Genomic DNA, 144,179 nt, shown 5'->3' with positions numbered 1-144,179 from the left:
AATGGATACTAGGGATCAAACCCTAACAAAACTAACTCGATTACATGATAAATCTCATCCAACCCATCACCGTCCAGCAAGCCTACGATGCAATTACTCACGCACGGCGGTGAGCATCATGAAATTGGTGATGGAGGATGGTTGATGATGACGACGGCGACGAATCCCCCTCTCCGGAGCCCCGAACGGACTCCAGATCAGCCCTCCTAAAAGGTTTTAGGGCTTGGCGGCGGCTCTGTATCGTAAAACATGATAATTTCTTCCCTCTGATTTTTCTCTCTCCAAAAGCAAATATATAGAGTTGGAGTTGGCGTCGGAGGGTTTCCAGGGGGCCCACGAGGTAGGGGGGCGTGCCCTAGGGGGGCGCCCCCCACCCTCGTGAGAAGGGTGTGGGCCCCCTGGTCTTCATCTTTGGCGAGGATTTTTTATTGTTTTTTCTAAGATGTTCCGTGAAGTTTCAGGTCATTCCGAGAATATTTGTTTTCTGCACATAAAACAACACCATGGCAATTCTGCTGAAAACAGCGTCAGTCCGGGTTAGTTCCATTCAAATCATACAAGTTAGAGTCCAAAACAAGGGCAAAAGTGTTTGGAAAAGTAGATACGATGGAGACGTATCAACCGACATTACACGTACGCTTACGCGAGACTGGTTCTACCGACGTGCTTTGCACACAGGTGGCTGGCGGGTGTCAGTTTCTCCAACTTTAGTTGAACCGAGTGTGGCTACGCCCGGTCCTTGCGAAGGTTAAAACAGCACCAACTTGACGAACTATCGTTTTGGTTTTGATGCGTAGGTAAGAACGGTTCTTGCTAAGCCCAGTAGTAGCCACGTAAAACTTGCAACAACAAAGTAGAGGACGTCTAACTTGTTTTTGCAGGGCATGTTGTGATGTGATATGGTCAAGACATGATGCTAAATTTTATTGTATGAGATGATCATGTTTTGTAACCGAGTTATCGGCAACTGGCAGGAGCCATATGGTTGTCGCTTTATTGTATGCAATGCAATCGCCCTGTAATGCTTTACTTTATCACTAAGCGGTAGCGATAGTCGTAGAAGCATAAGATTGGCGAGACGACAACGATGCTACGATGGAGATCAAGGTGTCGCGCTGGTGACGATGGCAATCATGACGGTGCTTCGGAGATGGAGATCACAAGCACAAGAATATGATGGCCATATCATATCACTTATATTGATTGCATGTGATGTTTATCTTTTATGCATCTTATCTTGCTTTGATTGACGGTAGCATTATAAGATGATCTCTCACTAAATTATCAAGGTATAAGTGTTCTCCCAGAGTATGCACCGTTGCAAAAGTTCTTCGTGCTGAGACACCACGTGATGACTGGGTGTGATAGGCTCTACGTTCAAATACAACGGGTGCAAAACAGTTGCACATGCGGAATACTCAGGATAAACTTGACGAGCCTAGCATATAACAGATATGACCTCGGAACACGGAGACCGAAAGGTCGAGCGTGAATCATATAGTAGATATGATCAACATAGTGATGTTCACCATTGAAACTACTCCATCTCACGTGATGATCGGACATTGTTTAGTTGATTTGGATCACGTGATCACTTAGAGGATTAGAGGGATGTCTATCTAAGTGGGAGTTCTTAAGTAATATGATTAATTGAACTTAAATTTATCATGATCTTAGTCCTGTTAGTATTGGCATATCTATGTTGTAGATCAATAGCTCACGTTTAGCTCCCCTGTTTTATTTTTGATATGTTCCTAGAGTAAACTAAGTTGAAAGATGTTAGTAGCAATGATGCCGATTGGATCCTGATTTGAGATTTATCCTCATTGCTGCACAGAAGAATTATATCCTTGATGCACCGCTAGGTGACAAACCTATTGCAGGAGCAGATGCAGATGTTATGAACGTTTGGCTAGCTCAATATGATGACTACTTGATAGTTTAGTGCACCATGCTTAAACGGCTTAGAATCGGGACTTCAAATACGTTTTGAACGTCATAGACCATATGAGATGTTCCAGGAGTTGAAGTTAATATTTCAAGCACATACCCGAGTTGAGAGATATGAAGTCTCCAACAAGTTCTATAGCTAAAAGATGGAGGAGAATAGCTGAAGCAGTGAGCATGTGCTCAGATTGTCTGGGTACTACAATCGCTTGAATCAAGTGGGAGTTAATCTTCCAGATAAAATAGTGATTGACAGAATTCTCTAGTCACCATCACCAAGTTAGTAGAACTTCGTGATGAACTATAATATGCAAGGGATAACGGAAATGATTCCCAAGCTCTTCGTGATGCTGAAATCGACGAAGGTAGAAATCAAGAAAAACATCAAGTGTTGATGGTAAACAGAACCACTAGTTTCAAGTAAAGGGACAAAGGAAAGAAAGGGGAACTTCAATAAAAACGGCAAGCAAGTTGCTGCTCAAGTGAAAAAACCCAAGTCTAAACCTAATCCTGAAACTGGGTGCTTCTACTACAAAGGAACTGGTCACTGGAAGCGGAACTACCCAAGCAATTGGCGGATAAGAAGGATGGCAAAGTGAACATAGGTATATTTGATATACATGTTATTGATGTGTACTTTACTAGTGTTTATAGCAACCCCTCAGTATTTGATACTAGTTCAGTTGTTAAGAATAGTAACTCGAAACGGGAGTTGCAAAATGAACAGTGACTAGTTAAGGGTGAAGTGATGATGTGTATTGGAAATGGTTCCAAGATTGATATGATCATCATCGCACACTCCCTATACTTTCGGGATTAGTGTTAAACCCAAAATAAATGTTATTTAGTGTTTGCGTTGAGAATGAATATGATTGGATCATGTTTATTGCAATACGGTTATTCATGTAAGTTAGAGAATAATTGTTGTTCTGTTTACATGAATAAAACCTTCTATGGTCATACACCCAACGAAAATGGTTTGTTGGATCTCGATCGTGGTGATTGATGTCTACTACACAACCTTCTTCTTGTAGACGTTGTTGGGCCTCCAAGTGCAGAGGTTTGTAGGACAGTAGCAAATTTCCCTCAAGTGGATGACCTAAGGTTTATCAATCCGTAGGAGGCATAGGATGAAGATGGTCTCTCTCAAGCAACCCTGCAACCAAATAGCAAAGAGTCTCTTGTGTCCCCAACACACCCAATACAATGGTAAATTGTATAGGTGCACTAGTTCGGCGAAGATATGGTGATACAAGTGGTATATGGATAGTAGATAAAGGTATTTGTAATCTGAAATAATAAAAACAGCAAGGTAGCAAGTGATAAAAGTGAGCGTAAACGGTATTGCAATGCTAGGAAACCATGCCTAGAGTTCATACTTTCACTAGTGCAAGTCCTCTCAACAATAATAACATATTTGGATCACATAATATCCCTCGACATGCAACAAAGAGTCACTCCAAAGTCACTAATAGCGGAGAACGAACGAAGAGATTATGGTAGGGTACGAAACCACCTCAAAGTTATTCTTTCCAATCAATCCGTTGGGCTATTCCTATAGGTGTCACAAACAGCCCTAGAGTTCATACTAGAATAACACCTTAATACACAAATCAATGAAAACCCTACTGTCACCTAGATACTCCAATGTCACCTCAAGTATCCGTGGGTATGATTATACGATATGCATCACACAATCTCAGATTCATCTATTCAACCAACACAAAGGACCTCAAAGAGTGCCCCAAAGTTCTACCGGAGAATCACGACGAAAACATGTGCCAACCCCTATGCATAGGTTCATGGGCGGAACCCGCAAGTTGATCACCAAAACATACATAAAGTGAATCACGTGATATCCCATTGTCACCACAGATACGCACGGCAAGACATACATCAAGTGTTCTCAAATCTTTAAAGACTCAATCCGATAATATAACTTCAAAGGGGAAACTCAATCCATTACAAGAGAGTAGAGGGGGGAAGAAACATCATAGGATCCAAATATAATAGCAAAGCTCGTGATACATCAAGATCGTGCCAAATCAAGAACACGAGAGAGAGAGAGAGAGAGATCAAACACATAGCTACTGGTACATACCCTCAGCCCCGAGGGAGCACTACTCCCTCCTCATCATAGAGAGCACCAGGATGATGAAGATGGCCACCGGAGAAGGATCCCCCTCCGGCAGGGTGCCGGAACGGGTCTAGATTGGCTTTCGGTGGCTACGGAGGCTTCTGGCGGCGGAACTCCCGATCTATTATCTGTTCTGGAAGTTTTAGGATATATGGGTATATATAGGTGAAAGGAGTACGTCGGTGGACCGAAGGGGGGGGGGCACGAGGCAGGGGGGCGCGCCCCAGGGGGGTGGGCGCGCCCCTACCCTCGTGAGCTCCTCCTCCATCTTCTGACATAGGTTCCAAGTCTATCTGGTAGGTTTCCTTCCAAAAATAACTTCTCCAGTTGATTTCGTTCCGTTTCGACTCCGTTTGATATTCCTTTTCTTCGAAACACTGAAATAGGCATAAAACAACAAATCTAGGCTGGGCCTCCGGTTAATAGGTTAGTCCCAAAAATAATATAAAAGTGGAAAATAAAGCCCAATATTGCCCAAAACAGTAGATAATATAGCATGGAGCAATCAAAAATTATAGATACGTTGGAGACGTATCAAGCATCCCCAAGCTTGATTCCTGCTCGTCCTCGAGTAGGTAAATGATAAAAAGATAATTTTTGATGTGGAATGCTAGTTGGCATAATTTCAATGTAATTCTTCTTACTTGTGATATGAATATTCAGATCCGAAAGATTCAAGACAAAAGTTCATATTGACATAAAAATGATAATACTTCAAGCATACTAACTAAGCAATTATGTCTTCTCAAAATAACATGGCCAAAGAAAGTTCATCCCTACAAAATCATATAGTTTAGTCATGCTCCATTTTTGTCACACAAGAATGCTCTCATCATGCACAACCCCGATGACAAGCCAAGCAATTGTTTCGTACTTTAGTAATCTCAAACTCATAAACCTTCATGCAATATATGAGCGCGAGCCATGGATATAGCACTATGAGTGGAATAGAATATGATGATGGGGGTTATGTGGAGAAGACAAAAAGGAGAAAGTTTCACATCAACGAGGCTAATCAATGAGCTATGGAGATGCCCATCGATTGATGTTGATGCAAGGAGTAGGGATTGCCATGCAACGGATGCACTAGAGCTATAAACTTATGAAAGCTCAACAAAAGAAACTAAGTGGGTGTGCATCCAACTTGCTTGCTCACGAAGACCTAGGGCACTTGAGGAGGCCCATTGTTGGAATATACAAGCCAAGTTCTATAATGAAAAATTCCCACTAGTATATGAAAGTGACAGAACAAGAGACTCTCTATCATAAAGATCATGGTGCTACTTTGAAGCACAAGTGTGGAAAAAGGATAGTAGCATTGTCCCTTTTTTATTTGGCATTTCCCTTTTTTATTTGGCCTTTCTCTTCTTTTCTTGGCCTTTCTTTTTTTTTCTTTTTGGGACGATGCTCTATTAATGATGATCATCACACTTCTATTTATTTACAACTCAATGATTACAACTCGATACTAGAACAAAGTATGACTCTATATGAATGCCTCCGGCGGTGTACCAGGATTGCGATGAATCAAGAGCGACATGTATGAAAAATTATGAACGGTGGCTTTGCCACAAATACGATGTCAACTACATGATCATGCAAAGCAATATGACAATAATGAATGTGTCATGATGAACGGAATGGTGGAAAGTTGCATGACAATATATCTCGGAATGGCTATGGAAATTCCATAATAGGTAGGTATGATGGCTGTTTTGAGGAAGATATAAGGAGGTTTATGTGTGACAGAGCGTATCATATCACGGGGTTTGGATGCACTGGCGAAGTTTGCACCAACTCTCAATGCGAGAAAGGGCAATGCACGGTACCGAAGAGGCTAGCAAGGATGGAAGGGTGAGAGTGCGTATAATCCATGGACTCAACATTAGTCATAAAGAACTCACATACTTATTGCAAAAATTTACAAGTCATCAAAAACCTCGGCACTACGCGCATGCTCCTAGGGGGATAGATTGGTAGGAAAAGACCATCGCTCGTCCCCGACCGCCACTCATAAGGAGGACAATCAAATAACACCTCATGTTTCAAATTTGTTACACAACATTTACCATACATGCATGCTACGGGATTTGCAAACTTCAACACAAGCATTTCTCAATTTCACAACTACTCAACTAGCACGACTTTGATATTATTACCTCCACATCTCAAAACAATCATCAAGCATCAAACTTCTCTTAGTATTCAAAACACTCATAAGAGAATTTGATTATTAATCTTGTATACCTAGCATATTAGGATTTTAAGCAAATTACCATGCTATTAAGACTCTCAAAATAATCTAAGTGAAGCATGCGAGATCAATAGTTTCTATAAAACAAATCAAACATGCTCTAAAAGATATAAGTGAAGCACTAGAGCAAATGACAAACTACTCCGAAAGATATAAGTGAAGATCAATGAGTAGTCGAATTATTATGCAACCATGTGAAGACTCTCTAACATTTAATAATTTCAGATCTTGGTATTTTATTCAAACAGCAAACAAAGCAAAATAAAATGACATTCTAAGAATGGCAAACATCATGTGAAGAAAAAAACTTAGGATCAACCGAAACTAACCGATAGTTGTTGAAGAAGAAAGGTGGGATGCCAACCGGGGCATCCCCAAGCTTAGATGCTTGAGACTTCTTGAAATATTATCTTGGTATGCCTTGGGAATCCCCAAGCTTGAGATTTTGTGTCTCCTTAATTCCTCTCATATCATGGTCTCCCTAAATCTCAAAAGCTTCATCCACACAAAACTCAACAAGGACTCGTGAGATAAGTTAGTATAAACCATTGCAAAACCTTATCATACTCTACTGTAGAAAATCACTAAAATTATTATTCAAAATTGCATACTAAATGCCTCTGCATATTTAATAGTCCTATCCTCAAATAGAATCATTAAAGAAGCAAACATATGCAAACAATGCAAACATAACAGCAATCTGCCTAAACAGGATAGTCTGTAAAGATTGCCGCAACATCCATACTTCCCTAGCTCCAAAAATTATGAAAGAAAATTCCCACTGTAGTAAATTTATCAGATATTAATATGCAAAAGGTTTCAACATTTTATCACATTCTTACTTTTCTAGGGAATTATTGCAACAGCGGTAAACTTTCTGTTTTCAAACAGCAACATGTGGACTTCTAAAATAAGCATACTAAAGGCTATCAATGCCACTTTTATTGAAATAAAAAATGCAAAAAAATTGTTCTAAATAACAGAAATAAAATCCTAACAAAATAAATTGACACTCCAAGCAAAACACATATCATGTGGTAAATAAAAATATAGCTCCAAGTAAACTTACCGATGAACGAAGACGAAAGAGGGGATGCCTTCTGGGGCATCCCCAAGCTTAGGCTCTTGTCTATACTTGAATATTACCTTGGGGTGCCTTTGGCATCCCCAAGCTTAGGCTCTTGCCACTCCTTATTCCATTGTCCATCGAATCCTTACCCAAAACTTGAAAACTTCACAACACAAAACTTAACAGAAAACTCGTAAGCTCCGTTAGTATAAGAAAATAAATCACCACTTCAAGGTACTGCAATGAACTCATTCTTTATTTATATTGGTCTTAAACCTACTGTATTACAACTTCTCTATGGTTTATAAACTATTTTACTAGCCATAGATTCATCAAAATAAGTAAACAACACATGAAAAACAGAATCTGTCAAAAACAGAATAGTCTGTAGTAATCTGGATCAAACATATACTTCTGGAACTCATAAAATTCTCAAATAAATTGCTGGACCTGAGGAATTTATCTATTGATCATATTAAAAAATAATTAAATAAATAGCACTCTCCAAATAAAAATGGCAGCAATTCTCGTGAGCGCTAATTTTTCTGTTTTTGACAGCATGATCAACAAGACTTTCCCAAAGTCTTCCCAAAGGTTCTACTTGGCACAAACACTAATTAAACACATAAAACCACATCTAAACAGAGGATAGATGAATTATTTATTACTAAACAGGAACAAAAATAAAGTTGGGTTGCCTCCCAACAAGCGCTATCGTTTAACCCCCCCTAGCTAGGCATGATGATTTCAATGATGCTCACATAAAAGATAAGAATTGTAACATAAAGAGAGCATCATGAAGAATATGACTAGCACATTTAAGTCTAACCCACTTCCTATGCATAGGGATTTTGTGAGCAAACAATTTGTGGGAACAATAATCAACTAGCATAGGAGGGTAAAACAAGCATAAATTCAAAACTTTAAGAACATAGAGAGGAAACTTGATATTATTGCAATTCCTACAAGCATATGTTCCTCCCTCATAATAATTTTAAGTAGCATAATGAATGAATTCAACAATATAACCAGCACCTAAAGCATTCTTTTCATGATCTACAAGCATAGAAATTTTATTACTCTCCACATAAGCAAAATTCTTCTCATTCAGAATAGTGGGAGTATCATAGGGAACTCGAATACTATAAATTGTTTCCACATTAAAAGAGTAATGTTAAGATAAGGGGTAATCATAATCATGACAAGTTTTATAAATATAATCACTAATTTTTATAGAATAAGTATCATCACAATAATCATCATAAGTAGGAGGCATGCTGTCATCATTATAAACTTGCATATCAAAACTTGGGAGACTAAAAATATCATCTTCATTAATCATAGCTTCCCCAAGCTTGGGACAAACATTAATTGCAGCAAATATATTCTCAAAAACATCATATTCATAAAACATAGCATCCCCAAGCTTGGGCCTTTTCATATCATAAGCATAATCACTCTCGTCATTAATAGTATAGATAGCACCAATAGTATAGCAATTATCATATTCGTCCAAGCAAGTGCCAAAAAGATTTTCAAGATCATAAGAAGTATCATTATCTTCCACAATTATATTTTCATGAGGCACAATATTAATAGGAGCAGCACTATTTGGGGGAGATATCTTTTTACCTCTCTTCCTTTTTCTTTTCTTCTTCTTCACCACATCATGTGTGGGTTCAATCCTCTTTTTGGAGCTCCTTATTAATGAGATTGGTTGAATAGGAGGCTCCTCCTCGTTACCTGATTCATCATAAGAAATAATAGGAGGATATTGGGAAGTCTCTTCCCTTTCATTAGTATTCTCTTCATCCTCTATTTGTTTTCTTTTCTTTATGTAATTGGCAATATAAGGATTTTCAATGCAATTCACCGCACAATACATATAAATATTCTCTAAATCAAAATCAAGAACTCTATCAAGATTAAACTTTGGAATACCCTCAGTTATACGTTTCATTTCTTCATAAGCCAAAAGAAGGCTAAGCTCTTTATGATGCTCAAGGGTAATCAAATTATCACAATGTTTGGACACGACTTGATCATGAAACTAATAGCATTGGAGCTTTAAATGACCATGTTCATTGCAAAGTTCACAAGGGGCACGAAAAATATTGAATCTTTCAGCACATTCATCTAGCTATTCTTGCAAAACTTTAGTTTCTAAGTACTTATGCATCTTGCAATGTCTATCTTCCCTATTTGGTGTGTACTTGCAAACCCAATGCACTCCACAAAAATTGACATGTTTATAGGAGACATTTTCATCATAACTAGTGCAATCATCATTAGTATCATGGGTATTCAAAGAATTCGTACTAACAACATTGCAATCATGCTCATCATTCAAATATTTTATGCCAAGCATTCTATGTAATTCTTCTTCTAGCATTTGAGCACAATTTTCCTTTCCATCATACTCATGAAAGATATTAAAAAGATGAAGCGTATGAGGTAAACTCAATTCCATTTTTTGTAATTTTCTTTTATAAACTAAACTAGTGATAAAACAAGAAACTAAAAGACTCGATTGCAAGATCTAAAGATATACCTTCAAGCACTCACCTCCCCGGCAACGGTGCCAGAAATGAGCTTGATGTCTACTACACAACCTTCTTCTTGTAGATATTGTTGGGCCTCCAAGTGCAGAGGTTTGTAGGACAGTAGCAAATTTCCCTCAAGTGGATGACCTAAGGTTTATCAATCCGTAGGAGGCGTAGGATGAAGTTGGTCTCTCTCAAGCAACCCTGCAACCAAATAACAAAGAGTCTCTTGTGTCCCCAACACACCCAATACAATGGTAAATTGTATAGGTGCACTAGTTCGGCGAAGAGATGGTGATACAAGTGGTATATGGATAGTAGATAAAGGTATTTGTAATCTGAAATAATAAAAAAAGCAAGGTAGCAAGTGATAAAAGTGAGCGTAAACGGTATTGCAATGCTAGGAAACAAGGCCTAGGGTTCATACTTTCACTAGTGCAAGTCCTCTCAACAATACTCCCTCCGTAAACTAATATAAGAGCGTTTAGAATACTAAAGTACTAATCTAAATGCTCTTATATTAGTTTACAGAGGGAGTAATAACATAATTGGATCACATAACTATCCCTCGACATGCAACAAAGAGTCACTCCAAAGTCACTAATAGCGGAGAACGAACAAAGAGATTATGGTAGGGTACGAAACCACCTCAAAGTTATTCTTTCCAATCAATCCGTTGGGCTATTCCTATAAGTGTCACAAACAGCCCTAGAGTTCATACTAGAATAACACCTTAAGACACAAATCAATCAAAACCCTAATGTCACCTAGATACTCCAATGTCACCTCAAGTATCCGTGGGTATGATTATACGATATGCATCACACAATCTCAGATTCATCTATTCAACCAACACAAAGGACCTCAAAGAGTGCCCCAAAGTTCTACCGGAGAATCACGACAAAAACGTGTGCCAACCCCTATGCATAGGTTCATGGGCAGAACCCGCAAGTTGATCACCAAAACATACATCAAGTGAATCACGTGATATCCCATTGTCACCACAGATACGCACGGCAAGACATACATCAAGTGTTCTCAAATCTTTAAAGACTCAATCCGATAATATAACTTTAAAGGGGAAACTCAATCCATTACAAGAGAGTAGAGGGGGGAAGAAACATCATAGGATCCAAATATAATAGCAAAGCTCGCGATACATCAAGATCGTGCCAAATCAAGAACACGAGAGAGAAAGAGAGATCAAACACATAGCTACTGGTACATACCCTCAGCCCCGAGGGAGAACTACTCCCTCCTCGTCATGGAGAGCACCGGGATGATGAAGATGGCCACCGGAGAAGGATTCCCCCTCCCGCAGGGCACCAGAACGGGTATGGATTGGCTTTCGGTGGCTACATAGGCTTCTGGCAGCGGAACTCCCGATCTATTATCTGTTCTGGAAGTTTTAGGATACGTGGGTATATATAGGTGAAAGGAGTACGTCGGTGGACCGAAGGGGGGGCCACGAGGCAGGGGGGCGCGCCCCTACCCTTGTGAGCTCCTCCGTCATCTTCTAACGTAGGGTCCAAGTCTATCTGGTAGGTTTCCTTCCAAAAATAACTTCTCCAGTTGATTTCGTTCCGTTTCGACTCCGTTTGATATTCCTTTTCTTCGAAACACTGAAATAGGCATAAAACAGCAAATCTGGGCTAGGCCTCCGGTTAATAGGTTAGTCCCAAAAATAATATAAAAGTGGAAAATAAAGCCCAATATTACCCAAAACAGTAGATAATATAGCATGGAGCAATCAAAAATTATAGATATGTTGGAGACGTATCAGTGATACACATTTTCATAATATTGAAGCCAAAAGATGCAAAGTTAATAATGATAGTGCAACTTATTTATGGCACTGCCATTTAGGTCATATTGGTGTAAAGCGCATGAAGAAAATCCATGCTGATGGGCTTTTGGAATCACTTGAGTATGAATCAGTTGATGCTTGCGAACCATGCCTCATGGGCAAGATGACTAAGACTCCGTTCTCTGGAACAATGGAGCGAGCAACAGATTTGTTGGAAATCATACATACTGATGTATGTGGTCCGATGAATATTGAGGCTCACAACAGGTATCATTATTTTCTGATCTTCACAGATGATTTGAGCGGATATGAGTATATCTACTTGATGAAACACAAGTCTGAAACATTTGAAAAGTTCAAAGAATTTCAGAGTGCAGTGGAGAATCATCGTAACAAAAATAAAAGTTTCTACGATATGACCGCAGAAGTAAAATATTTGAGTTACGAGTTTGGCCTTCAGTTAAAACAATGTGAAATAGTTTCACTACTCATGCCACCTGGAACACCACAGCGTAATGGTGTGTCCAAACGTCATAACCGTACTTTATTTGATATAGTGCAATCTATGATGTCTCTTACCGATTTACCACTATTGTTTTGGGGTTATGCATTAGAGACAGCTGCATTCACGTTAAATAGGGCACCATCTAAATCTGTTGAGACGACACCGTATGAACTATGGTTTGGCAAGAAACCTAAGCTATCGTTTCTTAAAGTTTGAGGTTGCAATGCTTATGTGAAAAAAAATTCAACCTGATAAGCTCAAACCCAAATCAGAGAAGTGCGTCTTCATAGGATACCCAAAAGAAAAATGTTGGGTACACCTTCTATCACAGATCCGAAGGCAAGATATTCATTGCTGAGAATGGATCCTTTCTAGAGAAAGAGTTTCTCTCGAAAGAAGTGAGTGGGAGGAAAGTAGAACTTGATGAGGTAACTGTACCTGCCCCCTTATTGGAAAGTAGTTCATCACAGAAATCTATTCCTGTGACTACTACACCAATTAGTGAGGAAGCTAATGATGATGATCATGTAGCTTCAGATCAAGTTACTACCGAACCTCGTAGGTAAACCAGAGTGAGATCCACACCAGAGTGGTACGGTAATCCTGTTCAGGAGGTCATGTTACTTGACTATGACGAACCTACGAACTATGAGGAAGCGATGATGAGCCGAGATTCCATGAAATGGCTTGAGGCCATGAAATCTGAGATGAGATCCATGTATGAGAACAAAGTATGGACTTTGATTGACTTGCCCAATGATTGGCGAGCCATTGAGATTAAATGGATCTTCAAGAGGAAGACGGACGCTTATAGTAGTGTTACTATCTACAAAGCTAGAATTGTCGCAAAAAGGTTTTCGACAAGTTCAAGGTGTTGACTACGATGAGAGCTTCTCACTCGTATCTATGCTTAAGTCTGTCTGAATCATGTTAGAAATTGCCACATTTTATGAAATCTAGCAAATGGATAAACAAAATTACATTCCTTAATGGATTTATTAAAGAAGAGTTGTATATGATGCAACAAGAAAGTTGTCAATCCTAAAGGTGCTAACAAAATATGCAAGCTCCAGCGATCCATCTATGGACTGGTGCAAGCATCTCGGAGTTGGAATATACGCTTTGATAAGTTGATCAAAGCATATAGTTTTATACAGACTTGCGGTGAATCCTGTACTTACAAGAAAGTGAGTGGGAGCACTACAACATTTCTAATAAGTATATGTGAATGACATATTGTTGATCGGAGATAATATAGAATTATTCTGCAAAGCATAAAGGAGTGTTTGAAAGGAGTTTTTAAAATAAAGACCTCAGTGAAGCTGCTTACATATTGAGCATCAAGATCTATAGAGATAGATCAAGACTCTTGATAAGTTTTTCAATGAGTACATACCTTGACGAGATTTTGAAGTAGTTCAAAATGGAACAGTCAAAGAAAGAGTTCTCGCGTGTGTTACATGGTGTGAAACTGAGTAAGACTCAAAGCCCGACCACGACAGAATATAGAAAGAGAATGAAATTCATTCCCTATGCCTTGGCCATAGGTTCTATAAAATATGCCATCTGTGTACCAGACCTATTGTATACCCTGCCCTGAGTTTGGCAAGGGAGTACAATAGTGATCTAGGAGTAGATCACTGGACATTGGTCAAAATTATCCTTAGTGGAATAAGGATATGTTTATCGATTATGGAGGTGACAAAAGGTTTGTCGTAAAGGGTTATGTCGATGCAAGTTTTGACACTGATCCAGATGACTCAAAGTCTGAATATGGATACATATTGAAAGTGGGAGCAATAAGCTAGAGTAGCTCCGTGCAGAGCATTGTTGACATAGAAATTTGCAAAATACTTACGGATCTGAATGTGGCAGACCTGTTGACTAAACTTCTCTCACAAGCAAAACATGATCACACCTTAGTACTCTTTGGGTGTTAATTGCATATCAATGTGAACTAGATTATTTACTCTAGTAAACCCTTTGGGTGTTGGTCACATGATGATGTGAACTATGGGTGTTAATCACATGGTGATGTGAACTATTGATGTTAAATCACATGGTGATGTGAACTAGATTATTGACTCTAGTGCAAGTGGGAGACTAAAGGAAATATGCCCTAGAGGCAATAATAAAGTTATTATTTATTTCCTTATATCATGATAAATGTTTATTATTCATGCTAGAATTGTATTAACCGGAAACATAATACATGTGTGAATACATAGACAAACAGAGTGTCACTAGTATGCCTCTACTTGACTAGCTCGTTGATCAAAGATGGTTAAGTTTCCTAACCATATACATGAGTTGTCATTTGATTAACGGGATCACATCATTAGGAGAATGATGTGATTGACTTGACCCATTCCGTTAGCTTAGCACTTGATCGTTTAGTTTGTTGCTATTGATTTCTTCATGACTTATACATGTTCCTATGACTATGAGATTATGCAACTCCCGTTTACCGGAGGAACACTTTGTGTGCCACTAAACGTCGCAACGTAACTGGGTGATTATAAAGGTGCTCTACAGGTGTCTCCAAAGGTACTTATTGGGTTGGCGTATTTCGAGATTAGGATTTGTCACTCCGATTGTCGGAGAGGTATCTCTGGGCCCACTCGGTAATGCACATCACTATAAGCCTTGCAAGCATTGCAACTAATGAGTTAGTTGAGAGATGACGTATTACGGAACGAGTAAAGAGACTTGCCGGTAACGAGATTGAACTAGGTATTGAGATACCGACGATCGAATCTCAGGCAAGTAACATACCGATGACAAAGGGAACAACGTATGTTGTTATGTGGTCTGACCGATAAAGATCTTCGTAGAATATGTAGGAGCCAATATGGGCATCCAGGTCCTGCTATTGTTTATTGACCAGAGAAGTGTCTCGGTCATGTCTACATAGTTCTCGAACCCGTAGGGTCCGCATGCTTAACATTCATTGACAATATAGTACTATGAGTTATGTATGTTGGTGACCGAATGTTGTTCGGAGTCCCGGATGAGATCACGGACATGACGAGGAGCTCCAGAATGGTCCGGAGGTAAAGATCATATATTGGATGATATGGTTTGGCCAAGGGGTCAGGCCCGTGGGGCTATAAGTCGGTGCAAAAGGAGTTTTGCGGAGGCCAGGGGGCCAAACACCGGAGACCCTGGCGTCTGGCCCTGGGCCAGACGCCGAGGCCCATGGCGTCTGGGCCAGATGCCAAGGATTGTGGCGTTTGGTCCTGGAGTCCGAGTGGGACTCTTGCCTTTCGGGCAAAACCGACTTTGAGGAGGCTTTTGCTCCAAGTTTCGACCCCATGGCTCAACATATAAATAGAGGGGCAGGGCTAGCACCAAAGACACATCAAGAAACACCAAGCCATGTGTCGGCAACCCCGTCCCCTCTAGTTTATCCTCCGTCCTAGTTTTCGTAGTGCTTAGGCGAAGCCCTGCGGAGATTGTTCTTCACCAACACCGTCACCACGCCGTCATGCTGCCGGAACTCATCTACTACTTCGCCCCTCTTGCTGGATCGAGAAGGCGAGGACGTCACCGAGCCGAACGTGTGCAGAACTCGGAGGTGCCGTGATTTTGGTACTTGGATCGGTCGGATCGTGAAGACGTACGACTACATCAACCGTGTTGATATAACGCTTCCGCGAACGGTCTATGAGGGTATGTAGACAACACTCTCCCCTCTCGTTGCTATGCATCACCATGATCCTGCGTTTGCGTAGGATTTTTTTTGAAATTACTACGTTCCCCAACACCCCCCCATGGGAGTCCGAATTGGACAAGGAGGGGGGGGGGGCGCCCCATCTTTCCTCCCTCTCTCCCTCTCCTTTCTTCCCCTTCCCCCTTCCTAGTTGGAATAGGAAAAGGGGAGTGATAAGTCTCTAACATATCTATAATTTTTGATTGATCCATGCTATATTATCTACTGTTTTGAACATTATTGGACTTTATTATACACTTTTATATTATTTTTGGGACTAACCTACTAACCGGAGGCCTAGCCCAGAAGTGCTGTTTTTTTGCCGCAACTTTCTGTATCCACCGCCGTAACTTTATGTATCCACAAGATCCCGTCTTGGGGCCTGTTCCAGAGCTCCACTGGAGGGGGCATCGATCACGGAGGGCTTCTACATCAACACCATAGCCTCTCCGATGAACAGTGAGTAGTTTACCTCAGACCTACGGGTCCATAGTTATTAGCTATATGGCTTCTTCTCTCTTTTTGGATCTCAATACAAAGTTCTCCCCCTCTCTTGTGGAGATCTATTCGATGTAATCTTCTTTTCCAGTGTGTTTGTTGAGACCAATGAATTGTGGGTTTATGATCAAGTTTATCTATGAACAATATTTGAATCTTCTCTAAATTCTTCTATGTATGATTGGTTATCTTTGCAAGTCTCTTCGAATTATCAGTTTGGTTTGGCCTACTAGATTGATCTTTCTTGCAATGGGAGAAGTGCTTAGCTTTGGGTTCAATCTTGCGGTGTCCTTTCCCAGTGACAGAAGGGGCAGCAAGGCACGTATTGTATTATTGCCATCGAAGATAACAAGGTGGGGTTTTTATCATATTGCATGAATTTATCCCTCTACATCATGTCATCTTGCTTAAGGCATTACTCTGTTCTTATGAACTTAATACTCTAGATGCATGCTGGATAGCGGTCGATGTGTGGAGTAATAGTAGTAGATGCAGGCAGGAGTCGGTCTACTTGTCTTGGACGTGATTCCTATATACATGATCATACCTAGATATTCTCATAACTATGCTCAATTCTGTCAATTGCTCAACAGTAATTTGTTCACCCACCGTAAAATACTTATGCTCTTGAGAGAAGCCACTAGTGAAACCTATGGCCCCCGGGTCTATCTTCGTCATATTAATATTCCAATACTTAGTTATTTTCTTTGCTTTTATTTTACTTTGCATCTTTATCATAAAAATACCAAAAATATTATCTTATCATATCTATCAGATCTCGCTCTTGTAAGTGACCGTGTAGGGATTGACAACCCCTTATCACGTTGGTTGCAAGGATTTATTTGTTTTGTGTAGGTGCGAGGGACTCACACGTAGCCTCCTACTGGATTGATACATTGGTTCTCAAAAACTGAGGTAAATACTTACGCTACTTTGCTGCACCACCCTTTCCTCTTCAAGGGAAAACCAACGCAAGTGCTCAAGAGGTAGCAAGAAGGATTTCTGGCGCCATTGCCGAGGAGGTCTACGCAAAATTCAAACATACCAAGTACCCATCACAAACCCTTATCTCCCACATTACATTATTTGCCATTTGCCTCTCATTTTCCTCTCCCCCACTTCACCCTTACCGTTTTATTCGCCCTCTCTCTCTATCCTCCCTGTTTTTCTCTATTTGCCTCTTTTTCCCGTTTCTTGCTTGCTTGTGTGTTGGATTGCTTGCTTGTCACGATGGCTCAAGATAACACTAAATTGTGTGACTTTACCAATACCAACAACAATGATTTTATTAGCACTCCGATTGCTCCTCTTACCGATGCTGAATCTTGTGAAATTAATGCTGCCTTGCTGAATCTTGTCATGAAAGATCCGTTTTCCGGCCTTCCTAGTGAAGATGCCGCTACTCATCTAAATAGCTTCGTTGATTTGTGTGATATGCAAAAGAATAAAGATGTGGATAACGATATTGTTAAATTGAAGCTATTTCCTTTTTCGCTTAGAGATCGTGCTAAAGCTTGGTTTTCGTCTTTGCCTAAAAATAGTATTGATTCATGGAATAAGTGCAAAGATGCTTTTATCTCTAAGTATTTTCCTCCCGCTAAGATCATCTCTCTTAGAAACGATATTATGAATTTTAATCAACTTGATCATGAACATGTTGCACAAGCTTGGGAGAGGGTGAAATTAATGATACGTAATTTCCCTACTCATGGTTTAAATTTGTGGATGATTATACAATTTTTTTATGCCGGATTGAATTTTGCTTCTAGAAATCTTTTAGATTCGGCCGTGGGAGGCACTTTTATGGAAATCACTTTAGGAGAAGCTACTAAACTCCTATATAATATTATGGTTAATTATTCTCAATGGCACACTCAAAGATCCACTAATAAGAAAGTGCATGCGATAGAAGAAATTAATGTTTTGAGTGGAAAGATGGATGAACTTATGAAATTATTTGCTAATAAAAGTGTTCCTTCTGATCCTAATGATATGCCTTTGTCTACTTTGATTCAGAATAATAATGAATCTATGGATGTGAATTTTGTTGGTAGGAACAATTTTGGTAACAATGCGTATAGAGGAAACTTTAATCCTAGGCCTTATCCTAGTAATTCCTCTAATAATTATGGTAATTCCTACAACAATTCTTATGGAAATTTTAATAAGATGCCCTATGATTTTGAATCTAATATTAAAGAATTTATTACTTCGCAAAAAAATTTCAATGCTTTGATTGAAGAGAAATTGCTTAAGATTGATGAGTTGGCTAGGAACATTGATAGAATTTCTCTTGATGTTGATTCTTTGAAACTTAGATCTATTCCACCTAAGCATGATATCAATGAGTCTCTCAAAGACATGATAATTTCCATTGATGAGTGCAAAGAAAGAACCGCTAGGATGCGTGCTAAGAAAGATTCCTTTATAAAAGCGTGTTCTTCTAGTTACCATGATAATAAAGATGAAGATCTAAAAGTTATTGATGTGTCCCCTATTAAATCTTTGTTTTACAATATGAATCTTGATAATGATGGGACTGAATATGATCCATCTTTACCTAGAAGGCGTTCTAAAAATTCGTAGTTTTTAGATCTTGATGCTAAATTTGATAAAAGTGGGACTGAAGAGATCAAAACTCTAGATGGTAATGAACCTACTATTTTGGATTTCAAGGGATTTAATTATGATAATTACTCTTTGATAGATTGTATTTCCTTGTTGCAATCTGTGCTAAATTCTCCTCAAGCTTATAGCCAAAATAAAGCTTTTACCAAACATATTGTTGATGCTTTGATGCAATCTTATGAAGAAAAACTTGAGTTGGAAGTTTCTATCCCTAGAAAAATTTATGATGAGTGGGAACCTACTATTAAAATTAAAATTAAAGATCATGAATGCTATGCTTTGTGTTATTTGGGTGCTAGTGTTTCCATGATTCCAAAGACTTTGTGTGATTTGTTAGGTTTCCGTGATTTTGATGATTGCTCTCTAAACTTGCACCTTGCAGATTCCACTATTAAGAAACCTATGGGAAGAATTAATGATGTTCTTATTGTTGCAAATAGGAATTATGTGCCCGTAGATTTTATCGTTCTTTATATAGATTGCAATCCTTCATGTCCTATTATTCTTGGTAGACCTTTCCTTAGAACGATTGGTGCAATTATTGATATGAAGGAAGGAAATATTAGATTCCAATTTCCGTTAAGGAAAGGCATGGAACACTTTCCTAGAAATAAAATTGAATTACCTTATGAATCTATTATGAGAGCCACTTATGGATTGCCTATCAAAGATGGCAATACCTAGATCTATCCTTGCTTTTTATGCCTAGCTAGGGGCGTTAAACGATAGCGCATGTTGGGAGGCAACCCAATTTTAATTTTATTCCTTACTTTTTGCTCCTGTTTAGTAATAAATAATTTATCTAGCCTCTGTTTTGATTGTGTTTTTTGTGTTTAATTAGTGTTTGTGCCAAGTAGAACCGTTGGGAAGACTTGGGGAAAGTCTTGTTAATCCTGCTGTAAAAAACAGAAACTTTAGCGCTCGCGAGAACTCCTGCCATTTTTATTTGAAAAGTACTATTTAGTTAATTATTTTTTAATATGATTAATAGATAAATTCCTCACGTCCAGAAATTTATTTTAGAATTTTTGGGGTTCCAGATCTTGCGCTAGCTACAGATTACTACAGACTGTTCGGTTTTTGACAGATTCTGTTTTTCGTGTGTTGTTTGCTTATTTTGATGAATCTATGGCTAGTAAAATAGTTTATAAACCATATAGAAGTTGGAATACAGTAGGTTTAACACCAATATAAATAAATAATGAGTTCATTACAGTACCTTGAAGTGGTCTTTTGTTTTCTTTCTCTAACGGAGCTCACGAGATTTTCTACTTTGAGTTTTCTGTTGTGAAGTTTTCAAGTTTTGGGTAAGATTTGATGGATTATGGAACAAGGAGTGGCAAGAGCCTAAGCTTGGGGATGCCCATGGCACCCCCAAGATAATCTAAGGACACCTAAAAGCCAAAGCTTGGGGATGCCCCGGAAGGCATCCCCTCTTTCGTCTACTTCTATCGGTAACTTTACTTGGAGCTATATTTTTATTCACCACATGATATGTGTTTTTCTTGGAGCGTCTTGTATGATTTGAGTCTTTATTTGTTAGTTTACCACAATCATCCTTCCTGTACACACCTTTTGAGAGAGACACACATGATTCGGAAATTATTAGAATACCCTATGTGCTTCACTTATATCTTTTGAGTTATATAGTTTTGCTCTAGTGCTTCACTTATATCTTTTAGAGCACGGTGGTGGATTTGTTTTATAGAAACTATTGATCTCTCATGCTTCACTTAGATTATTTTGAGAGTCTTAAATAGCATGGTAATTTTCTTAAATAATCCTAATATGCTAGGTATACAAGATTAATAATAAAATTCTCTTATGAGTGTGTTGAATACCATGAGAAGTTTGATACTTGATAATTCTTTTGAGATATGGAGATGAGGATATTAAAGTTGTGCTAGTTGAGTAGTTGTGAATTCGAGAAATACTTGTGTTAAAGTTTGTGATTCCCGTAGCATGCACGTATGGTGAACCGTTATGTGATGAAGTCGGAGCATGATTTATTTATTGATTGTCTTCCTTATGAGTGGCGGTCGGGGACGAGCGATGGTCTTTTCCTACCAATCTATCCCCCTAGGAGCATGCGCGTAATACTTTGCTTTGATAACTTGTAGATTTTTGCAATAAGTATATGAGTTCTTTATGACTAATGTTGAGTCCATGGATCATACGCACTCTCACCTTTCCACCATTGCTAGCCTCTCTAATACCGTGCACCTTTCGCCGGTATCATACACCCACCATATACCTTCCTCAAAACAGCCACCATACCTACCTATCATGGCATTTCCATAGCCATTTCGAGATATATTGCCATGCAACTTTCCATCATTCCGTTTACTGTGACACGCTCCATCATTGTCATATTGCTTTGCATGATCATGTAGTTGACATTGTATTTGTGGCAAAGCCACCGTTCATAATTCTTTCATACATGTCACTCATGAGTCATTGCATATCCCGGTAAACCGCCGGAGGCATTCATATAGAGTCATATCTTGTTCTAAGTATCGAGTTGTAATTCTTGAGTTGTAAGTAAATAAAAGTGTGATGATCATCATTATTAGAGCATTGTCCCAAGTGAGGAAAGGATGATGGAGACTATGATTCCCCCACAAGTCGGGATGAGACTCCGGACGAAAAAAAAGAGGCCATAAAAAGAAGAAGAGAAAAGGCCCAAATAAAAAAATGAGAGAAAAGAGAGAAGGGACAATGCTACTATCCTTTTACCACACTTGTGCTTCAAAGTAACACCATGATCTTCATGATAGAGAGTCTCCTTTGTTATCAGTTTCACATACTAGTGGGAATTTTTTATTATATAACTTGGTTTGTATATTCCAATGATGGTCTTCCTCAAAATGCCCTAGGTCTTCATGAGCAAGCAAGTTGGATGCACACCCACTTAGTTCCTTTTTGAGCTTTCATATACTTATAGCCCTAGTGCATCAGTTGCATGGCAATCCCTACTCACTCACATTGATATCTAGTGATGGGCATCTCCATAGCCCGTTGATACACCTAGTCGATGTGAGACTATCTTCTCCTTTTTGTCTCCTCCACAACCACCATTCTATTCCACCTAAAGTGTTATGTCCATGGCTCACACTCATGTATTGCTTGAAGATTGAAAAAGTTTAAAGTATGAAACAATTGCTTGGCTTGTCATCGGGGTTGTGCATGATTTAAATACTTTGTGTGGTGAATATAGAGCATAGCCAGACTATATGATTTTGTAGGGATAAATTTCTTTGGCCATGTTATTTTGAAGAGACATAATTGCTTAGTTAGTATGCTTGAAGTATTATTATTTCTATGTCAATATTAAACTTTTGTCTTCAATCTTTCGAATCTGAATATTCATACCACAATTAAGAAGAATTACATTGAAAATATGCCAAGTAGCATTCCACATCAAAAATTCTATTTTTATCATTTACCTACTCGAGGACGAGCAGGAATTAAGCTTGGGGATGCTTGATACGTCTCCAACGTATCTATAATTTTTGATTGCTCCATGCTATATTATCTACTGCTTTGGACATTATTGAGATTTATTATACACTTTTATATTATTTTTGGGACTAACCTACTAACCGGAGGCCTAGCCCAGAATTGCTGTTTTTTGCCTATTTTAGGGTTTCGAAGAAAAGGAATATCAAACGGAGTCCAAACGGAATGAAACCTTCGGGAACGTGATTTTGTCACTAAACATGATACATGAGACTTGGACCCTACGTCAAGCAACCAACAGGGAGGCCACGAGGTAGGGGCGCGCCTACCCCCCCTCCCCCAGGCGCGCCCTCCACCCTCGTGGGCCCCCTATTGCTCCACCGACGTACTTCTTCCTCCTATATATACATACGTACCCCCAAACGATCAGATACGGAGCAAAAACCCTAATTCCATCGCCGTAACTTTCTATATTCACGAGATCCCATCTTGGGGCCTATTCCGGAGCTCCGCCGGAGGGGGCATCAATCACGGAGGGCTTCTACATCAACACCATAGCCTCTCCGATGAAGTGTGAGTAGTTTACCTCAGACCTACGGGCCCATAGTTATTAGCTAGATGGCTTCTTCTCTCTTTTTGGATCTCAATACAAAATTCTCCCCCTCTCTTGTGGAGATCTATTCGATGTAATCTTCTTTTGCGGTGTGTTTATTGAGACCGATGAATTGTGGGTTTATGATCAAGTTTATCTATGGACAATATTTGAATCTAGGTGTCAAAAAAACAATATTTGAATCTTCTCTGAATTCTTTTATGTATGATTGGTTATCTTTGCAAGTCTCTTCGAATTATCAGTTTGGTTTGGCCTACTAGATTGATCTTTCTTGCAATGGAAGAAGTGCTTAGCTTTGGGTTCAATCTTGCGGTGTCCTTTCCCAGTGACAGAAGGGGCAGCAAGGCACGTATTGTATTGTTGCCATCGAGGATAACAAGATGGTTTTTTATCATATTGCATGAATTTATCCCTCTACATCATGTCATCTTGCTTAAGGCGTTACTCTGTTCTTATGAACTTAATACTCTAGATGCATGCTGGATAGCGGTCGATGTGTGGAGTAATAGTAGTAGATGCAGGCAGGAGTCGGTCTACTTGTCTTGGACGTGATGCCTATATACATGATCATACCTAGATATTCTCATAACTATGCTCAATTCTGTCAATTGCTCAACAGTAAGTTGTTCTCCCACCGTAAAATACTTATGCTCTTAAGAGAAGCCACTAGTGAAACCTATGGCCCCTGGGTCTATCTTCATCATATTAATCTTCCAATACTTAGTTATTTTCATTGCTTTTATTTTACTTTTCATCTTTATCATAAAAATACCAAAAATATTATCTTATCATATCTATCAGATCTCACTCTCGTAAGTGACCGTGTTGGGATTGATGATAACCCACAAGTATAGGGGATCAATTGTAGCCTCTTTCGATAAGTAAGAGTGTCGAACCCAACGAGGAGCTAAAGGCAGAACAAATATTCCCTCAAGTTCTATCGACCACCGATACAACTCTACGCACGCTTGATGTTCGCTTTACCTAGAACAAGTATGAAACTAGAAGTACTTTGTAGGTGTTGTTGGATAGGTATGCAAGATAATAAAGAGCAAGTAAATAAAAAGTAGGGGCTGTTTAGATAAAGACACAACTAAGTTAGGTTTAGTAGAGAGTTTGTTGTTACGAGAAAGTTATTTGTCCCTAGGCAATCGATAACTAGACCGGTAATCATTATTGCAATTTTATTTGAGGGAGAGGCATAAGCTAACATACTTTCTCTACTTGGATCATATGCACTTATGATTGGAACTCTAGCAAGCATCGCAACTACTAAAGATTCATTAAGGTAAAACCCAACCATAGCAGTAAAGCATCAAGTCCCCTTTATCCCATACGCAGACAACCTACTTACTCGGGTCTGTGCTTCTGTCACTCACGCCACCCACCATAAGCAAATCATAAGCATATTGCAAACCGTACAGCGGGAATCCCTCACGCTTGCGCGACACGGAGAGCACCATAGGACAACACCAATAATAAAACATACAACTCAAACCAATCACGATCATCAAATAGCCATTAGGACAAAACAGATCTACTTAAACATCATAGGATAGCCATACATCATTGGGAAATAATATATAGCGTTGAGCATGATGTTTAAGTAGAGATTACAGCGGGTAAGATAGAGGTTACACCACTTCATAGAGGGGAGGAGAGTTGGTGATGATGGCAGTGATGATGATGGCCCCGGCAGCGCTCCGGCGCCACCGGAAACAAGGGGGAGAGGGCCCCCCTTCTTCTTCTTCTTCCTTAACCTCCTCCCTAGATGGGAGAAGGGTTTCCCCTCTGGTCCTTGGCTCCCATGGCATGGGAGGGGCGAGAGCCCCTCCGAGATTGGATCTATCTCTCTGTCTCTCTCTGTTCCTGCGTTCTCCTCTGGCTCTGTTTCACCGTTTCGTATATATATGGAGATCCATAACTCCGATTGGCCTGAAACCTTCGTCGTGATTTTTTTCTTCCAAATATTAGCTTTCTTGCGGCAAAAGAAGAGCGTCAACCGCCTTACGGTGGGCTCACGAGGGTAGGGGGCGCGCCCTAAGGGGGGCGCCCCCTACCTCATGACCACCTCGGGCACTGGTTCGCGTTGATTTTCCTTCCGAATTTTCCATATTTTCCAAAAATAAACTCCGTCCGTTTTTATCCCGTTTGGACTCCGTTTGATATGGATATTCTGCGATACCAAAAACATGCAACAGACAGGAACTGGCACTGGGCACTGGATCAATATGTTAGTCCCAAAAATAATATAAAAAGTTGCCAAAAAGTATATGAAACTTGAATAATATTGGCATGGAACAATCAAAAATTATAGATACGACGGAGACGTATCAGCATCCCCAAGCTTAATTCCTGCTTGTCCTCGAGTAGGTAAATGATAAAAATAATAATTTTTGATGTGGAATGCTACCTAGCATAATCTTGATCATATGTCTAATCATGGCATGAATATTAAGACACGAGTGATTCAAAGCAATAGTCTATCATTTGACATAAAAATAATAATACTTCAAGCATACCAACCAAGCAATTATGTCCTATTGAAATAACATAGCCAAAGAAAGCTCATCCTACAAAATCATATAGTCTGGCTATGCTCCATCTTCACCACACAAAATATTCACATCATGCACAACCCCAATGACAAGCCAAGAAATTGTTTCATACTTTTGACGTTCTCAAACCTTTTCAACTTCCACGCAATACATGAGCGTGAGCCATGGACATAGCACTATAGGTGGAATATAATATGATGGTGGAGGAGACAAAAAGGAGAAGATAGTCTCACATCAACTAGGCGTATCAACGGGCTATGGAGATGCCCATTAATAGATATCAATGTGAGTGAGTAGGGATTGCCATGCAACGGATGCACTAGAGCTATAAGTATATGAAAGCTCAAACTGAAACTAAGTGGGTGTGCATCCAACTTGCTTGCTCATGAAGACCTCGGGCATTTTAGGAAGCCCATCATCGAAATATACAAGCCAAGTTCTATAATGAAAATTCCCACTAGTATATGAAAGTGTTAACTCAAGAGACTCTCTATATGAATAACATGGTGCTACTTTGAAGCACAAGTGTGGTAAAAGGATAGTAACATTGCCCCCCTTTTTTTCTTTTTTTTTGCGGGCTTCTTTGGCCCCCTTTTTTTATTTAGGCTTCTTTGGCCTCTCCCTTTTTTTGGGCAATGCTCTAATAATGATGATCATCACACTTTTATTTACTTACAACTCAATATTACAACTCGATACTAGAACAAAGATATGACTCTATATGAATGCCTCCGGTGGTGTGCCGGGATGTGCAATGATCTAGCGTAGCAATGACATCAAAAAACGGACAAGCCATGAAAACGTCATGCTAGCTATCTTACGATCATGCAAAGCAATATGACAATGAATGCTCAAGTCATGTATATGATGATGATGGAAGTTGCATGGCAATATATCTCGGAATGGCTATGGAAATGTCATGATAGGTAGATATGGTGGCTGTTTGGAGGAAGGTATATGGTGGGTTTATGGTACCAGCGAAAGTTGCGCTGTACTAGAGAGGCTAGCAATGATGGAAGGGTGAGAGTGCGTATAATCCATGGACTCAACATTAGTCATAAAGAACTCACATACTTATTGCAAAAATCTATTAGTCATTGAAACAAAGTACTACGCGCATGCTCCTAGGGGGATAGATTGGTAGGAAAAGACCATCGCTCGTCCCCGGCCGCCACTCATAAGGAAGACAATCAATAAACACCTCATGCTCCGACTTTGTTACATAACGGTTCACCATACGTGCATGCTACGGGACTTGCAAACCTCAACACAAGTATTTCTCAATTTCACAATTACTCAACTAGCATGACTCTAATATCACCACCTTTATATCGCAAAACTATTGCAAGGAATCAAACATATCATATTCAGCGATCTACAAGTTTATGTAGGATTTTATGACTAACCATGTGAATGACCAGTTCCTATCATCTCTCTAAATAGATATAAGTGAAGCAAGAGAGTTTAATTCTTTATACAAAAGATATGCCCACGCTCTAACAATTATAAGTGAAGCAAAAGAGCAATCTACAAATGGCGGTTGTCTATGTAAAGAGAAACAGGCAATCCAAACTTCAAATGATATAAGTGAAGCACAAGAAGCATTCTATAAAGCCATACTCAAAAAATATAAGTGAAGTGCAAAGAGCATTCTATAAATCAACCAAGTATTATCTCATACCATCATGGTGCATAAAAGAAAAATAAAAACCTAAATGCAAAAGACGCTCCAAGACTTGCACATATCGCATGAACGAAACAAATCCGAAAACATACCGATATTTGTTGAAGAAAGAGGGGATGCCTCCCCAGCATCCCCAAGCATAGACGCTTGAGTATCCTTGAATATTTACTTGGGGTGCCTCGGGCATGCCCAAGCTTGAGCTCTTGCCTCTCTTCCTTCTTCTCACATCGAGACCTTCTCAATCATCAAACACTTCATCCACACAAAAGTTCAACAGAAAACTCGGTAAGATCCGTTAGTATAATAAAGCAAATCACTACTCTAAGTACTGTTGCAACCCAATTCATATTTTGTTTTTGCATTGTGTCTACTGTAATATAACTTTTTCATGGCTTAATCCACTGATATAAATTGATAGTTTCATCAAAACAAGGAAACTATGCATCCAAAACAGAATCTGTCTAAAACAGAACAGTCTGTAGTAATCTGAACATTCACCATACTTCTGATGCTTGAAAAATTCTACCAAAATTAGGACAAATAAAAAATTTGTATATGAAGAAAGTGCAAAAATAATCAGAACCATTTGACGTTCAAGCTAAAAATGTAAAATCGCGCACTACAGCCAAAGTTTCTGTCCTGCACCGTACAAACCATCAAGCAAATGTAAACATCCTAAAGGCAAACCTTGGCACATTATTTTTATAATACAATGGAATTGTACAAGGGGATAATTATTTTTGTTGAAAGGTTTCTGTAATTAAGATTCACAAAGTTCCCATGGGCATGAGCAAAGTTCAAGGACGTCCCCCATTTTCACAATGCTCGTCTCTCTCACTTTCACTTTTCTTTTAGAAAAAGTTTTGGGTTCCCCTATTTATTTTTGTTGTTTTTAAACTATATGAAAGCACTCAACAGAAATAAATGACTCTCTAAAACTTCCAGGTTGTCTCCCTGGCAGCGCTTTCTTTAAAGCCATTAAGCTAGGCATATAGTGCTCAAGTAGTGAATCCACCCGGATCCCAAGGTATATCAAAGCCAATTTTAATTAGCAATGATTTGTAATTTAGTAGTGAGCACAAAGTAACATATATCATGTAATGACGAAGCCTAACTCTCTTCCTATGCATCGGCATGTCATAAAAGAACAATTCATGCACACAAAGTAAAGGCCAATGCATAGTATAAACAGTTTCTTGCAATTTTGTCATATTGGAAACATAGAGAGGTGGAGATATAGTTCCTCTCTCATAATAATTGCAAGTAGGAGCAGCAATCACATGCATATTATACTCATTAAAATCATCATGTGCAACGGTAAAAGGCAACCCATCAATGTAATCCTTAATAAGTGCAAACTTCTCCGATATAGTGTAGTTTGGAGAATTCAAAAAGATAATAGGACTATCATGCGTGGGTGCAATAGCAACAATTTCATGTTTAACATAAGGAACTATAGCAATTTCATCTCCATAAGCATAATTCATATTGGCATCTTGGCCACAAGCATAGCAAGCATCATCAAAAAGGGATATTTCAAAAGAATCAACGGGATCATAACAATCATCATAGCAATCATCCTTCGGTAAGCATGAAGGGAAATTAAACAATGTATGAGTTGAAGAGTTACTCTCATTAGAAGGTGGGCACGGGTAGCTAATCCGCTCTTCCTCCTTTTGTTCTTCGCTCTCCTCGTCATCTTTTTCATCCAATGAGCTCACAGTTTCATCAACTTCTTCTTCCATAGATTCCTGCAAAATATTAGTCTCTTCTTGGATAGCGGAGACTTTCTTAATAAGCGCATTAATTTCGTAATTGTATTCATAATTCTCATAACAATATTTTAGGATAGCTAAATTTTCATGTCTATAAACAACATCATCAAAATCTTCCAACTCTTTAAACATAGATTCAATTTCATAAGCACCCATAAAAGCAACAAATTCTTCTATTTGTTCCACATCATAGTAACCATATATACCATTAGCATAAGAAGCTAAGGTTTTATTATCATTAAATTCGCATGAAAAGGGAAGGTGTGGAGCCTTCATCCTAGAGCAACAAATATAATCATATCTCAAGCATAGTTGCCTAGCATACCACTTCAATATATGAATTTGATCCCATAATAGTTTCCCTTTTTGTGTCAAGCGGTAATCCCTAAAGTATTCATGTTGATCCAACGTTACTCCCATTATATAATTGAATGGGGTTTTCTTAGGATTATTAAAGTAGTACATAATATCTTTCACATAACCAGCATCGAGGGTTTTAGGAGGTTCCCCATCTCCATGAGCAGAAAGTACACCTAATTTTTTTGGTATTTCGTGTTCCATATCCATAACTAAAGATAAAGAACAACTAAGAACAACAAATAAAAATTACTTAGTGATAAAGCAAACAAGCACACACGAGAATATTCACCCCACGCTATTGCTCCCCGGCAACGGCGCCAGAAAAAGGTCTGATAACCCACAAGTATAGGGGATCAATTGTAGCCTCTTTTGATAAGTAAGAGTGTCGAACCCAACGAGGAGCTAAAGGCAGAACAAATATTCCCTCAAGTTCTATCGATCACCGATACAACTCTACGCACGCTTGATGTTCGCTTTACCTAGAACAAGTATGAAACTAAGTACTTTGTAGGTGTTGTTGGATAGGTTTGCAAGATAATAAAGAGCAAGTAAATAAAAAGTAGGGGCTGTTTAGATAAAGACACAACTAAGTTATGTTTAGTAGAGAGTTTTGTTTGTTACGAGAAAGTTATTTGTCCCTAGGCAATCGATAACTAGACCGGTAATCATTATTGCAATTTTATTTGAGGGAGAGGCATAAGCTAACATACTTTCTCTACTTGGATCATATGCACTTATGATTGGAACTCTAGCAAGCATCCGCAACTACTAAAGATTCATTAAGGTAAAACCCAACCATAGCATTAAAGCATCAAGTCCCCTTTATCCCATACGCAAACAACCTACTTACTCGGGTCTGTGCTTCTGTCACTCACGCCACCCACCATAAGCAAATCATAAGCATATTGCAAACCCAACGGGAATCCCTCACGCTTGCGCGACACGGAGAGCACCATAGGACAGCACCAATAATAAAACATACAACTCAAACCAATCACGATCATCAAATAGCCATTAGGACAAAACAGATCTACTCAAACATCATAGGATAGCCATACATCATTGGGAAATAATATATAGCATTGAGCACCATGTTTAAGTAGAGATTACAACGGGTAAGATAGAGGTTACACCACTGCATAGAGGGGAGGAGAGTTGGTGATGATGGCGGTGAAGTTGGTGAAGATGGCGGTGATGATGATGGCCCCGGCAGCGCTCCGGCGCCACCGGAAACAAGGGGGAGAGGGCCCCCCTTCTTCTTCTTCTTCTTCTTCTTCCTTGACCTCCTCCCTATATGGGCGAAGGGTCTCCCCTCTGGTCCTTGGCTCCCATGGCGTGGGAGGGGCGAGAGCCCCTCTGAGATTGGATCTCTCTCTCTCTCTCTCTCTCTCTCTCTCTCTCTCTCTCTGTTTCTGCGTTCTCCTCTGGCTCTGTTTCACCATTTCGTATATATATGGAGATCCGTAACTCTGATTGGCCTGAAACCTTCGCCGTGATTTTTTTCCGAATATTAGCTTTCTTGCGGCAAAAGAAGAGCATCAACCGCCTTACGGTGGGCTCACGAGGGTAGGCGGTGCGCCCTAAGGGGGGGCGCCCCCCTACCTCGTGACCACCTCGGGCACTGGTTCGCATTGATTTTCCTTCCGAATTTTCCATATTTTCTAAAAATAAGCTCCGTCCGTTTTTATCGCGTTTGGACTCCGTTTGATATGGATATTCTGCGAAACCAAAAACATGCAACAGACAGGAACTGGCACTGGGCAGTGGATCAATATGTTAGTCCCAAAAATAATATGAAAAGTTGCCAAAAAGTATATGAAAGTTGAGTAATATTGGCATGGAACAATAAAAAATTATAGATACGACGGAGACGTATCAATTGGCAACCCCTTATCGCGTTGGTTGCGAGGATTTTTTTTGTAGGTGCGAGGGACTCGCGCGTAGCCTCCTACTAGATTGATACCTTGGTTCTTAAAAACTGAGGGAAATACTTACGCTACTTTGCTGCACCACCCTTTCCTCTTCAAGGGAAAACCAACGCAAGTGATCAAGAGGTAGCAGGGAGTCCTACTCCTACTAGGAAGAGGACTCCCCCTCTCCTAGGCGCGCCCAAGGCCGGCCAGCCTCCCCCTTGCTCCTTTATATACGGGGGCAGGGGGCACCCTAGAACACACAAGTTGATTGTTTCCAACCGTGTGGTGGTGCCCCCTCCACCATAATTCACCTCAGTCATATCGTAGCGGTGCTTAGGCGAAGCCCTGTTCCGGTAGCATCATCATCACCATCATCACGCCGTCGTGCTGAAGAAGCTCTCCCTCGAAGCTCTACTGGATCATGAGTTCGTGGGACGTCACCGAGACGAACGTGTGCAAATCGTGGAGGTGCCGTACCTTCGGTGCTAGGATCGGTCGATCGTGAAGACGTACGACTACATCAACCGCGTTGTCATAGTGCTTCCGCTAATGGTCTACGAGGGTACGTAGACAACACTCTTCCCTCTTGTTGCTATGCATCACCATGATCTTGCGTGTGCGTAGGATTTTTTTTTTGAAATTACTACGTTTCCCAACAGTGGCATCCGAGCCATGTTTATGCGTAGATGTTATATGCACGAGTAGAACACAAAGGAGTTGTGGGCGTGGGTATATACATATTTCTTGTCGTCACTAGTTGATTCTTGATTCGACGACATTGTTGGATGAAGCGGCCCTGACCGACATTACACGTATGCTTACGTGAGACTGGTTCTACCGACGTGCTTCGCATACAGGTGGCTGGTGGGTGTCGGTTTCTCCAACTTTAGTTGAATCGGATTCAATGAACATGGTTCTTTCTGAAGATCAAAAATCAATCACTATACCGTGTTGTAGTTTTTGATGCGTAGGTAAGAACGGTTCTTGCTCAGCCCATAGCAGCCACATAAAACTTGCAACAACAAAGTAGAGGACGTCTAACTTGTTTTTGCTGGGCATGTTGTGATGTGATATGGTCAATACATGATGCTAAATTTTATTGTATGAGATGATCATGTTTTGTAACATAGTTATCGGCAACTGACAGGAGCCATATGGTTGTCGCTTTATTGTATGAAATGCAATCACCATGTAATTGCTTTACTTTATCACTAAGCGGTAGCGATAGTCGTAGAAGCAATAGTTGACGAGACGACAATGATGCTTCGATGGAGATCAATGTGTCAAGCCGGCGACGATGGTGATCATGACGGTGCTTTGGAGATGGAGATCAAAGGCGCAAGGTGATGATGGCCATATCATATCAGTTATATTGATTGCATGTGATGTTTATCCTTTATGCATCTTATTTTGCTTAGTTCGGCAGTAGCATTATAAGATGATCTCTCACTAAATTTCAAGGTATAAGTGTTCTCCCTGAGTATGCACCGTTGCTACAGTTCGTCGTGCCGAGACACCACATGATGATCGGGTGTGATAAGCTCTACGTTCACATACAATGGGTGCAAGCCAGTTTTGCACACGCGGAATACTCGGGTTAAACTTGATGATCCTAGCATATGCAGATATGGCCTCGGAACACTGAGACCGAAAGGTCGAGCGTGAATCATATAGTAGATATGATCAACATAGTGATGTTCACCATTGAAAATACTCCATCTCACGTGATGATCGGACATGGTTTAGTTGATATGGATCACGTGATCACTTAGATGATTAGAGAGATGTCTATCTAAGTGAGAGTTCTTAAGTAATTTGATTAATTGAACTTTAATTTATCATGAACTTAGTACCTGACATTATTTTGCATGTCTATGTTGTTGTAGATAGATGGCCCATTCTGTTGTTCCATTGAATTTTAATGCATTTCTAGAGAAAGCTAAGTTGAAAGATGATGGTAGCAACTACACGGAGTGGGTCCATAACTTGAGGATTATCCTCATTGCTGCACAGAAGAATTACATCCTAGAAGCACCGCTAGGTGAGAAACCCGCTGTAGGAGCAACGCTAGATGTTCTGAACACCTGGCAGAGCAAAACTGATAACCACTCGATAGTTCAGCGTGCCATGCTTTACGGCTTAGAATCAGGACTTCAACAACGTTTTGAATGTCATGGAGCATATGAGATGTTCCAGGAGTTGAAGTTAATATTTCAAGAAAATGCCCGGATTGAGAGATATGAAGTCTCCAATAAGTTCTACAGCTGCAAGATGGAGGAGAATAGTTCTGTCAGTGAACATGTACTCAGAGTGTCTGGGTACCATAACCACTTGACTCAACTGGGAGTTAATCTTCCTGATGATAGTGTCACTGATAGAGTTCTTCAATCAATGCCACCAAGCTACAAGAGCTTCGTGATGAACTATAATATGCAAGGGATGGATAAGATGATTCCTGAGCTCTTTGCAATGCTAAAGGCTGCAGAGGTAGAAATCAAGAAGGAGCATCAAGTGTTGATGGTCAACAAGACCACCAGTTTCAAGAAAAAGGGTAAAGGGAAGAAGGGGAACTTCAAGAAGAACAACAAGCCAGTTGCCGCTCAAGTGAAGAAACCCAAGTCTGGACCTAAGCCTGAGACTGGGTGCTTCTACTGCAAAGGAACTGGTCACTGGAAGCGGAACGGCCCCAAGTATTTGGCGGAGAAGAAGGATGGCAAAGTGAAAGGTATATTTGATATACATGTTATTGATGTGTACCTTACTAATGCTCGCAGTAGTGCCTGGGTATTTGATACTGGTTCAGTTTCTAACATTTGCAACTCGAAACAGGAGCTACGGATTAAGCGAAGATTGGCTAAGGACGAGGTGATGATGCGCGTGGGAAATGGTTCCAAAGTCGATGTGATCATCGTCGGCACGCTACCTCTACATCTACCTTTGGGATTAGTTTTAGACCTAAATAATTGTTATTTGGTGCGTTGAGCATGAATATTATATCCTGATCTTATTTGATGCGAGACAGTTATTCATTTAAATCAGAGAATAATGGTTGTTCTATTTATATGAGTAATATCTTTTATGGTCATGCACCCTTGATGAGTGGTCTATTTTTACTAAATCTTGATAGTAGTGATACACATGTTCATAGTATTGAAGCCAAAAGATGCAGAGTTGATAATAATAGTGCAACTTATTTGTGGCACTGCCGTTTAGGTCATATTGTGTAAAGCGCATGAAGAAACTCCATTCTGATGGACTTCTGGAATCACTTGATTATGAATCACTTGGTACTTGCGAACCATGCCTCATGAGCAACATGACTAAAACTCCGTTCTCCGGAACAATGGAGCGAGCAACAGAGTTATTGGAAATCATACATACTGATGTATGTGGTCCAATGAACATTGAAGCTCGCGGCGGATATCGTTATTTTCTAACCTTCACAGACGATTTGAGCAGATATGGGTATATCTACTTAATGAAACATAAGTCTGAAACATTTGAAAAGTTCAAAGAATTTCAGAGTGAAGTGGAAAATCATCGTAACAAGAAAATCAAGTTTCTGTGATCTGATCGCGGAGGTGAATATTTGAGTTATGAGTTTGGACTTCATTTGAAACAATGCAGAATAGTTTCGCAACTCACACCACCTGGAACACCACAACGTAATGGTGTGTCCGAACGTCGTAACCGCACTTTATTAGATATGGTGCGATCTATGATGTCTCTCACTGATTTACTGCTATTGTTTTGGGGTTATGCTTTAGAGACCGCTGCATTCACGTTAAATAGGACACCGTCTAAATCCGTCGAGACGACACCTTATGAACTGTGGTTTGGCAAGAAACTCAAGTTGTCATTTCTTAAAGTTTGGGGTTGTGATGCTTATGTAAAAAAGCTTCAACCTGATAAGCTCGAACCCAAATCGGAGAAATGTGTCTTCACAGAGAAGGAGTACACCTTCTATCACAGATCCGAAGGCAAGATATTCGTTGCTAAGAATGGATCCTTTCTAGAGAAGGAGTTTCTCTCGAAAGAAGTTAGTGGGAGGAAAGTAGACCTTGACGAGGTAATCGTACCTTCTTCCTTATTGGAAAATAGTTCATCACTGAAATCAGTTCCAGTGATTCCTACACCAGTAAGTGAGGAAGCTAATGATGATGATCATGAAACTTCTGATCAAGTTACTACCGAACCTCGTAGGTCAACCAGAGTAAGATCCGCACCAGAGTGGTACGGCAATCCTGTTCTGGAAGTCATGTTACTTGACCATGACGAACCTACAGACTATGAGGAAGCGATGATGAGCCCAGATTCCGCAAAATGGCTTGAGGCCATGAAATGTGAGATGGGATCCATGTATGAGAACAAAGTGTTGACTTTGGTTGACAAGCCCGATGATAGGCAGACCATAGAGAATAAATGGATCTTCAAGAAGAAGACTGACGCTGACGGTAATGTTACTGTCTACAAAGTTCGACTAGTTGCAAAAGGTTTTCGACAAGTTCAAGGAATTGACTACGATGAGACTTTCTCACCCGTAGCGATGCTTAAGTCCGTCCGAATCATGTTAACAATTGTCGCATTTTATGATTATGAAATTTGGCAAATGGATGTCAAAAATGCATTCCTTAATGGATTTCTTAAAGAAGAGTTGTATATGATGCAACCAGAAGGTTTTGTCGATCCAAAAGGTGCTAACAAAGTGTGCAAGCTCCAGCGATCCATTTATGGACTGGTGCAAGCCTCTCGGAGTTGGAATATGTGCTTTGATAGTGTGATCAAAGCATATGGTTTTATACGGACTTTGGAGAAGCCTGTATTTACAAGAAAGTGAGTGGGAGCTCCGTAGCATTTCTGATATTATATGTAGATGACATATTACTGATTGGAAATGATATTGAATTTCTGAATAGCATAAAAGGATACTTGAATAAGAATTTTTCAATGAAAGACCTCGGTGAAGCTTCTTATATATTGGGCATCAAGATCTATAGAGATAGATCAAGACGCTTAGTTGGACTTTCACAAAGCACATACCTTGATAAAGTTTTGAAGAAGTTCAAAATGGACCAAGCAAAGAAAGGGTTCTTGCCTGTGTTACAAGGTGTGAAGTTGAGTCAGACTCAATGCCCGACCACTACAGAAGATAGAGAGAAAATGAAAGGTGTTCCCTATGCTTCAGCCATAGGCTCTATCATGTATGCAATGTTGTGTATCAGACCTGATGTGTGCCTTGCTATCAATCTAGCAGGGAGGTACCAAAGTAATCCTGGAGTGGATCACTGGATAGCGGTCAATAATATCCTGAAATACCTGAAAAGGACTAAGGATATGTTTCTCATATATGGAGGTGACAAAGAGCTCATCGTAAACGGTTACGTTGATGCAAGCTTTGACACTGATCCGGATGAATCTAAGTCACAAACCGGATACGTGTTTTTATTAAATGGTGGAGCTGTCAGTTGGTGAAGTTCCAAGAAGAGCGTCGTGGCGGGATCTACATGTGAAGCGGAATACATAGCTGCTTCAGAAGCAGCAAATGAAGGAGTCTGGATGAAGGAGTTCATATCCGATCTAGGTGTCATACCTAGTGCATCGGGTCCAATGAAAATCTTTTGTGATAATACTGGTGCAATTGCCTTGGCAAAGGAATCCAGATTTCACAAAAGAACCAAGCACATCAAGAGACGCTTCAATTCCATCCGCGATCAAGTCAAGGATGGAGACATAGAGATTTGCAAGATACATACGGATCTGAATGTTGCACACCCGTTGACTAAGCCTCTCTCACGAGCAAAACATGATCAGCACCAAGACTCCATGGGTGTTAAAATCATTACAATGTAATCTAGATTATTGACTCTAGTGCAAGTGGGAGACTAAAGGAAATATGCCCTAGAGGCAATAATAAAGTTGTTATTTATATTTCCTTATATCATGATAAATATTTATTATTCATGCTAGAATTGTATTAACCCGAAACTTAGTACATGTGTGAATACATAGACAAATAGAGTGTCACTAGTTTGCCTCTACTTGACTAGCTCGTTGAATCAATGATGGTTATGTTTCCTAACCATAGAAATGAGTTTTCATTTGATTAATGGGGTCACATCATTATAGAATGATATGATTGACTTGACCCATCCGTTAGCTTAGCACGATGATCGTTTAGTTTGTTTCTATTGCTTTCACCATAACTTATACATGTTCCTATGACTATGAGATCATGCAACTCCCGAATCCCGGAGGGACACTTTGTGTGCTACCAAACGTCACAGCGTAACTGGGTGATTATAAAGGTGCTCTACAGGTGTCTCCGATGGTGTTTGTTGAGTTGGCATAGATCGAGATTAGGATTTGTCACTCTGATTGTCGAAGAGGTATCTCTGGGCCCTCTCGGTAATACAAATCACTATAAGCCTTGCAAGCATTGTGACTAATGAGTTAGTTGCGGGATGATGCATTATGGAACGAGTAAAGAGACTTGCCGGTAACGATATTGAACTAGGTATTGAGATACCAACGATCGAATCTCGGACAAGTAACATACCGATGACAAAGGGAACAACGTATGTTGTTATGCGGTTTGACCGATAAAGATCTTCGTAGAATATGTAGGAGACAATATGAGCATCCAGGTTCTGCTATTAGTTATTGACCAGAGACATGCGTCGGTCATGTCTACATAGTTCTCGAACCGGTAGGGTCCGCACGCTTAACGTTCGGTGACGATCGGTATTATGAGTTTATGTGTTTTGATGTACCGAAGATAGTTCGGAGTCCTGGATATGATCACAAACATGACGAGGAGTCTCGAAATGGTCGAGACATAAAGATTGATATATTGGACGACTATATTCGGACACCGGATGAGTTCCGAGGGTCACCGGATATTTATCGGAGTGCCGGGGGGTTATTGGAACCCCTGGGGGAACTAATGGCCAACTTGGGCCTTGTGAGAGAGAGTGGAGAGGGCCTAGGGCTGGCCACGGCCTCCCCTTGGGAGTCTTAATTGGACAAGGAGGGGGGTGGCGCCCCCTCTTTCCTCCCTCTCCCCCTCTCCTTCCTTCCCCCTTCCCCCTTTCTAGTTGGAATAGGAAAAGGGGAGTCCTACTCCTACTAGGAGGAGGACTCCCCCTCTCCTAGGCGCGCCCCAAGGCCGGACGGCCTCCCCCCTTGCTCCTTTATATACGGGGGCAGGGGGCACCCTAGAACACACAAGTTGATTGTTTCCAGCCGTGTGCGGTGCCCCCTCCACCATAATCCACCTCGGTCATATCATAGCGGTGCTTAGGCGAAGCCCTGTTCCAGTAGCATCATCATCACCGTTATCATGCCATCGTGCTGACAAAGCTCTTCCTCGAAGCTCTACTGGATCATGAGTTCGTGGGACGTCACCGAGCCGAACGTGTGCAGATCGCGGAGGTGTCGTACCTTCGGTGCTAGGATTGGTCGATCGTGAAGACGTACGACTACATCAACCGCGTTGTCATAACGCTTCCGCTTACGGTCTACGAGGTTACGTAGACAACACTCTTCCCTCTCGTTGCTATGCATCACCATGATCTTGAGTGTGCGTAGGAATTTTTTTGAAATTACTACGTTTCCCAACACAAAAGTGATAACATAATAGCATGAAACAATAAAAAAATATGGATATATTTGAGATGTATCAAAATTATGCAACTTTAACTTTCTCTATGTTATAAACCACTAACTTGTGAAGAATGGATCTAATAGCATAACAACAATTGGGACTGTTCAACACCAATGTTCTTTTAACGTTGTGTCCTCAAAGTTGTTGGCATTGTCATGCCCATGATCAGAAAAATGGAACCCCCATGCAACACTTGAGCTACTCTCAGAGGCGAGACTAAGAATATAAATATATTTTATCGTTTATTATTTCATACATGCATATGAGTTTTCCTCTGAGCCTCTTGAATATACAAACCCGAGAACCATCGCAACTATAGCACAGACATAAACATAATTATGAACATGGAAACCTTTTACATTTATTATTGCCTCTAGGCCATATTTCCTACATTGAAGACCATGGTGTAATTTGCGTACACCATAATGAAGGTGTTTGGACAAAAGTACCCGAGAGAACCAACTTTGGAGGACGGAGAAAAATTGTTTGCAATTGAAGCATCTAGGGGATTCCCATGTATGCTCAATTCAGTCGATTTTATGCATTGACAATGAAAGAACCACTTGAAAGGTTCGCCATGCATTACCAAGCTCACACCAAAGAGACCACCGTCCACCAACATACTTGAAGGAGTGGCATGAAAGGACTTGCGTATTTCTTTGGCACGCCTTTGTTCAATAGACTTCGCGATGAGGATACTCTGGCATGCAACTACACTATCAACGGACACAACTGCAAAATAGGGTAGTATGTTGCCAATTGTATCTATTCTCAATGGATGGCGTTTGCGAAGAATATACTAGGAAGGATCTGGAGAGGGCGTTGAGAGTGCATGAAGCCCGTACGCATGATTTTGAGAAGTCCGGAATTCACGTTCACCTCCGGAACAAGATGTGGAGCATTTTGTCAATTTTCTATAGATGCGACGACAACTTCGAGATCAACAAGTGAACATGCAACTTCTCGATAATCTTGTGGAGCATATGTGGATCCATGCTAGAAATCAAGGGACTATGTATTTTATGTTTCAGTTATGCACTATGAACAAAATTTATGTTTGACCATGTATTTTTATGTACAAATAATTTTAATTTGCTTACACACTGTTAATTGGTTGTGTTTAATGATCGATGTGCATGTGTTTGCATGGATTATTTGGGATTTAAAAAATGAGGATGTATTTAAAAATGGGATATTTGAGGGGCGGAGTGGCGCTGTCCACAGACGTGCCTCGACGCGTCCACAAACCTACAAGGGCCTTCATTTGTGAAGTCCGGTTGTAAACCCTCTTAAAGGGAGATAGATCTAGATTGATTGGGTGATTCGAATTCATGGACCAAAATATCCTTTATTCGAATTGATTGTAAAACAAATTGCTATTTTAAAGAAAAACATTTCTTCCACAGAAAAAAAGAAAGAAGTATGTTTTTTGTCCCTCAAGTTCCCCAAAAGTATAGACTTAGTCCTTCAAGTCTCAAAACCGAATAAGCTTGGTCCGAAACCAGATTTTAAACACATTGACCAGGTTTGACCGATGAATAGTAAATTCGAGAAAAGCAAACAAATTGAAAATAAATCTGAAATCTTGTGACAACCAACATGCTTTGGTGCGCTAGGTGCATGTAAATTTTTATTGTCAAATAACATCCGAGTTTCTCTAGAAAAAAAACAATTTTTGCTTTTGTTTTGTGAACCAAATATTTTTTTTGGCCATGACCTCCTCAAATGTCGAAACACCACACAAATTTTCACGCACCTAGCACACCCAAGCATCTTGGTTGCCACAAAATTTCAGATTGTATTGCTATTTTTCTAATTTGTTGTTCATCGGTCAAACCCGGTCAATGTGCTTAAAATTTTGGACCAAGCTTATACGGCTTTGATACTTGAAGGACCAAATGTATAAAAAAAATATTTTTGGGCCAAGTCTATACTTTTGGCTAACTTGAGGACCAACAACATATTTTTGTCAAAAATAAATAAAAATGCGTTCGTGAGATTGAAAAGGCAAACCCAGCTCTCCATGCCATCTCCTGTTCCTGTTCCCCTTATTCTCACCTATCCACGGCTAGGTTGCGAGCCCTAGCTCCTCGCTGATGTGAGCGTCCCCCGGAGATTCCCGATCCAGCTGCCAGCGCCCGACTCCGTCCCCCGGCCTTCCCCCTCCTCCTCTTCCCCTCCGCAGAAGGTGCTCAAGAGTCGTCCGCGGTGAGCTCCTCCATCTGCGCATCGTCAACCTAGGAGTTTTAGCACTGTAGCTTGTTGGGCAGATTGATCGAGGCTCTTCCTGACCAACATTGTTCCTTTCTTTCAGTAAATCTATCTATCATCTGTGGTTGGTGGTGCAGTTTTTACATGAAATGCTTGCTGATTGCTACTTTACCTGGCCAAAATGTGTTCGTTTTAGTAGATCTATCTATTACGCCAGATACAAATGGTTAGGAATAGGAATGTTTACTCAGTTCCGATGCAGACCTGCCACCGTTTCAGCATGTTTTACAGTACAAACAACAAATGTCCGTTCCAAAGCAGATGGCACAAAATTGCCACATCGGAATCTGTTTTCTTTTAGTTCATCTGATCATTACACTCAGCCACCCAACCTTGCCCTCCTTCGGAGCTCACACGTCCGGCCGCGCCCAGTGCCTTCTTCGACGGCGGGCGTGGCTCCTCGTCTTGTGGTTGCATCACTAGTGCAGAACCGGGCAATTGCACCGGTTCGTAAGGCCCTTTAGTGCCTGTTTAGGAACCGGCACTAACGTTTTGGCACTAAAGGCCCCCCCCTTTAGTACCGGTTCAGCACGAACCGGTGCTAAAGGGAAACCACGTGGCACGAGTCAGCTCCGGGGGCCGGGAGCCCTTTAGTACCGGTTGGTAACACCAACCGGTACTAAATGGTTGTGGGTTTTTGTTTTATTTCGTATTTTTCAATTAAATTTGTGTTATCAATTTAATTTAGGATTGTTTTACGTTATAATGAGTTGTAGTCGTCGTCGTCATCATCATCATCATCGCTTATTAATAAATAAATAAACTCTAGCTAGCTAAAAATCATCATAGTCGTCTAATTACCACTATTTAATCATCATAATCATTATCGCTAGCTATCTAATCATCATCAACGCTGGCTAGCTTAAAGAGGAAACATTCACTTTGTAACAGAAGCAAAGATATCATCAAGTTCAACATAATCATCACCAACATCGAAGTTCAGGACACGGACATGAGACAAGTACTAATTAAGAGTATGAACTAATAGCTACTGATCCTGCTGCTCCCTCTCAGGTAGAATAGCATAGAACATGTATAGCTCTCCTGATTCATCATACTGGAGCATGCAGATGAATCTGTCTCCTAATCTTGGGTTGCGCTTCTCCTTGCTGCCCCCTAGTACTTCTCTGCGATCGTTAACAATTTTGCTCCAATCTTTCACTATTAAGCATTCTTCGCTTTCAGAAATCCTGAATGCACTCATGTGCAATGTAGGAAATCTTGGTCGTAAGCTAACCATTGACATGCGACCTTTTGTCTCGATCCACTGAGGCACAACTGTCATCGGAAGTCCCTGTTGAAGAACATCGTATAGTAATTAATATACTAAGCAATGAAAGTTTAGTTTCAAAAATAATGTATGCAAAAGATGCACTAATTAAGGACAAATATTTAAAATCTTACCATTTTTCGATTATAGATGTGATCGTAGTTCAATACGATCACCATTGGTCGCACGTTTTGAGTACTAACATTTCTAAGTTTAGGAAAAAAATTTGTCTTGACAGTATTAAGATCCTCAAGCCATGAAACATAATGACTTATCTCCTCGCAGTTTAGTTGAGCCCCGGGGCAGTAGTAGGTCCTGTCTGCCAAGCGCCGGACATGTTTGCTTGAACCGAAATAAGCTGACAATATAAATTAGTTGTCAACTATTTTTGAATAAACTGTATCAAAGACATAAACACATATGCATGCATGGTTGAGAAAAACTCACCAAATGGTAGAACTAGAGGCGTTTGCACATCGACTCAGATGTCTATATTACCTTCAATATCATCTTCCGGACGAATATCAAAGGTGATAACCATATCAGGCTCAAATGCATAAGCCTTGCATAGTGCTTGCCAAGTTTTGCATTCAAAATGGGTGTATGTGTCTCCATTATATAATTTGACATTGAAAGTATACCCATGCTCCGTCTTCAAGTAAACTCTCTTTACCTCCATATCATCTATAGCACTAAAACCTATCTTATCCAAGACAAAAATTCTTGCATGGCAGGGGATGCGCTAGTAGAATAGTGAAAATTTAAAATTATAAGTTGAAGCAAATTAAGCATAAGTTTTGCATTCAAATAATAATTGACAAAGTGACTTACTGTATCAACTTCGAATGTCTCATCCAGCTTGATGCTGAAGCGCCTACCATCAACAAGGAAATTTTGGTCGCACAGGCCGCGCTGGTCTTCACAGTGTTCGCACATAATGAAATCTTTTTCGTCGTCAGATGACATTTCCTATGTTCATATAGGTGAAACATTAAACACCTACATCTAGCCAAATATATATTCATCTAACATTTAACATTAATATATCTAACTATATATTCAATTGACATTACTATATATTTAACTTTTCTATCTAATTCATCTAACATTCGACATTAATCTAACATTTATATAAACTCAAAATATATAAAAAATTAAATAAACAGAAAACCTCATTAACAAATAATATTTTAATTAGATCATCAAATCTCAGATACCTAAATTTTTCTTACTAAATATAAACTAGTTATATTAATTATTGAACTAGTTCAAATCTCATATACCTAAATTTTCTTACTAAAAATAAACTAGTTATATTAATTATTGAACTAGTTCAAATCTCATATACCTAAATTTTCTTACTAAAAATAAACTAGTTATATTAATTATTCAACTAGTTCAAATCTCATATACCTAAATTTTCTTATTAAAAATAAACTAGTTATATTAATGTGACGCCCCCGATTTGACCGTACACTAATCATACACGCAAACGTGTAAGATCAAGATCAGGGACTCACGGGAAGATATCACAACACAACTCTACAAATAAATTAAGTCATACAAGCATCATATTACAAGCCAGGGGCCTCGAGGGCTCGAATATAAGAGCTCGATCATAGACGAGTCAGCGGAAGCAACAATATCTGAGTACAGACATAAGTTAAACAAGTTTGCCTTAAGAAGGCTAGCACAAACTGGGATACAGATCGAAAGAGGCGCAGGCCTCCTGCCTGGGATCCTCCTAACTACTCCTGGTCGTCGTCAGCGGGCATCACGTAGTAGTAGGCACCTCCGCTGCAGTAGGAGTCATCGCCGAAGGTGGCGTCTGGCTCCTGGGCTCCAACATCTGGTTGCGACAACCAGGTAGAAGGGATAGGGGGAAAAGAGGGAGAAAGCAACCGTGAGTACTCATCCAAAGTACTCGCAAGCAAGGAGCTACACTACATATGTATGCATTGGTATCAACTGGAATAAGGATATTATATGTGGACTGAACTGCAGAAAGCCGGAATAAGGGGGGATAGCTAGTCCTTTCGAAGACTACGCTTCTGGCAGCCTCCGTCTTGCAGCATGTAGAAGAGAGTAGACTGAAGTCCACCAAGTAGCATCGCATAGCATAATCCTAAACGATGATCCTTCCCTCGTCGCCCTGTGAGAGAGCGATCACCGGTTGTATCTGGCACTTGGAAGGGTGTGTTTTATTAAGTATCCGGTTCTAGTTGTCATAAGGTCAAGGTACAACTCCAAGTCGTCCTGTTACCGAAGATCACGGCTATTCGAATAGATTAACTTCCCTGCAGGGGTGCACCACATACCCCAACACGCTTGATCCCATTTGGCCGGACACACTTTTCGGGGTCATGCCCGGCCGCGAAAGATCAACACGTCGCAGCCCCACCTAGGCACAACAGAGAGGTCAGCACGCCCGTCTAAACCTAAGCGCACAGGGGTCTGGGCCCATCGCCCTTAGCACACCTGCACGTTGCGAACGCGGCCAGAAGCAGAACTAGCCCCCTTAATACAAGAGCAGGCTTACGTTCCAATCTGGCGCGCGCCACTCAGTCGCTGACGTCACGAAGGCTTCGGCTGATACCACGACGCCGGGATACCCATAACTACTCCCGCGTAGATGGTTAGTGCGTATAGACCAAATGGCCAAACTCAGATCAAATACCCAGATCTCGTTAAGCGTGTTAAGTATCCGCGAACGCCGACCAGGGCCAGGCCCACCTCTCTCCTAGGTGGTCTCAACCTGCCCTGTCGCTCCGCCTCGAAGTAACGGTCGGGGGCCGTCGGGAACCCAGGCCCACCTCTACCGGGATGGAGCCACCTGCCCCTTCAGCCCCCCATCTCCGAACAGTATCACAGGTAAGGTAACTGTGTAAAGTATATTGTATATGCCCGTGATCACCTCCCGAAGTGATCACGGCCCAGTAGTATAGCATGGCAGACGGACAAGAGTGTAAGGCCACTGATGGAACACTAGCATCCTATACTAAGCAGTAGGATAGCAGGTAATGGTATCAACAGTAGTAGCAAGGATAGGCTATGCATCAGGATAGGAATAACGGAAAGCAGTAACATACTCTAATGCAAGCAGTATAGAGAAGAGTAGGCGATATCTGGTGATCAAGGGGGGGCTTGCCTGGTTGCTCAGACAAGGAGGGGTCGTCAACACCGTAGTCGATCGGGGTACCAGCAGCAGCGTCAGTCTCGTAGTCTACCCGAAAGAAGTAACGGAGGGGGAACAAAATAAATAACAGAGCAATCAAATGTAACACAAAGCAAGACGCGGCAATACGTTGCTAGGGGTGACCTAACGTAGGGATAGGTGATATCGGCGAAGGGGGGAAACATCCGGGAAAGTATCCCCGGGGTTCCGCGTTTTCGGACAGATGAACCGGAGGTGAAATGTTGCAGGTTCACTATGCTAGGGATGCGTGGCGGATGAATGGGCTGCGTATCCGAATTCGTCTCGTCGTTCTGAGCAACTTTCATGTACAAAGTTTTTCGATCCGAGCTACGGTTTATTTAATATGATTATCTAAAGTTTTTTTATTAATACTGGAATTTAATTATTTATTTCAACATTATCCAGAATAGTAAAAGATGACATCAGCATGACATCATGCTGATGTCAGCAGTCAACTGTGCAGTTGACTGGGTCAACTACGTGTGGGTCCCGCATGTCATACACTGTTTAATTAAATTAACTAATTAATTAGATTAATTTAAACAAGATTAATTAACTTAATTAACTTACATATTAATTAATTAATTAATAATTTTATGAATTACATTTTCTTTTTTAAAAAAATTTCGTTTTAGGGGCGTGGGGCCCCTACATCAGTGGCCCAAGGGCATCTGGCCCCACCCGGCAGTAGCCCAGGAGGCCGACCGGGGTGGGCGCGTGGTAACGGACGTGGGCGCCTGACGGGCGCCGCGTTGCCCGAACGGGCGTGCCGGCGATGCGCGGCTGCGACCGGAGGGGAGGCGCGGCCAGGGGTGGTGCAGGGCGGCTGGGGGGCAGCAGCGGCGAGCGAGGCGATCGGCAGCTTGGGCGGAGCAGATCCACAGCAAGTGGCGGGCGGTGGAGGCCATGGGCGCGTGTAGCGGGCACCCGCGGCATGCTGCACGCGGCGGTGCGGGGCCGACGAGCTAGGCGAGCAGCTGCGGCGCGCCGGGCACTGCGCGCAGGTGCGTGACGGCGAGGTTCGGCTGGCGAGCAGGGCACCAAGCGCGGTGTCATGCGCGCGCGGGCGCACGAGCTCGTGCGTAGCACGCGGCTACGGGCGCGGACGCGACGAGCGCAAGGCCCGGGCGCGGCCTCGGTGACACAGGACGGCAGGGGAAAAAGGGAAACGACGAGGGGCTCACAACGGAGCGTAGGGAGGCGGCAGTGGGCTCGGGGAGGGTTCGAGGTCGCGTCCGGCGAGGAGGAGACGAGGACGACATGCGGCGGCGGTGGGCGTCGAGGTGCCGGCGAGGTGCGACGGGGTCGGGGTCGGTGACGAGGCGAGTCCGCGGCGTTAGGCGGGCGCCGCGCGAGGGAGAGCGGGGGCGCAGAGGAGGCCCTGGGGGGGCGGCACCTGCGCCGGCGGCGGTGGCCATAGCGGAGGCCGCTGCCCCCGATCTGGATCGGGGGAGGGGCAGAGGGAGCGAGAGACGTGGGGGGGTCGTGGGAGGAGTGGGGGGTTACGGGCTAGGGTTTTGGTCGGGGTGGGATTAATAGGCTAGGGCGCGGGGTGGGCCGGCCCATTCGGGCGGCTGGGACCAGCTGGGTCACTGGCTGGGCCGAGGTCCAGTTGGCCACGAGGCCCTTTTTTTGTTTGTTTGTTTTGTTTTCTTTTAGCTCCTAATTATTTTAATTTCTTTAAAATACCAAGTTAGCACCTAAATTAGTATCATCAAAATAGGCCACTGCCAAACCTAGTTGGACCCAAAATAAATTAGTTTAATATTTTTTTTTATTTTTCAAAAGCAATTAAATTATTATTTTAGCCACTATTTTTAAATAGTTTAGGGCATTTAAACACTTCGTAAAAGGTTGGTTCCACCACCAAAACTAGTTAGGGATTATTTGCCACATGATGAACATTTTAGTTTTGATATTTGAAAACTTTTATTGTTTGCTATATTTTGACTTTGAATTTGAATCGGTTTCGAACTAACGCGGGATTAGCGACAATAATCGAAGTGACGTGGCATCATTAGCAGAGGTTACTGTAGCTTAATTATCCGGGCGTCACAATTCTCCTCCACTAGAAGAAATCTCGTCCCGAGATTTAAGAGGTGTAATAAGGGGGAAAGGTCTGGTTACGAAATCCTAACGAATCTTCTCGGTCTTGGTTGCTCTTCTTGAGGTGGTCGATCCATAGCGCTGACGTCTTCATTCCTTTGCTTCAGGTCATCATGATGAACTTGCCGTCCTTCCTTCAGGATCTCCACCGTACTTACGAAAGGGTGAGAAGGGAAAACCCTATAGGACGGATTCTAACAAGATCGAGCATCAGACGGTTAACTCAAGGGGAGAAGCATAAGTATCTCTCGAATTGAAACTTAAGAAGATGTCGAGAGCAAAGCAAGAAGGTACTATGAGAAGTTTCAAACGGATAGGCAAGCGTTCGATGCCTAATCAGAAGGTGAGAGGGGTTCAGAGCAACGAGAATAAGAATTGCGTCTGATACCCGAATAGATCACTTGGGACGGTGGCCCGTGAATTACATACGAGGCCACGCGCGAGGAATAACTTTGGAAACCGGGGGTGTACAGGAAAGTCAGGTTTCGATCCTGTGGAACTGTGGGTTATGGGCCCACCATGTGGTTAAAAGTAGGAAGGGCGATGACGTCTTGCATGATCATGTAAGGAAGGTATGTTAGAGGATAGCCTATCAGTTATGTCGGCAACAATATCAGTACCAAGCGCGAGGGACGAAGAGAACCATTTTCCTGCTCGTTGAAACGAGGCGGACCTATAGGCAAAGTTCTCGTCCATCGGTGGTTACCGGAATGTCATCAACAAAAGTAACAGGGTCTTACTGACAGAATTGTACACGAGGGGTCTACATAAGCAGGGAATTAATAGTGCTTAGACCATAATGATCACCAGAAAGGGTAAACCAGGTAATGGAAAGGAAAATATGATTATCAGATATTTCAGGGGGTATATCCTTCCCAAGGACAAGCAGAGCATGATAACCATGACATGATATTAAGTAGAAAGGCCTCTAGGTGAGGGGAGAGAAATTTTCATGACATTATCCATACAACGGTGTTTGGATAGTTGAGCAAGAAACAATTAGCATTGGGCTTCAAATGTTCTTGTTGAAGAACGGAGTACCATAGACATGCTTCGATATAGCATTGACATGGTCAACAGGTGAAAATCAGACTTTGGAAACAAAAGGGATCCATCAGGAACAACTTATAGAATAAGTCTTACCATTTCCCTATGGACGAATGGCTAACCATGTAAAAGGATACTATAGCAATAGGTCCTCCGACCAGGTGGGCTAGGCATGTTATCACCTTACTAGGTTATCTAAGGACCGATGTTATGACTCTTGGAAAACGTTCCAACCATCATATCTGGCCGAGATTCAGATCTGATTGGTGTCAGGATAACTCAGACTCATGATGCCCGAGAAGGAAAGGGGGCAACACAATTAGATGAGATGGAGTTGCAAAATTCTCGGGAAATGTACTATGGAAGCAAGTTCCGAACAAGGGTTCATCATTAATTCAAGGAGAGGTGAGGAGGTGACTGATTAACTCAGCGACAATCCATTGAGATCTCCAAAAGATGGATTTCCACAACTATGTGAACAAGGAGATAACAATAGCTAGATCAAATGACTTAATGAGGTATGCTCGAGGAAAACATACGCAATTAAACATTGGTTGAAAGGTGCACCCGAATTATGGGGTTAGTAGCATGATCAATGTTAGAATGGTGGTTCAGCAACAGATAGGCTAAGAATGAATTATCGATCATTAACTTCAAAGCAATAGGGTTGCTAGAAGTGCAGAATCCAAACAACACCGTTCACTTGTGGGTACCCCGGTTGGAACCAACACGAGGACCAAGAAAGAATGGTGATGATGAGAAGTATCATTATAGCAAGAATTCTTAAGAGGTGGAGCAATCCTCACAACATTCTTGACATAAAAGGTGGTAATATTCCAGGGTAAAGAAGAACAAATGTTGGATAGCAAGGATCTCAAGGTATAACACAAAATATGAACAAGTTTGTGTTGAACAAAAGTCAATAAGTGGTCGATGATAACACAATTCATCGAGGGCAAGGATGGTATTTCTCATCATGAATTCGATTGGTATCCTGAAAGGAGTTAAAATGTTGATGGTGATCACAACAAATTTTGTCAAGAGGCTCCATGAGGATGCAATCGCTCGGCGATGACATCAAGCCAAGGGAATGGTGAAGCAAAAGGTTATTATAACCATAGAGAAGATGCCATCTCAGAATTCAGAGTTGTCTCTCAAGACAAACAATATGATGGTGAAAGTTCGATGTAAGCTTAGAGCACTGTCGGGATTGTGTCCCGAGGATGAAGGACATAGGTAGAATGGTCAAGCAGTCAGCCTGACGATGATGATGTGGTCAATCAGCTGGGAATGACACGATCGAGTACAAACTCGTATGTATTGAAGATTAATAAGAGTTGTTGAATCGCAGTGCGGATTCGATTCAGTTAACGATGTCATTGAGTGTTAAATTACTCAGAGCCCATGAAAAATTGGAATCAATGAGAGTGTAGCACTTGATGAAGAACTCATAAGAGGTTATACAGTTCCGTGATAATATTGAGATACCAGGGGGTAATACTCGACGACAAATCAAGTAGAGGTTGGTCTGGGGTATTACTCCGCAGAAAAACAAGTGTTTAAACTTGCACGAGAAATGGTATTTAAAGGAGAACATGGTCGGAACCACGATTGCAAAAGGCCAGATCCCAGATATAAGATGAACTTATACCAAAGGAATAATTAATTAAGAGAAGCTTTAATGATAAGATCTACATCGTGTCCATGGGCATGAACACAAAGTTCAAGGTCGACTCCCACTTCTCCAATGCATAACCTTTCATTCACTTCTCACATTCGAGGAATTTGTAGTGTTGAAATTTTATCTAGCAAAATACCAGAAGTGTGTGACTCATGAAAACTTTCAAGTTCACGCATATTAAGGAAGGCATAGGTTCAACCCATCAGGGTATCGTGGAAACATATACCACAAGCTTCAATAGTAAATACCACAAGCTCGAAAGCAGAGCATGGTTGGTCAATCAGAGGATAGGATTTATCAATGGAGAAAGAACTTCCAAAGTGATTGGATATGAAGGACTCTAACGGTTAAAATCCAACAAAGGATCTGGTGGTCCTCAAAGGATCTGATGTGAGCATCGGTACTCAACCAGAGGGAGAAACAATGCAAGGAGATCAGACTATAGAAACAACTGAATAATTCAAAGCTCAAATGCAAAAGAATTATGATTTCTGACCAAGAGATCAGAAGCAAACACTTTGATTAAGGATGGATAAGTTGCGTAAGCTTAGAGGTACAATCGATGGCAATCCGATTGGTCGAGAACCAGCTGATGGTTAACATGATGCCTGAGCCGGAAGGGTTAATTCTGAGGATTGCAAGCATCCGCAGCATATCGAATCAATAGACTCTAATTGATAATGACAAGGATGCCAATAAGATTACCAGACTTATTGGATTAATCATAATGCTAGCAAGCAAGAATTTCAAGAGCATTAGGCTGTTGAGGATTTTCAGAAGAACGAATGGTATTACGAAGACTTTTGTGAAATACCTGAATCAACTGGGGATGAGCGGATACTCGGTAAGGGCAAGAATTATCCATAGGGGTATTCAGGTGACAAAGTACAGCAAGGCACTAAGCTCAAAGGATTTTCGGAACAATACAAAGTATTTTGGGACATCTTGTAATAACAAGATCAACGGGGAATGATTGTATGAATGGCAAGTGTATGCAGTTTCCATGGGGTTGACGGTGGACGGAAATCGCAAATGCGACGTCACAAAGACTCGAGAGAACATCGTAGAGTAACTTCGGAATCTTCTAGTGCATCAGGCGATCATCTGAAGTGAGGGGCTCTCCGGGAGAAGTATTATCGAGAACCTAAAGTTAGTTTTGTTTTTAGCAAAATCATTTAACCCGAATAGAAGAGAGTTCAGAGTCCCAGAGTATAGACGAGGAATAAAAGATTCTAATACCACCAAATGGCGACGTGGGCCCATGGGCCACACAGCCATGTTAGTAAAAGTTTTGTAAAGTCTAGACTCGACTTCGGCCAAGGAGTTGGAAAGGGGATTCCTACAGGCAGTCGGCTCTGATACCAACTTGTGACGCCCCCGATTTGACCGTACACTAATCATACACGCAAACGTGTACGATCAAGATCAGGGACTCATGGGAAGATATAACAACACAACTCTACAAATAAAATAAGTCATACAAGCATCATATTACAAGCCAGGGGCCTCGAGGGCTCGAATACAAGACCTCGATCATAGACGAGTCAGCGGAAGCAACAATATCTGAGTACAGACATAAGTTAAACAAGTTTGCCTTAAGAAGGCTAGCACAAACTGGGATACAGATCGAAAGAGGCGCAGGCCTCCTGCCTGGGATCCTCCTAACTACTCCTGGTCGTCGTCAGCGGGCATCACGTAGTAGTAGGCACCTCCGCTGCAGTAGGAGTCATCGCCGAAGGTGGCGTCTGGCTCCTGGGCTCCAACATCTGGTTGCGACAACCAGGTAGAAGGGATAGGGGGAAAAGAGGGAGAAAGCAACCGTGAGTACTCATCCAAAGTACTCGCAAGCAAGGAGCTACACTACATATGTATGCATTGGTATCAACTGGAATAAGGATATTATATGTGGACTGAACTTGCAGAAAGCCGGAATAAGGGGGGATAGCTAGTCCTTTCGAAGACTACGCTTCTGGCAGCCTCCGTCTTGCAGCATGTAGAAGAGAGTAGACTGAAGTCCACCAAGTAGCATCGCATAGCATAATCCTAAACGATGATCCTTCCCTCGTCGCCCTGTGAGAGAGCGATCACCGGTTGTATCTGGCACTTGGAAGGGTGTGTTTTATTAAGTATCCGGTTCTAGTTGTCATAAGGTCAAGGTACAACTCCAAGTCGTCCTGTTACCGAAGATCACGGCTATTCGAATAGATTAACTTCCCTGCAGGGGTGCACCACATACCCCAACACGCTTGATCCCATTTGGCCGGACACACTTTTCGGGGTCATGCCCGGCCGCGAAAGATCAACACGTCGCAGCCCCACCTAGGCACAACAGAGAGGTCAGCACGCCCGTCTAAACCTAAGCGCACAGGGGTCTGGGCCCATCGCCCTTAGCACACCTGCACGTTGCGAACGCGGCCAGAAGCAGAACTAGCCCCCTTAATACAAGAGCAGGCTTACGTTCCAATCTGGCGCGCGCCACTCAGTCGCTGACGTCACGAAGGCTTCGGCTGATACCACGACGCCGGGATACCCATAACTACTCCCGCGTAGATGGTTAGTGCGTATAGACCAAATGGCCAAACTCAGATCAAATACCCAGATCTCGTTAAGCGTGTTAAGTATCCGCGAACGCCGACCAGGGCCAGGCCCACCTCTCTCCTAGGTGGTCTCAACCTGCCCTGTCGCTCCGCCTCGAAGTAACGGTCGGGGGCCGTCGGGAACCCAGGCCCACCTCTACCGGGATGGAGCCACCTGCCCCTTCAGCCCCCCATCTCCGAACAGTATCACAGGTAAGGTAACTGTGTAAAGTATATTGTATATGCCCGTGATCACCTCCCGAAGTGATCACGGCCCAGTAGTATAGCATGGCAGACGGACAAGAGTGTAAGGCCACTGATGGAACACTAGCATCCTATACTAAGCAGTAGGATAGCAGGTAATGGTATCAACAGTAGTAGCAAGGATAGGCTATGCATCAGGATAGGAATAACGGAAAGCAGTAACATACTCTAATGCAAGCAGTATAGAGAAGAGTAGGCGATATCTGGTGATCAAGGGGGGGCTTGCCTGGTTGCTCAGACAAGGAGGGGTCGTCAACACCGTAGTCGATCGGGGTACCAGCAGCAGCGTCAGTCTCGTAGTCTACCCGAAAGAAGTAACGGAGGGGGAACAAAATAAATAACAGAGCAATCAAATGTAACACAAAGCAAGACGCGGCAATACGTTGCTAGGGGTGACCTAACGTAGGGATAGGTGATATCGGCGAAGGGGGGAAACATCCGGGAAAGTATCCCCGGGGTTCCGCGTTTTCGGACAGATGAACCGGAGGTGAAATGTTGCAGGTTCACTATGCTAGGGATGCGTGGCGGATGAATGGGCTGCGTATCCGAATTCGTCTCGTCGTTCTGAGCAACTTTCATGTACAAAGTTTTTCGATCCGAGCTACGGTTTATTTAATATGATTATCTAAAGTTTTTTTATTAATACTGGAATTTAATTATTTATTTCAACATTATCCAGAATAGTAAAAGATGACATCAGCATGACATCATGCTGATGTCAGCAGTCAACTGTGCAGTTGACTGGGTCAACTACGTGTGGGTCCCGCATGTCATACACTGTTTAATTAAATTAACTAATTAATTAGATTAATTTAAACAAGATTAATTAACTTAATTAACTTACATATTAATTAATTAATTAATAATTTTATGAATTACATTTTCTTTTTTAAAAAAATTTCGTTTTAGGGGCGTGGGGCCCCTACATCAGTGGCCCAAGGGCATCTGGCCCCACCCGGCAGTGGCCCAGGAGGCCGACCGGGGCGGGCGCGTGGTAACGGACGTGGGCGCCTGACGGGCGCCGCGTTGCCCGAACGGGCGTGCCGGCGATGTGCGGCTGCGACCGGAGGGGAGGTGCGGCCAGGGGTGGTGCAGGGCGGCTGGGGGGCAGCAGCGGCGAGCGAGGCGATCGGCAGCTTGGGCGGAGCAGATCCGCAGCAAGTGGCGGGCGGTGGCGGCCATGGGCGCGTGTAGCGGGCACCCGCGGCATGCTGCACGGGGCGGTGCGGGGCCGACGAGCTAGGCGAGCAGCTGCGGCGCGCCGGGCACTGCGCGCAGGTGCGTGACGGCGAGGTTCGGCTGGCGAGCAGGGCACCAACCGCGGTGTCATGCGCGCGCGGGCGCACGAGCTCGTGCGTAGCATGCGGCCACGGGCGCGGACGCAACGAGCGCAAGGCCCGGGCGCGGTCTCGGTGACACAGGACGGCAGGGGAAAAAGGGGAAACGACGAGGGGCTCACAACGGAGCATAGGGAGGCGGCAGTGGGCTCGGGAAGGGTTCGAGGTCGTGTCCGGCGAGGAGGAGACGAGGACGACATGCGGCGGCGGTGGGCGTCGAGGTGTCGGCGAGGTGCGACGGGGTCGGGGTCGGTGACGAGGCGAGTCCGCGGCGTTAGGCGGGCGCCGCGCGAGGGAGAGCGGGGGCGCAGAGGAGGCCCTGGGGGGCGGCACCGGCGCCGGCGCCGGCGGCCGTAGCGGAGGCCGCTGCCCCCGATCTGGATCGGGGGAGGGGCAGAGGGGAGCGAGAGACGTGGGGGGGTCGTGGGAGGAGTGGGGGGTTACGGGCTAGGGTTTTGGTAGGGGTGGGATTAATAGGCTAGGGCGCGGGGTGGGCCGGCCCATTCGGGCGGCTGGGACCAGCTGGGTCACTGGCTGGGCCGAGGTCCAGTTGGCCACGAGGCCCCTTTTTTTGTTTTTTTTGTTTTCTTTTAGCTCCTAATTATTTTAATTTAATTTCTTTAAAATACCAAGTTAGCACCTAAATTAGTATCATCAAAATAGGCCACTGCCAAACCTAGTTGGACCCAAAATAAATTAGTTTAATATTTTTTTTATTTTTCAAAAGCAATTAAATTATTATTTTAGCCACTGTTTTTAAATAGTTTAGGGCATTTAAACACTTTGTAAAAGGTTGGTTCCACCACCAAAACTAGTTAGGGATTATTTGCCACATGATGAACATTTTAGTTTTGATATTTGAAAACTTTTATTGTTTGCTTGATTTTGACTTTGAATTTGAATCGGTTTTGAACTAACGCGGGATTAGCGACAATAATCGAAGTGACGTGGCATCATTAGCAGAGGTTACTGTAGCTTAATTATCCGGGCGTCACAATTAATTATTGAACTAGTTCAAATCTCATATACCTAAATTTTCTTACTAAAAATGAACTAGTTATATTAATTATTCAACTAGTTCTAATCTCTAGTTCGACAATTTTTCTATCTAGCTAGCTAATTCATCTAACATTCGACATTAATCTAACATTCGATCATCTAATTAACCTTTCTAAAAAACAGAAAATAAGTAAAAAAATGTGTGTGTGTATGTGTGTATACGTATATGTCTGTATGTATGTGTGTATGTGTGTGTGTATGCGTGTGTGGTATATGTGTGTGTGTGTGGCCCCGTACGCCGCCGCCCCGTACGTACGAGCGGGGGCGCCGGCGTACGGGGCGGGGGCGCCGGCGTTCGAGGCGGTGGCGGGGACGGACGGCGGCGCGCGGCATTCAGGGCGGACGGCGCGCGGCGCGGCGGCCGGGTACGCGCGAGGAGAGAGCGAGATACTTACGGACGGCGGCACGGGACGACGACGGACGGCGGCGCGCGGCGTTCGGGGCGGCGGCGGGGACGACGACGACGACAACGGGCAACGGGCGGCGACGACGGGAGCGGCGCGCGAGAGGTTGACGAAAGAAGTGGGGAGATGTAACTGAAATTTCGTAAGTGCTGTATATATAGGGTGAGCCTTTAATACCGGTTGGAGCCACCAACCGGTACTAAAGGCCTACTTTGGCCAGGCAAAGAGGCGGGAAGAGCAGGCCTTTAGTACCGGTTGGTGGTTCCAACCGGTACTAAAGGGTGGTCTTTAGTACCGGTTGGAGCCACCAACCGGTACTAAAGGCCTTGCGCTGCCACCCCAAAGTTTAGTCCCACCTTGCCCGGTGAAGGGCAGCCGCACTGGTTTATAAACCCAGCCGCGGCTACCTCTTCGAACTCCTCTATATAGCAGGCTTCTGGGCCTAATTAATTAGGGCGCGCTGCATTACTTATAGTTTTTTCTTTTCTGGGCCTAATTAATTAGGACTGGGCAGCGCGCCAACAAATTTTTTATATAGTTTTTTCTTTTCTGCATTACTTATTTTCTTCTATTTATTTTTGAGTAGTTTTTTATATAGTTTTTTTCTTTTCTGCATTATTTATTTTCTTCTATTTATTTTTAAGTAATTTTTTTGTATAGTTTTTTTATTTTCTGCATTATTTATTTTCTTCTATTTATTTTCTTCTGGAAATTGAATGCTGCATACTGAACAATTAGGTAAATGACCGAAAAACAACAAATGATGTCAGAACATGTTGGAAATTGATGACATCGCTTTAAATGCTGGATACTGAACACAAAAGAAGTCTGGAGTTCCTGAAAGTTTAAAAAACATTGAAGTGGCCATGTAACAGATGAGTTCTCGTCCGAAACCCTGATACTCGGAAAGAGTATGTCCAGTTTGTACATGAAGTGCGTCCAGTTTTTGCCGTGACCCTCTCTACTCTTTCGCGCATGCTATGCGGGTGATATGATGATACCATGCCAAGTTTCAACATTTTCAGGATTCATTTTGTAGTGATTTTCAATTTCACGGTCATTTAACTCTCTAAACAATTAGGTAAATGACCGAAAAATAACAAATGATGTCAGAACATGTTGGAAATTGATGACGTCGCTTTAAATGCTGGATACTGAACACAAAAGAAGTCCGGAGTTCAAATAGGTTTAAAAAACATTGAAGTGGCCATGTAACAGATGAGTTCTCGTCCGAAACCCTGATACTCGAAAAGAATATGTCCAGTTTGTACACGAAGTGCGTCCAGTTTTTGCCGTGACCCTCTCTACTCTTTCGCGCATGCTATGCGGGTGATATGATGATACCATGCCAAGTTTCAACATTTTTAGGATTCATTTTGTACTGATTTTCAATTTCACAGTCATTTAGCTCTCTAAACAATTAGGTAAATGACCGAAAAACAACAAATGATGTCAGAACATGTTGGAAATTGATGACGTCGCTTTAAATGCTGGATACTGAACACAAAAGAAGTCCGGAGTTCAAATAAGTTTAAAAAACATTGAAGTGGCCATGTAACAGATGAGTTCTCATCCGAAACCCTGATACTCGGAAAGAGTTTGTCCAGTTTGTATATGAAGTGCGTCCAGTTTTTGCCATGACCCTCTCTACTCTTTCGCGCATGCTATGCGGGTGATATGATGATACCATGCCAAGTTTCAACATTTTCAGGATTCATTTTGTAGTGATTTTCAATTTCACGGTCATTTAGCTCTCTAAACAATTAGGTAAATGACCGAAAAACAACAAATGATGTCAGAACATGTTGGAAATTGATGACGTCGCTTTAAATGCTGCATACTGAACACAAAAGAAGTCCGGAGTTTAAATAAGTTATTAAAAATAAAAAAAGAGGTGCAATGCTGGTTAATTTGCTTCAAGCCATTCGGAATAGTGTAGACTGCACTGCACATAGCTCAGTGCAATCTATGCTATTCCGCAAGGCTTGAAGCTAATCAACATGTAGGTGAGCATTGCAACTTTTCGTCATTGTCTGTGCACTCACGGCTTATAAACTGCTCATACCGCCTCTCTCTTGGCGAGGTGGGACTAAAAACAGCTTGCCATAACCTCATTAGTACCGGTTCGTGGTACAAACCGGCACTAAATGGTGATGGTGGGGCCACAGCCTGACCGCAGGCTGACACAACCTCTTTAGTACCGGTTCGTGGCATGAACCGGTACTAAAGGTTCACCACGAACCGGTACTATTGATCGCCGCCACGAACCGGCACTAATGTACACATTAGTGCCGGCTCTAATTCAAACCGGCACTAATGTGCTTCATATTTGACCCTTTTTCTACTAGTGCATTTTGGCCTATGCCTGACCTCCTTTCTCTTGTTTGTGCTCTGACGGCTTGGGATTGCTCAGACTCTGGCCAGGGCGAAATCCCTGCATCTTATGCTGGCAGCGACGACACCCGCGGGTGCCGTTCCCTTCTTGGAGACGTTGCCATGGCCGTTATCTGTGCCCCTCTTCGAGCATCGGGGAAACCCTAGGTTCTGGTTATCCGGATCGGACGGCGACGGCGTCTCGGCGTTGTCTTGTATGCTCGCGGCGTCCTCGGTTCTAGATTTGGAGAAGTTGGTTGTCTAGTTGTTGGTCTGAGCTGCTTCTCAGGGCGGCGAGTGTAACTGTGTTTTTCTTTGTTTGGGTCGTGTTTTCTTTGTCTCTCTCCTTCGGACACCATGTTCACGCCCTTGCGTCCGTGTCATATGCTGTATCATGTGTTGTACTCATTCTAACTTCTATCAATGAAATGATACACAAGCTTTGCGTATTTTCGAAAAAAAAAGTTCATCTGAGCATGGCAATGGGGTTAATTTCGATCTGGTATACAATTACAAACAACAAATGTCCAGTACTTTTCCATCAACCCTTTTCATCTAAACAGAAATGGAAGTGGTCTGTGTGGTCACTGATGCTGGGCAGTTGCAAGCACACATTTCTTTTACAGCTCGTCATACTCTGCTCCTGTTGGTGTCTCAAGCCAGAGGACGGCAAACAAAAGTTCCTTCTTTCCTGCTCGTTTATTAGTGATGCACCTGATTCTCTGTAAAAACATGCTCTCCGTACTGTTTAAGCTTAGTTGCGTCTACTACTTCCTGCAGCTGTTGTTACAAATTGCAAGAAGAATCCATATGTAGTGCCAGGTTAGGTGGTATGGCGAATTTGGTTTTACTACTTCCTTTCTCTCTGGTGGATTGATGTTTTCTACCGCATCTTCGTATTTTCATTATGCTTAGAACTTCAGCCTTTTTTATAAAATTGAGCTGATGGCCTTTGGTCTTATAATTGTACAGTAAGCATCTCTAGTTGCAGCTTTTACTCTGTTTAACCATGAATCCTATTTCTTCTCTTGTAGACTTTGCACGATGGAGGCTGCGCGGTATGGACCTTGGTCAGATCTTCCGCCGGAACTCCTGGGCCTTGTCCTCAAGCGCCTCCCTTCGCTAGCTGACCGTGGTCGTCTGAGAGCAGTCTGTCACCCATGGCGCTCTAATGGTCTGCTGCAACAGCTTCCCGTCCCGTTCCCGTGGCTCACCCTTCCTGATGGTACCTTCTTCACCATCCCAGGAGGTGAGGTTCACCGCATGCCTATACCAGATGGTGCTAGTTGCGGTGGCTCCATCGACAACTGGTTATTCCTCATGAGCAGTGATGAGACATGCACGTTGATGAACCCTTTCTCCAAGACCACGTTCGAGCTTCCTGATCTGGTCACAGTTTGGCAGCGTGAGGCGCACTATGAATCTGATCCTAAGCAACTTTTGTACAAGTTGGTCACACCCTCGCCCCTGGACATATCACCTGATTCCCTCATTGCGGCATTGATCAAGGATGGTGGCAATGGTACACTTTGCATTAGCACTTACTTGGTACAGGGCAATAGGAAGCCATTGCAGCACCTATTTGATGTTGCGTTCTTTGATGGAAAGTTGTATGCGGTGTCTGTCTTTGGCAAGCTCTTCATCCCTAAGTTCCGCAACAATCTTGGTAGTAAGCCAAAGATCAAATGCGTAATTGAATCTTTCGGTGATTGTCGTGGAGGACCAGAATGCATCCAGAGAGGAAGTGTGTACATACAGGCTATATCTAGTTGAATGTGGTGGTAGACTGTTGATGGTTAGACAATTTATTCATCGAGTAGGCCCTCTCTCTAGGAATGATGTGTTTGAAAATATGCAGACTGGTGGGTTTGTTGTCCTCGAGGCAGACTTGCACTCCAACCCTTGCCGATGGAGAAGGATCAGAGAGTTGGGTGGCCATGCTCTGTTTATTGGCCAGCATAGCTCCAAGTCCATGCTTGCTAGAGCATGCAGCGGATCCGAAGAAGATTGCATCTACTTCATTTGTGACTATCCCCATCCAAAGTATTTTTCTAGTCCGTTTCGCGACTGTGGTGTATACAACATGCGAAATGAGAGGATCACGCCATTGATGTCTCAGACGGAGCACCGGCACATGATGCCGGCCAGTGGCGCCCGACATGGTTTTTCGCTGCTGAACCTGTGTGATCAATCTAGCAGGGTTTGCTCTACTGAAGCTTTATGAACAGAGGGGTGTGCAGACTCTCATATGTATGCCTAACTTGCTCTGCTGAAGCTTTGTGATCAACCAACCCAGTCTGGGCGTTGCCCATCTCTATCCTAGTGATTTGTTATTGTGTGACTTAAGTAATTAGTTAGTAGTATGATGATCAACCAGCCTGGTTCTGGTTATCCTTATCCTAGTGCTATGGTATGTACCATCTGGTCATGAATTTTTAATTAGTATGATGTTGTATGCTTCAGATCTTGTGAATGGCCGAAAATTCTTAATGGGATGTATTCGGATGTGCAACTTGATCTTTTATCTGGGTGAAAATGTACTACATGAACAAACTTTTCATCTCTGAAGGTGAACAAACTTTCAATCTCTGAAGATGAACGAACTTGGCCACTAGCGCCTGAATCCTGACCACTGAAGCAAGTACATCCTAGGGCTATTTCTTAATTACTTGGATGCCATACACTTCAAGCTCTTATAGTAGACGATCTTAATGGGATGTATATCATCGAACGTGAAAGTCTTTCTTACAGCAACCAGATCTTTTTTTAGTCCCATGCAATGTTTTTTATTTGTTGCGAAAAATATGCAACGTAGTTGAACAAGCTTCTTCCCTGAAGGCCAAAGTGGTCAACAAACCTGGGTGTCTCATTAGCCCAAGAATCCTGATCGGTGTCGCTGGACGTACAGAGTTTTGTTCATAACTATGATCAGTTTTTGGATTGCTTCACTCCCATGCAAACACAAGTTTCTTCTCCTCCCTTGAGATTAGAAATCACTTTCCCTACGCGTGATCCTAAATCCACGTGATCCTAAATCCAATTATCTTACACATGTATGTTCATATATCTACATTTTTTTAAGTAGAAAAATATGTTAATTTCTAGGCTCCACAAAAGTAAATAAAAATTGTGGATACCAGAAATTGAAAAGACAAAGTCAAATGATTCGATTGTTTCCCAGGCCTCCCCGGAAATCGATTCGTTCTATCTGGGAACCTTGCAAATCTGACATTTCCCAGATATTCAGGTCCTAAATAACAGAGATGTGATGAATACTAGTCAAATTTTTTGATTATGTGGTCGAGGCATGGTAAGTCTCAGTCTCAGTCATGTACTCATACAGTAACCATACATGCTTAGCATGTGCAAAAGATAATGGGATTGCTAAGTCTCAGTCGATTGAGACTTCTCAATCGATTCTATATTCGCAAGATCTTACATGGAGATCTATGCAATTTTTTCTTTCTTACATATCATGTCACTTGACTTTTTTCCTTGTGGAGAATATGTCACTTGACTTAGACTTAGTTAACACCTAAAAAATAATGCCATGTATGTCACATGTGATATTTTTGAGTCGTCATGTGATAGGATCCATACGATCTTCAAATATTTAACTACGGTTACGAATAGCTGACGGACGTGATTTGTTATTTCAAAAAGACACATCAGATCATACTGCTGCAGCATGATATTCGTATACTGGAGGACGTTCGTAGTCAGTGAGTGGAGTGGAGGTCACACACCAACCACCAATGGCCCGAAGATTCAGGCCAACAAAACCAATTCAAATGGTGTAGGGGCCGCAGCGCACTTGCACTCCATCGCCAACCTTTCTGTTGATTGTTATTTCGCCATGAGCTCCCGCGTGCGAGTTGTCAATGTCACCCATGTCCACCCTGCCCGTGCCGCTGCCGCCGACGACCTCGAGCTCGCCTTCTTCGACATCGCGCAGGTCGCCAAGATACCGATCCAGCGGCTCTTCTTCTTCGACGGCCCCGGCCTCCCGCCGTTCCCGTCCGTCGTGGGCGCCCTCAGGTCCTCTCTCGCCGACACCCTCGCCGTCTTCTTCCCGCTGGCCGGCGAGCTGGCCTTCCGCCCCTCCTCCGGCGCCGTCGTCGTCGACTGCTCCCCGGCCGCGGTCTCCTCCGGCGTCAGGTTCGTCGAGGCCGAGTACTTGGGCAGCGCCGACGACATGCGCCGCCTGTCCCGCGACGAGGAGCACGACACCGAGGCGTTCTCGCAGCTTGTCCCGGACCTGGACGTGACGCAGCTGCCCGCTCGCGTTCTCGCCGTGCAGGTCACCAGGCCGGCGGCGGTCCACGGCGCCGTGGCAGTAGGGGTAACCATCCTGCACGCGGTCGCCGACGGTCAGGCGGTGTGGCAGTTCATGCGCGCGTGGTCGACGGCGTCGCGGGAGGGCGCCGCCGCCCACGTTTGACCGGTCTCCGATCCTGCAGCACCCCATCGCCGCGGAGCTGTCCCGAACTTTCTTGCGCTTCTTCGCGCCGGCGCTGCCTCTGGTTGGTAACCAAACCACACTCGACTATCGTACGATTCGTTTGCCTCCTCCGTCCCAATTCATTCAATTCAATTCGCATGCACGAACGAACAATTTAATGGCTGGCGCAGCTGAGGTCGCCGTCGAGTACATCCTCCACGGTGGACACGGCGCCGCAGACCCGAAGGACCTTCGTGCTCACCGCCGACCAGATCCGATCCCTGAAGCAGCGGTGCGTTCCGCAAAGCCGAGCTGCCCAGCCGCCGGCGAGCACCTACGTCGCCATCTCGTCCGTCGTGTGGGCGTCCCTGGTCCGCGCCAAGTCCATGGACCACGCGGACGACGCCCACTTCATGGTCGCCGCGGACTGCCGGCGCCGGCTGCGTCCGCCGCCGGGCGAGGGCTACTTCGGGAACTGCATCAGACCGTGCTTCGCGCGGGCCAACGTGGGCGAGCTGTGCGGCGAGGGCGGGGTGGCGCGCGCGGCGGCGGCCATCCGGGAGCGCGTCCGCGAGGACCTGGAGCGGAGCCCGGACCCGCTGGAGGGGATGGACCGCGTGCTGGATGTCGTCCGCGGCGTCCCCAGGGAGCGGCTGACCTCGGTGGCGTCGTCGCACCGGTTCATGGCGTACGAGACGGACTTCGGGTGGGGCGCCCCGAGCCGCGTGGAGCTCGTCTCCATGTTCGCGGCGGAGCTGGTGACGCTGCTCGGAGCGAGGGAGGCCGGCGCCGTGCAGGTGTCCATGGCGCTTCGCCGGCCGTTGATGGAGGCGTTCGCGGACAACTTCCTTGCGCTGGCCGGGAGCAGCTAGCTTCTTCTTGTTCGTGCAAGGAAATGAACTGGTTTCCTTTGAAATTCCCACGAAGTGTGCCGTCAAAATTCCTTTTGTAGAGCGTGTCAAATATTTGGCCATAATAAAGCAATGGACCGGTTATCCGTTGCAGCATCTACAGAGAGACTTGGCAAATTCGATCCCTCAAATGCCCGCGGACTTGAAAAAGTGACATAATGTTGAAAACACATTCACTTTATCTCTAGCTCGGTACTGAGACAACTAACTTTTTATCCTTAGTGATTTTGATGTAACAATGATTTTTTATTCTTTCTTTCACTAAACATACTCTCTCAAAGAGATCAAACCCAACTAATAAACACCATTACCCTCTCGCAGATCATTCATCTACACATGGCTAGTAAATAAACATGTTTTAGATTCTTCAAGATTTTTCAAAGTTAATTCACATGTTGTACTTCATGAACATTTTTTAGAAGTTTGGAATATTATTTCAAACACATTAAACTTTTCTTAATCCATGAACATTTTTTGAATTCATCAACAGCTTTTAGATCCACGACAACTTTTTTTTCGAATTCCTGAATATTATTTGAATTCGTGAATAATTTTGGAATCCATGAATATTTTTTTTACAAATGTTCATAATTGTTTTACAATAAAATTGGAAAGCTAAATGTTTAGGAAAAACCGTAAAATTGAGAAAAATCAGAATTTTAAAATACAAATAAAAATGGAAAATAACAAAAACTATCACTGGAAAAGTCAAAAGAAATATAATCTTAGTGCGCCGGTTCACAAAAGAGTGTTGTAGGCGAGAAAGTGCCTTCATTCCGTAAGATCTATTTCTCGCCGAATGCGACACGATTTTTTGTGTGTGGTGGTCTTTTGTAAGTTTTTCACTGTTATGCATCGGTTTTCTTCGAGTTTACTATGGTTTTCGTTTTATTTTCTTCTATATTCTCTGTTTGTTCTATGATTTTTATCGGTTTTCTTTGTTTTCTTATTTTTTTCGTTTCTTTTTTGCCACACATGCTAATTTTCTTCATACAAAGTTTACATTTTATATGCGTTGAATTTTTTTTAAATATGCTTAACAATTTTCAAATACTAGATTAACATTTTTTCCATATATATTTTTGATATCTACTTTTTTTCATGCACATTGTATATTTTCCCTGTACATCTAATACATTTTTATACACCTATTAAAATAATCCAAATCCCTGATTAAGATCCTTTCGAAATCAAGTTTTGAAATTTTGTGAATACATGTTAAACAGTTTTTAAATACACGTTGAAACATTTTGAATGATATGTTTTCTTTCTAAAACTCTAAGAATTTTACTATAATTCTATAAAAAAATAAAAGACACAATCATATTTTTTGAGATGTGTGAACTTTTTTTAAATCTAACGTACATTTCTTTGAATGAATCAAATGTTTTTTGAAATACACGAACATTTTGTTTTACATTGTAGAACGTTTTCTGAAATGATCACATACAATTTTTTGACACACGTGTTTTTTTTTCAAATGTACATAATTTATTTTGAATGGTACAAATATTTTATAAAAGTCAAACATTTTATTACACTTAAACATGAGATGAACACTTTAAAAAATAACTAAATTACTTTTTGTAATATATATGTATTTAATATTTTTGAAATATAAACAAAAGTAAAAAGAACTTGCATGACTTTCAGTGACTAACCAACATGGCTACTGGGCCGGCCCACTTCCGGCTCCCTATAGGCGAGCTAAGCTAAAGCAATACATAGTCACACCTTGTTCACGCTCTCTGTGATACCTTCCCAAGTGGTGGCTGTAGCAGCCTAGTGGCTCGGCAGCCAGGCACGGCTAGATAGCAAGGCGCGTGATGTGGCAGGAGCTAAAATGTGCAGACCTGAGGAAAGACGATGAGTTGGTTCAAAAAAATAGAACTGGCACAAGTGCCAAGCGAGAGAGCAGGATGGCTTGATGACGGCGGTTTGGTGTTCTTCCCCGGGAATGACACCTGTATGCGTCAGATCGGGATCCCGGACGGAGTCGGGAACGTCTCGGCCGACACGCCATATCGTCAAATGTCTGTTCTACGTGTTTAGTTTTTGGCTCACAACGGATTCGAGGCTATGACACTAGCCTAAATTTCGGTGTATTGGTGTTCTATCTCCTCCTATGGTGTGCATTTCGGCGACACTATTGGTCACAAGGTGTAATCAATACTATTAGCAACTCACATGTACCAATCTGAGGTTTGAGACAAAGATTGGATACAAAAGATGAACTAGAGTTGGGTGATGAAATGATGCTGATAAAGATGTTGATGGAGATGAGTCCTCCCATGATGAGAGAAGAGTTGAGTTGATGATGATGATGGCTTCGATTTCCCTCTCCTGGAGGGAAGTATCTCCGGCGGAATCGCTGCGCCAAAGAGCAAAAGTGCTCCTGTCCAGCTTTCATGTGACGTCCCCAATTTGACCGTATACTAATCATACACGCAAACGTGTACGATCAAGATCAGGGACTCATGGGAAGGTATCACAACACAACTCTACCAATAAAATAAGTCATACAAGCATCATATTACAAGCCAGTGGCCTCGAGGGCTCGAATACAAGAGCTCGATCATAGACGAGTCAGCAGAAACAATAATATCTGAGTACAGACATAGGTAAACAAGTTTGCCTTAAGAAGGCTAGCACAAATTGGGATACATATCGAAAGAGGCGCAGGCCTCCTGCCTGGGATCCTCCTAAACTACTCCTGGTCGTCGTCAGCGGCCTGCACGTAGTACTAGGCACCTCCAGTGTAGTAGGAGTCGTCATCGACGGTGGCGTCTGGCTCCTGGACTCCATCGTCTGGTCGCAACAATCGGGTATAGAAGGGGGAAAAGGGGGAGCAAAGCAATCGTGAGTACTCATCCAAAGTACTCGCAAGCAAGAAGCTACACTACATATGTATGCGTTGATATCAAATGAAAAATGGGTAGCATATGTGGACTGAATTGCAGAATGCCGGAATAAGAGGGGGATAGCTAGTCCTATCGAAGACTATGCTTCTGGCAACCTCCATCTTGCAGCATGTAGAAGAGAGTAGATGGTAAGTTCACCAAGTATCATCACATAGCATAATCCTACCCGGCGATCCTCCCCTCGTCGTCCTGTTAGAGAGCGATCACCGGGGTGTATCTGGAACTTGGAAGGGTGTGTTTTATCAAGTATCCGGTTCTAGTTGTCATAAGGTCAAGGTACAACCCCGGGTTGTCTTTTTACCGAGGGACACGACTATTCGAATAGATAAACTTCCCTGCAGGGGTGCACCACATCTCTCAACACGCTCGATCCCTTTTATCCGGACACACTTTCCTGGGTCATGCCCGGCCTCAGAAGATCAACACGTCGCAGCCCTACCTAGGCACAACAGAGAGGTCAGCACGCTGGTCTAAATCCTATGGCGCATGGGTCTGGGCCCATCGCCCATTGCACACCTTCACGTTGCGAACGCGGCCGGTGAGCAGACCTAGCCTCCCTTATATAAGAGCAGGCGTTCCAGTCCAACCCAGCGCGCGCCGCCCAGTCACTGACATCAAGAAGGCTTGGCTGATACCACGACGTCGAGTGCCCATAATTGTTCCCGCGTAGTTGGTTAGTGCGTATAGGCCAATGGCCAGACTCAAATCAAATACCAAGATCTCGTTAAGCGTGCTAATTGAATTAACCGCGGACGCCGACCAGGGCCAGGCCCACCTCTCTCCTAGGTGGTCTCAACCTACCATGTCGCTCCGCCACAAGGGTTCACTCAGAGGGCCGTCAGGACAAACGTCCTTTCAGACCCAATCCGTAAATCACTCGCGGGTACTCTACGAGCCAACCCGACTTTAGTCACCACAACCATCATATATTATGTATAAATATATACCCGTGATCACCTCCCGAGTGATCATGGCCCGATAGTATAGAGTGACAGATGGACAAGAATGTAGGGCCACAAATGGAATACTAGCAACCTATACTAAGAATTTAGGATTGCAGGTAAAGGTAACAACAGTAGTAGCAAGGACAGGCTATGCATCAGAATAGGATTAACGGAAGCAGTAACATGCTACACTACTCTAATTCAAGCAGTAGAGATAAGAAATAGGCGATATCTGGTGATCAAGGGGGGGGGGGGCTTGCCTGGTTGCTCTGGCAAGTAGGGGTCGTCTACAACGTAGTCGGCCGGGGCACCAACAGCGGCGTCAGTCTCGTAGTCTACCGGAGAGAAGAGGGGGAAGAAACAATGAATACAATGCAAACAGATGCATATCGATGCATGACAATTAACGGTGCTAGGTGCGCCCTAACGCGGTAGGTGGTGATACCGGTGAAGGGGAAAAACAACCGGGAAAATATCCCCGATGTTTCGCGTTTTCGGACAAATGAACCGGAGGGAAAAAGTTGCGTGTTCGCTATGCTAGGGATGTGTGGCGGATGAACGGGCTGCGTATCCAGATTCGTCTCGTCATTCTGAGCAACTTTCACGTACAAAGTTTTTCCATCCGAGATACGGTTTATTTTATATTGATTTTAAAAGATTTAAATCATTTTTAGCATTTATTTAATTATTTTAATTCATTATCTAGAATAGTCAGTTGACTAAGTCAAACTGACATGTGGGTCCCACCGTTATTGACTAAGACTAACTAAACAAGTTTAATTAGTTTAGTTAATTGATTAGTTTAATTAATCAAAATTAATTAAGTTAATTAATTCTTTAATTTTTTTTATTATTATTTTAAATTCTTTTTTATTAAACGTTCTTGGGCCGTGGGGCCCTCGTGTCATAGGCACAGGGGGCCTATCGGGCGCGGGGCTAACGGGCGTGGCCCGAACAGGCGCTGGTCAGTGGGGGAGCACCCGGTTCGGCGCTGCGGGCGCCGGTGGCCACGGTGGTGCGGCCACAGTCGGCCGAAAGCGGGCTGGGACGGCGGCCAGCGAGGATGCCACGGGCGAGCAGCGCGAGGGTGAGCGGGACGAGTGGGTGACGGTCGGTGGTAGCAGCCGCAGCAGCGGTGACGAGCTGCGGCGGCGCGCGGGGCAACAGCGAGCAGCAGGGGGAGGCGAGATGGCGCGGCCGGCAACGACGACTACGGGACGAGGCGGGCGCAGTCAGTAGCGACGCCAGGCAGCAGCAGCAGCAGCAGGAGGAGGAGGAGGAGGCCAGGGGCGGAGCGCGGCGAGGGAAAGGAGGCCACGGTAGGCGCGGGGCGCGCGCGTGGCAAGCGGCGGGGCGGTGAGGGCGCGGGCGAAGCGGCACCAGTAGGCAGTGCAAGCGGGGGAGGACGCGATGGTGAGCGCCAGGCCACGACGCGAGCGAGCGAGGGGAGCGGCGCGCAGCAGCTGCAGTAAGGTGGGGCGCGGGCGCGCGCGGTCGCAGGGGAGCCGGGAGGGCGCATGCGCAGGCGAACGGCGAGGTCGCAGCGGGCGTAGCCAGGGCGCGGGCGGAGCGAGCGCGTGAGCGGCGGTGACCGTGGGAAAAGGAGGAAGGGGGGTCTCATGGGGTGGTGTAGGGGTTCGGGCAGCGGGGGTTAAGGAGGAGGTCGAAGACAACAGCGTCGGAGAGGAAGCAGGCCGGCGAGGTCCAGGCGGGACGAGGCGGCGACGGCGTTCGGCGGCGGTGTCGGTTCGCTGGGAGGACGGGCGTAGTCGCCTCGATCCCGATCTAGATCGGGGAAGTGGGGGGGGGAGAGCAAGTGGGGGAGGAGTGGGTGCGTGGGCTAGGGTTTCGGGTAGTGGGGGGTTATGGAGGGGAGTGGCCGGTTGGGCCGGCCTAGTAGGCCGAAGCCCAGTTGGGGGGGTTCCCCTTTTCTCTTTTTGTATTTTTTGTTTTCACTTTTTCTTTTTATTTATTTTCTTTTCTATTTTAAATTATTTTAAATTATTTAGGTATTTTCTAAAAATGAGTTCTCTTCACTATAATTACCTATGTAATATTAGGCACTAACCGAACATTTTGGTTTTAACGTTTGAACACTTTTGTTGTTTGCCATATTTTGAATTCGAACTTTGAATCGGTTTTGAACTAACGATAGATTAGCAACAGTGACGGAGGTGACGTGGCATCATTATCAGAATTTTACTGTCGCTTAATTATTCGGGCGTTACATTCCATCTCGAGACAGCGGCGTCCCAAAAGTCTTCTTCGGATTATTTTTCTTGGGAAAATGGCTTCATATAGCGGAAGATGGACATTGGTGGACCTTCATGGCCCCACAAGATCACTAGGTGCGCCCCAGGGGGAGGGCGCGCCCCCTGAGCTTGTGGGCCCATGGATGGTCCTCTATGATATATTTTTTCTAGGATTTTTTTATATATTTCAAAATAAATCTCCGTGAGTTTTCAAGTCATTTGGAGAAGCGGGATCAACTTCTACCAAATGATCGCATACGAGGAATTCAAGACAAATTCGCGGGATTCTTTGTTGAGCACGTCATACCTACAGACGAAGAATACCATCGGGAATTGCAATGCGATTCTGGTAGATGATGTTAGGGATTGTAAGAGATGTTATATTGTATATATGCATGATTGTGTACTATATATAGTAGCGCCGAATAGATATACGAAAATTTTTGTTCGACCAAGTACGGAGAAAAAAGGTCACTTCTGTATGTTTATGACGATGTTGTGTAATGGATCCTTCATTGCTATATGTAGTAGCTAGAGTCGAGTTAAAAATGGGAAAACACAATGAAACCCCTATAAACCTTCCAAAATCCATAACGCCTCCCTAAAAAAACAAAAACCCCAGCGCCTGGCAGGTGCTGACGCATGGCTGCCTTTTAGTCCCGGTTGGTGTCACGAACCGGGACTAAAGGTCCTCCTGCCTCGGCACCCCGCAGCGGTCACGTGGAGCACCTTTAGTCCCGGTTCGTAACACGATCGGGACTAAAAGTGGAGGGAATTAGTCTCAATTGTTTAGTCCCGATTGCAAAACCGGGACTAAAGGAACTCTGGAACCAGGACTGATGGCCCGTTTCCTACTAGTGAGCTCCGGAAAATAGCCATATCTGTTGTAGCTCTTTTCAGGCTCAGAATTCCAGCTGTCGGCAATCTCTCTCTTGTGATAGAATTTTTAATTTAAGAAAGAAAAATGCATTAGAATTGCATCAAAAATGAAAAATAACTTTAAAACAATAAAAATAACAGTACAAAACATGATACAAAATGGACGTATCAACGATGATTTCAAAACTGGTTGTTGCAGGGGCCCAAGGGACTTATTTATAATATTCTTTGATTTGTGGTTCTTTTCACAAAATTTCCTGGACACTTGTCATGTCCCATTCGTTCTGATTGTTTCCACATGTGTATGCGGTTGTACTTTGTTTGTTGATTAATATAATGTGTGCGGTTAAAAAAAGAGAAAGAGGACAGAGTCCAGAACTTGTGTGTGTGGTATATTGGAGTTTGGCTAGCTTTTAGTGCTTCATCTCTTTGGTACATGCATACTGGAAGAATAGGTTTATACGACACAAGGTGAAGCATGATTGCAGTCCGATAGCTCGACTGGTCAGACACATAAGTCAAATGAACCAGGGGTCGATCCAGCGGGGGTGCATGCATGCCATGGTGCATGGCACCCAAAAATTGCAAGAGAGTTTATATTATATATTTAACACTAATTATCTAACAACTAGTGTTATTTTGGGACTTTTTCAGAATTATGAAGACACTTAGATAAACTTACAACATATGTGTGTAGTTTTCATGAAATTTATGGAAAAAAAATGCGCTGGAATGAAGTTATATTGCCTATACATTGTATATGTAAACTGCAGCACCCCCAAAGCTAAGATTCTAGGTCCGTCAAATCCAAGATTCTAGCATGGACAGTCTGATGGATATGGATAGACAAAAATGTTGGTCAAAATAAAAATTTTGGCGACTTCAGCAACGACAACATGGGAGAGTGATGCTAATGGTGACTGACTTTTGGCCATGGAAACATGTGGTGCATTCCCAAGGGCTTGTGCGCTTCAATGTGACGATAGCGCGTGGGATTGATGCAAGAAGCTTATGGGAGCTTGAAGTCGACGGAGTCGAGGGTGGAGTGATCATATACCATGGAGTAAAGTTGGAACCTGATAGAAGGCTTCACTTGGCAGCTGATGGAGGAGCTACGATGTAAGGATCCAGAAAGTCAAAGTCTTCTTAGCAGAAAAGATGAGGGACATCTTGTTCGTACTAGAGCCAAATGGTCCGAGTAATGCATAAAATTCGACATCAGTCGACCCAACAGAATCGACCAAGACAACAAATGATGAATGAGATGACAACAATGAGGCATGCAACATGCACGTCATGTCAATGGACGAAGACACTGGTGGTCAGCATGTGCTTTGATAAAGTGTGAAGATGGTGCTGAAGCAGTGATGGCGAGTATCATGTTTAAATTGGTGGCTATATAAATCCAGTTTGATATGTCAGATGGATGAGAGTTGATCATGCAGAATTGAGAAAGTGTTGGAAAGTCTAAAAAATGTCAAAAGCTTTGAAGACACTGGTCGTATTTTTTTTCTGGTGTTCGGTGCACATGAAAAAGTTTGAATGGCAAATTCATGGAGTGTTATATATAGTTGTGGGGCATGTAGAAGTCTGTCAACAAAGATGAGATAACTGCGAATTTGACTCAGTATGACAAAAGACAACAAAAAATTCTTTCAAGTTGAACATGCATCCAACCAGAGCGAGGAGGATGAGTTCATCTACTCTTATATGTGGCATTCAATATGTGATTTGTTCACTTTCACATGGATCAAGAAAGAAGCTACCATGATGATGACACAATGGTGTTGTTAGATATGGTGACTTTATGATCTATGTGCGATGGAGATGAGCGGTTACTCCAGAAAGTTGGAAGCACAAATCAAGAGTAAGAGATGAACTTAATTTTTGTGGGAGCATTAACTGTCTGTGATGGTGAAAAAGGAGAGATTACAGTTGCAGGTGAAGCCATGTGAAGTCAAGAAAGTAGCAGTGAAGCTCATGATTAGTGGATCAAGTCCAAGGTACATGGAGATTCACGCATGGTGGCATTAATATGGCCAGGACATATTAGCCAAGGTGGAGTGTTAAAGTATGTGTCAAATATTATGGGTACGAGTTAGGATATGGTTGAACTTGTAATGAGCAGTGAGTTAGGTGTTTGGTTCGAACACCTATAACCCATGTCTATTATATAAAGAGGTTGTTGGGTAGCCATATAGACCAGACATAAGTTGGGCCAGACTCCCTTGGATTATAGGTGATTAACTACCGAAGCAAAGAAAAAGGCTTGATCAAGACAAGAAGGGGGGGGGGGGGTACTATGAGCCCTCTCCCCCACACATCTAACGAACTCGCGTCGTTCATAGGTTCCGTCCGTCGATATCACCTTTTGATAGATTTTCTGTTGATGTGGAGATGCACTTAGGGTGGGGGGATGAAAACGTACGCAGCCCATATCCCCAAACTCTAGAAGTAAAGGACAAGGCTAGCCAAGGATCATGAGAGGAACGGGCAGGGCTGCTGTGGTAGGGTGGCTGGATTGACCATGACGGATGTTTGAAGAGATATTGTTTGATGGCCTCGGTGAGCTTGTCATCGAATTTTAGTATATGGAAGGAGCCCTCGTAATCATGCTCTGAAGATGTAGCCATATCGATGAAACTCATTAACCAATATGACTCTCGTGTTGTGATTGCTTGTCCTCGACAGATCCAGTCATCTGGTGGGATATTTGAGTTTAAGAGTTTCACGCAATCCTTGCACAGAAAAATTGTGTTTCAGACAAGCGTGACATCCTCTCTGCCATACCATGTGATGTCTGAGCGTTATTTACTCTAATATTTGTGTGCTATTTCAAATCATGATAGTATTAAACATCTTAATTAGTTTTCCCGGATATGCGTGTGCTAATTTATGTAAATCCTATTCGTAAACGTTGGATGAACCAAGAAATTGTGAACCAAAAAGAAAATTCCATGCATATATACACAAGGCTTTTTAGTTTCATCGATTATAAAACTCTCAGGTGTTTTTACTTTCTAGACTTTTGCAAATATTTCTACCATTCCTTTATTAAGATGGATGGACGCGACGTGACAACGTGCGCCTTCATGTTTTAGTGTATATAAGTAGATCTTTACCCTGTTCTTGTGCTTTAGCTAAGCTCATGTATGACTCACAAGTAACTTGTATTTAGTCAGAGCCATTGGCCAGGGAGATATTTTTCTAAACTATTGGTCAGGGAGATCAGTTGTGGTTGTGGCCATTTGAATCTTTTGATGCTCCTCTCATCTTGTCGGCTCTTCTCATTCTCTCGGCATACTTGTTGATGTCGAAGGCCGTACGGGTGCTTCTTCCTCCAAATGAAGACTCCAGCGTATCCAAGTCAAAGATGTCAGCGATTGTCTTGAGGCTCTCCGGCTTGTTAGCATATACAAACTTCACTTTCTCTTTCATGTCTGCCTGCACGAAGTTCTTGGCTATCTGCAAATCAAATAAATTGAAGGCAGAATCACATAAATCAGACTGAGATATTCAGTGATATAAAACAGGGAACACGCTCTCACAAGACGGCAAGAAACATTGGATGAAACACCACAATTCAGATTAGAATCTTTGTATGTATACCGTACCTTCCAAAAAGATTCAAAAATCCTGGGAGGGTCGAAAGGAATCGCCACGCCTATCACCCCCGGATAATAGTTTTGGATTATGTGTATGGATTCGCGGGTTATCGACAGCGGCGTGCTCGATATCGACCAGCCCCGGAAGTCGGTCAGCCAAACGACGAAGTCGTCTTGTTCATCCGCTGAGTTGGTGGCGAAATACTCTAGGAGATACACCAGGTGCTTTATCTGCTCCTTGGCTGAAACTTTAGACTGTTTGGTGTACAAGTTAGTGAACCTTACTTCGGTGTTCAACAACTCCTAGTTACTAGTTACTCCCTCCGTTCATTTTTATAAGTCGTTTCAGACAACTAAAATTGAGCTGTTTTATACACTGTCTGAAATGCTACAACGCCTTATAAAAGTGAACAGAGGGAGTACCAATATCCGGCTGCTAATGGATTGATGATTGTAGTAGTAGACCATGCACGCACGCATAATTACCTTCATTGGTACGTTTGATACGAGGACACTTCTTCCATTCTTGTCAAGGTAGTCGGCCACATGTGTCCTCCTGACCTCGTTCTCCATTTCTGCAACGTCGTCCTGCCATTTAATTTGTGGGCAACGGAGAAGAGAAGAGCGTTGTTTACACAATCCATCCAAGGCACCTACATATGAGCAGATATTTTGAGACAAAGTACTCCATAAGGCTAGAATTTCGACTGACCCAGGAAATTGCATCCGGCCTGTAGTCACGCCTCCACTTGACAGTCTCCTTGAGACCCTTGGTTGCTTGCTCCGTGCTCCAATTCCTCGCCCTGAGGAAACGGCGGATGGTGGCGTCTGACATAAAACTCGGCATCTCCTCCGTCAGACTGCCAAGGAGACCCCGCACCTCATTTATCTGCATGTACGCTCGTGCAAATCATCAGGATACAAAGTTACTACTCTCTCCATTCCAAAATAAAAGAATCAATTTTGTACTTAGTACAAACTTGAATCATCTATTTTGGAACGAAGGGAGTACCGGTTAATCTCTTCTTCAAAAAAGTTACTCACTCTGTCTCAAAATAAGTGTCTCAAGCTTAGTATAAATTTGTACTAGAGTTAATACAAAATTAAAAGACTTATTTCAGGACAGAGGGAGTACTAGTTACTAATTATTTTTGAAAAGTTCGAGACTGGTTTGTCAACTCCGGGCCTCGGGTGTAGATACACCCTCTATGAACAATAAATTCAAATAAAATAGAAAACAAAATAAAAAAGAATCTAAAACTTTGCGACATCAAATATGCTGAAACTTTGGAGGTGCTTGCAAGTTTTCATGCAGAAAAAACAATCAAGGAGCTCTAAACAAGAAAAAGATTTCGGTGCTCAAAGTTTTGAGCACTTTTAGCACTGAAATCAGAAACTCATGTGTACACCTTTCTCTACTTGATAGTGTTTTGTTATGAAAATTTGCGAAACGCTTGACGTCGCAAAGTTTCAGAATTTATTGGATTTTTCTTCTACTTTTTCGAATTTACTGTTCATAGAGGTGTCCCTAGCTACACCGGGGAGGTATCACACCAAAACCAATGGGTGTATCTGCATCCATGTTTTCTTGAGAAGTGATTGAACACGATTTGCAGTGTCCATTATATGTTCCACAAACAGAGTACGTATGAGAACTCTACTGCAGTTCCATCCACAAAAGCTGCGCCTTATAGATTGGATTGAAAACAGCCAACGGAAACACTAACACAGACATGCATCCATGGCCATGGCCAGCAGGAAGGAATTCAGGCGGAGAGAAGAGGCGTTGATTACCTTTTCCTGCTGCTGTTCTTCCGAAGACGACGCTTTCTGCTGCGTTGCTTCTTGGCTCCTGGCCGTCTTCTTCAGCTGGTCACTCATTGCTTCAGAGTGTTTCCCTACGGCCACACTGCAGCGCTCTCACCCGCACTATATATCGCTGGACGAGATCGAACATGAGAGACACGGGTAGTTGGCGCGAGCGTGGTTGCTTGCAGCTGCCATAATGGATGGCATCATGGGCGACCGATCGACCCACGTACTGCTACTGGTACTGCCAATGCCATAGAGTGGCGACACGCTCGTCCTGTTCGCGCCATCGATCGGGCAAGGCAATGCAATGCAATGGCATCACGTCTGTCTGTTGATGGCATTCAATGCCGGCTTCTTTCTCCTCTCCTGATTGACAATAGGGGGGCGGTTGGGTGTTGAGCATTTAACTGCAAGACGCGGTGAGCTAGCAGCAGTCTTCTAATTAATCCAACAACTGTATATCATGTGCAGGATAATGGAATTTTAGTACGGATGATTACTCCAGATTTGTCCTGATTGATACTGATGGTTCATGGTTGGCAGGCAACAAGTCATTTAGGGAGGGCGTGCGTACAGTTACCCGTATGGTCATCCACCAGGCACGACAACGGCCGGGCTTGGAGTTTTCCTTGATCATCGCCGCACTTCAGCGTAGAATTTGGACTCAAGGAAATGGAAATTTTTTTATACCAGAAGTGGCAAGTGTTAGCTGTTGGAAATTCAGGCTTGAGGAAGACCTAACTTCACTGCAGCACAGAATAAAGGCAAGGCCACGGGAAATAAAAAAAAATTATACTCAGGTCCGTAGACCACCTAACGACGACTACAAGCACTGTAGTGAATCGAAAGCGCATCGTCGTTGTCGCCCCTCCTTCACTAGATCCGGGCAGAACTTGTTGTGCTACCTCAATTCCTAAATATAAGATGTTTGGACAGTTTGAAATAAACTGCCCAAACATCTTATATTTGGGAATGAAGGTAGCACTAGAGTCGAAAAGTCATTGTGCTAAGGCCCAGTGCACCAGAACAACAATCGCCAATGATGAAGAGAATCGTAGATCAAAAGGAACCAACATGTAGAAACAAGAATGAAGACTAGGTCAATGAAGATCCATCGAAGAGCAATAACGACCGGATCCCATAAGATCCGTCGGAAACACAACTTCACACGCCCTCCGACGAATCTATATGCATCACTGAGACAGGGCCTAGATGGGGAGTACATTGTTTCATTTTCAGGGAACCACCGCCACCACACCTTCCGTACTAGGACACAAACCCTAATCAATCTCAAAGAAACGCCTAAAGACGAAACGACAACCCTCCCGCCAGCAAGGGCCGGAGTCCATCGCGCCTCCATGGCCCTAAGGCCACCAATGACGAGGCGGACCGGCAGCAGCAGCGGCGGGAGGTCAAAAAACTTGTAGCAATAGTCTCACGTGGAATCACTGCAAGAGACGAAGGGGTATACACATGGTGTGAAAACTTGTAGCATTGGGTATATCTCTTTTATCAATGTATTTTTATGAGGCGACATTAATACACACACGCACACGCACACGCACAAACTACAAACTTTCTTGGAGAACATTGTGTGCCCTCTTCTAATTGTCACCTCCTTGAATTTCATTGGTGAGCCCGCCTCACTTAATTAAATCTCAGCCAATCAAATCCTAATCACCCCGTAAATCGCCTGTAAACCCCTCGTGTATCTAGCAATACTCTTTATGAGGTGTTTTATAGCTACGTTAAAATTTGGAGTAAAATGGCACCTTGCCAATACAAGAATTAAATTTACAATACTCATGACCCCCCAATCAACTCAAAACATGTGTCTACAACTCATAAAAAATATTCAAGTTCGTATTTAAATACGCAGTCTTTTTTCCTCCATATTTAAAATGGCACGTGGATAATTTTGTTAGGGAGAGAAATTTCTTGATATGTCTGTATTATGCAATATATCTTCCAGGATATGATAAGTTAGTTTTGGACTGAACGGAATTATCTGTTACAAGCTGTCCTGACTCGTCCATTGTGGCAGTATGGTCGAGGATTTGATTGTCCTAGGGTTGTACACCCGGGCACGTGCATTATTCACCTTGAAACCAATCTAGGCCAACCAGTGCATTATTCATCATAGAAAAATAGGACTCTGAAAAGTGCCATACGCGTGGCACAAAGTAATCCCGCCCACACACCTTTCTAGCCATCAATTATGACGTGTCAGCCTTTTTGCTTTTTCACACATGCATACAAATAAGGACAAAAACAGATGATGTCATCGAGAATCTTTTGGTCTTTCATACTTTAAAATGTTTTATTTCTTAAATAAAAACTTCGATTGAACAAAATCTGCTGTCATCATTAAAATCCGTCACGACGAGGACTTCGAAACTAGATCCCATATCGATATGTTTCGGCGATATTTTCTGGTGGTCAAAAGTTACCATGTCTATTGCACATAATTGCCATGGTGTTTACACTGAAAGTTGCAATGATATGTTGCAACCACTTTTTCTTCTATGTTTAAAGTAAAAAATTTGACATATTATAATAAAGGGAATTGAGAAACTAAACTTGCCATGGAGAATTACTAAAATTTTCCATGATCCATGTAATAATTTCGATATGGTTCATAATTAAAAAGAAATTTGTTATCAATTACTTTAAAAATGCATAGTCAATGACTCAAATTTGCCATGAACCATAAACTAAAATTGCCATGGTGAATCACTTAAATTTTCCATGATACATGCATTAAAATTTGCCATGGTTCATATAAAAAATAATTTCCATGATCAAACTACTAAATTTTCCATGATCAAACTACTAAAATTGCCATGATCTATAAACTAAAATTACCATGATAAATTACAAAAAATTGCCATGATCCATGAATTAAATTTATCGTGGTTAATTACTAAAATTGCCATGGTCAATTAATAAAATTTGCCGCGAAAAGTAGTTGAAATACAATGGTAACTTTAAATTTAGAAGAAAAAAAAGATGAAACATATCATGGCAATTTAGTGTAAACACTATGGCAACTTCAGTGTAACATCGTGGCAACTTTGACATAAAAAATTCATCAAAATATATCAATATGGGATCTAGTTTTGAAGATCTCATCGAGACGGATTTAATGATAAAAATGAATTTTTAATTGAATTTATTATTTAAGAGATTAAATATTTTCAAGTTCAAAAAAGTAAAAAGATTCCGCTGATGTCATCTGTTTGATGTGGAAAAATGGATGGTAATGAAAGTGTTTGAATCAAGTTGCTTCGCGCCACACATGTGACACTTATCATTTGGATTTTTTTTATAAACATTGAAATCGATGTAGGCCGACTGGCCGCATTTCTATTCCGGCGCCGCTTACAGTGTAATTCACTAACCGGTGCACAACATTCCGACTAAGCGGGCCGCCGATTTAGGACCGTAGCTGTAGTACGTTTTCTTCTGGTATTTTTTTTCCGACCGGTTTTGTGTGTGTTTATTTTGTGCCTTTTTTGGGCTCAAGTTTGTATGGTTTTTCTCTTTTCTTTTTCATTTACTTTTCTAAATTTTAATTTTCATGAACTTTTTTCAAATTTCTGAACTTTTTTAAAATTCCTAAACTTTTTTAAATGAGTTTTTTCGAATTTCATGATTTTTGTACAAATTTTGCAAACTTTTGATTTATATTTTTCATATTTTATGAACTTTTTAAAAAAAGTTAATGAACAACTGGTCAACCTGTCAACTGATCGACCAATGAGATGCACGCAAGCGAGTGATGTGCCAGGAGATGCGAGTGAGTGTAGCCTCGCGTTTGCTAGGCCACCCACTACCCATAGCATTCTAGCGCCAGCACGGCTAAGCGGCGCTAAGTGTGCTGAACAGGAGCTCGTCCGGCCATATTTCCTATTCCGCGCCTTAAGCACCGGTTACAGTATAATTCACTAACCGGCGCACAACCCTCCTACCGAGCAGACTGGGCCATTTAGGACTAGCTGTAGTTTGTTTTTTTCTGGCGTTTTTTTAGATCGGTTTTGTGTGTGTTTGTTTCTGTGTCTTTTTTTTGGCTGGATTCTGATTGGTTTTTGTCTTTCCTTTTATTTTGCTTTTTTCTTCATTTCATGAACACTTTCTCTTTTCAAATTTGTTAAGTTTTTCAAAAAAATAATGCTTGTGAATGTTTTCAAAATTTGTGATTTTTCGAATTGCATGACTTTTTTCGAATCTTGCTAACCATTTTTCTAATTGTGAACATTTTTAAGCTTCATGAACTTTTTCAAAATTTTGTGAACTTTTCTCAAATTCGGAATTGTTTTAAAAAAACGGTGAACTCTTTACAGATTTATGTTTTTTTTATATTTTATCAACTTTTTAAAAAGTCAATGGACAACTGGTCTACCAGTCAACCGGTCAACCAACGAGATGCATGCGAGCGAGCGATGAGCCAGGAGATGCGAGCGAGCACATCCTCACGTTTGCTGGGCCGCCCACTACCCCTCTCTTCGAGCACCAGCATGATTAAGTGGCACAAAGAGCGCTGAACAGGAGCTCTCCCGACTAGCTGTATTAGGGCATCTACAATGCAAGAGGGCTTATTTGAACGCTTAGGCAATATAAAAAGAATTAATTAAAGAAGTGGCGTCGCTGTAGGAGTCCGTCTCCTCAACGCATGGGCGCCTGGTCGAGCACCAAAGCAATGGGTTTCTCATAGAAAAAAAAGGGGCAGCGCTAGTTAAACAGCTCAGAGGAAAGAAAATAAAAGAACAAAGCGCCCGATGATAGCCCTGGCATCGACGCTAGCAGTAATCCACCAGGATTGGACCATAACGGCCAGGAAGTGAATCCTAGCGCCTGTCATTAGCGCCGGCGTTGTACATGCCCTTAGGCCATAAATCTTTCTTTAAAAATATGTGTACACGCTAGGAACAAAAACCATGTCTAGTGGTCATATACATGTTTCTTCGTAAATGACATAATAACTATAACTTAATCCAGGCTGATAATTACTATAAACCTAACTTGCCAAATACTTCTGATGATGTGGACTAGCACGGTGGCTTGATTTTATATCCGTATTCTGTTTTTCATATACGGGGAAGTTAATTTGCGAACACTCAGTTTATGGGGACAAAAACCGAACAACCCATGCGCTCATTCGCTTGGCTCAGTTTGTGGCGCCTACGCTTTTCCTCTCCTCAATAAGACAATAACCATATGTGTGAAGCCTGAGTTATGATTAATTAGTTATAGGTTAGATAAATTTTGTGCCGTAAAGAGGCCGTTGAGGTGAGTAAATAAAGCGAAAAAATAAGTGTGTTACAAATGGATCAATTATGCATTTCCCAGCACGATGGCTGGTCTTACATAGCCTATTAACGAGCAAGTCGGTATGGAAAAAGACCTTTTAACCATTTTCGTTACTCCCTCCTTCCATCTATATAGGGCCTAATGCGTTTTTTGAGGCTAACTTTGACCAAATACTAGAGCAATAATATATGACATGCAATTTACACAAAACACACAGTTAAATTCGTGTGTGAAAGGAGCTTTCAATGATATAGTTTTCACATTGTGCATATCATGTACTATTAATCTTGTCAATAGTCAAAGACGGTCTTAAAAAACACATTAGACCCTATATAGATGGAAGGAGGGAGTACCATATTTGTACATAAAAGTTGTCGAAGAGTTTGGGACTTCCATACGTCAACAATTTCAGTGTAAGTAGCATGGTAACTTACGTACCACTAACATGACAACTTACATAGCTAAGACGTGACAATTTTGGGCCCCAAAAAAAGTTCACAGAACATAGCAAACATGGAATCTAGTTTTGAAGTTCTCATGGCGGTGGATTTAATGATGAAAACGGAACTTAAATCGGACCGATGGTTTGAGCTACAAAACGTTTTGCATTTTCAAATTGGGAGAATCTTATATGAAGGAGGTCGTCCGACACGCATGCGGGATATCGGCCGGAGTGCGCTGCAGGGAGGGGAGGAGCTAGTGCCAGCAGAGAGGAGCGGGGCGGCCTGAGGAGACGGCCGGAGGATAGGCGACGGGGGTGCGGGCGGGTGTGGGTGGCACGACAGCGGTGTGGAGAAAAAGTCGGCGACGGATCGGTATGTATAAGAAATATTTTAAGTCAAATAAGCCATGGTTTTTATCTATATATACTCCCTTCATTCCCTTATACAAGGTCACTATGAAAAATACAATTTGCATCTATACAAGGCCACTGACAGTAATCAAGGCAAAATTTAATGATGTTTTCTCGTAGTAGCAACTTGTTTAATATTTGCATGCATGTGTTCATAATGACATTGTGCTACTTCCTTCTCATTACTTTCTTGCATGCATGCGGGCATATTAATGATCCCGGTTAACGAGAAGAAAAGTTAGCTTGCAAAGCAATCATTAAATTTTATCTTGATACCTGTAATTTGAGTTTGTAGCCTTGTATAAGGGAATTGAAAGAGTAGGAACTCTTTGACGAGTGCCTTGGGTTGTCGAGCTTCCGTGATTTGACTCTCGGCAACAATGCCAACGACCAACTTTCCAGTAATGGGGATTGAGATGTCATGTTGGAAGATGCAAAATCTTTGTTCAAAACATGTTACAGCAAAAGTGTAACTTTATTTTCCCAAATGAAAGAACTTTGGCTTGCAGCGCATTTACACATGTAGACGAACAATTCAGTTGACGAGAATTGAACCAAGGAGTAACAAAAGAAATGACAACAATGATGGATGCTAAAACAACCAAACTTTACAGCGGTAACTCGCTTGCAGGATGAAAGCAAACAATGGAGATGAAGTGATCCTTCACCATGCATGCACGTCGTAGACACACATGCATGCACTTAGTTGTACTAGTTGATTGCGCGGCAATTCTTCCTGATCTGTCCCTGGTCGCCGGTCTTCACCTCGATGCCGGCCATCTTCACCATGGCCTTCTCGAACCTGTCCTCCCACCACCCAGGGATGTTGGCGTTGTCCACCACCATCCTCGCCGTCTCCTCGGACGTCAGGAGCGCCGCGTCGGAGGTGAAGAGCACCGTGTGCGACAGCACGTTGTTATAGTACTGCCTGTCCAGGTCGTTCGGGGTCACCACGTCCTGCATCACCGTCGGGTCGTTGCCGCCCGGGGCGGCGTCCGCGGGGCACTGTCCACGCAGGAACGCGGCGAAGCCGCCGTCGATGTCGGAGGAGACGTTGAGGCGGTCGGGCACGAAGGCGGAGCAGTGGGAGCGACCGATGGTGTGTGCGCCGGAGAGGATGACCAGGTCCTCCGCATCGAGGCCCTTGACGACGAAGCTGTCCACGAGGTCGCTGAGGTTGGACGTGGGTGGGACGAGGAACTTGACCGGCTCGGAGGCGTTGGAGAAGGTGCCGTCGCGGCGGCCGGACGGCACCTCGAAGTCCACCTTTCCCCCGCTGAGGATGCAGGACGCGTCGCGGGCCGAGAAAGCGATGATGTCGGCGCAGGAGACGACGCTCGGGCAGGCCGCCTCGAGGGCGTCCTTGATGGCATCGATCAGCTCGAAGCCGCGCAGGGAGGGATTGTTGGGCGCGCTGAGCTTCTCCGGCGTCGGGCTGAACGGGGTCGGGTCCAGGAGGACTGAAGCGTCACAACCCTAGGTGACCACCGACGATTCGACAGAATCAATCAACTATAAAAGTATACATGCATGTTTGCATTGCGATTTAATTGTTTAGAAAATCGTTAACCGGTAGATGCTTGCTTGGCTGGTGAGTAAGGGATTTATCAGTTTATCAGCTACTCGGTGACTCTACAAGTAGGGATCAACCGACAAGTTATTTTTTACGAAAATATTAATCGGTAAGTTAACTAGTTAATTGGATGAATTTTTAAACAAGGCAATTTAATTCTTGCAGTGAGTAGTATGTACCTCGACGAAGCAGTCGTGGAAGAGCATGCGGATCATGGCGGCGCCATTGCCGGGGTTCTGGGAGATGGCGTCCATCATAACGCCCTTGACGATGGCCTCCGTCTGGGGGCACCTGTCGTGGTAGAACCCGATCTGCAGAGGGCTGGCCTGGCACCCCACGGCAAGCAGCAGCAAAGCACACGCCAGCAGAAGATACATCTTCTCAGCACCAACAGCCGCCATTGTTTCAAGCTAGCTAGCTCGAGTTCTTGACTAAGATAAAAGAGAGAGAGAAGAGGAAGGTGATCGATCAGTGCGCGGAGAATGCCTGCTGCTATAGTTCCAGCAGGAAGCTGCTTATATAGGCGAGCATTCGAAGACCTAGCCAGCCTTATTGGCAATGATTTTTTCCGATCTTTCTTGCTTCGTTGGAACGTTACTACACCGGCCGGTAGTAGCCACCGCTCGTCCTTCAATTGGCTCACCCAGCTCCTGACAACCCAGTGGCACCGAAAAACAATCTCATGGGGCGTCGGTGATGATATGATACACAAATAAGGAGTAACAAACAGTAGTTCACTGACCCTGATTTCTTCAGAAAATGAGCTCACTAACCCTGATGGTTACATTCGGCCGGTTGACATGGCTGATGTAGATATGCATGAACCGGTCATGTGTAAGCTGGACCTGGACTGTAGCTAGCCAGTATTTTGTAGTTATAGTACCTAGATCAGGCAGCTGATTGACAGGGACGCATGTTTTTCCGGCCGTTGAGAAGTCAATCAAGTTAATTAAGAACGTTTCGTTTGTCCATGTGTGTGCTTCGTGTTTCAAATCCGTAGTGCCAGAAATTTCCTGCGAGCATTAACTAATAATTCCTTGGTAGCAACAGCCTAACAGGTACTCCCTCCGTTCGGATTTAGATGTCGCGAGTCCTGTACAGTACGCATTTTGCAAACACGTCCTTATACTTTCAAATCATTTGAAAAAACACCCGTCTCCTTCCTCAGTTCTCCACCGTCGCCCACACATCGCCGGCTCCGGATGGTCCCCCGTCTTCCTCCCCAGTCCCCCATTCTCCTCAGCACCCAGCCTCATTTCACAGGACCCAGCCGCCTGTGCAGGAGACGACCTGCATCGTCACGGAGGAGACGCGCGGGACCTCCACGGACGCGACTTGCGCCGCCGCCCACCTGCGCAGCCGCCATGGTTGTGCCTTCGCCTACCTGAGCGGCGGGATTGCTCCAACAGTCACCTCCCTCTGAATCGTGCCGAGAAGCACAAAATCGATGACTGGGTCCTTGATTTCGTCCACCTTGGTCGCCGTCGCCGCGGACAATTCTGGCCGCCGTCGCCGGCGCTGGGTCTTCGTCGCCGCTCTGGCCCAGGGTGTTCGTCGACGCGTTGGCCCTGCTCAACCTCCCCTCCAAGGCCAGGATCTTCCTCTCCGCGCTGGTCCTGCTTCGACGGTCGCGCCCGCGCCCGCCTCTGTTGCTGCTGCTGGTATTCCCCGCCCCGCCCCCAGTTACTGAATGCCTCCCTATTGGATGCTGGAGTAGAACACTGGATGCTGGATTGAACACTGGATGCTGGATTGAACACTGGATGCTTGTAACACCCCGGATATGATTTTCCCAATATGTAATCCAACTCTTGCCGTTTCCGGCGTTAAGTTATTTTATTTTCTCGGGTTCGGGTTTTGTCTCCGTGTGTTGTTATCGTTGTCATGCATCTCATATCATATCATCATATGCATTGCATTTGCATACATGTTCATCTCATGCATTCGAGCATTTTCCCCGTTGTCCGTTTTGCATTCCGGCGCTTCGTTCTCCTCCGATGGTCATTTCTACCTTTCTTTCGTGTGTGGGGATTAAAAATTTCCGGATTGGACCGAGATTTGCCAACCGGCCTTGGTTTACTACCGGTAGACCGCCTGTCAAGTTTCGTACCATTTGGACTTCGTTTGATGCTCCAACGGTTAACCGAGGGACCGAAAAGGCTTCGTGTGTGTTGCAGCCCAACACTCCTCCATTTTGGCTCAAAACCCACCAAAAACCTCTCCATCATCTAGAGCGTTCGATCACGATCGCGTGGCCGAAAACCGCACCTCATTTGGACACTCCTAGCTCCCTCTATGTCTATATATAGACCCCTCCTAAAAATTTGTGGTTCCACTCTCTCCCAAACCCTAGCCCTGCTCCATCCGCGCGCCGGACACGTCCGGTCCGAGCCGGACAAATCCCGCCGCCGCGCCCGCGCCAATCGGCGCGTGACACGTGGCACGCCCCCGCCGCCGCCGCTCCGGCCTGGGAAGCCCGAGTCGGGCCCCCGCGAGCACGTCGCTCGCGCCGCCCGGTGGCTCCTCCTCCGTCGGCCTGCTCCGCCGCCCGCCGCCACCACCTCATCGCCAGCCGCCGCACCACCTCACCGCCGCCTCGCCGTCCTACCTCGCCGGCCTGCTCCGCCGCCCGCCGCCACAGTCCTCGCCGGCCGCCGTCTCCTCTCGGCGCCCGCGCCTCGCCTCCGGCCAGATCCGGCCGCGGGAGGGCCGGATCCGGCGACCCCGACCTCGCCGGCCGCCGTCGTCGTCATCTCCGGCGAGATCCGCCACCGCCTCGTTTTGCGTGCCCGGGTCGACCCTAATCCGCGAGGTGGAATTTTCTTCCAAGTCCCCGATTCCCAGATCCATATGCCCTTGTTCATCGCATCGTAACTCCGCATCCGTAGTTCCGTTTTGGGCATATAGCATATCAAAATGTTCCTCTCAGAGAGTACATCATTTCATCTCACTGCATCATTTTCATTTGAGTTCGTCTTAATGCCCGAAATGCTGTTAGAAGAATGCTATTTGAGATAATTGTCAGATCTGCTGCTTCATTTAGATATTTGTCATTTTTGCCATGATTATTGTGTGCATGATATGCCCTGAGCTCTTCATGAGTTTTGACATATGTTTTGCCATCTATCCAGAGGTGAAATCAATGTATTTTTGTGATGTGTGTGATGACTAGCACAAGCTTGCAAAGTGGAGCATTCGTTAATGCTGATTTCAGGGACTTAGCATTTCCACTAAGTCCTTGAGCTGTTTATCTCAATATGCCATATGTTCATGTTGTTTCCTAGTGATCCGTGCCTCTTTTAAGGATGATCAGTAAGGATGTTTTGTTAATCTTGTAGTTCTCTATCCATCCATGTCTTTGTTTGCAATTATGGATCACCCTAGCTTGAGTCAATCGAGCTCTACTTTTGTCATTTCATGAATCTGGGCAGATTGTCTACTTATTAGCAATTTTGCCGAGGATGTTGTAGTTGATCCGTGCATGCTATGTTATTATTCTTGCCATGTCTATCTTGTATTTTGTGTATTCTTGACGGGGGTATGCTTAGATTGTCATGACTTGCTCTGTAGTGAGTGCATCGAGCTCGTAAACATGCCTATTTGATATCTGTTTCAGCATGCTCCAGTTTTCACTAAGTCTGAGAACTGATTATGTTTTTTGCCATGTTCACATGCTTGCAAATGTATTTTCGGATCCCTTTTGGCTCAAGGTCACTAAGGAACTTTTGTTAAGCTCTTTGAGTAGCTCCATGCCATGCTTTACTTTGCCATGTTCAGATCCTGTAGCATATAGTTTTCATGCTCCAAAGTGGGCTACCTGATCTGAAATTTCCAGACAAGTGTTAATTTCACTAAGTCTAAAATCTGTTTACCAAATGCATTTTTGCCATGCTTGTTTGAACCTGTTAATGGATGAATTGGCCGTAGCTCAGTGCTAGTCTTTTGTTAAGCATCATAAATGGATCCCTGACATGTATTTTGATGCCATGTTTGGGTGCTGTAGTATGTTCATCTTGTTGCATCTAGTTGGCTACTTGCTATAAATCGCAGAACGTGGTCATATTTGAATCGCTTGCCATTCCCAAACCGTAACTCCGATTCCGGCGTTTTTTATATCGTTTTCAAGCGATTTCATCTCATATTTCCAGTGGCACACTTGGTTTTCCAAGTTGAGGCCAGGTTCATGCATTCCTTGTCAAATCTTGCATATGCATCACATATTGCATCCCACATAGCATACCATCTTTGCATCATATTGTTTGAGCCTTGCACGTGGTTGATTGTGTCCTTGTTGCTTGTTTGTCTTGTTTGGGTAGAGCCGGGAGACGAGTTCGCTAACGAGGAGCCCGTTGAGTTTTCTTTCGAGGATCCAGTCAACTCTGACAACTTTGTAGGCAAGATGATCATACCCTCGAAATCACTACTATCTTTGCTTCGCTAGATGCTCGCTCTTTTGCTATGCCTATGCTACGATGCCTACCACTTGTTTATCATGCCTCCCAAATTGCCATGTCAAACCTCCAACCCACCATGTCCTAGCAAACCGTTGATTGGCTATGTTACCGCTTTGCTCAGCCCCTCTTATAGCGTTGCTAGTTGCAGGTGAAGATTGGAGACCGTTCCTGGTTGGGACATTATTTACTTGTGGGGATATCATTATATTGCCTTGTTATCTTAATGCATCTATATACTTGGTAAAGGATGGAAGGCTCGGCCTCTCGCCTAGTGTTTTGTTCCACTCTTGCCGCACTAGTTTCCGTCATATCGGTGTTATGTTCCCGGATTTTTGCGTTCCTTATGCGGTTGGGTGATAATGGGAACCCCTTGATAGTTCGCCTTGATTAAAGCTTTTTCAGCAATGTCCAACCTTGGTTTTACCATTTGCCACCTAGCCTCTTTTCCCTTGGGTTTCCAGAGCCCGAGGGTCATCTTATTTTAAACCCCCCCGGGCCAGTGCTCCTCTGAGTGTTGGTCCACCTCGTCAGCCGCCGGTGGTCACCAGGGGAAACTCTGGGCTGGCCTACCGGAAGTTTAGACAATCTGAGTGTCCCCTGAGATCGAGATATGTGCAGCTCCTATCGGGATTTGTCGGCACATTCGGGCGGTGTTGCTGGATTGGTTTTAACTTGTCGAAGTGTCTTGTAGAACCGGGATACTGAGTCTGATCGGAATGTCTGGGGAGGAGGTCTATTCCTTCGTTGACCGTGAGAGCTTGTCATGGGCTAAGTTGGGACTCCCCTACAGGGATTTGAACTTTCAAAAGCCGTGCCCGCGGTTATGGGCAGATGGGAATTTGTTAATGTCCGGTTGTAGACAACTTGAACCTTAACTTAATTAAAATGAATCAACAGTGTGAGTTACCGTGATGGTCTCTTCTCGGCGGAGTCCGGGAAGCGAACACGGTGTTGGAGCAATGCTTGCCGCAGGTTGCTCTCTAGTTTCTCGTTCGCGCTTTGCCTCCTCTTCTCACTCTCTTTTGCGAACAGGTTAGCCACCATATATGCTAGTCGCTTGCTGCAGCTCCACATATATTACCTTGCCTTACCTATAAGTTTAAATAGTCTTGATCGCGAGGGTGCGAGATTGCTGAGTCCCTGTGGCTCACAGATTACTTCCAAACCAGATGCAGGGCCTAATGATTCCGTTTCAGATGACGCGCTTGAGCTCAAGTGGGAGTTCCACGAGGACTCACAACGATATTACGTGTCTTTCCCTAATGATCAGTAGTGGTGCCCAGTTGGGATGATCGGGACCGTGTCGCATGTTGGGTTTATCTTTCATTTTGGCGCCGTAGTCGGGCCATGAGTGTTTGGTTGATGTAATGCTAATTATGTACTTTGATCGACGTGGCGAGTGTAAGCCAACTATGTATCTCCCCTTTTATTATCTATATTACATGGGATGTTGTGATGATTGCCTAACTTGCGACATTGCTTTCAATGCGGTTATGCCTCTAAGTCATGTCTCGACACGTGGGAGATATAGCCGCATCGAGGGCGTTACAAGTTGGTATCAGAGCCTTCCCCGACCTTAGGAGCCCCATTGCTTGATTGTTTTTAGCAGCCGAGTTGTGTCTAGAAAAAGAGTTGACTGGATCCTCGAAAGCAAACTCAACGGGCTCCTCGTTAGCAAACTCGTCTCCCGGCTCTACCCAAACAAGACAAACAAGCAATAAGGATACAATCAACCACGTGCAAAGCTCAAACAATATGATGCAAAGATGGTATGCTATGCGGGATGCAATATGTGATGCATATGCAAGATTTGACAAGGAATGCATGAACCTAGCCTCAACTTGGAAAACCAAGTGTGCCACTGGAAAAATGAGATTAAATCGCTTGAAAACGATATAAAGAACGCCGGAATCGGAGTTACGGTTTGGGAATGGCAAGCGATTCAAATATGACCTCGTTCTGCGATTTACAGCAAGTAGCCAACTAGATGCAACAAGATGAACATGCTACAGCACCCAAACATGGCATCAAAATACATGTCAGGGATCCATTTATGATGCTTAACAAAATACTAGCACTGAGCTACGGCCAATTCATCCATTAACAGGTTCAAACAAGCATGGCAAAAATGCATTTGGTAAACAGATTTCAGACTTAGTGAAATTAACACTTGTCTGGAATTTCAGATCAGGTAGCCCACTTTGGAGCATGAAAACTATATGCTACAGGACCTGAACATGGCAAAGTACAGCATGGCATCGAGATACTCAAAGAGCTTAACAAAAGTCCCTTAGTGACCTTGAGCCAAAAGGGATTAGAAAATACATTTGCAAGCATGTGAACATGGAAAAAAACATAAGCAGTTCTCAGACTTGGTGAAAACTGGAGCATGCTGAAACAGATATCAAGTAGGCATTTTTACGAGCTCGATGCACTCACTACAGAGTAAGTCATGATAATCTAAGCATACCCCCATCAAGAATAAAACAAATACAAGCTAGACATGGCAAGAACAATAACATATCATGCACGGATCAACTACAACATCCTCGGCAAAATTGCTAACAATTAGACAATCTGCCCAGATTCACGAAATGACAATAGTAGAGCTCGATTGACTCAAGCTAGGGTGCTCTATAATTGCAAACAAAGACATGGATGGATAGAGCACTACAAGATTAACAAAACATCCTTACTGATCATCCTCAAAAGAGGCACGGATCACTAGGAAACAACATGAACATATGGCATATTGAGATAAACAGCTCAAGGACTTAGTGGAAATGCTAAGTCCCTGAAATCAGCATTAACGAATGCTCCACTTTGCAAGCTTGTGCTAGTCACCACACACATCACAAAAATACATGAATTGCACCTCTGGATAGATGGCAAAACATATGTCAAAACTCATGAAGAGCTCAGGGCATATCATGCACACAATAATCATGGCAAAAATGACAAATATCTAAATGAAGCAGTAGATCTGACAATTATCTCAAATAGCATTCTTCTAACAGCATTTCGGGCATCAAGACGAAATCAAATGAAAATGATGCAGTGAGATGAAATGATGTACTCTCTGAGAGGAACATTTTGATATGCTATATGCCCAAAACAGAGCTACGGATGTGGAGTTACGATGCGATGAACAAGGGCATATGGATCTGGGAATCGGGGACTTAGAAGAAAATTCCACCTCGCGGATTAGGGTTGACCCGGGCACGCAAAACGAGGTGGTGGCGGATCTCGCTGGAGATGACGACGAGGGCGGCCGGCGAGGTCGGGGTCGCCGGATGCGGCCCTGCCGCGGCCGGATCTGGCCGGAGGCGAGGCGCGGGCGCCGGGAGGAGGCGGCGGCCGGCGAGGACTGTGGCGGCGGGCGGCGGAGCAGGCCGGCGAGGTCGGGCGGCGAGGCGGCGGTGAGGTGGCGCGGCGGGCGGCGGAGCAGGCTAGTGGAGGAGGAGCCACCGGGCGGCGCGGCCGACGGGCTCGCGGGGGCCTGACTCGGGCCTCTCGGACCGGAGCGGTGGCGGCGGGGGCATGCCACGTGTCACGCGCCGATTGGCGCGGGCGCGGCGGCGGGATTTGTCCGGCGTGGACCAGACGTGTCCGGCGCGCGGATGGAGCGGGGCTAGGGTTTGGGGGAGAATGGAACCGCGAATTTTTAGGAGGGGTCTATATATAGACATAGAGGGAGCCAGGAGTGTCCAAATGAGGTGAAGTTTTCGGCCACACGATCGTGATCGAACGCTCTAGATGATGGAGAGGTTTTTGGTGGGTTTTGGGCCAAAATGGAGGGGTGTTGGGCTTCAACACACACGAGGCCTTTTCGGTCCCTCGGTTAACCGTTGGAGCATCAAACGAAGTCCAAATGGTACGAAACTTGACAGGCGGTCTACCGGTAGTAAACCAAGGCCGCTTGGAAGTCTCGGTCCAATCCAGAAATGTTTAATCCCCACACACGAAAGAAAGGTAGAAATGACCACCGGAGGAGAACGAAACGCCGGAATGCAAAACGGACAACGGGGAAAATGCTCGAATGCATGAGATGAACATGTATGCAAATGCAATGCACATGATGATATGATATGAGATGCATGACAACGATAACAACACACGGAGAAAAAAATCCGAACCCGAGAAAATAAAATAACTTAACGCCGGAAACGGCAAGAGTTGGATTACATATTGGGAAAATCATATCCGGGGTGTTACAACACTCCACCACTACGAAAGGATCTTGTCCTGAGATCTAGGACTGAAAGAACGCCGGGTACTCTTAACGGAGGTGATCCTCGCGTTCCCAGGTAGCTTCACGGTCGGAATGGTGTGACCACTTGACTTTGAGGAATTTGATTGACTTGTTGCGAGTTTTGCGTTTAGTCTCTTCAAGAATAGCAACGGGGTGCTCACGATAAGAGAGATCTTCTTGGAGCTCGATGTCCTCGAAGTTGACGGTGCGGTCAGGAGTCTTGAAGCACTTTCGGAGCTGAGAGACATGGAATACGTCATGAACATTTGTAAAGTTTGAAGGAAGCTCGAGTTGATAGGCGAGATCGCCTCTCTTGCTGACGATCTTGAAAGGTCCCACGTATCTAGGGGCAAGCTTCCCTTTGATATCAAAGCGACGAGTACCTTTCATTGGAGAGACGCGGAGGTAAACATGATCTCCGATCTCGAAAGCCAAATCACGGTGGTTATTATCATAGTACCTCTTCTGGCAGGATTGGGCTGCTTTGAGGTTATCTCGAATGACTTTGCACATTTCCTCTACCTCTGTGATTAAGTCATTTCCCAGAAGTTGACGTTCACCGGTTTCAGACCAGTTGAGAGGGGTACGACACTTCCCGCCATACAGAATTTCAAATGGGGCCTTGCCCGAACTTGCTTGAAAACTGTTGTTGTAGGAGAATTCAGCATAAGGAAGACAATCCTCCCACTTCATGCCGAAGGAGATCACACAAGCCCTGAGCATATCTTCAAGAATCTGATTGACACGCTTGACTTGAGCGCTAGTTTGCGGATGGAAAGCTGTGCTGAAGCGGATGTTGGTGCCCATGGCCTTCTGGAAAGATTCCTAAAACTTGGAGGTAAAGATGCTGCCACGGTCTGAAGAGATCACTTGTGGAATACCGTGCAGAGAGACAATTCGAGAGGTATAGAGCTCCGCCAATTGAGCTGCAGTGATTGACTCTTTGATAGGCAGAAAGTGAGCCACTTTAGTGAGTTTGTCGATGACAACGAATATAGCATCATTGCCACGTTTGGACTTTGGAAACCCAGTCACGAAGTCCGTCTCAATGTGGTCAAACTTCCATTCTGGAATGGCAAGAGGTTGGAGGAGACCAGCTGGCCTTTGGTGTTCTGCCTTCACTCTTCTGCAGACATCACACTCATTCACGAATTGAGCAATCTCGCGCTTCATTCGAGTCCACCAATAAGCCTGCTTGAGGTCCTGATACATCTTCGTGCTCCCAGGGTGGATGGAGAGGAGATAATTGTGAGCCTCGTTCCTGATCACTTTACGAAGGTCACCTCTGGGCACGACAATACGATCCTCGAATAAGAGAGTATCCTTGTCATCGAGGCGGTAGCACTTGTACTTGGGTTGACTCTTGGCAATCCCAATTTTTACCTTCTTCACCATAGCATCAAGAAGCTGAGCTTGGCGAATCTGGTCTTCCAAGGTAGGAGAGACTTGAAGGTTGGCGAGGAAACCTTGAGGAACAACTTGCAGATTAAGTTTGCGGAAAGCTTCACAAAGCTCGGGTTGATAAGTCTTGAGAATCAGGCTGTTGCAATAAGTCTTCCTGCTCAATGCGTCAGCAATCACATTGGCCTTGCCTGGAGTATACTCGATACTCGGATTATACTCTTGGATCATTTCGACCCATCGAGTTTGCCTGAGGTTGAGATTAGGCTGCGTGAAGATGTACTTGAGACTCTTGTGGTCAGTGAAGATGTCCACTTTTCTTCCCAATAAGAGATGTCTCCAAGTCAAAAGAGCATGCACAACTGCCACCAACTCGAGATCATGAGTGGGGTAGTTCTTCTCGTTGGGCTTCAACTGGCGGGAGGTATAAGACACAACTTTCTTTTCTTGCATCAACACTGCGCCAAGACCTTGGAGAGAGGCATCGCAAAAGACCTCGTACGGCTTGAATTCATCAGGTGGAGTCAGAACTGGAGCGGTGACCAATTTCTCTTTCAAAGTGTTGAAAGCAATGTCACACTCTAGAGACCAAACGTACTTGACGTGCTTCTGGAGAAGATTTGAGAGAGGCTTCGCGATCTTAGAAAAGTTTTCAACGAATCTTCGACAGTAGCTTGCGAGACCGAAGAAGCTACGGAGCTGCTTCACGTTCTGAGGAGGTTCCCAATTCACAATTGCAGACACCTTCTCAGGATTCACCGCAATGCCCTTGGCAGAGATGATATGACCAAGATAAAGAACCTCATCGAGCCAAAATTCGCACTTGGAGAACTTGGCGTAGAACTGGTGTTCCCTGAGCTTATCGAGTACCAAACGCAAGTGCTTGGCATGATCTTCCTTGTTCTTTGAAAAGACCAGAATGTCGTCGAGATAGACCAAAACAAAGTCGTTGGTGTAGGCGTTGAAGATGAAGTTCATCATGCGAGAGAAAGTCGGAGGAGCGTTGACGAGGCCAAAAGACATGATAGTGTATTCATATGAACCAAAGCTTGTCCTGAAAGCCGTCTTGGGAATATCTTGCTCACGGATTCGAATCTGATGATAACCCATACGGAGATCAAGCTTGGAGAATACTTGGGCACCTTTGAGTTGTTCGAACAGCTCGTTGATGTTGGGAAGTGGGTATTTGTTCTTGATAGTCTTCTTGTTCAATGGACGGTAGTCAACACAAAGTCGGTCCGTTCCATCCTTCTTCTTCACAAAAAGAACACCACAACCCCACGGAGAAGAACTAGGTCGGATGAGACCCATTCTCTCTTGAACACCGAGTTGCTTCTTCAGCTCCTTCAACTCTTCAGGTCCGAACTTGTAAGGACGCTTTCACACAGGTTCCGTGCCAGGCTCAAGATCGATGACGAATTCAACTGGCCGGTGCGGAGGCATTCCTGGAAGCTCTTCTGGAAAGACGTCTTGATATTTGCAAACGACTGGAATTTGCGAGATAGCATCCAGTTCACCCTTCTCATTGAGAGAAAACAGACGGATTGTATTATCCCGAGCGGCAAAGACAATTACATCCTCAGACGAATGAGTAAACTGAATCTGCCTGGCTGCACAATCAAGCTGAGCCTTGTGCTTAGAAAGCCAATCCATCCCGAGAATAAGATCAATATCCGAGTTACCAAGGATCATTGGAGAAGCCAGAAACTTGAAATCACCCATCGAGATAGAAATATCCGGAACCTCGTAGTTAGCGAGCAAACAACTACTCGGAGAGACAACTGCTAACGGTTTATGCATAACTTGAGAATACCACCCATGTTTAGATGCAAAAGGTCTCGAGATGAAACAATGCGATGCACCAGTGTCAAAAAGAACTTTTGCAGGAACATCGTTAACAGGAAGGTTACCCATGATGACATCTGACGAGTCCTCTGCCTGAGCTGCATTCACCATGTTAACCTTGGCGTACTTGGGGTTATGCTTGACCACAGCTGTACTTGCCGATCTCACAGGAGGAGGAGGAGGGAGACGCCTCTGATTGAAGCATTTGTTGGCATAGTGACCCTTCTGTTGGCACTTGTTGCACGTGACCTCTGAAAGCGGACGGTGATACGGAGCACTCGATCTTGGAGCTTGAGACGAAGTCTTGTTCTGAAAGCCAGGGTTGGGTGGGTGGGAAGATCCACTGCCACCTTTGCTCTTCTGCTGATACGGCTGATGGAACGGAGGAGGAGGAAGCCAATACTTCTGCTGCTTGGCCACTTGAGTAGAGGAAGAAGGAGTAGCATCTCTGACTCGCTTCTTGGAAGCATCACACCTCAGTGGAGCGGCCTCTTGCTTCAATGCCATGTTGTAGAACTCATCGTATCTCAAGGGCTCAAAGAGAACAAGTGCTAGCTGAATTTCTTCCCTGCGACCACCCCTGAACTGGTATATCATGCTCTTCTCGTCAGGGGCGTCCTGCTTAGCAAAGTGGGCGAGCTTCTGGAACAACTTGTTGTAGTCATAGACAGACAAAGAGCCTTGCTTCAGGTTGTGGAATTCCTCACGCTTGCTTTCAACCACGCTCTGAGGAATATGATGAGCTTTGAAGTCTTGACGGAATTCATCCCAGGTAATCACACGGCCTCCTCTGGAATCCTTGTACTGCTGGAACCATTCTGCAGCTTGATCTTTGAGTTGGAAGGAAGCGAACTTGACGAAGTCCTCAGGCCTGACGTTACTGCACTCGAAATGCTTGCACAGATCCACTAGCCAATCGTCAGCATCAGTTGCCTCAACACAATTGCTGAAAGTCTTTGGCCCGTTAGCAAGGAACTGGTTGAGTGTAGCAAAGTGATTCTGATTGTTGCCTTGGTTGCCTTGGTTCGCTTGATTGCGCTCTTGAAGAATTTGCATGATCAACTGTGTGTTTGCATTGGTTGTGGCCATCACAGCTTGCCATGCCTCCGGAGGAGGAGGAGGTGGTGGCGGATCTTGATTCTGATTCTGATTGGTGCTCTTAGCGGGAGCCATCCTGAAGAGGGTGACAACCGTTAGCACATTGACAGATAAAATGAAGCCGAATCAAACGGGTTGAAATTGCAACATAAAGTCTTCACATCCGAACATAAGAATGAATGCATTCCATTTGAAATGGTCACATATCCATAAATTGAGAAGCCACTTAGAATTTAGGTAGAGGAATAAAACAACAAGGTACGGATCAAGAACGAATACTCGGTAAGAAATCTCAATCTCAAACCAATATCCGTGGAAGAAGAACTAGAGCTACAAGAATTCCCACCTATGAAACTCCCGAACCTTTCCGGTTATGCAATCAGGTGTTGGGGATACAGGGGAAGCATAATATCTCACCCAAATCTAGCAAATCCTACATCCAGCTGTATCCATCCTTCAACACATAACCGAGAAAAACTTCGGAAACCATCTACCTCAACCTTCGAAAAGCATCCGTTATACAAGTTATGGCGATACTCCCGAACTCCCGCCCCAGTACTGGGTGGCGTCAAGGTTATCTCACCAACGAACTGCATAAAAGAGATTTTCGATGTCGGCGTACTAAACTCAGGTATTCCAGAACTACAACGATAAAATTGTGACGACAACACCTCGGAGCTCAACTCCCCGGGACACTGCCACAACCCCTAAAGATAGGAGGCACCAAGAACAATGTTTTCGTCACAAAAACATCGGAACGATTCCAAGATACCCACGTGATCCTAATTTTTTTAGTGAAATTTGAGAAGAGAAGAGTCAAAACTCTATGTCAGGATGCCTTACCAGAGCGATGAGGAGACTGGGGAGTAAAAAGAATTCCTAACTCTCCGATATATAATTCCTAAATGACTCAAAACATTTTTTTCTAGACTCAACTCGGCTGCTAAAAACGATCAAGCAATGGGGCTCCTAAGGTCGGGGAAGGCTCTGATATCAAGTTATGGCGAAATTGGTCACCGCTCCAGTTCTGACTCTGCCTGATGAATCCAAGCTATATGAGGTCTTTTGCGATGCCTCTCTCCAAGGTCTTGGCACAGTGTTGATGCAAAAAAAGAAAGTTGTGGCTTATACCTCCCGCCAGTTGAAGCCCAACGAGAAGAACTACCCCACTCATGATCTCAAGTTGGCGGCAGTTGTGCATGCTCTTTTGACTTGGAGACATCTCTTATTGGGAAGAAAAGTGGACATCTTCACTGACCACAAGAGTCTCAAGTACATCTTCACGTAGCCTAATCTAACCTCAGGCAAACTCGATGGGTCGAAATGATTCAAGAGTATAATCCGAGTATCGAGTATACTCCAGGCAAGGCCAATGTGATTGCTGACGCATTGAGCAGGAAGGCTTACTGCAACAGTCTGATTCTCAAGCCTTATCAACCCGAGCTTTGTGAAGCTTTCCGCAAACTTAATCTGCAAGTTGTTCCTCAAGGTTTCCTCGCCAACCTTCAAGTCTCTCCTACCTTGGAAGACCAGATTCGCCAAGCTCAGCTTCTTGATGCTATGGTGAAGAAGGTGAAGATTGGGATTGCCAAGAGTCAACCCAAGTACAAGTGCTACCGCCTTGGATGACAAGGATACTCTCTTCTTCGAGGATCGTATTGTGTGCCCAAAGGTGACCTTCGTAAAGTGATCATGAACGAGGCTCACAATTCTCTCCTCTCCATTCCACCCTGGGAGCACGAAGATGTATCAGGACCTCAAGCAGGCTTATTGGTGGACTCGAATGAAGCGCGAGATTGCTCAATTCGTGAATGAGTGTGATGTCTGCAGAAGAGTGAAGGCAGAACACCAAAGGCCAGCTGGTCTCCTCCAACCTCTTGCCATTCCAGAATGGAAGTTTGACCACATTGAAATGGACTTCGTGACTGGGTTTCCAAAGTCCAAGCGTGGCAATGATGCTATATTCGTTGTCATCGACAAACTCACTAAAGTCTCACTTTCTGCCTATCAAAGAGTCAATAACTGTAGCTCAATTGGCGGAGCTCTATACCTCTCGAATTGTCTCTCTGCATGGTATTCCACAAGTGATTTCTACAGACCGTGGCAACATCTTTACCTCCAAGTTTTGGGAATCTTTCCAGAAGGCCATGGGCACCAACATCCGCTTCAGCACAGCTTTCCATTCGCAAACTAGCGGTCAAGTCGAGCATGTCAATCAGATTCTTGAAGATATGCTCAGGGCTTGTGTGATCTCCTTCGACATGAAGTGGGAGGATTGTCTTCCTTATGCTGAATTCTCCTACAACAACAGTTTTCAAGCAAGTTCGGGCAAGGCCCCATTTGAAATTCTATTTGGCAGGAAGTGTCGTACCCCTCTCAACTGGTCTGAAACCGGTGAACGTCAACTTCTGGGAAATGACTTAATCACAGAGGTAGAGGAAATGTGCAAAATCATGTTTACCTCCGCGTCTCTCCAATGAAAGGTACTCATCGCTTCGGTATCAAAGGGAAGCTTGCCCCTAGATACGTGGGACCTTTCAAGATCGTCAGCAAGAGAGGCGATCTCGCCTATCAACTCGAGCTTCCTTCAAACTTTACAAATGTTCATGACGTGTTCCATGTCTCTCAGCTCCGAAAGTGCTCCAAGACTCCTGACCGCACCGTCAACTTCGAGTACATTGAGCTCCAAGAAGATCTCTCTTATCGTGAGCACCCCATTGCTATTCTTGAAGAGACTGAACGCAAAACTCACAACAAGTCAATCAAATTCCTCAAAGTCAAGTGGTCACACCATTCCGACCGTGAAGCTACCTGGGAACGCGAGGATCACCTCCGTTCTGAGTACCCGGCGTTCTTTCAGTCCTAGATCTCGGGATGAGATCCTTTCGTAGTGGTCGAGTGTTGTAACACCCCGGATATGATTTTCCCAATATGTAATCCAACTCTTGCCGTTTCCGGCGTTAAGTTATTTTATTTTCTCAGGTTCGGGTTTTTGTCTCCGTGTGTTGTTATCGTTGTCATGCTCTCATATCATATCATCATGTGCATTGCATTTGCATACATGTTCATCTCATGCATTCGAGCATTTTCCCCGTTGTCCGTTTTGCATTCCGGCGCTTCGTTCTCCTCCGGTGGTCATTTCTACCTTTCTTTCGTGTGTGGGGATTAAACATTTCTGGATTGGACCGAGACTTGCCAAGCGGCCTTGGTTTACTACCGGTAGACCGCCTGTCAAGTTTCATACCATTTGGACTTCGTTTGATGCTCCAACGGTTAACCGAGGGACCGAAAAGGCCTCGTGTGTGTTGCAGCCCAACACCCCTCCATTTTGGCCCAAAACCCACCAAAACCTCTCCATCATCTAGAGCGTTCGATCATGATCGCGTGGCCGAAAACCGCACCTCATTTGGACACTCCTAGCTCCCTCTATGTCTATATATAGACCCCTCCTAAAAATTCGCGGTTCCACTCTCCCCCAAACCCTAGCACCGCTCCATCCGCGCGCCGGACACGTCCGGTCCGCGGCGGACAAATCCCGCCGCCGCACCCGCGTCAATCAGCGCGTGACACGTGGCACGCCCCCGCCGCCGCCGCTCCGGCCCGGGAGGCCCGAGTCAGGCCCCCGCGAGCCCGTCGCCCGCGCCGCCCGGTGGCTCCTCCGCCGCCCGCCGCCACCACCTCGCCGCCGGCCGTCGCGCCACCTCACCGCCGCCTCGCCGCCCGACCTCGTCGGCCTGCTCCGCTGCCCGTCGCCACAGTCCTCGCCGGCCGCCACCTCCTCCCGGCGCCCGCGCCTCGCCTCCGGCCAGATCCGACCGCGAGAGGGCCGGATCCGGATCCGGTGACCCCGACCTCGCCGGCCGCCGTCGTCATCATCTCCGGCGAGATCCGCCACTGCCTCGTTTTGCGTGCCCGGGTCAACCCTAATCCGCGAGGTGGAATTTTCTTCCAAGTCCCCGATTCCCAGATCCATATGCCCTTGTTCATCGCATCGTAACTCCGCATCCGTAGCTCCGTTTTGGGCATATAGCATATCAAAATGTTCCACTCAGAGAGTACATCATTTCATCTCAGTGCATCATTTTCATTTGAGTTTGTCTTGATGCCCGAAATGCTGTTAGAAGAATGTTATTTGAGATAATTATCAGATCTGCTGCTTCATTTAGATATTTGTCATTTTGCCATGATTATTGTGTGCATGATATGCCCTGAGCTCTTCATGAGTTTTGACATATGTTTTGCCATCTATCCAGAGGTGCAATCCATGTATTTTTGTGATGTGTGTGGTGACTAGCACAAGCTTGCAAAGTGGAGCATTCGTTAATGCTGATTTCAGGGACTTAGCATTTCCACTAAGTCCTTGAGCTGTTTATCTCAATATGCCATATGTTCATGTTGTTTCCTAGTGATCCGTGATTCTCTTGAGGATGATCAGTAAGGATGTTTTGTTAATCTTGTAGTGCTCTATCCATCCATGTCTTTGTTTGAAATTATGGAGCACCCTAGCTTGAGTCAATCGAGCTCTACTTTTGTCATTTCGTGAATCTGGGCAGATTGTCTACTTGTTAGCAATTTTGCCGAGGATGTTGTAGTTGATCCGTGCATGCTATGTTATTGTTCTTGCCATGTCTAGCTTGTATTTTGTGTATTCTTGATGGGGGTATGCTTAGATTGTCATGAGTTGCTCTGTAGTGAGTGCATCGAGCTCGTAAACATGCCTACTTGATATCTGTTTCAGCATGCTTCAGTTTTCACTAAGTCTGAGAACTGATTATGTTTTTTGCCATGTTCACATGCTTGCAAATGTATTTTCTGATCCCTTTTGGCTCAAGGTCACTAAGAGACTTTTGTTAAGCTCTTTGAGTAGCTCCATGCCATGCTTTACTTTGCCATGTTCAGATCCTGTAGCATATAGTTTTCATGCTCCAAAGTGGGCTACTTGATCTGAAATTCCAGACAAGTGTTAATTTCACTAAGTCTGAAATCTGTTTACCAAATGCATTTTTGCCATGCTTGTTTGAACCTGTTAATGGATGAATTGGCCGTAGCTCAGTGCTAGTCTTTTGTTAAGCATCATAAATGGATCCCTGACATGTATTTTGATGCCATGTTTGGGTGTTGTAGCATGTTCATCTTGTTGCATCTAGTTGGCTACTTGCTGTAAATCGCAGAACGTGGTCATATTTGAATCGCTTGCCATTCCCAAACCGTAACTCCGATTCCGGCGTTCTTTATATCGTTTTCAAGCGATTTCATCTCATCTTTCCAGTGGCACACTTGGTTTTCCAAGTTGAGGCCAGGTTCATGCATTCTTTGTCAAATCTTGCATTTGCATCACATATTGCATCCCGCATAGCATACCATCTTTGCATCATATTGTTTGAGCCTTGCACGTGGTTGATTGTGTCCTTGTTGCTTGTTTGTCTTGTTTGGGTAGAGCCGGGAGACGAGTTCGCTAACGAGGAGCCCGTTGAGTTTGCTTTCTAGGATCCAGTCAACTCTGACAACTTTACAGGCAAGATGATCATACCCTCGAAATCACTACTATCTTTGCTTCGCTACATGCTCTGTCTTTTGCTATGCCTATGCTACGATGCCTGCCACTTGCTTATCATGCCTCCCAAATTGCCATGTCAAACCTCTAACCCACCATGTCCTAGCAAACCGTTGATTGGCTATGTTACCGCTTTGCTCAGCCCCTCTTATAGCGTTGCTACTTGCAGGTGAAGATTGGAGACCGTTCCTGGTTGGGACATTATTTACTTGTGGAGATATCATTATATTGCCTTGTTATCTTAATGCATCTATATAATTGGTAAAGGGTGGAAGGCTCGGCCTCTTGCCTAGTGTTTTGTTCCACTCTTGCCGCCCTAGTTTCCGTCATATCGGTGTTATGTTCCCGGATTTTTGTGATCCTTACGCGGTTGGGTGATAATGGGAACCCCTTGATAGTTCGCCTTGATTAAAGCTTTTCCAGCAATGCCCAACCTTGGTTTTACCATTTGCCTCCTAGCCTCTTTTCCCTTGGGTTTCCGGAGCCCGAGGGTCATCTTATTTTAAACCCCCCGGGTCAGTGCTCCTCTGAGTGTTGGTCCACCTCGTCAGCCGCAGGTGGTCACCAGGGGCAACTTTGGGCTGGGCTACCGGAAGTTTAGACAATCTGAGTGTGCCCTGAGAACGACATATGTGCAGCTCCTATCGGGATTTGTCGGCACATTCGGGCGGTGTTGCTGGATTGGTTTTAACTTGTCGAAGTGTCTTGTAGAACCGGGATACCGAGTCTGATCGGAATGTCTCGGGAGGAGGTCTATTCCTTCGTTGACCGTGAGAGCTGGTCATGGGCTAAGTTGGGACTCCCCTATAGGGATTTGAACTTTCGAAAGCCGTGCCCGCGGTTATGGGCAGATGGGAATTTGTTAATGTCCGATTGTAGACAACTTGAACCTTAACTTAATTAAAATGAATCAACAGTGTGAGTTACCGTGATGGTCTCTTCTCGGTAGAGTACGGGAAGCGAACACGGTGTTGGAGTAATGCTTGCCGCAGGTTGCTCTCTAGTTTCTCGTTCGCGCTTTGCCTCCTCTTCTCGCTCTCTTTTGCGAACAGGTTAGCCACCATATATGCTAGTCGCTTGCTGCAGCTCCACATATATTACCTTGCCTTACCTATAAGCTTAAATAGTCTTGATCGCGAGGGTGCGAGATTGCTGAGTCCCTGTGGCTCATAGATTACTTCCAAACCAGATGCAGGGCCTGATGATTCCGTTCCAGATGACGCGCTTGAGCTCAAGTGGGAGTTCAACGAGGACTCACGCCGATATTACGTGTCTTTCCCTGATGATCAGTAGTGGTGCCCAGTTGGGGTGATCGGGACCGTGTCGCATGTTGGGTTTATCTTTCATTTTGGCGCCGTAGTCGGGCCATGAGTGTTTGGTTGATGTAATGCTAATTATGTACTTTGATTGACATGGCGAGTGTAAGCCAACTATGTATCTCCCCTTTTATTATCTATATTACATGGGATGTTGTGATGATTGCCTAACTTGCGGCATTGCTTTCAATGCGGTTATGCCTCTAAGTCGTGCCTCGACACGTGGGAGATATAGCCACATCGAAGGCGTTACAAGTTGGTATCTGTTGTGACGCCCCGAGACCGATGTGCCAGGTGTCTTTCAGTTATTCGCCGTCGTTGCCATGTCATTCGCTTGCGTGTTGCATCTTGTCATTGCATCATATGCATTGCATCATCATGTTTTCAAAACTTGCATCCGTCCAGGTTTCCCCAGTTCTCTCTGTTGTCCGTTCCGAGTCCAGACACACTTGCACGCGCCCGCGGCATGTCCGAAATAGTATTTTATAAGTGGCCAGAAAATGTTCTCGGAATGGGTTGAAAGTTGGCGTGCGGTGTTGTTATGTTGTTAGTAGGTCGCCCGCCAAGTTTCATCGCATTCGGAGCTCGTTTGATAGCCCAACCGTTAAACTATAGCGGCAATATAGCCGGTCTAACGTGAGACGTTTTCGGTCTCCGGAAACAGTCGCTGGGCCTCCCTCTCTTCTCTTTCTCTCAGCTCGAGACCGTCTACACAGCTCACTACCTACCGCCAGGTCCAACCTAACCTCTCTCATCAGCCCGCCGCCCCTCGCGCGCGTCCGAAAATTGTCCCGGACCCGACCCGAGCAGTCGTTACCGCTGTGTCCGGATCATCCCCAAACATCTACAGAACATCACCGTTTTCTTATTTGGACTCCCTAGCTATTTTATTCGCGATCGTCTGATTGTGATCGGAGGGTCCGATTAGCCCCTGACCAAAAATCCTTGCTATATATACTGCCTAACCCTAGATCCTAGGAGCCTTGTCCCATCGATCCCATAACGCCGCCGCCACTCCTCCAGTCCCCTCTTCCTCGGGATCCCCTCCCGATCCAGCCCACCAACCAGCGCAAGCCACTTCTCCCCTCGATCCCGAATGGATCGTGTAGCTGCTCGAGGCCCCGAGCAGGAGCGCTCGGCCTTGTCCCCTCGCGCCACCGCCGCCGGCAACCAGCGCCACCAGGCCGTGCCCTGCTCCCTTCCTCCCCGTGCCGCTCTCTCGAAATCTCTCATCTCTCCCCTCACCCTCTCTCTCTCTTCACAGGGAACGAGTGGGATATGCCATGGCCGCCCGCGGAAGCTTCGTCATTGCCGGGATCAAGTTCCTCCGGCCTCGGCCTCGGATCCGACGTCTCCAGCCTCCCTGCTGCCTTGCTCGTCCGCGCCAAGACCTCGCCTCTGCTCCACCTCAAGGCCTCACCGTCGCTGCCGGACTTCGTCGGTGAACAACACTGCCGACCTGCGTCACCTGAAGCCACCGTGCCATGCCCGAGTCGAGCGCGAGCTCGTGGTCGAGCCGCTGAACGTGCCCACTGTAGTTGCATCCTCACTGTCTTCCGCACCCCCGCCGGCCCTTTGCAGCCGCGGTTGCCGCTGCTGTGCTCGTCTGTGTCCCCAGTGTCGGCAACCACCGCCTCCTCCTCTGCTTTGAGCAGGAGGACGAGAAGCGCCCGATCCGTTTTGTCCTCTCGTCAATGCCCACGCGTGGACTCTGCGCCCATTGACTGCGACTGGGTCGGCCTCGCCCCAGGCCCAGCTCGCCCTCCATCGCCCAGCGCCAGGAAGGCCCAGCCCCGCGCCGCTTCTTCCTCAGCCCAGCGGTTCCTCTCCAGATCTGGGCTGAAGCCCATGGTGAGGCCCAGCGCCTCCTGTGTATTTTTTTGTTCTTTCTTCTCTTTCTTTATTCTCTGTTGGGCCTCTGCTTAGTTTCAGCCCGTTAGGTTTTTTTCCTTAGCTGCGATTTTATCAATTTCCAGGGCATTGCACTTTGCAGATCAGCCCTCATACATCATGCATATCTTATCTCACAAACGGTGCATCATATGTAAAAACTATAAATATGAAACTTGCTTAGAATTTTATGTAGATTAATAATTTGCCACTTTCATCTATGTTTGAAATGTTTAAAATGATGTTTAATTAAATTTTGCTCCTATGTCATGTTAAAATGGTTTAATTCATAACTAAATAACCGTAGCTCCAAACCTAACAAACTTTATATGTAAATGGGGTGGAAAAATGCCTAGTTTAACATGGTGTACTTGTTTTGCATGTTTAATAACTCTAAAATTGTTTTTAGGGCAGAACAGTACCAAACCTAATATATGCACATGAGGGGTTTCCGGACTTGTTGTCTTGTTGTTCCGGCCTCATTTAAACATGCCTAGATAGATAGTTTCATTATGCTTCATCTCTTGCCATGTTTAACAACATTTAATATTGTTGGGTACATAAACAAGATCGAAAATAAATAACTTGAATGTGGTGTTTCTTTAATATGCAACTCGTTGCATATTGAGCTCCACTTAACTTATAGTTTTGCTTGTGCACTTTGCCATGCCATGCCTCATTAAACCGGACATGCATCATACTTGATTGTGCATCATGCCATGTTATGCTTGGTTGTTTACCTTGTTATTTGCTTCTTTCCGGTGTTACTTCTTCGGGTTGGTTCCTATAACTTCGCGTTTGTGAGGATACGTTCAACTTCGCCCGTTTGTCTTCTTCATGGACTCGTTCTTCTTCCTTGCGGGATCTCAGGCAAGATGACCATACCCTCGACATCACTTCTATCTTTGCTTGCTAGATGCTCGCTCTTTTGCCATGCCTATGCTGTGATACATACCACTTGCTTATCATGCCTCCCATATTGTGAACCAAGCCTATAACCCACCTTGTCCTAGCAAACCGTTGTTTGGCTATGTTACTGCTTTGCTCAGCCCCTCTTATAGCATTGTTAGTTGCAGGTGAAGATTGAAGTTTGTTCCTTGTTGGAACATGGAGATGTTGTTCCTTGTTGGGACAGGTTTACTTGTTGGGATATCACAATATCTCTTATTTAATTAATGCATCTATATACTTGGTAAAGGGTGGAAGGCTCGGCCTTTTGCCTAGTGTTTTGTTCCACTCTTGCCGCCCTAGTTTCCGTCATATCGGTGTTATGTTCCCGGATTTTGCATTCCTTGCGCGGTTGGGTGATAATGGGAACCCCTTGACAGTTCGCCTTGAATAAAACTCCTCCCGCAATGTCCAACATTGGTTTTACCATTTGCCACCTAGCCTTTTCTTTTCCCTTGGGAGTCGCGCTCCTGAGGGTCATCTTACTTAAACCCCCCGGGGCAGTGCTCCTCTGAGTGTTGGTCCACCTCGTCAGCCGCCGGTGGCCACCAGGGGCAACTCTGGGATGGCCTACCGGAAGTTTAGACAATCTGAGTGTGCCCTGAGAACAAGATATGTGCAGCTCCTATCGGGATTTGTTGGCACATTCGGGCGGTGTTGCTGGATTTGTTTTATCATTGTCGAAATGTCTTGTAACCGGGATTCCGAGTCTGATCGGGTCTTCCCGCTAGAAGGAATATCCTTCGTTGACCGTGAGAGCTTGTGATGGGCTAAGTTGGGACTCCCCTGCAGGGATTGAACTTTCGAAAGGCGCGCCCGCGGTTATGGGCAGATGGGAATTTGTTAACGTCCGGTTGTAGAAAACCTGAAGTTGATCTTAATTAAAATGTATCAACCGCGTTTGTAACCGTGATATGAACACGGTGTTGGAGTTATGCTTGACGTAGGTTGTTCTAGGATCACTTCTTGATCATATTTGTTCGACCATGCTTTGCCTTCTCTTCTCGCTCTCATTTGCGTATGTTAGCCACCATATATGCTAGTCGCTTGCTGCAGCTCCACCTCATACCTTTACCTTACCCATAAGCTTAAATAGTCTTGATCGCGAGGGTGCGAGATTGCTGAGTTCCCGTGACTAACAGATACTTCCAAAACCAGCTTGCAGGTACCGTTGAACCATGCAGATGACTCAAGCAAGCTCAAGGAGGAGCTCGATGAAGCTCTTGTCCTTTGTGTTGTTTTGTTCTAGTTGATCAGTAGTGGAGCCCAGTTGGGGTCGATCGGGGACCTTGTCGCATTTGGGGTTCTTCTTTTATTTCGGTTCCGTAGTCGGACCTTGATTGTATTTGGATGTTGTAATGCTGTATTCATGTATTTGTGTGAAGTGACGATTGTAAGCCAACTATGTATCTTTTCCCTTATTGTATTACATGGGTTGTTTGCGAAGATTACCTCACTTGCAACATTGCTTTCAATGCGGTTATGCCTCTAAGTTGTGCTTCAACGCGTGGGAGATATAGCCGCATCGAGGGCGTTAAAAGTTGGTATCAGAGCCTTCCCCGACCTTAGGAGCCCCCACTCCTTGATCGTTTTTAGCAGCAGTTGTTGAGTCTAGGAAAAAATGTTTTGAGTCATTTAGGAATTATATATCGGAGAGTTTAGCAATTCTTTTTACTCCCCAGTCCCTTCATCGCTCTGGTAAGGCATCCTGACGTAGAGTTTTGACTCTTCTCTTCTCAAATTTCACTAAAAAAAATTTAGGATCACGCGGGTATCTTGGAATCGTTCCGATCGATTTGTGATGAGAACATTGTTCTTGGTGCCTCCTGTCATTTAGGGGTTGTGGCAGTGTCCCAGGGAGTTGAGCTCCGAGGTGTTGTCATCACAATTTTATCGTTGCAGTTCTGGAATACCTGAGATTAGTTTCGCCGACATCGAAAATCTCTTTTATGCAGTTGTTGGTGAGATAACCTCGACGCCACCCAGTACTGGGGCGGGAGTTCGGGAGTATTGCCATAACTTGTATAACGGATGCTTTTCGAAGGTTGAGGTAGACGATTTCCGAAGGTTTCTTGGTTATGTGTTGAAGGATGGATACAGCTGGATGTAGGATTTGTTAGCTTTGGGTGAGATATTATGCTTCCCCTGTATCCCCAACACCTGATCGCATAACCGGAAAATTTCGGGAGTTTATAAGTGGGAATTCAAGTAGCTCTTAGGATATCTTTCCGACAGATGTATGATATGAAATTGGGGTTCGACGTCTAGTGGTCCGCCTATCCACGGTTGGTTTTATAGTGGTCTCGTTGTGTCTTAAAGAGTCCTTGGCTATGCCGACTCGGGGACGCTTCGTATGTCATGTGCACTGCCTTGTACATGATGGTGTTGTACGATCGAGCCCGTGTAGGCCCCACCACGAAAACTTCAGATGAAATCTCTATCATATGTTTGTTCCGGCTTATTCTGCAAGCCAATCCTTTGTTTTTGTTTTGAGTTGTGGTATTCGAGTTGCTTCGAAGTCAAATGTTGATTCCATACCTTTCCTAAGCGGTGTTCTCATACTCCGATGTGGATACTAATCCTTCTTGGTAATCGAGATTGCCATGTTAATCCTTTTTCAACCGGCGTGTTTTCTCTTCAAGTGGATCCGATCTTTTCAACATCCGCAAGATCAATTATCAGTTCTTCTCAACGGTGCTCATTTCATCCGTCCCAAGTTGCCTTTGTTTTCCCTCCCTCCCACCCTTGTTTCTTCGAGGAACCATATTTCTTATTCAAGTATCATTTTATTGTTGTGAAGCCTCTCCATTCTTTTCCTTCAATGTTCTTATCCGGTGATTCTCATGAAGATACTAACGGAGCTTCTAGTTCATCATCCGTCGTCCTTTTCTTCTCCGGTGGTTTCAAGTCAAGCTTTGTTGATCATACCCTTTTCCTCATTTCAAGGTTTTCTCATGCCGGTGCAATTCTTAATCGTTCACCTCTCTCTATCCTATTGTTCCGGAGTGCTCAAGATATCTCGAAGATTCGTGTTTCCACTCTGCATCCATTCAAGATCTTTCGAGGATGTTCTCTCATTCAAGTCTTTTATTTCAACCGGTGCATTATCTCTCTTCAAATCGTTCAACGGTGTTTCTTTTGAGTGGGCCCTAACCCACAGGTCTTTTCCTAGGATCTTACCTGACTCTTCTAATTTTTTCCGGAGTTATTTTCAAATCTTCTAAAGTTGACGTAAGAATGAATTGTCATCAGTCATATGTATTTATTTAAGATCTTTCAAATTCTTTTCATCGTTGGCTCAACTTTTCCATTCTTCATTCCGGTGTGCCTCAATAATTCTTGGTGGTGTTTCTCGTTGTCATTCTCATCTTTTGAAGACCGAAGAAGAGTTTCTCTTTAATCTTGCTCCATTCTCTTCAAGATTCATGGTGCTAGCTTGTTGCCATCCTCTCATAATTATTTTCGATTGTGAGAATCTTTTTTTTCACCCATCAGGATATATTTAGGAGTCTTTTCAGTTTGATTATCCGGAGCCCATCATCTCAGAGTTATTCATTCCAGCTTTTAGCTCTCATACTCTAAATCATACCGCTGCTTAAATCAAGGATTCTCTAATCAGTTCGTGATCTCTTCGTTCTCTTGTATCTAAATTCCCTCAAGCATCTTCATTCATTTGCTAATTCTTCCCGGTGTTTCTCTATCTTTCCTCTGTCCATTTTCAATTCTTACGGTGGTTTGCTCAAGATTCTATTCCATGGTTATCATATCAACTCATTCGTTGTTTTCCAAATTCTACCGATGGCTTGTTGAAGACCGTCTCAAGTTTGTGCTATATCTATCTTAATCCATTCTACGAGAATAAGTAGTGTGCCAAATCCATTGGGTGTCATCAATTTAATTGGTGAAGGATACCAGAGGCTCATCAAGTTCTCGCTTTTCAATTGCTTCATCTTTCTTTTCCGGAGCCCCAAGTTTTCCATTTTATCTCGTCGCAAAGTCCCATCTAAATCAGTGCAAGGTTTCACCTTGTGTTTTCAATTTCTCATTCCTTTCGATTGATCATTCTTTTGTTTACCGGAGTTCTTCATGGAGGCTCTACATTTTGGTTCATCAAGGATTTAATTCCTTCTCGAAGTGTTCATCGAGATTCTTTTCAGAGGAGCTCAAGCATCCTTCATCTCGCAATCCGGAGCACAATTCTTCTTTCCTCATCTTTTGAGATGGTGTTATGTCACTCTTGACAATTTGAGTTTGTGTTTCATGATTCCCATGTTTGTCAAGATTGAGATATTTTAAATCCATCAACCTCTTTGTTGGAGTTATCTTGGGTTACAATTCACCTAAAGCCTTCCCTAAGGATTGTTGCTATTGAGGGTGCTCATAAAGGACCCAAGTTCTTCTTTTTATCCTCCCGGTGAATAAGTTTCTCGTCTCCTTGTTCATATCAATCCAAATCCATTGTTTTTGTTAGTGGCAGAATTGCACCCCATAATTTCGAGATGTTTTCCATAAGCCCACAACAAGCTTACTCTTTTCGTTGTTGGTTTTCCAACAACTCCGTTCTAGCATTTGTTGTAAGCGTGCTCTCTCAAGATATTGGTTCCCTTCGTTCATTCCATTCCATTCTTACTTTTGTTCCGGAGGCATTGCGATGTTGCTCTTTTCAACCCATCATTTTGTTTTGTCAAGATCATGCTTCTTTCTTTTGCTTATCCTTTTAACCAGAGTATTGTGTCCCTTTTCTCAAGCTCTTTCATTTTATCTAGTTTTTCATCTCTTTTAAACCGGAGTGCTGTCCGAGATCTTTCTTACCCCTTGTTCCATTCATTCAATAGTTACGGAGGCAGTGTATTATGATTTCATCAAGTATCTTCTCATCTTATCAAGTTCTTATTTAATTCCTTTTCTTTTCAATCAGAGTGCTGCCCGAAGTTGTTCTCCCTTGTTCCTCTTTTCTAACGGAGTGTTTTCAGCTTCGATCATCTCCGTTGTTTTCTTTTCTCAAAATGGCTTAACCTTTTCCAGGTTCATGGTTTCACTCGTTTGTCAAAGAAGCAACTTAGTTTTACCTCTTCTCTTTCTCTTCCATTTTCCCTCCGGTGCCATTCTAGATCTCGGGACGAGATCCTCTCGTAGTGGTGGAGTGTTGTGATGCCCCGAGACCGATGTGCCAGGTGTCTTCCAGTTATTCGCCGTCGTTGCCATGTCATTCGCTTGCGTGTTGCATCTTGTCATTGCATCATATGCATTGCATCATCATGTTTTCAAAACTTGCATCCGTCCGGGTTTTCCCAGTTCTCTCTGTTGTCCGTTCCGAGTCCAGACACACTTGCACGCGCCCGCGGCATGTCCGAAATAGTATTTTATAAGTGGCCGGAAAGTGTTCTCGAAATGGGTTGAAAGTTGGCGTGCGGTGTTGTTATGTTGTTAGTAGGTCGTCCGCCAAGTTTCATCGCATTCGGAGCTCGTTTGATAGTCCAACCGTTAAACTATAGAGGCAATATAACCGGTCTAACGTCAGACATTTTCGGTCTCCAGCAACAGTCGTTGGGCCTCCCTCTCTTCTCTTTCTCTCAGCTCGAGACCGTCTACACAGCTCACTACCCACCGCCAGGTCCAACCTAACCTCTCTCGTCAGCCTGCACCCCCCCTCGCGCACGTCCGAAAATTGTCCCGGACCCGACCCGAGCAGTCGCTACCGATGTGTCCGGATCATCCCCAAACATCTAAAAAACATCACCATTTTCTTATTTGGACTCCCTAGCTATTTTATTCGCGATCGTCTGATTGTGATCGGAGGGTCCGATTAGCCCCTGACCAAAAATCCTTGCTATATATACTGCCTTACCCTAGATCCTAGGAGCCTTGTCCCATCGATCCCATCACGCCGCCGCCACTCCTCCAGTCCCCTCTTCCTCGGGATCCCCTCCCGATCCAGCCCACCAACCAGCGCAAGCCACTTCTCCCCTCGATCCCGAATGGATCGTGTAGCTGCTCGAGGCCCCGAGCAAGAGCGCTCGGCCTCGTCCCCTCGCGCCACCGCCGCCGGCAACCAGCGCCACCAGGCCGTGCCCTGCTCCCTTCCTCCCCGTACCGCTCTCTCGAAATCTCTCATCTCTCTCGCCTCACCCTCTCTCTCTCTCTTCACAGGGAACGAGTGGGATATGCCATGGCCGCCCGCGGAAGCTTCGTCATTGCCGGGATCAAGTTCCTCCGGCCCCAGCCTCGGATCCGACGTCTCCAGCCTCCCTGCTGCCTTGCTTGTCCGCGCCAAGACCTCGCCTCTGCTCCACCTCAAGGCCTCGCCGTCGCTGCCGGACTTCGTCGGTGAACAACACTGCCGACCTGCGTCACCTGAAGCCACCGTGCCATGCCCGAGTCGAGCGCGAGCTCGTGGTCGAGCCGCTGAACGTGCCCACTGTAGTTGCATCCTCACTGTCTTCCGCACCCCCGCCGGCCCTTTGCAGCCGCGGTTGCCGCTGCTGTGCTCGTCTGTGTCCCCAGTGTCGGCAACCACCGCCTCCTCCTCTGCTTTTGAGCAGGAGGACGAGAAGCGCCCGATCCGTTTTGTCCTCTCGTCAATGCCCACGCGTGGACTCTGCGCCCATTGACTGCGATTGGGTCGGCCTCGTCCCAGGCCCAGCTCGCCCTCCATCGCCCAGCGCCAGGAAGGCCCAGCCACGCGCCGCTTCTTCCTCAGCCCAACGGTTCCTCTCTAGATCTGGGCTGAAGCCCATGGTGAGGCCCAACGCCTCCTGTGTATTTTTTTTGTTCTTTCTTCTCTTTCTTTATTCTCTATTGGGCCTCTGCTTAGTTTCAGCCCGTTAGGTTTTTTCCTTAGCTGCGATTTTATCAATTTCCAGGGCATTGCACTTTGCAGATCAGCCCTCATACATCATGCATATCTTATCTCACAAACGTGCATCATATGTAAAAACTTTAAATATGAAACTTGCTTAGATTTTGTGTAGATAAATAATTTGCCACTTTCATCTATGTTTGAAAATGTTTAAAATGATGTTTAATTTTAAATTTTGCTCCTATGTCATGTTAAAATGGTTTAATTCATAACTAAATAACCGTAGCTCCAAACCTAACAAACTTTATATGCATATGGGGTAGAATTTTGCCTAGTTTATCATGGTGACATTGTTTTGCATGTTTAATAACTCTAAAATTGTTTTTAGGGCAGAACAGTACCAACCTAATATATGCACATGAGGGGTTTCCGGACTTGTTGTCTTGTTGTTCCGGCCTCATTTAAACAGGCCTAGATAGATAGTTTCTTTATGCTTCATCTCTTGCATGTTTAACAACATTTAATATTGTTGGGTACATAAACAAGATCGAAAATAAATAATTGATGTGGTGTTTCTTTAATATGCAACTCGTTGCATATTGAGCTCCACTTAACTTTAGTTTTGCTTGTGCACTTTGCCATGCCATGCTCATTAAACCGGACATGCATCATACCTGATTGTGCATCATGCCATGTTATGCTTGGTTCTTTACCTTGTTATTTGCTTCTTTCCGGTGTTACTTCTTCGGGTTGGTTCCGATAACATCGCGTTTGTGAGGATACGTTCAACTTCGCCCGTTTGTCTTCTTCATGGACTCGTTCTTCTTCCTTGCGGGATTTCAGGCAAGATGACCATACCCTTGAAATCACTTCTATCTTTGCTTGCTAGTTGCTCGCTCTTTTGCTATGCCTATGCTGCGATACCTACCACTTGCTTATCATGCCTCCCATATTGTGAACCAAGCCTCTAACCCACCTTGTCCTAGCAAACCGTTGTTTGGCTATGTTACCGCTTTGCTCAGCCCCCTCTTATAGCGTTGTTAGTTGCAGGTGAAGATTGAAGTTTGTTCCTTGTTGGAACATGGAGATGTTGTTCCTTGTTGGAACATGTTTACTTGTTGGGATATCACAATATCTCTTATCTAATTAATGCATCTATATACTTGGTAAAGGGTGGAAGGCTCGGCCTTATGCCTGGTGTTTTGTTCCACTCTTGCCGCCCTAGTTTCCGTCATATTGGTGTTATGTTCCCGGATTTTGTGTTCCTTACGCGGTTGGGTAATAATGGGAACCCCTTGACAGTTCGCCTTGAATAAAACTCCTCCAGCAATGCCCAACCTTGGTTTTACCATTTGCCACCTAGCCTTTTCTTTCCCTTGGGTCGCGCTCCTGAGGGTCATCATTATTTTAACCCCCCGGGCCAGTGCTCCTCTGAGTGTTGGTCCACCTCGTCAGCCGCCGGTGGCCACCAGGGGCAACTCTGGGATGGCCTACCGGAAGTTTAGACAATCTGAGTGTGCCCTGAGAACAAGATATGTGCAGCTCCTATCGGGATTTGTTGGCACATTCGGGCGGTGTTGCTGGATTTGTTTTATCATTGTCGAAATGTCTTGTAACCGGGATTCCGAGTCTGATCGGGTCTTCCCGCTAGAAGGAATATCCTTCGTTGACCGTGAGAGCTTGTGATGGGCTAAGTTGGGACTCCCCTGCAGGGATTGAACTTTCGACAGGCGCGACCCGCGGTTATGGGCAGATGGGAATTTGTTAACGTCCGGTTGTAGAAAACCTAAAGTTGATCTTAATTAAAATGTATCAACCGCGTGTGTAACCGTGATATGGTCTCTTTCCGGCGGAGTCTGGGAAGTGAACACGGTGTTGGAGTTATGCCTGACGTAGGTTGTTCTAGGATCACTTCTTGATCATATTTGTTCGACCGTGCGTTGCCTTCTCTTCTCGCTCTCATTTGCGTATGTTAGCCACCATATATGCTAGTCGCTTGCTGCAGCTCCACCTCATACCTTTACCTTACCCGTAAGCTTAAATAGTCTTGATCGCGAGGGTGCGAGATTGCTGAGTCCCCGTGACTCACATATACTTCCAAAACCAGCTTGCAGGTGCCGTTGAACCATGCAGATGACTCAACCAAGCTCAAGGAGGAGCTTGATGACTCAATCGTGCAGGTGTTGTTTTGTTCTAGTTGATCAGTATTGGAGCCTAGTTGGGGTCGATCGGGGACCTTGTCGCATTTGCGGTTCTTCTTTTATTTTGGTTCCGTAGTCGGACCTTGATTGTATTTGGATGTTGTAATGCTGTATTTATGTATTTGTGTGAAGTGGCGATTGTAAGCCAACTATGTATCTTTTCCCTTATTGTATTACATGGGTTGTTTGCGAAGATTACCTCACTTGCGACATTGCTTTCAATGCGTTTATGCCTCTAAGTCGTGCTTTGACACGTGGGAGATATAGCCGCATCGAGGGCGTTACAAGTATATCCCACTCGTTCCCTAAGCCGTACGATGTCTTTTGCGATGCCTCTCTCCAAGGTCTTGGCGCAGTGTTGATGCAAGAAAAGAAAGTTGTGGCTTATACCTCCCGCCAGTTGAAGCCCAACGAGAAGAACTACCCCACTCATGATCTCGAGTTGGCGGCAGTTGTGCATACTCTTTTGACTTGGAGACATCTCTTATTGGGAAGAAAAGTGGACATCTTCACTGACCACAAGAGTCTCAAGTACATCTTCACGCAGCCTAATCTCAACCTCAGGAAAACTCGATGGGTCAAAATTATCCAAGAGTATAATCCGAGTATCGAGTATACTCCAGGCAAGGCCAATGTGATTGCTGACGCATTGAGCAGGAAGGCTTATTGCAACAGCCTGATTCTCAAGCCTTATCAACCCGAGCTTTGTGAAGCTTTCCGCAAACTTAATCTGCAAGTTGTTCCTCAAGGTTTCCTCGCCAACCTTCAAGTCTCTCCTACCTTGGAAGACCAGATTCGCCAAGCTCAGCTTCTTGATGCTATGGTGAAGAAGGTAAAAATTGGGATTGCCAAGAGTCAACCCAAGTACAAGTGCTACCGCCTCGATGATAAGGATACTCTCTTCTTCGAGGATCGTATTGTTGTGCCCAAAGGTGACCTTCGTAAAGTGATCATGAACGAGGCTCACAATTCTCTCCTCTCCATCCACCCTGGGAGCACGAAGATGTATCAGGACCTCAAGCAGGCTTATTGGTGGACTTGAATGAAGCGCGAGATTGCTCAATTCGTGAATGAGTGTGATGTCTGCAGAAGAGTGAAGGCAGAACACCAAAGGCCAGCTGGTCTCCTCCAACCTCTTGCCATTCCAGAATGAAAGTTTGACCATATTGAGATGGACTTCGTGACTGGGTTTCCAAAGTCCAAACGTGGCAATGATGCTATATTCGTTGTCATCGACAAACTCACTAAAGTGGCTCACTTTCTGCCTATCAAAGAGTCAATCACTGCAGCTTAATTGGCGGAGCTCTATACCTCTCGAATTGTCTCTCTGCACGGTATTCCACAAGTGATCTCTTCAGACCGTGGCAGCATCTTTACCTCCAAGTTTTGGGAATCTTTCTAGAAGGCCATGGGCACCAACATCCGCTTCAGCACAGCTTTCCATCCGCAAACTAGCGGTCAAGTCGAGCGTGTCAATCAGATTCTTGAAGATATGCTCAGGGCTTGTGTGATCTCCTTCGGCATGAAGTGGGAGGATTGTCTTCCTTATGTTGAATTCTCCTACAACAACAGTTTTCAAGCAAATTCGGACAAGGCCCCATTTGAAATTCTGTATGGCAGGAAGTGTCATACCCCTCTCAACTGGTCTGAAATCGGTGAACATCAACTTGTGGGAAATGACTTAATCACAGAGGCAGAGGAAATGTGCAAAGTCATTCGAGATAACCTCAAAGCAGCCCAATCCCGCCAGAAGAGCTACTATGATAGTAAGCACCGTGATTTTGCTTTCGAGATCAGAGATCATGTTTACCTCTGCGTCTCTCCAATGAAAGGTACTCGTCGCTTCGGTATCAAAGGGAAGCTTGCCCCTAGATACGTGGGACCTTTCAAGATCGTCAGCAAGAGAGGCGATCTCGCCTATCAACTCGAGCTTCCTTCAAACTTTACAAAATGTTCATGACGTGTTCCATGTCTCTCAGCTCCGAAAGTGCTTCAAGACTCCTGACCGCACCATCAACTTCGAGGACATTGAGCTCCAAGAAGATCTTTCTTATCGTGAGCACCCCGTTGCTATTCTTAAAGAGACTGAACGCAAAACTCGCAACAAGTCAATCAAATTCCTCAAAGTCAAGTGGTCACACCATTCCGACCGTGAAGCTACCTGGGAACACGAGGATCACCTCCGTTCTGAGTACCCGGCGTTCTTTCAGTCCTAGATCTCGGGACGAGATCCTTTCGTAGTGGTGGAGTGTTGTAACACCCCGGATATGATTTTCCCAATATGTAATCCAACTCTTGCCGTTTCCGGCGTTAAGTTATTTTATTTTCTTGGGTTCGGGTTTTTGTCTCCGTGTGTTGTTATTGTTGTCATGCATCTCATATCATATCATCATGTGCATTGCATTTGCATACATGTTAATCTCATGCATTCGAACATTTTCCCCGTTGTCCGTTTTGCATTCTGGTGCTTCGTTCTCCTCCGGTGGTCATTTCTACCTTTCTTTCGTGTGCGGGGATTAAACATTTTCGGATTGGACCGAGACTTGCCAAGCAGCCTTGGTTTACTATCGGTAGACCGCCTGTCAAGTTCCGTACCATTTGGACTTCGTTTGATGCTCCAACGGTTAACCGAAGGACCGGAAAGGCCTCGTATGTGTTGCAGCCCAACACCCCTCCATTTTGGCCCAAACCCCACCAAAACCCTCTCCATCATCTAGAGCGTTCGATCACGATCGCGTGGCCGAAAATCGCACCTCATTTGTACACTCCTAGCTCTCTCTCTGTCTATATATAGACCCCTCCTAAAAATTCGCGGTTCCACTCTCCCCCAAACCCTAGCCCCGCTCCATCCGCGCGCTGGACACGTCCGGTCCGCGCCGGACAAATCCCGCCGCCGTGCCCGCGCCAATCGGCGCGTGACACGTGGCACGCCCCCGCTGCCGCCGCTCCGGCCCGGGAGGCCCGAGTCGGGCCCCCGCGAGCCCGTCGCCCGCGCCGCCCGGTGGCTCCACCTCCGCCGGCCTGCTCCGCCGCCCGCTGCCACCACCTCGTCGCCGGCCACCGCGCCACCTCACCGCCGCCTCGCCGCCCGACCTCGCCGGCCTGCTCCGCCGCCCGCCACCACAGTCCTCGCCGGCCGCCGCCTCCTCCCGGCGCCCGCGCCTCGCCTCCGGCCAGATCCAGGCGCGGGAGGGCCGGATCCGGCGACCCCGACCTCGCCGGCCGCCGTCGTCGTCATCTCCGGCGAGATCCGCCACCGCCTCGTTTTGCGTGCCCGTGTCAACCCTAATCTGCGAGGTGGAATTTTCTTCTAAGTCCCCGATTCCCAGATCCATATGCCCTTGTTCATCGCATCGTAACTCCACATCCGTAGCTCCGTTTTGGGCATATAGCATATCAAAATGTTCCTCTCAGAGAGTACATCATTTCATCTCATTGCATCATTTTCATTTGAGTTCGTCTTGATGCCCGAAATTCTGTTACAAGAATGTTATTTGAAATAATTGTCAGATCTGCTGCTTCATTTATATATTTGTCATTTTTGCAAGGCGATTAAGTTGGGTAACGCCAGGGTTTTCCCAGTCACGACGTTGTAAAACGACGGCCAGTGAATTGTAATACGACTCACTATAGGGCGAATTCGAGCTCGGTACCCGGGGATCCTCTAGAGTCGACCTGCAGGCATGCAAGCTTGCAAAGTGGAGCATTCGTTAATGCTGATTTCAGGGACTTAGCATTTCCACTAAGTCCTTGAGCTGTTTATCTCAATATGCCATATGTTCATGTTGTTTCCTACTGATCCGTGCCTCTTTTGAGGATGATCAGTAAGGATGTTTTGTTAATCTTGTAGTGCTCTATCCATCCATGTCTTTGTTTGAAATTATGGAGCACCCTAGCTTGAGTCAATCGAGCTCTACTTTTGTCATTTCGTGAATCTGGGCAGATTGTCTACTTGTTAGCAATTTTGCCGAGGATGTTGTAGTTGATCCATGCATGCTATGTTATTGTTTTTGCCATGTCTAGCTTGTATTTTGTGTATTATTGATGGGGGTATGCTTAGATTGTCATGAGTTGCTCTGTAGTGAGTGCATCGAGCTCGTAAGCATGCCTACTTGATATCTGTTTCAGCATGCTCCAGTTTTCACGAAGTCTAAGAACTGATTATGTTTTTTGCCATGTTCACATGCTTGCAAATGTATTTTCTGATCCCTTTTGGCTCAAGGTCACTAAGGGACTTTTGTTAAGCTCTTTGAGTAGCTCTATGCCATGCTTTACTTTGCCATGTTCAGGTCCTGTAGCATATAGTTTTCATGCTCCAAAGTGGGCTACCTGATCTGAAATTCCAGACAAGTGTTAATTTCACTAAGTCTGAAATCTGTTTACCAAATGCATTTTTGCTATGCTTGTTTGAACCTGTTAATGGATGAATTGGCCGTAGCTCAGTGCTAGTCTTTTGTTAAGCATCATAAATGGATCCCTGACATGTATTTTGATGCCATGTTTGGGTGTTGTAGCATGTTCATCTTGTTGCATCTAGTTGGCTACTTGCTGTAAATCGCAGAACGTGGTCATATTTGAATCGCTTGCCATTCCCAAACCGTAACTCCGATTCCGGCGTTCTTTATATCGTTTTCAAGCGATTTCATCCCATCTTTACAGTGGCATACTTGGTTTTCCAAGTTGAGGCCAGGTTCATGCATTCCTTGTTAAATCTTGCATATGCATCACATATTGCATCCCGCATAGCATACCATCTTTGCATCATATTGTTTGAGCCTTGCACGTGGTTGATTGTGTCCTTGTTGCTTGTTTGTCTTGTTTGGGTAGAGCCGGGAGACGAGTTCGCCAACGAGGAGCCCGTTGAGTTTGCTTTCGAGGATCCAGTCAACTCTGACAACTTTGCAGGCAAGATGATCATACCCTCGAAATCACTACTATCTTTGCTTCGCTAGATGCTCACTCTTTTGCTATGCCTATGCTACGATGCCTGCCACTTGCTTATCATGCCTCCCAAATTGCCATGTCAAACCTCTAACCCACCATGTCCTAGCAAACCATTGATTGGCTATGTTACCGCTTTGCTCAGCCCCTCTTATAGCGTTGCTAGTTGCAGGTGAAGATTGGAGACCGTTCCTGGTTGGGACATTATTTACTTGTGGGGATATCATTATATTGCCTTGTTATCTTAATGCATCTATATACTTGGTAAAGGGTGGAAGGCTCGGCCTCTCGCCTAATGTTTTGTTCCACTCTTGCCGCCCTAGTTTTCGTTATATCGGTGTTATGTTCCCAGATTTTTGCGTTCCTTACGCGGTTGGGTGATAATGGAAACCCCTTGATAGTTCACCTTGATTAAAGTTTTTCCAGCAATGCCCAACCTTGGTTTTACCATTTGCCACCTAGCCTCTTTTCCCTTGGGTTTCCGGAGCCCGAAGGTCATCTTATTTTAAACCCCCCCCCCCCCCCGGGGCCAGTGCTCCTCTGAGTGTTGGTCCACCTCGTCAGCCGTCGGTGGCCACCAGGGGCAACTCTGGGCTGGCCTACCGGAAGTTTAGACAATCTGAGTGTGCCCTGAGAACAAGATATGTGCAGCTCCTATCAGGATTTGTCGGCACATTCGGGCGGTGTTGCTGGATTGATTTTAACTTGTCGAAGTGTCTTGTAGAACCGGGATACCGAGTCTGATCGGAATGTCTCGGGAGGAGGTCTATTCCTTCGTTGACCGTGAGAGCTTGTCATGGGCTAAGTTGGGACTCCCCTGCAGGTATTTGTACTTTCGAAAGTCGTGCCCGCGGTTATGGGCAGATGGGAATTTGTTAATGTCGGGTTGTAGACAACTTGAACCTTAACTTAATTAAAATGAATCAACAGTGTGAGTTACCGTGATGGTCTCTTCTCGGCGGAGTCCGGGAAGCGAACACGGTGTTGGAGTAATGCTTGCCGCAGGTTGCTCTCTAGTTTCTCGTTCGCGCTTTGCCTCCTCTTCTCGCTCTCTTTTGCGAACATGTTAGCCACCATATATGCTAGTCGCTTGCTGCAGCTCCACATATATTACCTTGCCTTACCTATAAGCTTAAATAGTCTTGATCGCGAGGGTGCGAGATTGCTGAGTCCTTCTGGCTCAAAGATTACTTCCAAACCAGATACAGGGCCTGATGATTCCGTTCCAGATGACGTGCTTAAGCTCAAGTGGGAGTTCGACGAGGACTCACGCCGATATTACGTGTCTTTCCCTGATGATCAGTAGTGGTGCCCAGTTGGGGTGATCGGGACCGTGTCGCATGTTGGGTTTATCTTTCATTTTGGCGCCGTAGTCGGGCCATGAGTGTTTGGTTGATGTAATGCTAATTATGTACTTTGATTGACGTGGCGAGTGTAAGCCAACTATGTATCTCCCCTTTTATTATCTATATTACATGGGATGTTGTGATGATTGCCTAACTTGCGACATTGCTTTCAATGCGGTTATGCCTCTAAGTCGTGCCTCGACACATGGGAGATATAGCCTTTCTACTCGAGGGCATTACAATGCTGGATGCTGAATGCCTCCCTGTTTAATTGTAAAGCAAAACTGAATTAAAGCGACATTGAATTCTGAATGTTGCTGATAACACAATTATACTGAATGCTGAATGCTGAATGCTGGAGTAGTTGATGTTGCTGAATGTTGAATGATGATGCTGGAGTACTGAATTAGGAGCAGGAGTAGTAAATTCACTTACTGGAGTACTGAATGATGATGCTGGAGTACTGAATGATGATGATGTTTTAAATTGATGCCAGTACTCCTACTCTCTGTACATTTGGAGCACACTCTCTTCTCTCAGTGCAGCAGTGCTTGCTACCAAAAATAAATAAACTGTGTCAGCTAACTACTGGTAGATGAAGCTAACCACTGGTAGATGAACCTTTTCCTGAATATGCCGAAACTTGAACTGAATTTCAGTGCAACGGTCTTCCTACTGGTAGATCTACCATATCTAAATTCAATGCCATCAATGAACCTTTTCCTTTAACTGAAACTTGAACTGAATTTAACCGCTCACTCCTTTAATTAACTTAAACCTTTTCCTTCAAGTAAAATAAACTGAAATCTTTTCCTTTAATTAACTTAAACCTTTTCCTTCAAGTAAAATAAACTGAAATATATTCCTTCATGCATTGTGAATAGTTTATCTTCTCTCTCTTCTCTTTGTCTTCTCTTCTCTGCCTACAAGAGGAGTACTCCATTTACAGTAGCAGTGCAAAGAATTTTGTACTCCTGCTCCTAATTCAGCAATTAGTGTAGGAGTAGTTTAGTGCAGCTCTTGGAGTAGTAGAGGAAGAGGAGCAGTAGTGCAAAGAATTCTCAAACTTTATCATGGACTGAATAATGGTGCATAATTCAGTCAAATTCAGTTAAGGATTTTGTTAGGTTTGTTACTGGATCATTCATGGACTAAATAATTCAGTCAAGTTCATCTAAGATAATTCAGTTTGCATCATTCATGGACTGAATAATGCTGGTGCAAAGTTTAGTGATCACATAATTCAGGTTAAAGCATGTTCTTCCTGTGTTGCTGTATTTTGTTAGGGATTTTTCTACTGCTGTCAGCACTGTTGTTTATTGTACTCCTCTTTTCTCTTCTCTTATCTTCTCTTCTCCTCTATTAGGAGTATAGTAGTAGGAGTAGGACTTACTGTTTAGCAAGGATTTTGTCTGGAGTATTAACTTATTAACTGTGAGCAGTCAATTTGTCAATGTTTATGTTTTTATTTTTGTTGTCACTACAATTTGTGGAGATGCTCTCTCTGTTCTTCCTCTTTATCCCCATGAAATACTCCTGGAGTAGGTTTTAATAGATGATTATCAGACACTTTTGTCAGTGTAAATTTGCTCTGCGTTTTTGTAAATATGGAATTTGTTTTTCTGCAGGATATCACTTTGTAAAATACCTTATCAGTGTTGATTTGCTTTTTACTTTTTTCAGGAAAGAACAAGCTACTAACACTTCTTCAGGGAAGAACAAGAAATTGTCATTTCTACAGGGAAAAGAACAAAGGTACCATCAGTTTTTAGTATTTCTTTTTATAAAAAAATATTAGTATCTCAATATGAAACAAGTTGAGGCAAGTATTTCAACAAAAATAACACTGCTAGGAGAGGTTAAATGAACATGCCTTTTGTTTTCCATATAAGAGGGTTAACTGAGCAGCCTTTCAGATATTCTCAAAAGAAAAAGAAAAAGAGCAGTCTTTCAGATGAGAGGTAAACTGAAAAGGCACAGTGGCTGGACATGAGGCGACTTGAGCAAGGATCTATACTGTGTCTGGACACTAAGATTAACCAATCAACTTTTTCATGCTGTAACAGGAATAATAGTAACAGGACTAATCAACATGCAGCAAATAATCGATACATAATTATTGGTATGTTTTTATATACTCCCTCTGTAAACAAATAGAGGTCGTATGTCCCATCTCCTATGCAGCGGTGAAGAGAGCTGAAGCAGAGCATGTTTATTTAGGCTGAAGAACAGAGTCCAACAGAACAGAGGAGGCAGAAAACTGAACCCCGGAGACGCTTTGGCACGCGCATAGGAAGCCCGCCGTCCGATGTGCAAGCAAAGGTTTGGGTAACTTCCTGATGAGGTCTATAGGGCTGGCTGGGAAAAGGAATTGGGCATCTCAAGATCACACCACGAATTGAACCTGGGGTACCCTGGCAAGCACCAACTGTAAAGCAAAGATGCATGGTGCCCAACGTTCAGAGATGAACAGCGGCACAACATTCAGAAGCAGCGGCGCAGGTTGTTCCTTCAGGCTAGAGCAGGGGTGGAGTACCTTGAGGCTGGAGCAGGGGTGGATCGGCGTCCTCCATAGCACCGGGGGCACGGAGCGGAGCAGGGGTGGAGCAGCGTCCTCCATGGCGTCGGTATCCCGGCGCGCGAGCGAGCTGCGTGGTGGATCTGGGAGGGAGAGAGGATGGGGTCTCCCCTGAAGCTCACGGACACCGGCGCCAGGAGCTTGGCGGCGGTGAAGGCCTCGCATCGACGGAATCCGTCGCCGGCTTGAACTCAAAGGTCCAAGTTTGAACTCAATCCGTCGCCGCGGGAAGGAGGAGAGGAGCTCGGCGAGGCCACCGAAGGTGGGGGAGGAGAGCGCGGAGACGCGATAGAAGGTGGGGAGGGGAGGGGGAGGGGGGAGAGCGCGGCGGCAGCGCGGCGGCGAGACGGAGAAGAGCATCGAGCGGACCGCGGCGGCCAGCCGGAGAAGAGAGTGAGGGCGAGGACCGCGGGTTCGGTCGGAAATAGATGGAGGGGGTTTTCGCAAAAAAGACGTCGCGACATCTAAATCCGAACGGAGGGAGTAGATGATCGATGTAACGGGTGTGATCTGTTGGAAATCATTTTATGTTATGATTTGTGGAAGATTGTAAACATGAAAATCAAGCTCAGCGGTCAACGGCAATGCAGTACGTACTTTGTAGTTTGTTTTCTTCTCACTTTTTTTTGCGACCGGTTTTGTGTGTGTTTGTTTCTGTGCCTTTTTTGGGCTGGGTTTTGTGTGGTTTTTGTCTTTTCATTTTCTTAATTTTAATTTTCATCAACTTTTTCTCTTTTCAAATTTGTGAACCTTTTCAAATTCTTGAACTTCTAGCTTGTGAACTTTTTTCAAAACTTTATTTTTTAGAATTCCACGATTTTTTTTTGAATATCACTAACCATTTTTCCAATTCTTAAACATTTTTAAGCTTCGTGGACTTTTTGAAATTTTTGTGAACTTTTTTATGGACTTTTCTCAAATTCGCTATTGTTTTAAAAAAATTGTGACCGCATTTTTTTTTTCATATTTTATCAAGTTTTTAAAAAGTCAATGGACAACTGGTGAACCAGTCAGCCGGTCAACCAAGGAGATCCATGCGAGCCAGCGATGCGTTAGGAGATGCGAGAGAGCATAGCCTCACATTTGCTGGGTGAGGTGAGTAAATAAAGCGAAAAAAGAAGTGTGTTACAAATGGACCAGTCCTGCATTGCCCAGCACGATGGCTGATCTTATGTAGCCCATTAGAGCATCTCAACAGCCGCGCTAAACTAGCGCCGCGCCGCAAATTAGGCCATTTTAGCGCGCGCGCAACGCGGGGGGTCGCTCCAGCGCGCGCTATAACGGGCTGGGCGCGCGGTCGAAAACACTTAGCCGCGCGGTGTATTTCGGGCGCCCGCTGCAGCGCGCGGCACACTCCAGCGCTCGCGCCCGCACTTCCTCTCCCACTTCCACCCCCCGTCCGGCCGCGCCGCCGCCGCCGCCCGCGCCCCCCGGCGACCGTTCAGACTTCCCCGGCCTATCCCCGCGCGCCCGCGCTTCCGCCCCATCCCCTCCTAGTCCCGCCGGCGCTCGCGCGCCTCCGTCGTCCGAGGAACAGCGCTCGAGTGCTCGCTGCCGCGCCGCGCCCGCAAGGTGTTTGACAAAACGCCTACAAGGTATGCATCGCTCAAACTTCATGAATTTGATGCATGTTTTGAATTGTAGTTTTCATAGTATAGTATTGAACATTGTAGATGAGTTCGTTGTATGATTCTTCCGGAGAAGAATTTGATATGGAAGAGGAGGAGGATCTTGCAATGATCCTAGCTATGCATATAAAAAAACCGAAGCACGGTGGTTCGGTTATGGGTCGGCAGAAAATTTGGAGGGATAGGATCGATGCCCACAACAGATTGATCAGGCATTATTTTGCGGAGAATCCCATATACCCCGAGTCGTATTTTCGTCGCCGGTTTAGGATGAGCACCGAGTTGTTCAGGCGCATTGCAGAGAAACTAGCGAGCCATGACCGTTTTTTTCAGCAAAGGAGGAATGCTGCCGGAGAGCTCGGGCATAGCACCTTTCAGAAGGTGACAGCCGCTTTGCGTATGTTGGCATATGGTATACCGGCTGATCTTGTTGATGATCACTTGGCTATGGGTGAGAGCCAAGCCATCATGTGTGTCAAGCGCTTTGTAGTGGGAATTGTGCAAGTGTTTGGCGAGGAGTATTTGAGATCTCCCAATGCTGAAGACGTCGCAAGGCTATTGGCGATGAACAAAGCTCACGGTTTTCCTGGCATGCTTGGCTCAATAGATTGCATGCATTGGAGTTGGAATAATTGTCCAAAGGCATGGCATGGGCAATTCCACGGCCAAAAAAAAGGGTTCCACTATAATCCTTGAAGCGGTGGCCGATCAGGAGACTTGGATTTGGCATGCATTTTTTGGAATGCCTGGATCTTTGAATGACATCAATGTTGTCAACCGGTCACCACTGATGAATAAGATTGCAAACGGTGAGTTGCCACCGGTGCAGTTTGTAGCAAATGGCCGTACGTACAACTATGGCTATTATCTAGCGGATGGCATCTATCCAAAGTGACAAACCTTCGTGAAGCCGTTGAAAAGCCGAAAGGTAAGAAAAATCTTGACTTCCACAATGCTCATGCGGCGGCTAGAAAAGATGTGGAGAGAGCATTTGGGATTTTGCAAGCCCAATTTGCTATTGTGAGAGGACCGGCTAGATTTTGGGATCAAAAAATGCTTTGGTACATCATGCACGCTTGTGTGATCATGCACAACATGATCATCGAGAATGAACGTGGCCAAGATTTAGACTACTCACAGTATGAGCTCTTGGGATATCCCGTGCGAGTGCGACGAACGGCTGAAAGGGTAGCCCATTTTATTGCCTCCTATCATGCCATTCGGCGTCCCGCAACGCACAATGAACTTCAGAATGATTTGATTGAAGAGTGGTGGGTATGGCATGGACGACAAAGAGCATGATGATATCTGCATTCGACATTGTATTGTTCATGAACTATTTGTTGTGTTTATTGCATTTGTTGTACTGAACGATAAACTATTTGTTTGAGTTGTAATGATAACGAAATTGAACTATTTATTGTTGATTTATTTTGTTTGTTTGATTATTTTTGCTCATAATACATGTATATGTGGTTTGTGCGGCGCGCGCGCTGTATTTTTGCACTCTGCTGGAGCGGCGCGTGCGCGCTGCATTATAGCGCGGCTGCTGGAGCCAGCGCAGGCGGGCGCGCTAAACCAGCCGAAGCGCGCCGGCAAACAGATTTTTTGCGCGCGACTGTTGGAGATGCTCTTAACGAGCCAAGTCGGTCAAAAGTAGACAGAGAATGTATGGGAAAAGACCTTTTTACCATTTTCTTTACCATATTCGTACGGAAAAGTTGTCCAAGAGTTTGGGACTTTTGTATGTCGATAATTTATTTTAGTGTAAGTAGCATGGTAACTTACGTACCACAAACATGATAACTTACGCAGCTCAGACATGATAATTTTGGGCCCGGATTTTTTTCTTTCTCGAAACATATCAAACATGAAATTTAGTTTTAAAGGTCTCGTCACGGCAGATTTAATGGTGAAAATGAATCTTTATATCGGACCGGTGGTTTGAGCTACAAAATGTTTTAGATTCTCAAATGGGGAGAATCTTGTATGAAGGAGGTCTTCCGGGATGCGCGCGGGATTTCAGCCGGAGTGCGCCACCGGGAGGGGAGGAGCTAACGTCGGCGGAGAGGAGCGGGGCGGCCAGGGGAGACGACCGGAGGAGAAGCGACGGGGGTGCGGGCAGATGTGAGCGGTACGGCGGCGGTGGGGAGGAGTAGGCGGCGGATCGGTATGTATAAGAAATATTTTTGGTCAGATAAGCTGCAGATTGTACCTATATATAGGAACTCTTGGAGACTACCTTTGGTCGGGAACTCTTTTTTTTTGCGGGGAAACCAGAAAGCTTTATTCATATGAAGGTGTTCTTGGGACAATCAGCCAAAAGGCTGGTCACCAAAAAATCCGGAGTCTCCTCAAGCCAGCTATCGGTCACATTCAGAATGCAAGCGTGCTTTGCACAAAGATGCGCCGGGATATTAGCTGACCTGTTTACATGCTGAATATCAAAAAGAGTAAAATTATTACATAGCTCTCCTATCTCTAACAATAAAGGAGCCACAATTGATCGAGAATTGTGGCGAGTGTTCCAGAGCGTCACCATCTTCAAGCAATCAGCCTCCATTACCACATGCGAGAATCCTCGCGGGAACTCGGCAAAACCGTCTACATGGTGAAAAGAAAAAGGATAAATCTATAACGAAAACTATTTCAAGTTCCGTAATGCGGGAGCTCAACAAACTCAGTCTACCATAGCGGACTACACAACAACTATTCTTGTTGCCACGTGGCATGAACTTTGTAGAGTACGGCTTGCCAGTGCCAGAAACTCGGCATAGTCCGTATAAGCCGAGTTTATTTTGTTTGTCGAGTTCCCTTTACCTTTCTCTCAACAACGGCATGCAGCTGCCGAGTCAGGCACGTTGCCGAGAAACGTACTCGCTTACTGCTTTTTGTCGAGCTTTCGTGATTTGACTCTCGGCAACAACGCCAACGACCAACTGTCCAGTAATGGGGGTTGAGATGTCATGTTGGAAGATGCAAAATCTTTGTTCAAAACATGTTACAGCAAAAATGTAACTTTATTTTCCCAAATGAAAGAAAATTGGTTTGCAGCACATTTACACATGTAGACAAACAATTCAGTTGACGAGAATTGAACCAAGGAATAACAAAAAAAAAAGACAACAACGATGGATGCTAAAACAAGCAAACTTTACAGAGGTAACTCGGATGAAAACAAGCAATGGAGATGGAGTGATCCTTCACCATGCATGCACGTCGTAGACGCACATGCATGCACTTAGTTGTACTAGTTGATTGCGCGGCAGTTCTTCCTGATCTGTCCCTGATCGCCGGTCTTGACCTCGATGCCGGCCATCTTCACCATGGCCTTCTCGAACCTGTCCTCCCACCAGCCAGGGATGTTGGCATTGTCCAGCACCATCCTCGCCGTCTCCTCCGACGTCAGGACCGCCGCGTCGGAGGTGAAGAGCACCGTGTGCGACAGCACGTTGTTGTAGTACTGCTTGTCCAGATCGTTCGGGGTCACCACGTCCTGCATCACCGTGGGGTCGTTGCCGCCCGGGGCAGCGTCGGCTGGGCACTGGCCACGCAGGAACGCGGCGAGGCCACCGTCGATGTCGGAGGAGACGTTGAGGCGGTCGGGGACGAAGGCGGAGCAGTGGGAGCGCCCGATGGTGTGCGCGCCGGAGAGGATGACCAGGTCTTCCGCGTCGAGGCCCTTGACGACGAAGCTGTCCACGAGGTCGCTGAGGTTGGACGTGGGTGGGACGAGGAACTTAACCGACTCAGAGGCGTTGGAGAAGGTGCCGTCGCGGCGGCCGGACGGCACCTCAAAGTCCACCTTGCCCCCGCTGAGGATGCAGGACGCGTCGCGGGCCGAGAAAGCGATGATGTCAGCGCAGGAGACGACGCCTGGGCAGGCCGCCTCGAGGGCGTCCTTGATGGCGTCGATCAGCTCGAAGCCACGCAGGGAGGGATTGTTGGGCGCGCTGAGCTTCTCCGGCGTCGGGCTGAACGGGGTCGGGTCCAGGAGGACCGAAGCATCACAACCCTAGGTGACCACCGATGATTTGACAAAATCAATCAACTATAAAAGTATACATGCATGTTTGCATTGTAATTAAGGAGGAAATCGGTAGTTGCTCGGTTGGCCGGTGAGTACAGGATTAGTAGGTTAGTCGGCAAGTTAATCAGCCATTTAATTAGTTAATCGTCTAATTTATAATTTTATCAGCTATTCGGTGACCCTACGAGTAGGGATTAATCAGCAAATTACTGATTAATCGGACGAATTCTTGAACAAGTTCTTGTATTGAGTAGTACATACCTCGACGAAGCAGTCGTGGAAGAGCATGCGGATCATGGCCGCGCCATTGCCGGGGTTCTGGGAGATGGCCTCCATCATTACGCCCTTGACGACGGCCTCCGCCTGGGGGCACCTGTCGTGGTAGAACCCAATCTGCAGAGGGCTGGCCTGGCACCCCACGGCGAGCAGCAGCAAAGCACACGCCACCAGAAGGTACAGCTTCTCATCACCAGCAGCCGCCATTGTTTCAAGCTTGCTAGCTAGCTCGAGTTCTTGAGTCGTGACTAAGATAAAAGAGAGAAGAGGGAGGTGAGTGATCAGTGCCCGGAGAATGCCTGCTGCTATAGTTCCAGCAGGAGGCTGCTTATATAGGCGAGCAATCCAAGACCTAGCTAGTCTTATTGGCAATGATTTTTTTGCGGATCTTTTTGCTTCGCGCGTTGGAACGTTACTACACCGGCCGGTAGTTGCCACCTCTCGTCGTTCAATTGGCTCACTCAGCTCCTCACAACCCAGTGGCACCGGAGGGCGTCGGTGATGATACAATGATACACAAATAAGGAGTAACAAACAGTAGTTCACTGACCCTGATTTCTTTAGAAAATGGGCTCACTAACCCTGATGGCTACATGCGGATGTACATATGCATGAACCGGTCATGTGTAAGCTATTGTGTAGTAGTAATATAGTAGCTAGATCAAGCAGTGGATTGATGTTGACGCATGTTTTCCCGGCCGTTGAGAAGTCAAGTAAATTAAAAACGTTTCATTTCTGTCTGTGTGTGCGCTTCGTGTTTCAAATCCGTAGTGACAGAAATTTCCTGCGAGCATTAACTAATTCCTTGGTAGTAACAGCCTAACAGGTAGATGATCGATGTAAACGGTGTACTCTCTTGGAAATCATTTTATGTTATGATTTGTGGACTGTTGAAAACATGAAAAATCAAGATCGATCAACGCCAATTTATGCAGTTAACTGTTGCTTTAGTGCAATACTAGTAATTTGTACGTGCTTTGCACGTCAGCTGATTACGTATAAGCATCATACTAAACTAGTGTAAAAAAATTAAAGCACACATATTATGGTAATTTTTTCATTGAGGCTTCAAATGGAGATATCCAATACGCATTTGTGGAATCATTTTTAGGCTTTGCAAGGCCGCATAACAACTATTCCCCCAAAAACATAGTACAATGATTTTCTTTATATGAAACATTAGATAGAATCTTTGCCCTTTTATATATAAAAAAATTAGGAAGTCATTCAATTTACTGGACTCATACTTTTTTTTTTGAGAAAAATGAACTGAAAAGAAGAAAATAAAAGGAGTCAAAACGTACTCTTTCATAGGTTATTTGCACATTGTTTTCTCATTCTAGTTATCCTAGGTACCTTACTACTTGTTTCAAATAAAAAAATGGGAAAGATTACCATGCATACAACATTGCAATGCCAGGTTCGCATGCTAGTCTCTCGTGAAGCGCCGGTGGATGCATGTAGCCGTTGCATGCCTGTAGCCAGGTAGGAAGAAAATAATTTAGAGGAGCAAGTGTGTAGTCCAGGCAAGTGGAAAGATCCAGACTTCCAGAGCATGGTCAGATGGTGAGTCACACAGCGAATCCTAGGAATAGCAGCCATAGGTTTGAAGCAGCCACTGTTCATGCGAATCCCACTGCTCCCAACCGTTAGATTGAGGGCATCAACGATCAGGATTGATGTTCTAGATCCATTCAAAACTCGTACACTATATAGTGGTATAGATATAGATATAGATATAGATTAGACAACATATATGCAGTCAATATATTCATTGCATGCAGAGTACTCGAATTAATAGTGTGGTCAAATTTAGAGTATAGAGCAAAGAGAAAAGAAAGTAGAGTGCAAACATATCTCTCAGATTCATATGCATAATACCTCAGCAAATAGCTTGCCCGGACTTATTTGAAAAGTAAACACTTGTGAACGTACCGAATTGCTAATATTAATTTCACCAGTAAAGAAGGTTTCCTGTATGTGTTGTTGACTGAAACTGCTGAATCCAAAACCTGAGTTATGAACTCTGCATGCATCAGAGTATCTTTCTCAAACGATTTCTGAGAAAGTCATGATATGATTCCTCGTAGTATCTTGTATCCATCCAAATATCTGCGATGTTTTCCTTCCATGTACGACACTTTTCTTCAACAACCTGTTCAAGAGAAAATTGTCCAGTTATTACGCCGCTTCTTTGTGAGATTGCCCAGTACTCCATAATTCCTTGAACAACAACATGTCTGGGGCAGCCATGTCCTTTGAAAACCAGCTCCTTAAATCTGTCTATAAGTGATACAAAACATGGCTTGTCCCAGTCGATAGAATCGTTATCGACGTCGAAAAAGCCTTCCTCCTCTAGCTTGTTCATCAGTTTTTGGATACTCACATTCAACTCCTTGTTCGCGAGGATGTCTCTCAAGGTTTCACAATAAGTACCTATTTGACGTTGCGTGTGCACAATCTGAGCTCGATCATCCAAAGATAATTTCATGAGCTTATGGTCAAGCTTCCCAAACCTACTTTTCACAACGTGTTTCTCAGCAAATTGCAGAACAGACTTATCATGTGAATAATTAAACTTATAGACATCATCGTCCAGTTCCCCTGAGGCCAAATATTGGTCAAACTCCTGATGCAGACGGACATGTTCTCTTGCCTCAAAATAATTGCAATATATCTTCATTCTATAGATGTATTCACTTGCGTAAGGCTGCAAATGGCCAGGAAAATCTTTGAATTCCGGCTCGAGGGGCTTGCACGTATTGGCCTCGTGTGCAAAATTAAACTGATGAGCTATCTTTATAAGGAAGTCCTTTTGACCTTCCCGTATTAGAGGATGAAACTTAGGTTCCAAGTAGTACAATATGACATTGTAAAAAGTAGCAATTGCATCTTCCATAGCGAATTGAGAAAGTGTTACATCAATCGGCAAGAGAAAGTGTTGGCTCATCTGCAACTCTTCCATAAGCCGAGCCATGGCACTATGGCGTTCATTAGTGTAAGGTAAGGTTTTGAGGAGATGAGTTTACAAAGCCATTTGTCCATTTGATGGGCATGCCTCTCGGAATATGCTGCGGGTAATTTTCGATGCACCATATCACATATCATCCTAACATGATGATCCTGACTGTTTCTAATGCCATGTTTTAATCGAAATTCAGGCCTCAGTTTCTCAAAAAGTGTAGACTGGCATGTATTACCATACTCTGGACAATCCATTGCATCAGCTTCATACAATATGTCAACATAGGTAGGGAGGTATCTTTGAAATTCGTCTTCAAGCTCCCAATTCCACAAATCGACGTGGTGGAGAGACACGCCCACGGCCACCGAGCCTCTGCCGTCGCCAGCCGGCCTCGTGACCTGCACGGCGAGCACCGGCGCCGGAAGCTTCCCGGCATCATCGAGCTCCGGCACCAGCTGCGCGAACGCCTCGGTGTCGTGCTCGTCGTCGCCGGCGAGGCGGCGCCATGGTTTTCACTTTCAGTAAGATTTCGGTGAAATTCACTGAATTTCAATAATTTCAGTAAACACTGAAATATTATGTTTCGGCCAAAATATTTCAGCAATTTCAGTATAGCACAACAATTCCAATATTTTTCAAAATATTTTTTAAATTTTTCAAAATTTTAATTGAATTCAAGTGAATATTTCGGTCATTTGGCTGAAATGAAAACTGAAATCACTGAAATTCGCTGAATTTCAGTGATTTCGGTTGGTGCTGAAATATTTCTGAGACTGAAATTGAAAACCATGGGCGGCGCAAGGCGTCAGCGCCCGCCAAGAACTCGGCCTCCACGAACTTGACGCCCGAGGAGACGGCGGAGGGGGAGCAGTCGACCACGATGTCGCCGCAGGCGGGCCGGAAGGCCAGCTTGCCGGCGAGCGGGAGGAAGACCGGCAGCGTGGCAGCCAGGGAGGAGCGGAGCGAGCCGGCGACGGACGGGAAGGGCGGGAGGCCGGGGCCGTCGTAGAAGAAGAGGCGCTGGATCGGCCCCGTGGCGACGTGGAAGGTGTCGAGGAAGGAGAGCTTCATGATGGCGTGCTCGTCGGCCGGCGGCCGCAGGTTGGTGGTCTGGTGGTCAGGCTGGACGTGGGTGACGCTGAGAACTCGTACATGGTCCTGGTCAGCGGTTGCCCCCATGATCGCTCGATGCAGGGAGAAGCTGGTGGTCTCGGGCTTGCTAGCAGCTAGCTCACTGTACTAAGTTTAAGTTATGACACTGAGATGCATTGATCGTAACACCAAGGAGTATTCTGTTTTGGCCGTGCATGTCATACCGTCCGTAGCGAGAAAACTGCACGCAACACGATTACACGACGACGCTGGGCGACAAACAAAATGGTCATTCCGGGCGGCGGAGAACGTTGAGCTAGCAATGTTGATGCACGCGCGCAATTGTAAGTCTGTCGCTGCTGTCTGCTCCTTGCTCTGCCGCGTGTGTGCATGTCCGGCAAGGCAAGATGGAGTTCCAAAGTTGCCGCCGAACCGGTCGACAGGTGCATGCTTATCATGGATTGTATCTATCCATAACTCCAAGCTTGTTGTCTGTTCTATTGTCATAGTTTGCCGATTGTGAATCTGGTCACTTTGGCCTTTTTCCTTATTCCACGTTCAAGTATGGAAATTCATTTTGCAGCTCGAGCTACATAGAGCTCGCTTTAAGGAAAAATCAAAACAAATGTTTCAATGCTTCACAAAATCTGGAAAAAAATTCACAGTACCATATGGATGTATAGTGCATATCAGCAAAATTTCATGATGAAATACATTGACATGAAAGCTACGCAAAAAAAAAACTCTATGCCGCACATGATGGCAAGGCTGGCACGGGGATGATTTTACGAGATAATAACGGCAAGATGATCTTTGCAGCACATAGAAGACTCTTCTGTTGCAATGATGCCTTAGAAACTAAAATCCAAGTGATGATGGAAGGGCTCTCCTTGGCACTTGAAAGATCAAGCTTACCTATACAACTTTAGACGATTGTGCAGTTGCTCTTAAAGCGCTCACGGATAATTCTCTGGACAGATCGGCATATGGCCATTTGATTACTGAGACTAAACGTTCCATGAATGATAGGGAAGTTGTTCCAGTAAAAAATTCTCGCTTTCTGAATAAAGTTGCACATTGTTTAGCGACATTTGGACGGAATGGGGATATCACTGCGTGCTGGCTAAACCACCCCCCTCCGTGTGTCAGTGAGCTAGTCGCTGAAGATTGTAATTCTATAACCTTGAAATAAATACCATATGATTCCCGCAAAAGAAAAGTTACACTAGTAGAAAAGGGGGAAAAGGTCCAGGCCGGGTCAGCCCATTAGTCCCGGTTCAGTCACGAACCGGGACTAATGTGAGCATTGGTCCCGGTTCGTGCGGCTAAGGCATTAGTCCCGGTTCACCTGAGCCCTTTAGTGCCGGTTTGTGGCACGAACCAGGACTAAAGGGTGCGATGCCCTTTAGTCCCGGTTTGTGTCTCAAACCGGGACTAGGGCATTGCACCCTTTAGTCCCGGTTTGTGTCTAAAACCGGGACTAAAGGTCCCATTTTCAAACTCTACCCCACCCCCCCCCCTCCCGTGGATCGCCTTTTTTGTTTCGAAAAAATCAAAAGAAAATGATAGAAACTTCAAAAAATAAAATCCTTCGAGAGGTAGTTATATTACTACATCTACTAGTTAGGAAAATTTAAAAACTTAAATTTGGACATGTTTTTGCAAAAAAATGTAGAATCCTCAAATTCTAAAAGGAAAAATAGTTATGCTCAAATTTCAGTTTTTTTGAATTTTTGTTAAATCTGGTCAAACTATGGTCAAACTACTTATTCAAGAAGTATTAGTGTTACTAAATAATTATTGATTTTTAGAACAATAGTTTCAAACTCAAACAGTGAAATGTGTGACTTCATGATCAAGCTAAATTCCTGAGAGTTAATAGGATTGACATCTTACTATTGTCAGGAAAACAACAAGTGCATACTTGGAAACGAGGAAGAATAGAACCCGAAAGTTAAGCGTGCTCAGGCTGGAGTAGTGAGAGGATGGGTGACCGTTCGGGAAGTTAGATGATTTGGAATGATGAGGGGTGATTAGAGATTAAAGATTAAATTGAGCAGTGATGAGGGGTGATTAGAGATTAAAGGTTAAAATAATTTAGAAATTTGAAATTAAAAAAAAATCTAAAAAAATTTCAAAAAAAAATTTCAAAAAAAAAATCATAAAATTTCCTTTAGTACCAACCGGGACTAAAGCTGGACCTCCAGGCAGCGGCCACGTGGAGGGCCTTTAGAGGCTTTATACCGACCCTTTAGTCCCGGTTCCAGAATCGGGACTAAAGGCTCTTATGAACCGGGACTAAATGCCCTTTTTCTACTAGTGTTACTCTCAATGGAAGCAGTGAACTGTGTGTTCACTATACAAACAAACGATTTTCACTTCCGTGTGAAGCTCACGAATCAATGTATTTTCACATGAAATTTTACACGTGTCAGTACATATCCAGATGTCAATGTGGAATTATTTTCAGAATTTTTGAAAACTTTGAAATGTGATTTCTGAATGTTTCAAAAAAGGGCTTCATATGTAGCCCGAGCACTAAAACGTCGGATTGCTGTTTTTTTTCTATGTGTCAGTGTTGGCTGCTTGTTAAAAATTTGTTTGCTTAACCCAGTTCAGTTTAGCCTAAGATCAAGGAATGAGACGAAAAAGACATCGGGATGTCACCAATGGATACATATAAGAAGACCGAGCTGGAGTGCGCTCGTCGACAACATATAATGGAGGAGCCCTAGGACGGTGAGGCAGCGAGATAGACTTGCGGCAGGCTGGCGAAGGTTGGGAGTCAATTGAGATTGAGTTGGGCAGGAGCAAGCGGTTGGATTGGCTTGACTTTTCAAGACTGAAGATACTCGACTCATCCATGATTCCCCTTGTGGAGTGAAGTGGAATGCTAAAGATAAAGCTTTCTGCTCCGGTGCTCCCCCCTGGGCTGAACGCGAGTGGGAAAAACACAAGGACGGTCCAGATGCGTCGATGGCGGTTCGTAACTAGGGGCACGATGGTCATTTCAGGTGGGTGTATAGTGCGCGTAGACAAGTCGTAGAGTCCTGTATGAGCCCGCGCCGGCCCGTGTACTATTGTACGCCGGGCGTGTACGTGTATTATACGCTGGCGGTTGCGTTTCCCCGCGGTCGTGCGTGTGCACTTGTTCGTGGGTAGTTTCCAAAAAAGCCCCCTAGTATAAGAGGAGGGGAACGGGCATCGGCCGCATCGCCCACCCCATTTCCCCCAAATCGCCTCCCTCTCCCTCCTCTCTGCTCTGCCTCATCGTCTCCCTCACCGGCCACCCCACCTGCTCGCTCACCACCGCCGCCTTCCTCTCTTCTCCTGCTTGCTTCTGGCTCGGATGGAGCAAGGCCGTCGCGAAGCCGCCGTCGTGGGCGGAGATCTGCAGAATACGGGCGCGGAGACCGTGGCAGATGCCATGCAGACCCTCGTCGGCGGCGCGGGTGCAGGAGCTGCTGCATCCCCACGCGTTGGATCGGTCGCTGCGGCGGCGGATCTGGAGGAGAAGAAGGTGGTCGTGGCGGACTCCGCCATGGCGGACTCAGCCGTGCCGGTGCTTGGCGTGACGGCGTTGAGCGGCCCGTCTGATGGACCTGCGGAGGCCGGCGGCGAGCACGTGGACCTGCAGGTAATCCTTGCCAGCAGTCCCCTCCGTTGCTAGTTACCCCCGTTAAGCAGTAGTTTTGGGTGTTAGTGTTTTTTGTAGTTGCTAGTTGATGCATCCCCTTCTGATAGTTAGGGTTTTTAGATGTTTGATTGATTTATAGTGAAGGTTAAGTTTCGATTCTGTGATTGAATCATCCAGTAGATCAAGTAGTTAGGGTTTTCTAATGAGATGTTAAGTTGGGGATTTTTTTGTATTGGATTCAATTAGAGGCACAGATATGTTGTATCTGTGATTGAATCACATCCAGTAGATGTACTAGTTAGGGTTTCTTAATTAGATGTTTAGTTGATTCTGTGATCGAATCATCCAGTAGATCAAGTAATTAGGTTTTTTTAATGAGATGTTAAGTTGGGGATTTTTTGTATTGGATTCAATTAGAGGCACAGATATGTTGTATCTGTGACTGAATCACATACAGTAGATGTACTAGTTAGGGTTTCTTAATTAGATGTTTAGTTGATTCTGTGATTGAACATTGTGTAGATCAAGTAGTTAGGGTTTTTTTTAATGAGATGTTAAGTTGGGGATTTTTTGTATTGGATTCAATTAGAGCCACAGATATGTTGTATCTGTGATTGAATCACATCCAGTAGATGTACTAGTTAGAGTTTCTTAATTAGATGTTTAGTTAGGGTTTATTTGTATTGGATTCATTTATAGCCTCTGATATGTAGAATGTGTGAATGAATCACATCCAGTAGATGTAGTAGTTAGGGTTTTTTAATTAGATGTTTAGTTGGGGATTTTTTGTACTGGATTCAATTGGAGCCACTGATAAGTAGAATTTGTGATTGAATCACATCCAGTAGATGTAGTAGTTATGGTTTTTAAGGTTTATTTGTATTGGATTCAATTATAGACAGATATATACAAAATATGTGATTGAGTCATCTAGTAGATGTAGTAGTTAGGGTTTTTTAATTAGATGTTTACTTAGGGTTTTCTTGTATTGGATTCATTTATAGCCAGTTATATGTAGGATGTATGATTGAATAATCCAGTAGATGTGGTAGTTATGGTTTTTTTAATTAGTTGGTTAGTTAAGGTTTATTTGTATTATTCATTTATAGACAGTTATATAGATTCTGTGATTGAATGATGTAGTAGATGTATTGGTTAGTGTTTCTTAATTAGATGTTTAGTTAGGTTTCTTTTGTATTGGATTCATTTATAGGCAGAGATAAATGTAATTAAATGGTGTGACTGAATGATGCAGTAGAAGTAAGAGTTATGATATTTTAATTAGATGTATGAGTTAGTGTTATTTGTAGTGGATCCATTTATATCCAATGATATATGTACGTAAATTTTGTGATTCAATGTTCTAGTGGATGTAGGAGTTAGTGTTTTTTAATTAGATGCTGGAGTTAGGGTATTTTAATTAGATGTAGGAGTTAGGCTTCACCATTTCACTTATTCTGACTTATGAGTGATCATTGAGAACTGCTCTGAACTAAATATTTATTAAGATTTACAAATGAAATGAAAACCTGACATGTTTGTGAAGTTATATATAAAGGTCCTATTTGCATTGTTTGTCAAAAACTGCTATATCATGGGTTAATAAGAGAGGAACGATATTCATTTATACCTTCATATGCATGTTCAAAAGCAAAAACTGAAATTGTATGTCCATATGAATGAACTTGTATTTTCATAAGCCAATTGTTTAATATGTATATAGCTTCATATATAGTGTATGAAATATAGTTAGGAGCTTTCCATCATTATGCAAAATCAACTTGTTTGTAATGACATTATTTGAACTGCAATTAAATTCCTTGTAAATGACTTGCTTGGTTGACAATATAGCAGAAGGAGGATCTTGTTGGAAAGAAGAGGAAGTGGGACTCATCTGGCTACTACCCTTATGACAGTGATGAGGATGAGCCGTACGAGGTAAGGCTTAGCTGAAATGTTATTTGTGCATTGACTTAGTGTTAGATGTTTATAGTATTTGAATGCATAATGTATTAATGTCAGTCATTAATGTGTGCAGTATCAATCTGGAGATGATGTGGTCGAGGGGAACGTCGAGTCGTTTGAAGAGAAGGAGGTGCTACCGATCAGGGCCCAAGGATCTGCTAGGTACTACAACTGGAGGTCTGACAAGTACCCGTGCCCCTACTGCAGCAGGCCCAAGCCCAGGTCTGGGTTGCTGGAGCATCTGATGGAGCATTGTCGGGCTACATCCATCAGCAGTGATGAATACAAGATCAGGGCTCAGCATTCTGCCCTCCACAAGGTCCTGAGAAACCCTGACATGTAGTTGCCCTAGACCCTCGTTGTCGTATGATGTAGGAAGGCTCAGTCCTTTTGGTGAACTTTGTGTGGTATTCTAATGGTGGAAACTTGTAGTGGTAATATAGTATGAACTTTATCTAAGTGCAGTACTGTGATGTGCGGTCCAAACATATCTAATATGCTAGTGGTCGGCATCAGCAAGTGTGCTGTGTGGATGCTGCTATCTATGGCAGTAGTATATATTGCTATCTATATTTGTGTCCCTTAAATTTGCCATTATGATTCCTTAGATGTATGATTTGCTTGAATTTAGCTGCTGCAATGATCAGACATGCCGCATCAGTGTTGCTTCAATGATCAGGCATGCTGCAAACACTTCCCATGTTGCGGCCATGTGGAACATGCTGTGGCAATGGTGCAATAAATTCCCATGTTGTGGCCTTGTGCAACATGCTCTGCCCATAAGCAAATCGGACCAAATGTAAAACTTTGCGTTAAGTAAATTAATGTTTTTTAGTGAAGTAAGTGGAAATTGTTCGTCGACACATATGACATCTTTCCTTCATTTGAGTAAGCAAAAATAGAAAATACTGTACCATATGATCAAATATTCCAATAACTGAGCACATATTCCTTCATTTCATCAAATACTAATAAAAAAGTAGTTAAAGATGGTGTGTGTGTGTGTGTGTGCAAAAAACAATATTTGAATAAAGGTGTAATGATTATTTGTAACATGAAGGAGTTTTTTTCATGAAATGCAAGTTGATTATATGTAATATGAAAGATCTCCTTTCATACAATTTATAGTGGCTCCGTGAAGCCGCATGTTTCGAACCGGCATTGGGCAGGGCATAAAAAATTCAGAAAAATTCAAATATTGTGACCCAAATTTTCTTGTACATGGTGGCCCACATGTGCCAAACATGGCTATGAAATAAAATTTGGAAAATTAATACTTTACAATGCCCCCTTGAGGTATAGACCGGTGGTTTGACCAGTCAGTCTAGAGGGCATTATAAATTAATAAAAATTTCAAAAAAAATCTAAAACCTTGGAAAAAACTAGCTTTGTTTATGCAAGAGATCATGTGTGCCAAAATAGGGGTGATTTGGAGGTGGTCGAAAAAATCATCGCATTCCGGAGGGGCCATTTGGTCAACTTAAGCCATTTTTTGAACATACATGATTTTTCCACCACCTCCAAATCACCCAAATTTTGTTGTGGTGACCCACATGTGCCCAAACATGGCTATGAAATTAAATTTGGAAAAAATAATACTTTACAATGCCCCCTTGAGTAATAAGACCGATGGTTGACCAGTTAGTCTAGAGGGCATTATAAATTAATAAAAAATTAAAAAATATAAAACCTTGGAAACTTAGCTTTGTTTGGCCAAGTAGATCATGTGGTGCCAAAATAAGGGTGATTTGGAGGTTGGTCGAAAAAATCATCGCATTCCGGAGGGGCCATTTGGTCTAACTAAGCAGTTTTTGAACATACGTGATTTTTTCCCACCACCTCCAAAATCACCCAAATTTCTTGTACAATGTGAACCACATGTGCCAAACATGGCTATTAAAGAAAATTTTGGAAAATTAATAACTTTACAATGCCCCCTTGAGGTATAGACCGATGGTTTGACCAGTCAGTCTAGAGGGCATTATAAATTAATAAAAATTTCAAAAAAATATAAAACCTTGGAAAACTAGCTTGTTTGTGCAAGAGATCATGTGTGCCAAAATAGGGGTGATTTGGAGGTGGTCACATATGTGCCAAATTTGACATGTGACATATTCGAAAAATTGACATGTGACATATTTTGTTTCAAACTTGTGTGCAAAATTAGACATTTGACATATGCAAAAAATTGAATACAAATTTGAAAAATTACTTTGGGTATCCTCACATGGTGGAAATCTTTGGTCCAAATATTTTAAATATTTTGTAAAAGTTATATTTAATTTAAATTTGAAAATTTAATGCTTCAAACTTGTTTGCAAAATTTGACATGTGACATATGCAAAAAAAAGTTGACATGTGACATATTTTGTTTCAAACTTGTGTGCAAAATTAGACAATTGACATATCCAAAAATTGAATACAAATTTAAAAAATTACTTTGGGTATCCTCACATGGTGGAAATGTTTGGTCCAAATATTTTAAATATTTTGTAAAATTTATATTTAATATACAATTTGAAAATTTAATGCTTCAAACTTGTTTGCAAAATTTGACATGTGACATATGCAAAAAATTAGACATGTGACATATGCAAAATAAATAAATAAATAATATAAATGCCAGCCTACCCAACAGCATTTATATGAATCCCCAGGGCCTGCATACGACTAGTAACCCATTGGGCCAGGATGCAGGCCCGCGGTGAATGTATATAAGTTGCCGGTTGGCCCAACGGGGCAGAGAGTGACTGGTTAGGCAATGAGCTGCCTGCTTTAGATAGGAACTTGAGATGATTAGCTCAGGTGGGTTTATAAACCGGTGCGAGCTCCTCTCCGTTGGCGAGGTGGGACTAAACTCCCACCACCCCGAGACAGTGCCCGCTGCGGCTTTGATTTGGGCCTAATTTGGGTGGGCCGTACCAGGCGGGCCTCACACGCGGTTATCAGCTGGAGAGGGGAAAAATTCCCCATTTCATCTGGCAGATACGAACCCTAGGTATTTGCTTCTGTTCTCCATTCACTCCGTGAGCTCAAATCTCACATCTGGCGTCGCCGGCGATGGGGGCCAAGAAGGTTAGGAGGTCGCAGTCGGCAAGTGATTGCCGCCGCGCTCAAGAAAAGTGGGAGGAGGCAGTTGGGAAGTTCTGTCAGGGCGATCTGGAGAAGAGGGCGAATGTGGAGGAGATCTGCAGCTGGTTTCCCAGCTTGCTGATGTTCATCGACCACGGTAGGGGTCTCATCAAGGTGCTTACGGGTAATGAGAAGAAATCGTTGTTTGGTCCTGCTCGAGGAGTTGTTCCAGTCCAGGTTTTCCTCTAGGCTATGAACCAGCGGAGAACTCCCCAGATCCGTGTCAGCGTGCGAGGTGGTACATGTACCGCTTGCGCCGCCGCGCCCCTCCTATTCCAATGCCAGATCTTGTCGGAGTGTTGCTTGCGGTGCCTGCTCCGGTAGATCTGTCCAATGTTCACTCTGACAGTGATGTGGAGCAGAGCAAGGATGACAGTGATAGTGAAGATGTGGAGCATAGCGAGGATGAGAGTGATAGCGAAGATGTGGAGCAGAGCAAGGATGAGAGCGGGGAAGAGGAGGTTGTTCTGTTGCTGGACGATAGTGCTGGAGAGGAGGAGTAGGATGACGTTGTCCAGGAGCAGCCGGCGGACGTGCAGATTGTGGGTCCAGGGATCCCGCAGCTCGGAGACAGGACCATGCCGATTGAAGCGGAGACCTACATCCGTATGGGCATTCGTC

The 144,179-nt window shown here is 44.3% G+C and overlaps 3 protein-coding genes and 2 pseudogenes across 4 annotated transcripts; 2 read left to right on the top strand and 3 right to left on the bottom strand.

Annotated features, from left to right (window-relative positions):
• The first annotated feature begins 59,640 nt into the window (after positions 1-59,640).
• Positions 59,641-60,933, top strand: LOC125518340 (annotated as a pseudogene).
• A 1,541-nt stretch (positions 60,934-62,474) lies between these two features.
• LOC125522649 lies at positions 62,475-64,177 on the top strand (annotated as a pseudogene).
• A 9,844-nt stretch (positions 64,178-74,021) lies between these two features.
• On the bottom strand, positions 74,022-76,703 carry LOC125524660 (phosphatidylinositol transfer protein 3-like). Its single transcript, XM_048689690.1, has 5 exons — positions 76,457-76,703; positions 75,375-75,551; positions 75,149-75,250; positions 74,672-74,917; positions 74,022-74,522 (listed from the first exon to the last, which is right to left on the bottom strand). Exons 1-5 carry the CDS (start codon positions 76,541-76,543, stop codon positions 74,286-74,288), a joined length of 849 nt encoding a protein of 282 aa, XP_048545647.1. The 5' UTR covers positions 76,544-76,703; the 3' UTR covers positions 74,022-74,285.
• A 6,508-nt stretch (positions 76,704-83,211) lies between these two features.
• On the bottom strand, positions 83,212-124,955 carry LOC125521064 (peroxidase 2-like). Of its 2 annotated transcripts, XM_048686123.1 has the most exons (4): positions 124,792-124,955; positions 122,691-122,809; positions 84,390-84,641; positions 83,212-84,113 (listed from the first exon to the last, which is right to left on the bottom strand). In XM_048686123.1, exons 3-4 carry the CDS (start codon positions 84,609-84,611, stop codon positions 83,349-83,351), a joined length of 987 nt encoding a protein of 328 aa, XP_048542080.1. In that variant the 5' UTR covers positions 84,612-84,641; positions 122,691-122,809; positions 124,792-124,955; the 3' UTR covers positions 83,212-83,348. The 2 variants fall into 2 exon arrangements, with proteins under 2 accessions (XP_048542080.1, XP_048542081.1); XM_048686124.1 differs by lacking the exons at positions 122,691-122,809; positions 124,792-124,955 and adding an exon at positions 84,953-86,101 and having other exon boundaries at positions 84,390-84,860.
• A 4,507-nt stretch (positions 124,956-129,462) lies between these two features.
• On the bottom strand, positions 129,463-131,063 carry LOC125522521 (peroxidase 2-like). The gene is made up of 2 exons (XM_048687573.1): positions 130,753-131,063; positions 129,463-130,476 (listed from the first exon to the last, which is right to left on the bottom strand). The coding sequence occupies exons 1-2, from the start codon at positions 130,972-130,974 to the stop codon at positions 129,712-129,714; spliced, it is 987 nt and encodes a 328-aa protein (XP_048543530.1). The 5' UTR covers positions 130,975-131,063; the 3' UTR covers positions 129,463-129,711.
• Positions 131,064-144,179: the final 13,116 nt, after the last annotated feature.

This window comes from Triticum urartu, chromosome 7 (genome assembly GCF_003073215.2).
Source record: "Triticum urartu cultivar G1812 chromosome 7, Tu2.1, whole genome shotgun sequence".
Taxonomy (NCBI): Eukaryota; Viridiplantae; Streptophyta; class Magnoliopsida; order Poales; family Poaceae; genus Triticum; species Triticum urartu.
The sequence above is the reverse complement of the archived record's forward strand: the minus strand, read 5'-3'. Positions and strand labels throughout refer to the sequence as shown.

Bases quoted from the DNA above. Each gene is read 5' to 3' on its own strand.
- LOC125522521 (XM_048687573.1), bottom strand. From the start codon at position 130,974: ATGGCGGCTGCTGGTGATGAGAAGCTGTACCTTCTGGTGGCGTGTGCT. The intron at 130,477-130,752 runs GTATGTACTACT...GTGGTCACCTAG, and splicing joins TCCACGACTGCTTCGTCGAG to GGTTGTGATGCTTCGGTCCT.
- LOC125521064 (XM_048686123.1), bottom strand. From the start codon at position 84,611: ATGGCGGCTGTTGGTGCTGAGAAGATGTATCTTCTGCTGGCGTGTGCT. The intron at 84,114-84,389 runs GTACATACTACT...GTGGTCACCTAG, and splicing joins TCCACGACTGCTTCGTCGAG to GGTTGTGACGCTTCAGTCCT.
- LOC125524660 (XM_048689690.1), bottom strand. From the start codon at position 76,543: ATGAGTGACCAGCTGAAGAAGACGGCCAGGAGCCAAGAAGCAACGCAG. The intron at 75,552-76,456 runs GTAATCAACGCC...GCGTACATGCAG, and splicing joins AAGAACAGCAGCAGGAAAAG to ATAAATGAGGTGCGGGGTCT. The intron at 74,523-74,671 runs GTACGGTATACA...TTTGATTTGCAG, and splicing joins TTTTTGAATCTTTTTGGAAG to ATAGCCAAGAACTTCGTGCA.